The sequence below is a fragment of the Loxodonta africana genome, chromosome 10 (genome assembly GCF_030014295.1).
Source record: "Loxodonta africana isolate mLoxAfr1 chromosome 10, mLoxAfr1.hap2, whole genome shotgun sequence".
Lineage (NCBI taxonomy): Eukaryota > Metazoa > Chordata > Mammalia > Proboscidea > Elephantidae > Loxodonta > Loxodonta africana.
The window spans coordinates 51,109,851-51,251,647 of NC_087351.1; the positions used below are offsets into that span (position 1 = coordinate 51,109,851).

General features: G+C 37.1%; 1 protein-coding gene across 3 annotated transcripts; it reads left to right on the forward strand.

Annotated features, from left to right (window-relative positions):
• Positions 1 to 1,843: 1,843 nt before the first annotated feature.
• MIA2 (MIA SH3 domain ER export factor 2) lies at positions 1,844 to 119,378 on the forward strand. 3 transcript variants are annotated; one of them, XM_023546124.2, is made up of 29 exons: positions 1,844 to 1,973; positions 5,438 to 5,571; positions 7,855 to 7,941; positions 15,613 to 16,870; positions 23,346 to 23,558; positions 23,651 to 23,751; positions 55,827 to 55,958; positions 61,296 to 61,317; positions 61,414 to 61,502; positions 64,194 to 64,256; positions 66,614 to 66,724; positions 67,367 to 67,438; positions 71,061 to 71,165; positions 74,695 to 74,817; positions 77,058 to 77,169; positions 78,403 to 78,449; positions 79,348 to 79,438; positions 82,877 to 83,015; positions 87,070 to 87,171; positions 88,054 to 88,114; positions 88,959 to 88,994; positions 90,277 to 90,344; positions 91,749 to 91,831; positions 93,505 to 93,633; positions 97,276 to 97,434; positions 109,448 to 109,570; positions 114,274 to 114,332; positions 114,959 to 115,193; positions 116,638 to 119,378. In XM_023546124.2, the coding sequence occupies exons 1-29, from the start codon at positions 1,859 to 1,861 to the stop codon at positions 116,802 to 116,804; spliced, it is 4,236 nt and encodes a 1,411-aa protein (XP_023401892.1). In that variant the 5' UTR covers positions 1,844 to 1,858; the 3' UTR covers positions 116,805 to 119,378. The 3 variants fall into 3 exon arrangements, with proteins under 3 accessions (XP_023401892.1, XP_010586907.1, XP_003408523.2); XM_003408475.4 differs by lacking the exons at positions 1,844 to 1,973; positions 5,438 to 5,571; positions 7,855 to 7,941; ... (1 more) ...; positions 23,346 to 23,558; positions 23,651 to 23,751 and adding an exon at positions 30,145 to 30,549 and having other exon boundaries at positions 116,638 to 117,427; XM_010588605.3 differs by lacking the exons at positions 1,844 to 1,973; positions 5,438 to 5,571; positions 7,855 to 7,941; ... (2 more) ...; positions 23,651 to 23,751; positions 93,505 to 93,633 and adding an exon at positions 30,143 to 30,549 and having other exon boundaries at positions 116,638 to 117,430.
• Positions 119,379 to 141,797: the final 22,419 nt, after the last annotated feature.

The window sequence follows — 141,797 nt, forward strand, 5'->3', positions numbered from 1 at the left end:
ATTCTTTGACAGCGTAATTTACACATTTGCAATGGTATTCGGGAAACTAATCTACACTTTTGTGTATATGTATGTGTACAACTATGCTGTGCTCTGACTTCAAGCCAAATGACTATAGACCCAGGCCCTCATCTGCATGGTCTATTGGATACTTTCTAAGGGTGCAAGAATCTTAGACCTGACAGTCAGGATCTTCTTGGAAACAACAAACAAAAATGTTTTTAGAGGCTTAAAAGCCAACATTTGCTCAGGTACTGAGTATGTGTTTGTTTCAGGCACTAGAGGGGAGTGTGGTGCCACACAAGTGCTGTGTTCTAACTGGAGGCCAAGAGCCTGCAGACAGATTTTGTGCATGTTAGATGGCAGTGAGTTTTGTTTTGTTTTGTTTTTTAGCAAGCTCAAACACACTGAAAACGTAGAGCAAAGAAAGGCTTAGAAGAATACCTTCCTGAGTTTGAAATCAGGTAACTGGATTCTGCCAATCTACTAATACCTTGTTTTACACATAAGCTTCCAATAAAGGGCTTTGATTCTTTTGAAGTGGCAGTAACATTCAGATGACTTGATTTTAATAGCTTTATTGTTATTTTAAAATATACATGCTTACTGATTTAAAAAAAAGTCAAACAATATGGAAAAACAGGAAGAAGAAAGTGAATACCATCTGAAGTCACACTACGCACTCCTACAGTGTTAGGGAGCATTCTTTTGGACATCTCTCTCTGTCATATATATATATACTTTTTAAAACCTGAATTAATACTGTAGCTGCTGTTTCTGGAGCAGTATTGTTGGAGACAGAGTGGACATCTTTCATGGCAGATGACTTGATCCTTGGTGGCAAAGCACAGTGATTAAGGGTATAGGGAGTCACCATGCCTAGGTTTGAATTTTTCTTCCCTTACTCAGTAAGTGACATTGGGCATGTGATTTAACCAATTTCCATGTGCCTCAGTTTCCTCATATGAAAAAATGGGGATGATAATATTGCCTAGCTCAAAGAGTTGGTGTGAGGGTTAAATGAGATCATACACTTAAATATTTAAAATAGCACCTGAAACATACCCATTGCCGTTGAGTTGATTCCGACTCACAGCAACCCTATAGGAGGGTAGAACTGCCCCACAGGGTTTCCAAGGAGGACCTGGTGGATTCAAATTCCCGATCTCTTGGTTAGCAGCCATAGCACTTAACCACTACACTACCAGGGTTTCCGCCTGAAACAAAGTACTTAATACATTTTACCTTTTATTCTTAAGGAAATACAAATTTCACCTTCACAGTAACACTGAAGGGTTTTTTAATATGAAAATTCGGGTGCTTTCTTAAATAACTTTCATCATGGTATTTCAAAAACTGTGCTTTTAACAAGTTATCACTGTTTCTACATATAACTATATACTTTCTCCACTGATGATGGTATTTGCATGCAGCAAATACTCAGTTTACACTTGTTGACTGATCTTCCTTAGACTTCGTTAGGCAGAGATTACCTTTTCGTGGAGGACTGTTTAAGAACTATCCTGTTGTATGCAGTGTGCCTTTAAGTGAGACAGTTTTACTGGGCCACCTTTATAAAGACATTAGTCCAACTAAAAATCCCTGTTAATTATTAAACTGTTGTGTGTTATCTGGATACCTGACACTGCAGATTGAGAACAGTGTTTGTCTCTCAAGTTAAGACTAAAAAGAGAGAAAAAAATGTAGTTACCCAAGAATTAAAAAAAAAAAAAAAACTCAATTTTTTTTCTCTTATATTTAGTGAAGAAAGTAGGGTATCTTCTGTTTTGCCTGGCATATCTACCACCTGAACAATCAGTTTAAAGCTCATTTTGAATTCCTGGTTGTTCATTTTAGCATGGCGAATCTCGGAGTTCACAGAATCCTTCTTTTGGTTATTTCTTTGACAAAGAGTCTGGAGAGTACAAAACTGTTGACAGACCTTAAAAACTGTGGCGACTTGGAATGTGAAAGTAAGTTTGCTTTTTTTCTTTTCCTCTTAAATTGAGGCTCTGAAATGACATCTAGTGTAATTGTGGATGTGTGTGATAAGAATGAGCATTAATATTGAAGAATATTTGCAATTATAAACTACAGCTTGGTATAAAAAGAAAATGCTGGAAGCAAGGCGTTTTGTGATAGTATTAAATGTAAATATACAAATGGATAAAGAGTAGTCTGACATATAAATATATCAGCAAATTTATTGGTTTTAGTCTATGTATCAAAAACAAATTAGCCGTTTTACTGTTTTTTTTTTTTAAGATAAATATAATCAATTGGTATGAATAGGCTATTCATACCAATATAAATATAAAGTCCTTATATTTTTTAGTTTCTATTTCAGAATCAGAATTTTCCTGTTTTCAAAAAATGTTTTTATTTCAAACCATCATGATTTATTCATTCTAAAATTTATCATACAGCAATTGTTTCTATATTTATTTATTTTGTAAAAATATTGAAATCAGTTGTTATTGTTCGTGCTGTCAAGTCTATTTCAACTCTTAGCAGCTGTATTGGACAGAGTAGAATTGCCGCATAGGGTTTCCTAGGATGAAATCTTTTTTTTTTTTTTTTTTTGTACTTTAGATGAAGGTTTACAGAACTAGTTTCTCATAACAGTACACATATTGTTTTATGACATTGGTTAACAACCCCACAACAAGTCAACACTCTCCCTTCTCAACCTTGGGTTCCCTATTACCAGCTTTCCTGTCCCCTCCTGCCTTCTAATCCTTGCCCCTGGGCTAGAATGCCCCTTTAGTCTCGTTTCATTTTATGGGCCTGTCCACTCTTTGGCTGAAGGGTGAACCTCAGGAGTAACTTCGTTACTGAGCTGAAAGGGTGTCGGGGGGCCATACTCTCAGGGTTTCCTCAGGCTCTGTCAGGCTAGAAAGTCTGGCCTTTCTTTTTGAGTTAGAATTTTGTTCTACATTATTCTCCAGCTCTGTCCGGGACTCTCTATCATGATCCCTGTCAGAGCAGTCAGTGGTGGTAGCCGGGCACCATCTAGTTGTACTGGGCTGAGTCTGGTAAAGACTGTGGTATATGTGGTCCATTAGTCCTTTGGACTAATCTTTCCCTCGTATCTTTAGTTTTCATCATTATTCCTTGCTCCCAAAGGGGTGAGATCAGTGGAGTATCCTAGATGGTCACTTGCTAGGGTGAAATCTTTATGGAAGCAGATCTCTAGATCTTTTCTCCCACAGAGCTGGTGGTAGATTTCAACTGCCAACCTTTCTGTTAGCAGCTGAGCACTTAGCTATTGTGCCACCAGGGACCTTGGAAATTGGTGTTAGGAATATATATTTTTATTTTATTTTTTTACTTTTATTGTACTTTAGATAAAGGTTTACAGAGCAAATTAGTTTCTCATTAAACATTAATACACATATTGTTTTGTGACATTGGTTGTCAGCCCCATGACGTGTCGACAACTCCCCTTCTTGACCTTGGGTTCCCCATTACCAGATTTCCTGGACCCTCCTGCCTTCTCCTCCTTATGCCTGGGTTGATATGCCCATTTAGTCTCAATTTGTTTTATGGGCCTGTCTAATCTTTGGCTGAAGGGTGAACCTCAGGAGTGACTTCAGTACTGAGTTAAGAGAGTGTCTGGGAGCCATACTCTAGGGGTTTCTCCAGTCTGTTAGAACAGTAAGTCAAGTCTTTTTTTGTGAGCTAGAATTTTGTTCTGCATTTTTCTCTTCATCTCCCAGCTCTGTCTGGGACCCGCTGTTGTGATCCCTGTCAGAGCAGTCGGTGGTGGTAGCCGGGCACCATCTAGTTGTGCTGGACTCAGTCTGATGGAGGCTGTGGTAGTTGTGGTCCATTAGTCGTTTGAACTAATCTTTCCCTCGTGTCTTTGGTTGTCTTCATTCTTCCTTGATCCAGATAGGGTGGCACCAGTGGAGTATCTTAGATGGCTGCTCATAAGCTTTTAAGACCCCAGACACTACTCACCAAAGTAGGATGTAGAACATTTTCTTTATAAACTATGTTATGCCAGTTGAGTTAGATGTACCCTGAGACCAGGGCCCCCAGCCCTCAGTCCAGTAATTCGGTCTCTCAGGGAAGAATATGTATTTTTAGTAGCTTTATGACATAAAATAAATTACATCCTAGTATATTAGAGTTGCTTTAAATAAGTTATATCTCTCCAATATAAAAGAATTATTTCTAATGTGCAACATGTAATTTTAAAAATGTAACATATTATTAGTATAAATATAAATACCTTATAAGTAAAAATTTTAAGAGTAAGATTGTCCTTAACCCTTTTGATATGATTTAACATAAAAAGTTTACTAGGCAATGTTTTATAATAATTATCTTTCTTTTCTTCTTTATAGTACAACCTCATTTTAGTATCCTTAGAGCTAGACACAGAACTTGAAAAAGGAACATTCAGATTTATAATCATTTATAATGTTTTTATTTTAATTGTGTGACTTTATAAAAAATGTTTTACATATAATTATAATGGTTAATAAGATATGTGTATTACTTTGCATGTTGAAGGGCTAACTAAATCTAGTATATTGGTAACGATTCTTTCATAGTTAGTGAGGTTCTACTATGTGCTGGAATTGAGGTTGGGTGGTATGCATCTAAAATGAATCAAATGCAAAGTGAAGTAAACCTTTTGCCCTCCAGGAGTTTTCATTCTAATGGATGGTGACAAGACAGGTCAATACGAAACAGTTAAATAGTGATACAATGTAGTAAGAATAGTAGGTAATATTGAAGTTCAGAGAAGGGGCAATCAGAATAGGCTAGAATGATTAGGGATGTGTCATAGAGGAAATAGATTTGAGTGGTCCGTGAAGAGTGATGGAAGGGTTTCTGGGCTTAGGAAAGAGCAGAAATAAGCACCCAGAATAAGGAAAGTGAATGTTGCAGTGGACAGAATCTCAGTGCAATTTTGGCTACACTATTCCTCAGCTGTGTGAACAATTCTGTGTTTCAGTTAAAGGCTCATTTGTTAGACTGAGATGAGATTATTTACCTTACAGATCTGTTTTGAGGATTTAATAAAATAAAGAATTTGAAAGAGCTTATCAGGATACAATAGGTACCAGGAAGCAAACTAATCATCTTTTCCTTCCCTTCCATACAAACTGGAGAATAATAATGGCATATTCCAGGGACGATGGATAGAAGCGCCTGATGGTAGCCCTGAGCTGTATAAAGTAGGAGGAGGTGCTTGTAGATAGTGAAGGTGGAGCTGGGTATGGACAGCACTGGATACCAAATGGAAGAGTTTAGGCTTGATTCTGTGTGTGGTGGGAAGTATACTGAGGTTTTTAAGGCCATAAATGATGCAAGGAAATTAGCATTTGGAAATACATTGGACGAATTGGAAGAGATAAAGATGGGAGGAAGAGAAATGACATTTTAATTTCAAGTGTGTATTTTTCTTTACTTGTTTACCTAGCTTTAATAAGCAGAGTCTTAGCCGTGAGAGATTACAGAGGACCTGACTGCCGATACCTGAACTTCACTAAGGGAGAAGAGATATCTGTTTATGTTAAACTTGCAGGAGAAAGGGAAGATTTGTGGGCAGGAAGTGTAAGTATCTAGTCTTAAAAACAATTCAGAATAAATGACCAGCTTGCACAAAAAAAAAAAAATTTTTTTCTTTTTTTTTTTTTTTTGCACAAAGATGCTTGCTTTTCATCTCTAAAGAAACTTTAAGAATCTCAAAGCACTGAGTAAATATTAAAAAACCTTAACATATTTAAACAAACAAAAACTGAGTATGTTCAGTGGTGGTTCCAGAATTTCTATAATAGAGGCTTTTGGGGAAGCAGTCTGGTGAGGACGGAGGGCTCAGAGAATGCCATGAAATTAATTTTTATATAACGTGCATACTTTTTAAATTTAGATTTTGTATATATTTGGAATTAAGGGTGCTGGCGGAGATTATGCGATGGCTAGTCAACCCCATCCACTCCTTGGTGCTGCCAGTGGTCAAATACAGGAGAGTACGGAAAATTTTAGTTAATTGGTTTAAATGATATGTCTTTCTGAGCAAATAAAGGGCTGAGTTGTTACCAAAGTGATCCTTAGAAAGGTTAGTAGCCCAGGAAGCTGGCGTATGAATCTTTCATAGAAAAAAAAAAAATAACAACTAGGAGAGCCTTTTATTGAGCCCAAAGTCCTAGTACGTTGAAATTCCCAGAAGCCTGAATCGTCTGAATGTATAACATAGGAAAATTAATGATTAATGTTTTCAATGGGAAATAGGTTTGTATCTCTGTTTCATTATGCATTATAATGAAAAGATGCTATGATAAATGATACTACTCCCAGCATGTCCAAACTGATACATACATCATTCTGTATTGCACATGCACCAGATCTCTCCCTTGTGTAGCCACTGTGGTCACTGTTTGAAAGAGCAGATTCTATTTGAAACCCTGCTTTTTCACATTAGAGCTGTATGACCTCTGACTGTTGCTGGGCAGAATGGTTTGCCTGACCCCTCGAGCTCCTGACTTCCTGACTGCTTAGAGGTGCCTTCCATATGCCAGTGTATGTCCTGAATGCCTGGAGGTGTCCAATACAGTCATAAGAAAGATGACACAGTGTCATTTGAGGCAAAGAAAGCTTTCTTCCTTGTTTCCTTTGTGTGAAAATTGTAGTTCTATACAAAAGCAGGGTTTAAAGTGTGTAGCAAGGGTGAAGCTTCAGGCACACTTATTTTGGGGCGTTAGATGTTTAGTCCATGCAGATAGGAACTAACCTGTGGAGCCCACCCTCAGGCTATTTCTATATAATTGGAGCAACTGGGGAGCTGAAAGAAACACAATTGACTGTGATGATTCTGGCCAGAGGACTAAAGGAATATGTTCTTTAAACTTTGACAGGAATAGAAATCGAGCTGAGAGTGGCTGTGTGAAGCCTTCACTCTTGGAGGATATCCTACATGTACTTACATGGAGGATTTCTGCTACCAAGGTTGTCCCAGAAAAGATGACTGGAGCCAGATTCTCCCTGAAGGGCTTGTGGAACTTTACTATCCTGATGAATCTACCTGTGGCCCGTTTAGAGTTCAAGCCTCTTAATTTTGGCACTCTGAAAATGCTGAATATGTGATAGCTCCTTCTAGCTTGGCCACTGCCACCATTGCCTTTTTTTTTTTTAATGTGCTTTAGTTTAAGTTAAAGTTTACAGCTCAAGTTAGTTTCTCATTCAAAAATTTATACGCATATTGTTTTGTGACATTGGTTGCAGTCCCCACGATGTAATAGCACGCTCGCCCTTTCCACCCCAGGTTCCCTTGTGTCTGTTCATCCAGTTCCTGTCCCTTCCTGCCTTCTCATCTTGCTTTTGGGCAGGAGTTGCCCATTTGGTTTTGTATATTTAATTGAATTAAGAAGCACGTTCCTCACGTGTGCTATTATGTATTTTATAGGGCTGTCTAATCTTTGTCTGACAAGTGCGCTTTGTGTGTGGTTTCAGTTCTGAGCTAGCAGTGTCTGGGGAATGCCTTGCCTTTTGATTTCTGCTAGGTCTGCCAGGGCAAATCTGTGGTCCACCAGGGCAAGGAAGGCCGTTAAGAGACAGTAAAAGGAAGAAAATATGTATACGCAAAGGTTTCCCTTCTGAAGTTTAAAAAAGTGGCATGTTACACCATGGCTTTTTGTTCGCTTAAATTAATGCTGTTCCTTTTGAATAACGAAAAGAATATGACTTCACTCACTTTCTTTTAGAGGACAATTGAAAGCCAATTAATATTTGTGAGTTGAAGTAAATGAAAGCCAAGGACATGGGGCAAAAAAATAGGCTCAGTAGGCATTATTGCTTTGATCACTCTTCCTCGATAATCGTTGTTCTTCATTTTGATAGAAAGGCAAGGACTTTGGATATTTTCCCAGAGATGCAGTCCAGATTGAAGAGGTGTTCATATCTGAGGAAGTTCAATTATCAACTAAAGTGAGTAAAGTCATTCTCGTTTATTATTTGAACTTAAATTTTCTTGGATAAGATGAAGTCGATGACAGGCAAAGATTTTGCTTTCTGAACAATTAACAGACAGACAGTATAGTAGATAAGAGCATGGATTCTGGAGGTGGGCTGTCTGAGTTCAAGGCCTGACTCAGCCCCTTACTAGTTATATGGCCCTGTGTGCCTCAGTTTGCTCATCTGTAGAATTAGGGTAATGATCATTGTATAGTGCTACCTCATAAATTTATTTATGAATAAATAAGTAAATATATGTAATGTGCATAGAACAACATTTAGTAAGTGCTATATAAGTTTTTTTTTTTTTATATAAGTGTTAGACATTATTACTAATGTTTTTGTCCTATTGGGACCAGATTTTATTTCTCACCACATTCCATATGTGTCTTATATCTGAATAACCTCTTTTTTCTGTTTGCATTTTTAATAAGCTTGATAATGTTGAGCTTGTTAATGCTGGACTTGATAGTAAAAACAGGAAACAGGAGGGGACTTTTCAATATGTGAACTTGATTAACCTATTTAGATTCCGGATTAAGCCAATTTACTGTAAATGAGGTCAGTGTGAAGTAATTCTGCCTAGTTGAGCCAATATTATCTGGCTCTTTTCTAACACAAACTCTGGAATTAACCATCCATTTACTGTATAATAATTGGTCCTATCAGTGTTATCTCCAAAATGTATCTGGAGTATATTATCTTCTCCCCATTTTCACTCTCACCAACACCCTAATCCAAGGCACTGTCATCTCTTGATTCAAATACTACGATAGCCTTCTTACTGGTCTCTCTGCCTCAGCATTATCCCTTTCCAGGCCGTTTTCCAAAAAGCAACAGATGTTGTAAAAACAAAAACAGAAAATCAGATCATGTAATTCCCTTGGTTAAAGCCCTTCAATGGAATAAAACACAGACCCCTTACCCTGGCAGCACAGGTGTCACATAGTCTGCTTCTGCTCCCCTTGCTGACCCAGTCTTGTGCCACTCTCCCCACACTCACTATACTCCCAGCCACATTGGCATTTTGATTGTTCTTAGAACATGCCAAGCTTTTCCCCAGCCCAGAGACTCAAGCAGACTCTTGCCCCTAGTTGGAATGCTTTCTCTAAGTTCTTCACATGGCTAGTCCCTTCATATCCTTTAGGTCATGGCTTAAACATTACTGCCTCAGACAGCCATCCATGATGATTCTAATGTAATTATTCCTTCTTATTTATTTATTTTTATTGTGATATAGGTCAAAGTTTACAGAGCATATTAGTTTCTCATTAAGCAGTTAATACACTAATTGTTTTGTGATTGGTTGCCAACCCTGCAATGTGTCCATACTTTCCCCTTCTCCACTCCAGTTTCCCTGTTTCCATTCGTCCAGTTCTCCTGTTTCTTCCTGACTTCTCGTCTTTGCTTTTGGACTGGCGTGCCCATTAGTCTCATATACATGGTTGAACTATGAAGCATGTCCCTCACTTGTGTTATTGTTGGCCCTATAGACCTGTCTAATCTTTGGCTGAAGGATGAACCCCAGGAGGGATTTCACTACTGAGTTAAAATGGTGTCTGGGGGCCATACTCTTGGGGTTTCTCCAGTCTCTGTCAGATCAGCAAGCCTGGTCTTTTATTTATCTATTTATTTGGTGAATTTGAATTTTGTTCTACGTTTTTCTCCCACTCTGCCCGGGACCCTCTGTTGAGATCCCTGCCAGAGAAGTCAGTGGTGGTAACTGAGCACCATCTAGTTGTTATGAGTCAGTCTGGTGAAAGCTGTGGTAGTTGTGGCCCGTTAGTTCTTTGGACTAATCTTTCCCTGTGTCTTTGGTCTTTTTCATTCTCCTTTGCTCCAGCTGGGATGGGACCAGTAGATATATCATAGATGGCTGCTCACAGGCTGTTATGGATTGAATTGTATCCCACAAAAATGTGTATCAGCTTGGCTGGACCATGATTTCCAGTATTGTTTGATTGTCTACCATGTTGTCATCTGATGTGATTTTCTTATGTGTTGTAAATCCTACCTCATGATGTTAATGAATCAGGATTAGAGGCAGTTATATTAAGGACCTAACTACAAGAGTAGGCTATATCTTGAGTCAGTCTCTTCTGTGATAGAGAGAAGGGAGCAGAGACAGAGTGACCTCATACCACCAAGAAAGTAGTGCCAGGAGCAGAGTGTGTCATTTGGACCTGGGGTCTCTGCACTGAGAAGCTCATAGACAGGGGGAAGATTGATGATAAGGACCTTCCTCCAGAGCTGACAGAGAGAGAAAGCTTTCCCCCCAGAGTTGGCATCCTGAATTCAGACATTTAGCCTCCTTGACTGTGACAGACTAAATTTCTCTTTGTTAAAGCCATCTGCTTATGGTAGTTCTGTTATAGCAGTACTACATAACTAAGGCATAGGCTTTTAAGACCCTAGTTGCTACTCACCACTAATTATTGCTTCTTAATCACAGTTCCCTGTTTATTTACTCTATAGCACTTACCCCTCAGTCTGTGAGTTTGTCCTACTGAGGAGCCTTGCGTGTTTCTGTGATACTGAAAGCTATGCCACCAGTATTCAGATACCAGCAGGGTCACACATGGCGGACAGGTTACAGCTGAGCTTCAGACTAAGACAGACTAGGAAGAAGGACTCAACAGTCTACTTCTGAAAGAAACTAGCCAGTGAAAACCTTATGAATAGTGGCAGAACATTGTCTGATATAGTGCTGGAAGATGGGCCCCTCAGATTGAAAGGCACTCAAAATACAACTGGGGAAGAGCTGCCTCCTCAAAGTAGAGTCGACCTTAATGACGTGGATAGAGTCAAGCTTTCAGAACCTTCATATGCTGATGTGGTATGACTCAAAATGAGAAGAAACAGCTGCAAATATCCATTAATAATCAGAATGTAGAATGTATGAAATATGAATCTATGAAAATTGGAAATCATCAAAAATGAAATGTAACACATAAAGATTGATATCCTAGGCATTAGTGAGCTGAAATGGACTGGTATTGGCCATTTTTAATCAAACAATCATATGGTCTACTATGCCAGGAATAACAAATTGAAGAAGAATGGCGTTGCATTCATCGTCAAAAAGAACATTTCAAGATCTGTCCTGAAGTACAATGCTATCAGTAATAGGATAATATCCATATGTTTACAAGGAAAGCCAGTTAATATGACTGTTATTCAGATTTACACACCAATCACTAAGGCCAAAGATGAATAAATTGAAGATTTTTACCAGCTTCTGCAGTCTGAAATTATAGTCAGGATGCATTGATAATTACTGGTGATTGAAATGTGAAAGTTGGAAACAAAGAAGAAGGATCAGTAGTTGGAAAATAGGGCCTCGGTGACAGAAATGATGCCAGATACGCATGATAGAATTTTCCAAGACCAACAACTTCTATATTGAGAATACTATTTTTCAACAACATAAACAGCGACTATACACGTGGACCTGGCTGGATGGAATACACAGAAACCAGATTGACTACTTCTGTGGAAAGAGACGATGAAAAAATACAATATCATCAATCAGAACAAGGCTAGGGGCCAGCTGGGGAACAGACCATCAATTGCACATACGCAAGTTCAAGTTGAAGCAAGAAAATTAGAGGAAGTCCACAAGAGCCAAAGTATGCCTTTGACTATATCCCACCTGAATTTAGAGACCATCTTAAGAACAGATTTGACACATTGAACACTAGTGACCGAAGACCAGACGAGTTGTGGAATGACATCAAGGACATCATACATGAAGAAAGCAAGAGGTCATTGAAAAGACAGGAAAGAAAGAAAAGACACAGATGGATGTCAGAGGAGACTCTGAAACTTACTCTCGAACCAGATGAGTTGTGGAATGACATCAAGGATATACATGAAGAAAGCAAGAAGTCATTAAAAACAGGAAAGAAAGACCAAAATGGATGTCAGAAGATACTCTGAAACTTGCCCTTGAATGTCGAGTAGCTAAAGCGAAAGGAAGAAATAATGAAGTAAAAGAGCTGAACAGGAGATTTCAAAGGGCAACTCGAGAAGACAAAGTATTTTTATGACATATGTAAAGACCCAGAGTTAGAAAACCAAAAGGGAAGAGCATGCTCGGCACTTCCCAAGCTGAAAGAAGTGAAGAAAAAATTCAAATCTCAAGTTGCAATAGTGAAGGATTGTATGAGCAAAATACTGAATGATGCAGGAAGCATCAAAAGAAGATGGAAGGAATAATTGGTCAACATTCAGTCATTTCAGGAGGTAGCGTATGATCAAGAAGCTATGGTACTGAAGGAAGAGGTCCAAGATGCACTGAAGGCATTGGCCAAAAAAAAAAAAAAAAAGGCTCCAGGAATTGACAGAATACTAAATGAGATGTTTCAACAAACAGATGCAGTGCTGGAGGTCCTCACTAGTCTATGCCAAGAAATTTGGAAGACAGCTACCTGGCGAACTGACTGGAAGAGATTCATATTTATGCCTATTCCAAAGAAAGGTGGTCCAATAGAATGCAGAAATTATCAAACAGTATCATTAATATCACCAAAAACCAAAACCAAACCCAGTGCCGTCAAGTCAATTCCGACTCATAGCGACCCTATAGGACAGAGTTTCCAAGGAGCACCTGACGGATTTGAACTGCCGACCTCTTGGTTAGCAGCTGTAGCACTTAACCACTACGCCACTAGAGTTCCCCATTAATATCACACAGAAGTAAAATTTTGTTGAAGATCATTTAAAAGCGGCTGCAGCAGTACATCAACAGGGAACTGCTGGAAATTCAAGCTGGATTCAGAAGAGGACGTAGAACGATGGGTATCATTGCTGAAGTCAGATGAATCCTGGCTAGAAGGAGAGAAATAACAGAAAGATATTTACCTGTGTTTTATTGACTATGCAAAGGCATTCGACTGTGTGGATCATAACAAATTAAGCATAACATTGCGAAGAAGGAGAATTCCAGAACACTTAATTGTGCTCATAAGGAACCTGTAAGTAGATTAGATCAAGAAGCAGTCATTTGAATAGAATAAGGGGATACCATGTGGTTTAAATTTAGGAAAAGTGTGTGTCAGGGTTGTATCCTTTTATCATATTTATTCATTCTGTATGTTGAGGAAATAATCAGAGAAGCTGGACTATGTGAAGAAGAACAGGGCATCAGGATTGGAGCAGAACTCGTTAATAACTTGTGTTATGCAGACGACACAATCGTGCTTGCTGAAAGTGAAGAAGACTTGAAACACTTGCTGATGAAGATCGGAGACTACAGCCTTCAGTATGAATTATACCTCAACATAAAGAAAACAAAAATCCTCACAACTGGACCAATAAGCAACATCAAATAAACGGAGAAAAGATCGAAGTTGTCAAGGATTTCATTTTACTTGGATCCACAATCAGCACCCGTGGAAGTAGTAGTCAAGAAATCAAAAGATGCATTGCATTGGGCAAATTTGCTGCAAAAGACCTCTTTAAAGTGTAAAAAGCAAAGATGTCACTTTAAGGACTAAGGCGTGCCTGAGCCAAACCAGGGTGTTTTCAGTCCCCTCATACGCATTCACGAGCTGGACAATGAATAAGAAAGACTGAAGAAGAATTGACACCTTTGAGTTGTGATGTTTTGAAGAATATTGAATATACCATGGACTTTCAAAAGAACGAACAACCCTGTCTTGGAAGAAGTACAGCCAGAATGCTGCTTAGAAACAAGAATGGTGAGACTTTGTCTCATATACTTTGGAAGTTATTTAGGACATCACGCTTGGTAAAGTAGAGGGTAAGCAAAAAAGAGGAAGACCCTTAACGAGATGGATTGACACAGTGGATTCAACAATAGGGTCAAGTGTAACAACGATCATAAAGATGGTACAGGACTGGCCAGTGTTTCGTTCTGTTGTATACAACAGGATTGCTATGAGTCAGAACTGACTCGATGGCACCTCCTAACAACAACATAGCACTTACACAATTTACAATTACTTTTTTTTTTTTTATTTACTATAGACTCCTAGCCCAGTGCCAGGCACATAGTAAACATTCAGAAGTCCCAAATCCTTAGCTTGGATTTCCTGGGTAACAGATTCTGAGACTGCTCTTTGCATCCAAAGTTTACTGGGCAGTAGTCTTGGGAATAGCACCTGTGAGGAAACAAACTAAAAAGTAGGATTGGACAGACAGAGATGTTGAACTGTGATGCAGTTGCATCAAAAGCCTTAGTCTCACAAGGAGCTCTGGAGCTGGGATGGCCCTTCAGAGTTGTCTGAAATTGGGGCAAGAGGATTGGGCCTTTATATCCCTTCATTACTGGCTGCATTTGAGGAGGTGTAACCTTGGGGTAGACTAGGCTGGTGTTTACTAGAGACAATTTCTATTCTAAGTACTTGACTCATTTTATCCTCACAACATCCCTGTGAGATAGGTATGGTCATCTCCAGTTCACAGATGAGGAAACTCAGGCTTAGAGAAGTCATATAATTCATCCAAGGTTACAGAGCTAGTAGATGGCAGGGTTGAGATTTGAGCCCAGGGCTTTCGTTCTAGAGTCTGTTCTTAATTACCTTCTATATTGCAGTGTGGAGAATATATTGTAAAATTGCAATTCTGAAGTGAATAAAAAAATCTGCTCTTTATTCTCATTTCATAACGGTGATATCCAAAATGCAACACATACCACTGTTTCTAAGTTTTAGCATTTTAGGAAAAAAAAAAATTCCCTCACCATTTTTTTTCCTGTTGATTTGGTTGTTCAGTGAGATGAGCAAGTGGATCCCTACTTCCTTTGGCTATATGCAAGACCTCAGTAAAAGGAGTCTGAGTATTTTAGTGCAGATTCTAACCAGGCCTTCATGCCACAAGAGCAGGGGCAGATTAACCAATAAGCACGGTAAACATGGGCTTGCTTACTAATCTGTAGTGAACAATTTCACATGGGTTTCAGTGAATTGTTCACTACAGATGAGTTAGTAAATACACGTAAGTCTGTGCTTACCTTTTTGTTGGGTCATCTGCCCCTGTCAGGGACTGTAAATTTGAAAACAGAATTTGATTCTGTAGGAAGGTGCCGTGGGGTTGGGAGAGAGACAGATGCCAGCCATTCCTAGAAACACAATCTTTGATGTGGTGAAAAAATGTGAAAGTGTTCAGTACAGATTAGTAAGTAAGGACAAATAAGCCTGTGCTTATCTTGCCTGTTAGTTAATCTGCCCCTGAACAAGAGCCTCTGATCTGTCTGATCTGTGAAGGCTTTTATGTGTGTGACTACGTTCTCTGAAATTCGCTTCCCTCAAATACCCACACGAATGTGTGTGTCCACTCAGTACACACCTAGGCAGTGCAAAGTTTTATGGGCATGTATGCATTTTCATCAGTTTATTTGCAGAATATACTCAAAGCATTGTCTCTGCTTCTTAAATTCTTCAACTATCTGATAACAAAGAAACCATAATATAAAAAGATTTTCATTCAGTTTTATATCTTTAAGCCTTAGAAATCAGTTGCTATAAAAGTGAGACTGGAATATGTGATTTTAGTTTTTGCTCTACTGCTGAGCTAGTTGTGTAGTCTTGCGAAAACCACAATCATCCATTTTAAAATATTTAGGGAGAAACAAGGAGTTTTAGTACATTTATGTTAATCATAATATTTCTTTTCTTTTAGGAATCTGACTTTCTTTGTCTTCTTGGAGTAAGCTACATATTTGAGAATGAAGATAGTGAGTTCAACAGTGATAACGATGAAACTATATATCCATATGAAGAAGACAAAGACCAAAAATTTAGTGTATATGAAAGTGATTTTCAGATAGACTCTGAATTTTATTCAACTTCTGAAAGCACTTTGTTAGAAGACCAATTTCTAGCAGTAGAGGCTCCAGATGGTATCAGAAGTACCAGTGAATCAAAAGACTGGGAAGAAGTAGAAGCCGGAAGTGTGGAACATGATACTGTCAAAGAAGAAGCCCAAGATCAAATTCCAGAAGTGGATGATGTCCCACCATCCTCAGCTGTGCCTGAAGTGAGAGGGTGGTTTGGACTGAGAAGGGCACAAGATGAAGGGAAGGCCTTTGAATCAGTTGTTGAACCTCTGCAAGAAAGCTCATTTCAAAGTAGAAAATTAGCAGTGGTAGATGAGAATGACCTAGAGGAATTAAATAACGATGAGCCTCATATAGAACATAAGCAAGAAACTGAATCCGAATTTGATTCAGTGCCAAAGAAGCAGTCTGAACTAGTGTCTGAGTCTGAGCACATTCTCAAACCTCAAGCCACTGGTTGGTTTGGTGGTAGATTTATAAGTTACTTAGGTTTTGAAGGTGAGGATACAGAGCTTGAGCTATTGTCCAAAGAAAGCAATCACCTACTGCAAGATGTTTCCAATCCCATATCACCTGATGAAGAACCTACAGTTCCATGTACAGAAAGGTTAGTAGAAAAAGAAGACCCAATCACTAATGATAGCTCATTTCTCAAGTCAAGTTGGTTTGATTTTGGTTTAGGTATATTAGGCTTTGCATACGTCAATGAAGATAAAATTATTTCAGATGACAGAAAAGATGAAGAAGGAGGTAGAGGTAATAAACATGAGCATCCTCCAGAAAGTGAATGTGGCCCAGATGAGGAACAAGAAACAGAAATAATAAAAACTATGGAAACTGAAGATCAAATAGACAAGAAAAGAGTCTTAGAGAAAACAGATGATTCTGATACCTTACCATATTTTAAAAAGTTCTTATATAATTTTGACAATCCTTGGAACTTCCAGAACATTCCGAAGGAAACAGAGTTGTCATTTCGCAAGCAGATACTGGATGAAGATACTATAGTTGAAAATGATGAAACAGAAGAATTTTCTGTTGAAAATCATCCCACAGATAATACGAAAGTTATGATGTCTAAAAGCAGATACAGTCAGTCAGGTTGGTATGAAAATATCTATTATGTTGGGTTTTTTTTTTTTTTAACATAATTTACTTGTAAAAGTACAAATCTGATGAAAGAGTTGAGGAATCCATTTTTCTCAAAATATTCAAAAATCAACAACAACCTTATCAACTACCTTTTTTCAATTTCTGTTTTACTCTAGGACTTAGACATTAATATTATAAAATAAAATCCCAAGGGGAAAAGAAAGATTAGAGATATGTTGATGTTCCAAGAAGATGGTAAGGTATTTAAAAATAATTTTTCTTTTTATCTAAGTGTTATATGTAAATAGGGTAAAAATTTAAATAGTGCTTAGGAAGTTTTTTTTTTTTTTCACAAAAGCAATTTGTTTCCTCTGTGAATCTTTATTCCCACCTCTGTCCCAGAGACAATGATATCCTTTTTTTAAAAGTAATTTCATCTTAGTATTTATCTCTAGTTTTCTAAATATATTCTGTCTTGCTTTGATTCATCTAGTTTAGATGGTGTCTACTGACTTCCTAGTCTGGTAATGAGTATTTTGAGCTCATTTACACCTTTCCAAAATAATTTAGCTAAGGGCGTCTACAGTAATTCAAAATAGTCTTGATTTCTAAATCATATTTTAGGTCTGTAGTTTTTTCTTGTGCTTTGTTTTCCCCTGAAGAACAACCGTGACAACAAGGGCTTTCCTTGTGTGTACAAAATAGATAATGAGGAAACTCAAGCAAAAACCAAGTAAAAGGTTTACAACTTTTTCCCTCAAGTCTCTTGTTTTAGTTATCTAGTGCTGCTATAACAGAAATACCACAAATGGATGGCTTTAACAAAGAGAAATTTATTTCCTCACAGTAAAGTAGGCTAAAAGTCCAAATTCAGGGCCTTGGCTTCAGGGGAAGGCCTTCTCTCTCTGTCGGCTCTGGAGGAAGGTCCCTGTCCTCAATCTTGCTCTGGTTGAGGAGCTTCTCAGGATTTAAAACATACAGGAAAATCACACAATACCAGGAATCATGGCCCAGCCAAATTGATATATACGTTTTTGGGGGGACATAATTCAGTCCATGACATCTCTCAATCCTAGAGCTCAACAAAGGGCAACAGAAGAGAGCAAGAGTAACAGAGGATACTTCTAGATGTCCAGGTATCTAGCAACTCCTATGATTAAAAACACATGGATTGTATTTTAAGTGAAGAATTATATAATATGACTTTCCCACATCTCCATTCTGATGTCTCTATGATAGACAGATTAGACATTCAGCAAATGTTGGATGATAATACAGAAACAATTGAACCCTGAGATGATAGGAAAATCTTTCACAGGAAGTGATCAACAATGTTGAGAACTCGGAAACACGTTTCCATTAGAACCAATTTCCCTGAACTTCCAGAACTGTATGTCATTCCATAATATTCCCCAAAATGTGAACTCTCTGCTTGCTCAACATCCTCAACCACCACACAGATATTTAGATTCTAACCGTTTTCCAAATGAGAAAGGTGTAAGTGTGATGTATTTTATGACTAAAGAAATATTGATGATCTAGATTGTCAAACCCACTGCCTTCAAGTTGATTCCAAGTCATCGCAATCCTATAGGACAGAGTAGAACTGCCCCATAGGGTTTCCAAGGAGCAGCTGGTAGATTCGAAGTGCCCACCTTTTGGTTGGCAGCTGAGGTCTCAACCAGTGCAGCACCAGGGCTCCCAGATTGTCAAAGGCTAATTAAAAAGATAATTCTATATTGTTCCAAATTTGTTAAATCCTAAAGGAATGCTTGTGAAAAAGCAGATGAGAGTAATTGGAAAGAAGAGAGACTAAAATAATAATAATAAAAAAATCACATCCAGAAATAAAGAAAATTCAAAAGACTGATGTCTAGAAATATTTCAGAGTATATTTATAGAAACTCCAGGGCATCCTAAAAAATCATTTGGGTGAATTTTATTTAATATTTCATGTAGTGATTCTGGGAGAATTTCTAAATATGAAAAACTTGATGAATAGTCAAATGAGAATAAGGTGTTTTTATGTAATTTAGACTAATTTTGAGGGGACTTTTATGAAAACACTCTGAAATCAATATAAGTTCCAGAAATAAAGATGTGTGGATTATCCAAAAACATTACGACATGAATTAAATGAAAAGCAACCTGGAGTCATGCAGGAATTTGTTTAAAAAAAAAGAATCCTAAAAAAGGGAATCAGATAAGGCTGTAGGTCCTATTCTCTGGGTATTGGAGAAGTAGCTAAAACAATCAGAATTTTCAACAACTTTCTTAGGGAATGATAAGAACATGCCTTAATTAGAAAAAGCGAATAAGAAAAATGAATCATAGATCTTGAGTCAGTGTGAAAGGCTGAGACTTCGGATACCCACATATACAGAAAAACATGCTGATATAGGAATTTATGATATAGATAAATCAGGCAACGTTATTTATATTACAAAATTAACATCTATTTTACAGAAAGACTTCAATTGAATTTATTTAAATAGTTTCCCAAGTATAGTTAAGAATTTTAAAATATTATTTTAAAAAAGCATTTTAAAAGAATCAATTATGTTATCAGGTGCCATTGAGCCTGTTCTGACTCATGATGACCCTTTGTACAACAGGACAAAAACACTGCCCAGTCCCGCACCATCCTCACGACCATTACTGTTTGAGCCCATTATTGTAGCCACTGTGTCAGTCCATCTCATTGAGGGCTTCCTCTTTTTGGCTGATCCTCTACTTTGTCAAGCATGAAGTCCTTCTCCAAGCTGGTCCCTCCTGATACTATGTCCAAAGTACGTGAGATGAAATCTCACCATCCTTGCTTCTAAGGAGCATCCTAGCTGTACTTCTTCCAAGACAGATTTATTCATTCTTCTGGCAGTCCATGATATATTCTGTATTCTTTGCCAACAACACAATTCAAATGCATTAATTTTTCAGTCTTTCTGATTCATTGTCTAGCTTTCATATGCACCAAAGGTGATTGAAAATACCATGGCTTGGGTCAGGTGCATCTCAGTCCTCAAAGTGACATTTTTGAGAATCAATATAGCCACACATAATATAGAGTGTAATTCATTATTGAATAAGCCCTTTTGTCCTTAATGGCATTAAACATTATTGTAGATCACTATTCGATCCCTCTATTTACAACAGTCCCATTATATTGAAACACCTGGCTCAATTGCTTGTTTTTAATTCTAGTGTCTACAGGTGGTATTATTGAGTTACCAATATGTGTTTGCTCAATTGGGACTTCCATCTTTTAAGCAATGCTGAATGAGTGGCAGCATCGGAGTGTTTTGTTAAGAATCATAAACTCGAAAAGCAGCATTAAAAGTTGAATAATTCACTTAGTACTCTTTAATATTGCTTTTCAGGACTGCACTGATATTTTTCTATCCTAGTCTGAAAAAATAACTGAGAAATAGATACCATGGCTTTCTTAGATATTGTACTTATTGTACTTTAGGCTAGGACTACCTAGAACTTTTTTTTTTCTTAACTCTGCTTAATCAATTCAATCAAGTGATCAGTTTAAACTATGATTAAAATTGAATTAATTGTTTTAAAATAAATTAATAGCTATCTTGGAATAGCACAGACATAAGTATATGATGCAATATTACAAATGTGGCTAATTTTGACCTATACATGCTTCAAAGTGGAAAATTTTCATTAATTTTAGAGAACAATTACACTTCTAAGATGAAGATTCTCAAGAGAAGTGCATATATATTTTTTATTCAGAATTTGAGTTAAGGATATTATAATTCATTTAAAGATTTAATATGGACCATAAATGCAGAAACAGCTGAAATATTTTATTCACAACTGTATTAGCTTTCTGTCATTGAAATGTAAAATTAAACTTATATTTTCCCTAAGAAATGATCATATTCTCGGTTGAATAATGTGAATTTTTTCTGATAGATTTACCTGACTTGTGTTAAAAAAAAAGCAGTGATAAACATTTATAATTTCTTGAGTTCCCTTTTAGTAATTTATGACTCTCATCTTATTGAAGCAATAATACGTGAATTTATGAGTTTACCAAATTGAGGAAAACATTAATTTCGTGAAGTTTTGCCTTTGCCAGGCACATTCATAGTACAGAAAAGAAATTCAAAATACAAGTTAGTTTCATTTTTAAGACTGCACAGTCTTACACTGCTATTGAGTCTGAGAGGAGAAATAGGCATAAGCCTGTGTATACTCATTGTCCTTGTTATGTGCCATCGAGTCAATTTCCAGCTCATAGTGATCATATGTGACAGAGTAGAATTGCCCCACAGGGTTTTCTAGGCTGTAGTCGTTATGGGAGCACATCACCAGGTCTTTCTCCCGTGGAGCTGATGGGTGGGTTCAAACCGCCAACCCATCAGTTAGTAGCTGAGTGTTTAACTCTTTCACTGCCAGGGCACCTTTGTGTATACTCATGGCAGTATGTATTTTACTAACAGTTGAATGAGAATATCTCACAGTTGTTATTTTTCTAGTATACTTTTAATTTCAGTATTTTGCCTCTACTGAGCCAACACAAACATACAATATGTATTTTAACGTTGTGAACGTTTTCTAAAATAATTTGATAGTTCTTAAAACAAATAATGGGGTGAAGAATATATTTTGGACTTACATTATCTATATTTGTTTTATACCAAAAAACCCCAAAACAGTTGCCTTCGAGCCAGTTCCAATTAATAGCAACTTCATAAGTGTCAGAGTAGAACTGTGCTCTGTAGGGTTTTCAGTGGCTGATTTTTTGGAAGTAGATCACAGGCTTTTCTTCTGAGGCACTTCTGGTTGAACTTGAACCTCCAACCTTTCGGTTAGCATCTGAGCATGTTAACCATTTGCAAAATTAGTAAATAAAATAATGTGCTTTAAAATACAAAATATCCTGTATATGCGAACTAACAAGAATTGCTCAAAATCACATCTCCCTGCAAAATTTTCACTTCATAAAAGGAAGTATTAATTGTGGAATTAGAAAAACCTGTATTCATTCATTGTTTCTCTGAACATACTGGCTAATACAACACAATAATATAAAATACATGAGATGAAGGAGGGACAAAGGTTGGAATTTGAGATTAGTGAAGCTCTAGAGAGTAGGAAAAGTACAATAATGCCTGACATTTGATTGGCACTAACCCCTTTTCAAAGTTATTTCAAATATCCTAAGAATATTGGCACCTTTCTGTGCAAATGGCAAATATAGTTTATTTAGTGGTGGATAGTTCTTCCACCTTTGGAGCAGCTCCATTAAAAATTTGAATGACAGTGGTTTTTATATTTAATAGTGCATATTAGCAAATATGTATTGTAGATATGAATGATTGAATGGATTAGGTTTTGGAATTTGGAAATTATTTATTCTAAATTCTAATATCTTTCTTTGTGCAACTAGCCAAGTTTGCTCTATTTACTAAATAGAGCATTAACTATCAGTATCAAGCTTTATCGAGCAGGCTGTAAATATTGTAAATGATTTTTTATCAAGCAGGCTGTAAATATTGTAAATGATTTTGATCATTATGACCCTTTCTGGTTCTCTAATATGTAAAGTAAGAAATATATATCTCACTGATTTTCTTGAAAGATAATGATACATATTTTTGCAATGGCACTTGGATATTATAGCCTTTTGGATAATATAAGTGTTCCTAACAGAAAGGAAATCTCATGGGGATCTAAATATTATCTCATTGTTAGTCTTAAGTTTATATAATATAAAAGAGTTGTTAACAGTTACTGTTTTTATTCTCTGGAGCAAAGTTTTATGTTGACATTTATTTTTAGTTTTTCAGACGAAAAAGCAATGTAGAAAATAGAATTGTATACAGGTTTTGTAATTCTTCCTTGGCCAAAAAATAAGAAATGGTAGGGTGAATAATGTCCCCTCCAAAGATGTCCATGTCCTAAACCCCATAACCTGTGAATATGCTACCTTACATGGCAAAAAGGACATTGCAGGCATGATTAAAGACCTTGAGATGAGATTATCCTGGGTTATCCTGGTGGGCCTAATATAATTATGAATTTTCTTATAAGACAGGAGAGTCAGAGTAAGAGACAGAGATTGGCAGTTACTACATTGCTGGCTTTGAAGATGGAGGATGGGGCCACGAGCAAAGGAATGCAGGTGGCCTCAGAGGTAGAAAAGGCAAGAAAATAGATTCTTCCATAGTGTCCAGAAGGAGCATAATTCTGCCAACACTTTTAATTTAGGACTCTGACCTCCAGAACTATATAACAGAATGAATTCGTATAGCTTAAGCCACTAGGTTTGTGGTAATCTATTCCATCGACAAAAATAATTTATTCCATCAACAAAAATAAATCTAATATAGGCCACAATTTATGTTTCCTAATGAAGTGTCACAATGACCACAGAGGTTCAAAGAAAGACTTGCCTAGAAAACAAAAGAGAAGCCCACAACAAAGCAAGTATTAGAAAATTTTTTTTTCTCTTTATTTGTAGATACAGCCTCTAAAATAGAGTTACCTACTCATGAAGAAGTACATTTTAAAACTCCATCTTCTGAAAATAATGATGAAAAATCCAAATCATCACTAGTGACTGAAGGGCATACTGAGGTAGAAATCTACAGATTTGTGGACAATACTCTGTTAAACAGCCAGATGTTTTCAGCTGATAACTCTTTGTCTTCTGAAAATTACATTCCTCAAAAAGGTAAGAAACAGGTTATTTGTTCTCTAATATGACAGTTAAAAAGCTACATAATATCAAATGTTAACTTTTTTTTTAAATTTATAAATCAACAGAAGATGCTTTCGAGTTTCAGATTCTGAAATATTTACTTCAAATTGATGTTTATGATTTCATGAGTTCTGCATTTTCACCAATTGTAATTCTTAAAGAAAAGGTAAGTTGGACTTTTAAATCTTTTGTAATAATTTTAACTGTTTTACTGAATATAGAAAAAAAATATAGAAGAGGCTACAAATTATTTCTGAGTGAATCCTCCCCATGTAATGTTTCTGTTTTCATAAAATCTTATATGTAAGGCAGCTTCTCCTGACATGAATGTTTTATTACATGGGTGCAGTTAAGGGTATATGTATGTGTGTGTATGTATGTACATATATACATACCTTTCCTTAAGCTTTGTTTATCTGAGCACTGGCTTTCCTTTTTTCAAATCAGGGAAAATTATACTAAATGAATTAACTCTGAAATAATATGAACAAAAGTGATTCCTAAGTAAATTATTAGTATCTGAATGATAGCTTTGACTTCAAAATGGTGCGAGGTGAGAAATGGACAAAAGCAAGTAATATCTCAAAATTTAACCAAGCTGTTACTAAAATTCCAGATTCTGGCCACCCTCCCATTTGTTGTAAACCCTCTTATTAGGGATAATGCAAAAAGACCTAGCTGTAGTACTTGACTCATAGGCCTTTTGCAAATGCTAGTTCCTTTTCTCCTCTACTGCTACCACATGAATTATTGAGAAGGCACTTTTTTTTCTCATTTAAATTTTAAGATGAAATTTAACAGTGGTTGACTTTAAGGAGGGCACTGTAGCTGGAGGACACAGGTAATAAAGCAGTAATTATAATACAGTGCTATAATAGACACAGGATGCTAGGAGGAGCTGCCTAGTAGGTAGACTCACTGAGGTAGTAGGTGGAGGAGGTGGGGAGGAGGAGCTTTGCAGAGTGTCCCAGCGGACAGTATACCTGAGTTGATCTTGAAGGAAGAGTAGGAGTTAGCTAGACAAAGAAAGGACACTTTAGATTGAGGACACAGTGTTTTTAAAAGTACAGAAGTGGGAGAGAACATGGCATTTTTGGAGAACTATTAGCAGTTTGGAAACCCTGGCCACATAGTAGTTAAGAGTTTGGCTGCTAACTAAAAGGTCAGCGTTTCAAATCCACCAGGCACTCCTTGGAAACCCTATGGGGCAGTTCTACTCTGTCCTATAGGGTCGCTATAGGGTCGCTATGAGTTGGAATAGACTCTACGGCAGTGGGTTTATAAGCAGTTCACTCTGATTGAATATAGGGCGAGGCTGCCTATATATACACGGATCAAATCAGGAATAGCATTGCATGTTCTGGTAGCAGGTTGAACTCTGTCCTGTACATGATGGGGCATTAGTGAAGAATCTTAAGCAGGGAATAAAATGATAACATTTCATTTATAAATTCTACCTGTCAACATTATCAAACAGGATTGAAGGAGTATAGAGCCAGAGGCCCAGTGAATAAGCTATTGGAGCCAGAGGCCCAGTGAATAAGCTATTGGCATTAGTTCAGGAAGTAAATGGTGAGGATCTATATTAGGGTTTATAAATTCAATTGAAATGAGGGAAGCACAGGGAAAGGTGAGAACTATAGCTGACTGGAAGAGTGTAGGTCTTGTCTAAGAGATGTAGCTAGTACTTACCTTCCGCCTGGTGTTGCCAGATCTTCTCATTTTTCAAGGAAAGCTGGAAATCTGGATTTTTATGTGAAATCTCCCAATTTTTAATGCTGGCAAATAGTCTAATTTAAGAAAAAATACTATGTGTAGCAAGCAAAACAATCTGTGGGTTGGATTGGCTCATTAGCCATATTTTTTACCTCTCACCTAATACAAGAGCCCTGGTGGCACAGTGATTAAGAGCTTGACTGCTAATTAGAAGGTCAGCAGTTTGAATCCACCAGCCGTACCTTGGAAACCCAGTGGGGCACTTCCACTCTGTCCTGTAGGGTCCCTATTAGTTGGAATCAATTGATAGCAATGTTTTTGTTTTTTTTTTACTAATACATGATAGTGGTTGTTGAGATGATTGAAAGGACAAATTGGAGACATCTTTTGTAGATAGAATTCATGGACTTAATGGCTGATTGAATGCAGCGGGAGAGGGAAAGGAACTAAGGAGGATAACTGTTACCAGATTTCTAGCTAAGGTAACCACAGTAGATGGTGGTGCCTTGACTGTGATCAGAGATGTAAAAACTGGGCTTAATGACATACACTGTTTTGCTTTCCCAGGCCTTCTAACCTTATTTCTTTGCTAGGTTCCAGACAGTTGAGATTACCTGGCAAGTAAGCCCAGAAAAGTGGTTAATTTACTGCCCTATTTTTTTTTTAGCATAGAAGGGAAAAAAACAAAAACGAAAATAATGATTATGACAATAGTAATAATAAAATTCTCAACTCCCATGAATTGATTCTTCTTATTGGTATGTCCTGCTGATGTATCTCTCATCTGTCATTCTCTGCCCCTACAAATTATTCTAGTGAGGTTATAAAATTGAACAAATGATTTATTAATCAGTACATGATATTCATCTCTATATAAAATACTTATTTAATAAGGTATATACTAAGTATATGTATCTTTGTGGAATCAGTAAATATAGTCAAATACATTTTACCTGAACCATTTTGGCTGAAATTCTTTAGGCATTAAAACCAAAAAAACCAAACCCAGTGCTGTCGAGTCGATTCCGATTCATAGCGACCCTATAGGACAGAGTAGAACTGCCCCATAGAGTTTCCAAGGGGTACCTGGTGGATTCGAACTGCCGACCCTTTCGTTAGCAGCCGTAGCACTTACCCACTACACCACCATACGGAATTTAAATTTATGTTCATTAATTAACTTGTAACCTCGGAAAATTGTTTATACTCGGGGATGTCTCAGTTTTAAAACGCTAGTATCAGGAGCTGAGACTGGATCACAGGCTACTGGTCAAAACTGGCTTGTCCATTGTTCTAAAAATTATGAATCAGTTGTCAACATTTACAGAGTGCCGTATTTCTAGGTTCTAAGTGGAAGACTGTAACATACAGTCTTCTATTCTGATAGGAAAACAAGAAGCTCAAGCAATTCCTTACAGTTATTGTAACTGCCTGGCCTATATACCACACCCTTTGCCATCGTGTTGATTCCAACTTATAGTGACCCCATAGGATTTCCAACGAGCAGCTGGTGGATTCAAGCTGCTGACCTTGTGGTTAGCAGCCAAGCTCTTAACTACTGTACCACCAGGGCTCCCTGTCCTATATAGGGCATTAAAATAATCCTTGGACTAAATGTTCTGATGAGTTTAGATCTAGAATTCTAACAATCTGAATCCATTAAGCAACCACAGTATAGTTTTGAATACCAGCAGTTAAGTTCAAGTGAAAAAGGGTTTCTTTTCCTTCTTGCCTAAATGTTTCAGGTAATTGTTTCAATTCACTGGTAATTTTATTTAGATTTTGTAAAGATAATTTCATTGTATTGCTCAAATAATAGGAATCAACACTGCTTTTTATCTATTTTGTGTTATAATTGATGAGATTCTTCGAGTTGTACTGTTTATACATTTTTTATTAGAATGCTTCATTTAATTGTGGATTAAACAATGGAAGTTACCCAGACCTTGTTCAACCGGTAGCTCCTGATTGTTCTGAGAACAACACTTACATCACTAGTACTCAGAGAATGAAAATTTGGCTCAGCAATTTTGTTTGATTTTCTTCCAAAGGACTAGCTCTTACAGTCTGTGACATTGCCTATTTAATTAAATGAGAGTAACTAATGGGGCCCTTCATAGGGGAAATCAGTTTCTAGGTTGTAGGCAAAGTTTACTGGTTAGCATGTTTCCAATGTTCTTGGGTGCTTTCTGGTAGCTGTCACAAACACTAAAAACATTTGTTCTCCATTCCTTTAAAGCAAATTCTGTATAAGACAGTAAAACCTCATGCCTACTTATGGAAAACAATCTTTAAATACTTGCTACATAGTAAAAAATCTTGTGCTCTAATTGAAGGAAATAACGGTTTCTCACAGACCCAAAAGTAGATTTACATATGAATCCCTCCCTCCATTGCTGTGGACTTGATTTGAGCTCATAGGGACACTATAGAACACGGTAGAACTGCCTCATATGGTTTCCAATGAGCACCTGGTAGCTTTGAACTGCCAATATTTTGATTAGCAGCCATAGCTTTTAACCACTACACCACCAGGGATTCCTATATATGAATAAACTATAGAATAAAATGTTCGATTTAGTTTTTACCAGTTACCAAATTCAGGATTATTCTTTTCAAGTGTAGATTTTAAGAAGGTAGTAATATGTGCAATATTTAAGAAAACATAAATATGTGTTTTTGTGTGTATATGTTATATATATATTACATATATTCTAACAAGGAGCGATGTCCATGAAATTGGATAATGGGTTGGTAGTCACAACTCCACCTGCAGCACCCCTTTACCACACAAATGTCAAAACAGGTCACAGTCAGTGTGGAAACAGAAGAGTGCAGGATGTATTAGAATCTACAATCTTTCTCAAGGATAAAAGGTGCTTGGTAGAACTTTATTTACATGTTAATATATTTTAACATGAGTTTTTAAAAAAATGGAATTGAAAGATCTAGAGGAAGAGGTAAGTTTCTACGACTATTAAGTGCACAGAAAAGAAATTAGGTTTGGAACCTGGCAGTGAGTTAAGTTTTACTGTATTTTTGCTATGGGGGAAGCTTTGAGGTGTTTATATATTTTTGGATTTCCTTTTGCCCCAATCTGTATTTTTCACAATATTTAGAATAATTATTGAAGAATTGGAAATGGGCCCAGATTGCATTAGGGAGGGAAGGGAATATATATATAATGTTACAGATTATAAATAAACAAGTCCTAAAAGCTGAAACAGGAGCTCTGGTGGTGCAGTGGTTAAGAGCCTGCTGCTAACCAAAAGGTCAGAAATTTGAATCCACCAGCTGCTCCTTGGAAACCCTACGGAGCAGTTCTGTTCTGTCCTATAGGGTTGCTATGAGTTGGAATCCACTTGAGGGCAATGGGTTTGGGTTTGGTTTAAAAGCTGAGAATGATTCTGGAGGTCCCTGAAAACACTTGACTCATTGAAGAATTTTTATTGAGTAATACAACGTTCTAATTGAGGCACACACTGTTCTAAGGCTTGTTCTTAGAAGTTTCTTCGAAGTTCTAAACCTAAAATTTTGATTATGGTTGTTTTGACCTTAATAAGCTATTCACATAATTTAATTTCAAAACACACTGTCCTATGTGAGTTAAGGTTGTGTAATACCTTCAAAATGGAGAATTATTAAGCAATGTCTGCTCCTCTCTGATACTGGCAGTTCCTGAAACTCCTTAGGCTGATGTGGTTGGTAAACCGGGAGATAACCCTTTGAGCTTAGAAAAACTAAGCCTCTGAAAATCACTTGGTGTGAACTGGGTTCATTTTTAGATTCTTTTTGGCACAACAGTTCTGTTGCGGCAAGAGCTTAAATTAGAAAATTTCCTAAGGATTTATGATTTTGTTTATCTCTTGAGTGATCTCTTGGGTGACTGGCTTGGGAAGAAATATCTGCTTTTTGAGTTTTTGGGCTTGAGCTGGAAGGCCGACTTTGGTGAGCATGATTATACTGACAAGGAACATATATGAGAGATGGATATACTTAACAGCTACGTCAGCTAAAACACTCTTCCACGTACAAATTCAGTCTTCAGTACTTTATTTCAACAGATCTAAAGATAGAGTCCTAAATTTAGAAGACAAATTCTTCTTTTAGCTCCCTTTCTCAGCACAGAAGAGCATGCGCTGAGCCAAGGTCCACAAGAGCCTGATTTAGCATTTAAGAAACTAGGAGATAATGGAGTTTAAGACAGTTTTGCCTAGGTAACTCAGGTAAAAGTGGGTAAACCCCTGGAATCCTCCGTTGGGCGGAGGAGACCCGATCGATGCTCTCTTGCGTGGGAGAGATTAAACTCTGTCCAGACTAGAGCTGACCTGAGTCGCTTTCCTGTCCAAAGTCCGGACACGGTTGGCAGGACACACCGGCGTCATTTTCTGACAAGAATGAAGGCGGCTGCCGGCTTCCCTGGGCCGGCGGGGTCCCACGGGGTACGCCGCCGCCGGGGCTTCGGATAGAGTGCAGATGGCAGGCTCTTGGTGTGGCTGGAGGGAAATGCTAGGTTTGGGACCGGGCTTGGCGTCGGACCCTGGACCGAGGGGGCGCGCCGCGCTCACCCCGTGAGGCTGCACCGAGGGACCTCTCGGAGAAGCCTCGCAGCCGCCGCGGCCACCTGAGTCAGGGCCTCCGGGGCCATTAGTGCTGATCTTCAGGGTGGGCGGTCCACAGCGTTGAGCATTCTGAGGCCGAACCCCACTCTCTCAGCCTCAAGGCCCTCCACCTCCAAGGGTAGACGGCTTCGCCAGGTAGAGCGCCGGTCCCTTTAAGAACAAACGACCCGGACACGTCTACGAACCTCGCGCGAGGAAGGGGAGGAAGTTTACCGCGACGCGAGCTTCCCCGCCTCCCCGCGGCCGCCCGGCCGAAACCAAATTGAGTTGGAGGAGGGGGCGCGGAGCGTTGCAGGCTTGTGAGGGATGGGCTCAGAGCTCCAGATCCCCAGTACCTGAAGTGTAACGTGGAGGCCCCGTCTCCTTGGTTGGCAGCTTGGGCACGGGAAGGCCTGTTGGCGCCCGTCCCCTAGCGCTCACCCTGCAGCCGGCTCCGCGGTGGTCTGTTCCGGTCGCCGGGTGCGGGTTCGGGTTCCGGACGCAAAGCTGTGTGTTCCTACCAGCTTCTTGTGGCCGGGCCAGGCCGTGGCTGCAGCCGTGACAGCCCAGGCAGCCTTGGCACGATGGAGGGGCCCAGGGCTACTCCTCAGCAGTACTTAGGGCTGGTTCTGGAGAAACTGCGCGGGGTGAGTCCGTGCGCGATCAGGGTTAATTGGCCCAGGGGTCACGGGAGCTGCCCGAGGAAGGAAGCAGGGGTCTCTTATTTTGGGGTCTGAGCAGCAGTGGTCGCAGGTCCTGAGGCCAGCCTTCACCTGCCGCCGGGCTCCGGCCTGTGTCCAAAGCAGTAGCCAGGTTCGCAGGGTGCTTGGACAGCTTTTCGTGTGGTGGAAAGGGATCTGGAGATCAGGAATTGGTGTTTGTTCAGGAAGATGAAGAAGGCGTTTGCTTAGCTGGACTTGCAGAGGGGTGGTAAATATTTCCTAATTCCTAGACGAATTAGTTTTTCCATCATGTTATTTTGTGCAGGGATCAGTGAAGACTGACCCTCTGAAGTGAGCCCCTTTCAGTGATTAAACTTCTTGTCTTGAAAGGACAACTAAGCTTGGGCGGGGAGTTGAGATTCCACGTCTGCATTTTTTTTCCCCCAATAAAAAATGCTGTTTTGAGATGCTTTCCATGGTCAGATTGCTCTTTTCTGTGTCTTATTAATGTAAAATCTGGAGCTAGTTAAGCTTACAGTTTTTTTAAATTTCTTAGTTTTCCTCAGGTTCAGTTTATGATCAAGTTGCAGGAGTTTTTCTCCTGAAGCGTTTATAGGAATGTTTATTGACATGTTTAGAGGCATGTTTTTAAAAACTGTTTGTCTTAAAGTTTAAAAAAATGCATTTAAATCATGAAGCAGTTATGATTATAGTTTCTTGTTAGGTGAATTAAAAAGTACTGTAGCGTCGCTATGAGTCGGAATCGACTGGAGGGCAGTGGGTTTGGTTTTGTTGTCATGCTGTTCATTCATTCATTCATTTAACCGTGCATCTGTTGTGTGTGTAGTGCTCATATATACAGATAGAGACTGCTCTTTGGAGATTCTAAATGACCTAAGATATAGTTTGGCCGCTAGTGCTATGCTGTCAAGGGAGAGAACACAAGAAAATTGTACAAAGTAGAAAGTGATGAATGCTTAAAAAAAAAAAAAAAACTAAAGCATAAATACAAAGTGCTAGAGAAATTTCTTGGGTGGTTAGGGAAGGTTTCATGAGTGGTTATAAGGGAATAGCTTAAGCAGAGAAGTCACGGGACAGCATGAGGTATGCAGGAAGCTACAAGCAGTTGCTGTGGAGTTGATTCCGACTCTTGGCGCCTGTCTTAGTCATCTAGTGCTGCTATAAGAGAAATACCACAAGTGGATGGCTTTAGCAAAGAGAAGTTTATTCTCTCAGTCTAGTAAACTAGAAGTCCGAATTCAGGGTGTCAACTCCAGGGGAAGGCTTTCTCTCTGTGGGGTTTGGAGGAAGCTCCCTGTCATCAGCCTTGCCCTGGTGTAGGAGCTTCTCTGCTCAAGAACCCCAGGTCCAAAGGACTCACTCTGCTCCCAGCACTGCTTTCTTGGTGGTATGAGATCCCCTGTTTCTCCGCTTGCTTCTCTCTTTTATATTTCAAAAGAGATTGGTTTAAGACACAACCTAGTCTTGTAGATTGAGTCCTGCCTCATTAACATAACTGCCTCTAATCCTGCCTCATTAACATCATAGAGGTAGGATTTACAACACAGGAAAATCACATCAGATGACAAAATAATGGACAATCACACAACACAGGGACTCATGGTCTAGCCAAGTTGACATATATTTTGGGGGGACCCAATTCAGTCCATGGCAGTGTCCCATGTGTGTCACAGTTTAACTGTGCGCCATAGGGTTTTCAGTGATTGATTTTTTGGAAATAGATCTCTAGGCTTTTCTTCCCAGGCATCTCAGGATGGAATTCCAAACTTCCTGTTAGCAGCCCAGCTGTTAACCTTTTGCACCTCCCAGAGACTCCTACAAGCTGTATTGTTTTTAGGTGCCTTTGAGTAAACTTTGACTCATAGTGATCTCACTTAACTGAGTAGAACTTCCCCATAGGGTTTTCTGGAATGTAACCTTTATGGAAGCAGATCGCTAGATCGCTCTCCCAGGGAGCTGCTGGATGGATCCAAACTACCAACCATTCAATTAGCAGCCGAGTTGTATTGCTAGAGTGTGAAGTGGGCTCAGAGAGTGATGGGCAATGGTGGTTGCTGGAGACATAAGCTCCAAGCTCTGTAGGTGTTGGAGAGTCATTGGATTTTCAGTGGTTGGATTTTGGTTTATGTTTTCCAGATAGTAACATGGAGGTAAGATGTAAGGGGGGCAAAACTAGAAACAAGGCTTATGGGAGAGACAGACTAGTCATAGTAGAGAGAGAGAAGAGAGTACTGAATGGGAAAATGTTTAGGAGTTAGCTAAAATGGGTGGGGTTGATTAGAGTGAAGGGTGAGAGAGAGGAGGAGTCTACGACTCGCAGGTTTCTGGCTGTGGCAACTTGGTCATTCACTGACATAGATTTTACAAGAGGAGAAGCTTTTTGTGGGGTGGTAGATGATTTCAGATTCACATATTGGACTTTAGGTCCCTTTCTTAAATAAAAACAATGGTAATCAGAATGTACTGTTTTGAGGACTGGCAGTAGAAACATGGAGGGGGCAGTCAAACTTTGCAGCATTTGCTCTAGTCCCGTGCACAGCATGTTTTCTCCCAGATAGCACGTAATTTTGTTTTCGTGCAGTGAAATATATACTTGATTAATATGGAATTATTTATCAACTAGAGATAGTTTGTTTTATGTTTTATGGCATAAGGAATATAAATCAAATGCTGTTTGTATTAAGATTATGTTGAGATAGTCGCATCTTTTAAAGAATGTATATCAACAAGTTTAAGCAACATTTTTAAACATTTTTACCTTGGTGATTTTTTGCTAAATGAGACCTGGAGGCAAGGATGGCACAACACTGCTCTGCTTTTTAAAACATTTCTTATATTTCTATTGACATAATTAAATAATATAAATTCACCCTTTTAAAATGTTCAGCTCAGTAGTCTTTAGTATATTCACTGTGTTGGACAACCATCACCACTATCTAATTCCAGAACATTCACCACTAATTTCAGAACATTTTCCCAAAAGATACCCCATATCTGTTAGCAGTCAGTCCCAATTCTCCGTTCCTCCCATTCTTTGGCAACCACTTATCTGTTTTCTGTCTTTATGAATTTGCCTATTCTGGACATTTTATATGAATGGAACCATACCCTGTGTGGCCTTTTGTGTATGACCTCTTTCACTTAGCTTAATGTTTTTAAGGTTCATCCATGTTGTAACATATAGCAAGCACTTCATTCCTTTTTGTGGCTGAATAATATTCCATTGTATGGATATACCATATTTTGTCTGTTCATCAGTTGACAGACATTTGTATTGTTTCCACTTTTTGGCTATTATGAATAATGCTGCTGTGAACATTTGTGTACAAGTTTCTGTGTTAACATATGTTTTCATTTATCTTGGGTGTATACCTAGGAATGGAATTGCTGGGTGTGCTTAACTTTTTTGGGGGGCCGGGGGGGAAGGCAGGATGGTAACCCTATTTATTATAGTACTTTAGGTGAAGGTTTACAGAGCAAATTAGTTTCTCATTAAACAGTTAATACACATTGTTTTTGTGTATTATTGTTTTGTGACATTGGTTGCCAATCCCATGACATGTCAACGCTCTCCCCTTTTTGACTTTTGTTTCGCCATTACAAATTTTCCTTTTGCCCCCTGCCTTCTTGCCCTTGCCCCTGGGTTGATGTGCCCATTTAGTCTTGTTTTGTTTTTAATCTTTGGCTGAATGGTGAACCTCAGGAGTGAGTTCATTACTGACCTAAAAGGATGTCCGGGGGCCATACTCTAGGAGTTTCTCTAGTCTCTGTCAGAACAATAAGCCTGGTCTTTTTTGTGTGTGTGTGAGCTAGAATTTTATTTTACATTTTTCTCCAGCTCTGTTGAGAACCCTCTATTGTGATCCCTGTCAAAGCAGTTGGTACTGGTAGCTGGGCACCATCTAGTTGTACAGAACTCAGTCTGGCAGAGGCTGTGGTAGCTGTGGTCCATTAGTCCTTTGGACTAATCTTTCTCTTGTGTCTTTGGTTTTCTTCATTTTCCCTTGCTCCAGATGGGATGAGACCAACGGAGGATCTTAGATGGCCACTCGCAAGCTTTTTAAGACCGTAGACAGTACTCACCAAAGTAGGGTGTAGAATATATTCTGTATAAACTGATGTGCCAGTTGAGCTTGATGTTCCCCAAGGACATGGTCCCCACAGCACTCAACCCAGTAATTTGGTCCCTCAGGGAGTTTGGATGTATCTATGGAGCTTCCATGACCTTGCCTTGGACAAGTTGTGCTGACTTCCCCAGTATTGTGTACTGTCTTACCCTCACTAAGTTACTGCTAATCTATTGTCTGTTTAGTATTTTTCCTTCCCACCCCTCCCCTCCTTCATAACCATCAAAGGTGGTTTCTTTTTGTATGTTAACTTGTTTATGAGTTTTTATAATAGTGGTCTCATATGATATTTGTCCTTTTGTGATTGACTTATTTCAAACTTATTGCCAAACTGTTTTCTATAGAGGTTGCACCATTTTACATTCCCACCAATGATGTATGAGGGTACCAATTTTCTACCTTCTCTCTAACAAGTTATTATTTTTTTTAGTAGCTTCCCTAGTGCGTATAAATTGGTATCTCATTGTGATTTTGACTTGTGTTTCCTTGATCACTAATGATGTTGATGTGTGTTTTGGCCATTTGTATATCTTCTTTGGAGAAGTATCTTCTTTGGAGATATATCCTTTCTTTGGAGGAATATCCTTTGCCGATTTCTAAATTGGGTTATTTGTCTTTTTATTGTTGAGTCATAGAGTTCTTTATGTATTCTGGATACTAGACCTTTAACAGATATATGATTTGTAGATACTTCCTCCCGTTCTGTGGGTTGTCTTTTCGTTTTTTTGATAGTGTCCTTTGAAGCACAAAAGTGTTGTAATTTTGATAAAGTCCAATTTATTTGTTTTCTTTTGTTCCTTGTGCTTTTTGTGTCATATCTGAGAAACCATTGCCTATTCCAAGGTCACAAAGATTTGTACCTATGCTTTCTTCTAAGAGTTGTAGCTCTTACATTTAGGTCTTTGAGCCCTTTCAGTTAATTTTTGTATATGATGTAAGGTTATTGTTGTTAGTTGCTGTAGTCAGTTCCTACTCACAGCAACCCCGTGTGTGCAGAGTAGAACTGCTTCATTGGGTTTTCAAGACTGTGACCTTTCAGGAACAGATCACTAGGCTTGTCTTCTGAGGTATTTCTGGGTAGTAGTTGACCACTTAGCTGTGTAATCCAGGTATGAGATATGGGTCCAAATGCATTCCTTTGTGTATGGATAGCCAGTTTTCCTGGCACCGTTTGTTGAAAACACTATTCTTTCTTCATTGATTTGTCTTGGCATTTTTGTTGGAAAAATCAACTGACCGTAAATATAAGGATTTATTTCTGAACTCTTCCATTCCATGGATCTTTGTGTCTATACTTATGCCAGTACCACGCTGGCTTGATTACTGCAGCTTTGCGGTTTTGAAATTAGGAAATGTCAGCTTTGCTCTACTTAAGATTATTTTGGCTCTTTGGAGTCCCTTACATTTCCATATGAATTTTAGGATCCATTCGTCCATTTCTGCAAAAAAGGCAGTTGCAGTTTTCATAGGGATTGCATTGAGTCTCTGGATCAATTTGGGGAATATTGCCATCTTTACAATATTAAGTCTTCTGATCCGTGACCGTGGAGTGTCTTTTCCATTTGTTTAGATCGTCCTAAATTTCTTTAAACAATGATTTGTAGATTTTAGTGTGTAAAACTTGCATTTCTTTTGTTTATTATTCCCAAGTATTTTATTCTTTTTGAAATGAAATTGAAATGGAATTGTTTTCTTAGTTTCATTTTCAGATTGTTCATTGCTATTGTATAGAAATGCAAGTGAGTTTTGCATATTGATTTTATATCCTGCAACTTTGCTGAACTCATTTATTAGTGCTAACGGTTTTTTTTTTTCACGTGTGGATTTTTTAAGGGTTTTCTGTTTATAAGATTATATCATTTTCGAGTAGAGATAGTTTTACTTCTTCCTTTCCAGTCTGAGTGCATTTTATTTCCTTTTCTTGCCTAACTGCCCTGGCTAGAACTTCTTGTACAGTGTTGAGTAAAAGTACAGATAGTGATAACTGATCTTAGGAGGTCTTTTACCCTTAAGCATGGTGTTACTTATGGATTTTTCACAGAAACCCATTATCAGGAAGTTCCCTTCAATTCCTAATTAGTTGAGCATTCTTCTCCTGAAAAGATGTTCAGTTTGTCAGATGTGTTTTCTGCATCAATTGAGATGATTATGTGCTCTTCTTTCTCTTCATTCTATTAATGTGGTATATTACACTGATTTATTTTCGTGCTGAATGAACCTTGCATTCCTAGGATAAATCCCACGTGGTTATGGGGTATAATCATTTTTATATCCAGCTCTGGTGAGACAGTGGTTAAATGTTTGGCTGCTAACTAAAAGATCGGCAGTTCAAATCCACCATCCGCTCCTTGGAAACCCTATGGGCGCAGTTCTAATCCGTCCTATAGGGTCACTATGAGTCGGAATCAACTTGATGGCAGTGGGTTTTTTTTTTTTTTTAATTCTGCTTTAAGTGAAAGTTTACGAACCAAATCAATCTCTCATACAAAACGTTGTATACACTTTGTTGTATACTCCTAGTTGTTCTCCTCCTGATGAGACAACACACTCCTTCTCTCTACCCGGTATTCTGTGTGTCCATTCAGCCAGCTTCTGTCCACTTCGGCCTTCACATCTCCCCTCCAGATAGAAGCTGCCCACATAGTCTCATGTGTCTACTTGATCCAAGAAGCTCACTCCTCACCAGTATCATTTTCTGTCTTACAGTCCAGTCCAATTCCTGTCTGAAGAGTTGGCTTTGGGAATGGCTCCTGTCTTGGGCTAACAGAAGGCCTGGAGACCATGACCTCTGGGGTCCGTCTAGTCTCAGTCAGACCATCAAATCTGGTCTTTTTACAAGAATTTGAGGTCTGCATCCCACTGCTCACCTGCTCCACCAGGGATTCTCTGTTGTGTTCCCTGTCATGGCAGTCATCGGTTGTATCTGGGCATCATCTAGGTTTTCTGTTCTCAGGCTAATGTAGTCTCTGATTTATGTGGCCCATTCCGACTCCTGGGCTCATACTTACCTTGTGTCTTTGGTGTTCTTCATTCTGCATTGCTCCATGTGGGTTGAGACCAATTGATGCATCTTAGAAATGTCTCCAAAATGGGATGCAGAATGTTTTTTAATAGATTTTATTGTGCCAGTTCATCTAGATGTCCCCCGAAACCATGGTCCCCAAACCCCTGCTCCTGCTACGCCGGCCTTCCAAGTGTCCGGTTTATTTAGGAAACTTCTTTGCTTTTGGTTTAGTTCAGTTGTGTTGACCTCCCAGTTCAGTTGTGTTGACCTCCCCTGTATTATGTGTTGTCCTTCCGTTCACCTAAATTAGCTCTTGTCTACTATCTAATGAGTGAATTCCCCTCTCCCTCCCTCCTTCCCTTCCCACTCTCGTAACCGTCAAAGAATATTTTCTTCTCTGTTTGAACCGTTTCTTGAGTTCTGATAATAGTGGTCTCATACAGTATTCGTCCTTTTGCAGCTGACTAATTTCACTCAGCATAATGCCTTCCGGATTCCTCCGTGTTACAAAATGTTTCACAGATTTATCATTGTTCTTTATCCATGCGTAGTATTCCATTGTGTGAATATACCGTAATTCATTTATCCATTCATCTGTTGATGGACATCTTGGTTGCTTCGATATTTTTGCTGTTGTAAACAGTGTTGCAGTGAACATGCGTGTGCATATATCTGTTCGTGTGACAGCTCTTACTGCTCTAGGATATATTCCAAGGAGTGGGATTGCTGGATCATATGGTAGTTCTATTTCTAGTTTTTTTAAGGAAGCGCCAAATTGATTTCCAAAGTGGTTGTACCATTTTACGTGCAGTGGGTGTGTTTTTGATATTTGCTTTGCTAGTATTTTATTGAGGACTTTTGCACCTGTGTTTAAGAAATTGGTCTGTAATTTTCTTTTCTTGTGATGTTTTTGTCTGGCTTTGGTATTTTTTTCGGTATCAGGGTAATGTTGACCTCATGGAATGAGTTAAGGAATGTTCTCTCCTCATCCATTTTTTGAAAGAGTTTAAGAGCAGTTGGTTTAATTCTTCTTTAAACATTTGGTAATATTCACTGTGAGCCCATCTGGTCCAGGGCTTTTCTTTTTTGGAAGTTTTTTGTTTCCTAACTTAGTCTCTTTACTTATTGTAGGTCTAATCAGATTTTCTGTTTCTTCTTGAGTTAGTTTTGGTAGTTTGTGTATTTCTAGGAATTTGTCTCTTTCATATAGGTTATCTAAATTGTTTTCACACAATTGTTCCTGTTGTTGTTGTTAGGTGCTCTGGAGTTGGTTCCAACTCATAGCAACCCTATGTACCACAGAACAAAACACTGCCCGGTCCTGCGCCATCCTTACAATCGTTGTTTCAGCGCATTGTTGCAGCTACTGTGTCAGTCCATCTCGATGAGGGTCTTCCTCTTTTCCACTGACCCTCTACCAAACATGATGTCGTTCTCCAGGGACTGATCCCTCCTGACAACATGTCCAAAGTATGTAAGACCCAGTCTTGCCATCCTTACTTCTAAGGAGCATTCTGCTTGTACTTCTTCCAATAGAGATTTGTTCATTCTTTTGGCAGTCCATGGTATATTCAGTATTCTTCACCAACACCACAGTTCAAAGGCATCAGTTCTTCTTTGGTCTTTCTTATTCCTTGTCCACCTTTCACATGCATATAATGCGATTGAAAATACTATGACTTGGGTCAGGTGCACCTTAGTCTTCAAAGTGACATCTTTGCTTTTGAACACTTTAAAGAGGTGCTTTGCAGCAGATTTGCCCAATGCAATGCCTCTTTTCATTTCTTTTTTTTTTTATTAACTTTTATTAAGCTTCAAGTGAACGTTTACAAATCCAATCAGTCTGTCACATATAAGTTTACATACATCTCACTCCCTACTCCCACTTGCTCTCCCCTTCTTGAGTCAGCCCTTTCAATCTCTCCTTTCGTGACAATTTTGCCGGCTTCTCTCTCTCTCTATCCTCCCATCCCCCCTCCAGACAAGAGTTGCCAACACAATCTCAAGTGTCCACCTGATATAATTAGCTCACTCTTCATCAGCGTCTCTCTCCCACCCGCTGACCAGTCCCTTTCATGTCTGATGAGTTGTCTTCGGGGATGGTTCCTGTCCTGGGCCAACAGAAGGTCTGGGGACCACGGCTGCCGGGATTCCTCTAGTCTCAGTCAGACCATTAAGTTTGGTCTTTTTATGAGAATTTGGGGTCTGTATCCCACTGATCTCCTGCTCCCTCAGGGGTCCTCTGCTGTGCTCCCTGTCAGGGCAGTCATCGATTGTGGCTGGGCACCAACTAGTTCTTCTGGTCTCAGGATGATGTAGGTCTCTGGTTCATGTGGCCCTTTCTGTCTCTTGGGCTCTTAGTTGTCATGTGGCCTTGGTGTTCTTCATTTTCCTTTGCTCCAGGTGGGTTGAGACCAATTGATGCATCTTAGATGGCCGCTTGTTAGCATTTAAGACCCCAGACGCCACATTTCAAAGTGGGATGCAGAATGATTTCATAATAGAATTATTTTGCAAATTGACTTAGAAGTCCCCGCAAACCATGTTCCCCAGACCCCCGCCCTAGCTCCGCTGACCTTTGAAGCATTCATTTTATCCCGGCAACTTCTTTGCTTTTGGTCCAGTCCAATTGAGCTGACCTTCCATGTATTGAGTGTTGTCTTTCCCTTCACCTAATGCATTTCTTATCTACTGATTAATCAATAAAAAACCCTCTCCCACCCTCCCTCGTAACCACAAAAGTATGTGTTCTTCTCAGGTTTACTGTTTCTCAAGATCTTATAATAGTGGTCTTATACAATATTTGTCCTTTTGCCTCTAATTTCGCTCAGCATAATGCCTTCCAGGTTCCTCCATGTTATGAAATGTTTCAGAGATTCGTCACTGTTCTTTATCGATGCGTAGTATTCCATTGTGTGAATATACCACAATTTATTTACCCATTCATCCATTGATGGACACCTTGGTTGCTTCCAGCTTTTTGCTATTGTAAACAGAGCTGCAATAAACATGGGTGTGCATATATCTGTTTGTATGAAGGCTCTTGTATCTCTAGGGTATATTCCCAGGAGTGGGATTTCTGGGTTGTATGGTAGTTCTATTTCTAACTGTTTAAGATAACGCCAGATAGATTTCAAAGTGGTTGTACCATTTGACATTCCCACCAGCAGTGTATAAGAGTTCCAATCTCTCCGCAGCCTCTCCAACATTTATTATTTTGTGTTTTTTGGATTAATGCCAGCCTTGCCGGTGTGAGATGGAATCTCATCGTAGTTTTAATTTGCATTTCTCTAATGGCTAATGATCGTGAGTATTTTCTCATGTGTCTGTTGGCTGCCTGAGTATCTTCTTTAGTGAAATGTGTGTTCATATCCTTTGCCCACTTCTTGATTGGGTTGTTTGTCTTTTTGTGGTTGAGTTTTGACAGAATCATGTAGATTTTAGAGATCAGGCGCTGGTCGGAGATGTCATAGCTGAAAATTCTTTCCCAGTCTGTAGGTGGTCTTTTTACTCTTTTGGTGAAGTCTTTAGATGAGCACAGGTGTTTGATTTTTAGGAGCTCCAGTTATCGGGTTTCTCTTCATCATTTTTGGTAATGTTTTGTATTCTGTTTATGCCTTGTATTAGGGCTCCTAGGGTTGTCCCAATTTTTTCTTCCATGATCTTTATTGTTTTAGTCTTTATGTTTAGGTCTTTGATCCACTTGGAGTTAGTTTTTGTGCATGGTGTAAGGTATGGGTCCTGTTTCATTTTTTGCAAATGAATATCCAGTTATGCCAGCACCATTTGTTAAAAAGGCTTTCTTTTCCCCAATTAATTGACACTGGTCCTTTGTCAAATATCAGCTGCTCATACGTGGATAGATCTATGTCTGGGTTCTCAATTCTGTTCCATTGGTCTATGTGCCTGTTGTTGTACCAGTACCAGGCTGTTTTGGCTACTGTGGCTGTATAATAGGTTCTGAAATCAGGTAGAGTGAGGCCTCCCACTTTCTTCTTCTTTTTCAGTAGTGCTTTGCTTATCTGGGGCTTCTTTCCCTTCCATATGAAATTGGTGATTTGTTTCTCTATCCCCTTAAAATATGACATTGGAATTTGGATCGGAAGTGCGTTAAATGTATAGATGGCTTTTGGTAGAATAGACATTTTTACTATGTTAAGTCTTCCTATCCATGAGCAAGGTATGTTTTTCCACTTAAGTATGTCCTTTTGAATCTCTTGTAGTAGAGCTTTGTAGTTTTCTTTGTATAGGTCTTTTACATCCTTGGTAAGATTTATTCTTAAGTGTCTTATCTTCTTGGGGGCTACTGTGAATGGTATTGATTTGGTGATTTCCTCTTCGGTGTTCTTTTTGTTGATGTAGAGGAATCCAAGTGATTTTTGTATGTTTATTTTATAACCTGAGACTCTGCCAAACTCTTCTATTAGTTTCAGTAGTTTTCTGGAGGATTCCTTAGGGTTTTCTGTGCATATAATCATGTCATCTGCAAATAGTGATAATTTTACTTCTTCCTTGCCAATCCTGATACCTTTTATTTCTTTTTGTAGCCTAATTGCCCTGGCTAGGACTTCCAGCACGATGTTGAATAAGAGCGGTGATAAAGGGCATCCTTGTCTGGTTCCCGTTCTCAAGGGAAATGCTTTCAGGTTCTCTCCATTTAGAGTGATATTGGCTGTTGGCTTTGCATAGATGCCCTTTAGTATGTTGAGGAATTTTCCTTCAATTCCTATTTTGGTAAGAGTTTTTATCATAAATGGGTGTTGGACTTTGTCAAATGCCTTTTCTGCATCAATTGATAAGATCATGTGGTTTTTGTCTTTCTGTTTTATTTATGTGATGGATTACATTAATGGTTTTTCTGATATTAAACCAGCCTTGCATACCTGGTATAAATCCCACTTGATCATGGTGAATTATTTTTTTGATGTGTTGTTGGATTCTATTGGCTAGAATTTTGTTGAGGATTTTTGCATCTATGTTCATGAGGGATATAGGTCTATAATTTTCTTTTTTTGTAATGTCTTTACCTGGTTTTGGTATCAGGGAGATGGTGGCTTCATAGAATGAGTTGGGTAGTATTCCGTCATTTTCTATGCTTTGGAATACCTTCAGAAGTAGTGGTGTTAACTCTTCTCTGAAAGTTTGGTAGAACTCTGCAGTGAAGCCGTCCGGGCCAGGGCTTTTTTTTGTTGGGAGTTTTTTGATTACCGTTTCAATCTCTTTTTTTGTTATGGGTCTATTTAGTTGTTCTACTTCTGAATGTGTTAGTTTAGGTAGGTAGTGTTTTTCCAGGAATTCATCCATTTCTTCTAGGTTTTCAAATTTGTTAGAGTACAATTTTTCATAATAATCTGAAATGATTCTTTTAATTTCATTTGGTTCTGTTGTGATGTGGTCCTTCTCATTTCTTATTCGGGTTATTTGTTTCCTTTCCTGTATTTCTTTAGTCAATCTAGCCAATGGTTTATCAATTTTGTTAATTTTTTCAAAGAACCAGCTTTTGGCTTTGTTAATTCTTTCAATTGTTTTTCTGTTCTCTAATTCATTTAGTTCAGCTCTAATTTTTATTATTTGTTTTCTTCTGGTGCCTGATGGATTCTTTTGTTGCTCACTTTCTATTTGTTCAAGTTGTAGGGACAGTTCTCTGATTTTGGCTCTTTCTTCTTTTTGTATGTGTGCATTTATCGATATAAATTGGCCTCTGAGCACTGCTTTTGCTGTGTCCCAGAGGTTTTGATAGGAAGTATTTTCATTCTCGTTGCTTTCTAAGAATTTCCTTATTCCCTCCTTGATGTCTTCTATAACCCAGTCTTTTTTCAGGAGGGTTTTGTTCATTTCCCAAGTATTTGATTTCTTTTCCCTAGTTTTTCTGTTATTGATCTCTAGGTTTATTGCCTTGTGGTCTGAGAAGATGCTTTGTAATATTTCAATGTTTTGGACTCTGCGAAGGTTTGTTTTATGACCTAATATGTAGTCTATTCTAGAGAATGTTCCATGTGTGCTAGAAAAAAAAGTATATTTTGCAGCAGTTGGGTGGAGAGTTCTGTATAAGTCAATGAGGTCAAGTTGGTTGATTGTCATAATTAGGTCTTCCGTGTCTCTATTGAGCTTCTTACTGGATGTCCTGTCCTTCTCCGAAAGTGGTGTGTTGAAGTCTCTTACTATAATTGTGGAGGTATCTATCTCGCTTTTCAATTCTGTTAAAATTTGTTTTATGTATCTTGCAGCCCTGTCATTGGGTGCATAAATATTTAATATGGTTATGTCTTCCCGATCAATTGTCCCTTTTATCATTACATAGTGTCCTTCTTTATCCTTTGTGGTGGATTTAAGTCTAAAGTCTATTTTGTCAGAAATTAATATTGCTACTCCTCTTCTTTTTTGCTTATTGTTTGCTTGATATATTTTTTTCCATCCTTTGAGTTTTAGTTTGTTTGTGTCTCTAAGTCTAAGGTGTGTCTCTTGTAGGCAGCATATAGATGGATCGTGTTTCTTTATCCAGTCTGTTTCTTTATCCAGTCTGTGACTCTCTGTCTCTTTATTGGTGCATTTAGTCCATTTACATTCAGCATAATTATAGATAAATAAGTTTTTAGTGCTGTCATTTTGATGCCTTTTCATGTATGTTGTTGACAATTTCATTTTTCCACATACTTTTTTGTGCTGAGGCGTTTTTCTTAGTAAATTGTGAGATCCTCATTTTCATAGTGTTTGACTTTATGTTAGTTGAGTCGTTACGTTTTTCTTGGCTTTTATCTTGAGTTATAGAGTTGTTATACCTTTTTGTGGTTACCTTATTATTTACCCCTATTTTTCTAAGTAAAAACCTAACTTGTATTGTTCTATATCGCCTTGTATCACTCTCCATGTGGCAGTTCAATGCCTCCTGTATTTAGTCCCTCTTTTTGATTATTTTTATCTTTTACCTATTGACTTCCATGATTCCCTGTTATGTGTATTTTTTTTTTAATTAATCTTAATTTGTTTGTTTTTGTGCTTTCCCTATTTGAGTTGATATCAGGACGTTCTGTTTTGTGACCTTGTGTTGTGCTGATATCTGATATTATTGGTTCTCTGACCAAACAATATCCTTTAGTATTTCTTGTAGCTTTGGTTTGGTTTTTGCAAATTCTCTAAGCTTGTGTTTATCTGTAAATATCTTAATTTCTCCTTCATATTTCAGAGAGAGTTTTGCTGGATATATGATCCTTGGCTGGCAGTTTTTCTCCTTCAGTGTTCTGTATATGTCGTCCCATTCCCTTCTTGCCTGCATGGTTTCTGCTGAGTAGTCTGAACTTACTCTTATTGATTCTCCCTTGAAGGAAACCTTTCTTTTCTCCCTGGCTGCTTTTAAAATTTTCTGTTTATCTTTGGTTTTGGTGAGTTTGATGATAATATGTCTTGGTGTTTTTCTTTTTGGATCAATCTTAAATGGGGTTCGATGAGCATCTTGGATAGATATCCTTTCGTCTTTCATGATGTCAGGGAAGTTTTCTGTCAGGAGTTCTTCAACTATTTTCTCTGTGTTTTCTGTCCCCCCTCCCTGTTCTGGGACTCCAATCACCCGCAGGTTATCCTTCTTGATAGAGTCCCACATGATTCTTAGGGTTTCTTCATTTTTTTTTAATTCTTTTATCTGATTTTTTTTCAGCTATGTTGGTGTTGATTTCCTGGTCCTCCAGATGTCCCAGTCTGCATTCTAATTGCTCGAGTCTGCTCCTCTGACTTCCTATTGCGTTGTCTAATTCTGTAATTTTATTGTTAATCTTTTGGATTTCTACATGCTATCTCTCTATGGATTCTTGCAACTTATTAATTTTTCTACTATATTCTTGAATAATCTTTTTGAGTTCTTCAACAGTTTTATCAGTGTGTTCCTTGGCTTTTTCTGCAGTTTGCCTTATTTCATTTGTGATGTCTTGAAGCATTCTGTAAATTAGTTTTTTATATTCTGTATCTGATAATTCCAGGATTGTATCTTCATTTGGGAAAGATTTTGATTCTTTTGTTTGGGGGGTTGGAGAAGCTGTCATGGTCTGCTTCTTTAAGTGGTTTGATATGGATTGTTGTCTCCGAGCCATCACTGGGAAACTAGTTTTTCCAGAAAATCCGCTAAAAAAAAAATGCAGTCAGATCCGTATCAGAGTTCTCCCTCTGGCTCAGGCTATTTGGATGTTAATGAAGCCGCCTGGGGAGGGTGGGGGAGGGAACAGAGAGATAGGAGAGTAGCACCTCAGAATATAGCCAGAGTTGCTTGTCTTGCTTGGAATGACTATTATATCTGAGATACCCGCGGGGCGCGTCGCCTATGTGTGCTGGCTGTGTGGAGATTGCCCCCGGGGGGTCTGGCCCGCTGGAGTCAAGGTCAGATCCTCCGCTTCCAGCCCCACGCCCAGCGTCAAGGCTCCCCTACTGGAATGGTGCACTCTCGACTCCAAAATCAGTCGCTGCCTCCCGGGGACTTCTCGTCCCTCCAGCCGCGTTGCCGTGCCGCCCCCGCGAACCAGTTGAGCTGCCTCCTGGGGTTAGTTCAGGTGGGTGGAGCAGCTCCCCATGCTTGTGCCGTGACCGAGTGTCCCGGCTGGGACGCTGTTCTCCCCGTTCCAAGACCAGTCACTGCCTCCCGGGGACTTCTCCTACTGGCTGCGTCCCACGCCGCCTGCGGAACCGGCTGGTCCCCCTCCTGGGGTTAGTTCAGGGGGGTGGAGCAGCTCTCTGTGCTTGTGCCATACCTGACTGGTACGCTGGCTCCAGGCTCTGAAAACAATCCCTGCTTCCCCGTATTAGTTCGTTCTCCGTCTCTAAATCTGTCTCTAAATCTATGTTTTTTGTTCAGGGTTCGTAGATTGTTATGTATGTGATCGATTCACTTGTTTTTCCGTGTCTTTGTTGTAAGAGGGCTCCGAGGTAGCGTCTGCCTAGTCCGCCATCTTGGCTCCGCTCTCCTCTTTTCATTTCTTGACTGCTGATTCCATGGATGTTGATTGTGGATCCAAGGAAAATTAAATCTTTGAAAACTTCAGTCTTTTCTCCATTTATAATGATGTGGCTTATTGGTCCAGTTGTGAGGATTTTTGTTTTCTTTATGTTGAGGTGTAATCCATACTGAAGGCTGTGGTCTTTGATCTTCATTAGTAAGTGCTTCAAGCCCTCTTCGCTTTCAGCAAGCAAGGTTGTGTCATCTGCATAATGCAGGTTGTTAATGAATCTTCTTCCAATTCTGATGCCCCGTTCTTCTTCATATAGTCCAGTTTCTCGGATTATCTGCCCAGCATACAGATTGAATAGGTATGGTGAAAGGATACAACCCTGACACACAGCTTTCCTGACTTTAAATCACTCTGTATCCCCTTGTTCTGTCTGAACAACTGCTTCTTGATCTACATACAGGTTCCTTATGAGCACTTGCCTGTTCTGGAATTCCCATTCTTCTCAGTGTTATCCATAATTTGTTATGATCCCCATAGTTGAATGCCTTTGCATAGTCAATAAAACACAGGTAAACCTCCTCCTGGTATTCTCTGCTTTCAGCCAGGATCCATCTGACATCAGCAATGATATCCCTGGTTCCATGTCCTCTTCTGAATCCGGCCTGAGTTTCTGGCAATTCCCTTTCAATATACTGCTGCAGCCGCTTTTGAATGATCCTTAGCAAAATTTTGCTTGCATGTGATATTAATGATACTGTTCTATAATTTCTGCATTTGGTTGGATCACCTTTCCTGGGAATAGGTGTAAATATGGATCTCTTCCAGTCAGTTGACCAGATAGCTATCTTCCAAATTTCTTGGTATAGACTAGTGAGCACCTCCAGCTCTGCATCCGTGTGTTGAAACATCTCAATTGATATTCCATCAATTCCTGGAGCCTTGTTTCCCGCCAGTGCCTTCAGTGCAGCTTGGACTTCTTCCTTCAGTACCATTGGTTCCTGATCATATGCCACCTCTTGAAATGGTTGAATGTCAACTAATTCCTTTTGATGTAATTATTCTTTTATTCATTCCATCTTCTTTTGATGCTTCCTGCGTCATTTAATATTTTCCCCATGGAATCCTTCACTATTGCAACTCGAGGCTTGAATTTTTTCTTCAGTACTTTCAGCTTGTTCAGGGTATTCTTTTAGAATTCTTTTTATTTCTGTAAGGTGCTGTAGGGGAAAAAACATCACAAAGTTTAGTAAAGCAAAAAGAAAGTTTTATTCGGCATGCATTCAAAAAGACAAAATTGGGAAGCGGACAAGCATGTTGCTAGAGCCATGTCTGCCCGAGTCCAAGGAAATATTACAGAATAAGCAAGAATGGGAAAATGGACGAGCATGCTGCCACAGCCATGTCTGCCCGAGTCCAGAGAATATTCCAGAATAGACAAGAATGGCAAAACGGACAAGCTTGCTGCCACAGCCATGTCTGCCTGAGTCCAGAGAATATTACAGAATAGGCAAGAATGGGAAAACAGATAAGCATGCTCCCACAGCCGTGTCTGTCTGAGTCCAGGGAACATTACAAGTCATCAGTTTATATTAACACGACAAATGGGCAAAACCATTGAAACCTTCACGTTTTCACAGGTTGGGGAGAAACTGTGATCCTACACTTCAAATTGTCTTTCTTAATAATCATTGGTATAGGTTTCAGCAATGATAGTCAGGAGGGTCTTCATCGGTCCAACAAATTTTCTATTTACTAAATGTTAATAGAAAAAGATAAGAGTGGAAAGTCTTTTGTGTTCTGGCTTATGTGAAAGATTCCCTAAAAGATATTTTCCAAGATTATTCTATCTGTTGTCTTTATCTCAAGGCCCAATTGATGTGTCCTTGTGAGCCCAGCTTTTTCTGGGTCACATTCTCTATGCTCAGGGACAGGGAAAAATGACTCCAATATTATTTCTGAAATCAAAGGTTGGTAGTAATGTCCTCTTTTTCATTTCTGATTTTAGTAATTTAAATTTCTCTCTGGTCATGTTAGGCAAAAGTTAGTCAATTTTGTTGATTTTTGTTGCCCTTTTCAGAAACCAACTCTTCGTTTTGCTGATTTTTCTCTAATCGTTTTTCTAGTCTCTATTTTGTTCATTTCTGTTTTAGTCTTTATTATTTTTTTCTCTTGCTGTGGGTTTATTTTGCTCTTCTTCTTCTATTTATTTAGGTAGAAGTTTAGGTTCTGGATTTGAGAGCTTCTTTTTTTTTTTTTAATAATTTTTATTGAGCTTTAAGTGAACGTTTACAAATTAAGTCAGTCTGTCACATATAAGCTTATATACATTTTACTCCATACTCCCACATACTCTCCCCCTAATGAGTCAGCCCGCTCTCTCCTTGCAGTCTCTCCTTTTGTGACAATTTTGCCAGTTTCTAACCCTCTCTACCCTCCTGTCTCCCCTCCAGACAGGAGATGCCAACACAGTCTCAAGTGTCCACCTGATATAATTGGCTCACTCTTCTTCAGCATCTCTCTCCTACCCACTGTCCAGCCCCTTTCATGTCTGATGAGTTGTCTTCGGGAATGGTTCCTGTCCTGTGCCAACAGAAGGTTTGGGGACCATGCCCGCTGGGCTTCCTCTAGTCACAGTCAGACCATTAAGTCTGGTCTTTTTATGAGAATTTGGGGTCTGCATCCCACTGCTCTCCTGCTCCCTCAGGGATTCTCTGTTGTGCTCCCTGTCAGGGCAGTCATCGGTTGTGGCCGGGCACCATCTAGTTCTTCTGGTCTCAGGATGATGAAAGTCTCTGGTTCATGTGGCCCTTTCTGTCTCTTGGGCTCTTAGTTGTCGTGTGACCTTGGTGTTCTTCATTCTCCTTTGCTCCAGGTGGGTTGAGACCAATTGATGCATCTTAGATGGTCGCTTGTTAGCGTTTAAGACCCCAGACGCCACATTTCAAAGTGGGATGCAGAATGTTTTCATAATAGAATTATTTTGCCAATTGACTTAGAAGTCCCCTTAGAGCATGGTTCCCAAACCCCCGCCCTTGCTCCGCTGACCTTTGAAGCATTCATTTTATCCCGGAAACTGCTTTTGGTCCAGTCCAATTGGGCTGACCTTCCATGTATTGAGTGTTGTCCTTCCCTTCACCTAAAGCAGTTCTTATCTACTAATTAATCAGTAAAAAACCCTCTCCCTCCCTCCCCCCCTCGTAACCACAAAAGTATGTGTTCTTCTCAGTTTATACTATTTCTCAAGATATTATAATAGTGGTCTTATACAATATTTGTCCTTTTGCCTCTGACTGATTTCGCTCAGCATAATGCCTTCCAGGTTCCTCCATGTTATGAAATGTTTCACAGATTCGTCACTGTTCTTTATCGATCTTTGCCCACTTCTTGATTGGGTTGTTTGTGTTTTCGTGGTTGAGTTTTAACAGAATCATATAGATTTTAGAGATCAGGTGCTGGTCGGAGATGTCATAGCTGAAAATTCTTTCCCAATCTGTAGGTGGTCTTTTTACTCTTTTGGTGAAGTCTTTTTTTTTTTTTTTTAGATGAGCATAGGTGTTTGATTTTTAGGAGCTCCCAGTTATCTGGTTTCTCTTCATCATTTTTGGTAATGTTTTGTATTCTGTTTATGCCTTGTATTAGGGCTCTTAATGTTGTCCCTATTTTTCCTTCCATGATCTTTATCATTTTAGTCTTTATGTTTACATCTTTGATCCACTTGTAGTTAGCTTTTGTGCATGGTGTGAGGTATGGGTCCTGTTTCATTTTTTAGCAAATGGATATCCAGTTATGCCAGCACCATTTGTTAAAAAGACTTTCTTTTCCCCAATTAACTGACACAGGGCTTTTGTCAAATATTAGCTGCTCATATGTGGATGGATTTATATCTGGGTTCTCAATTCTGTTCCATTGTCTATGTGCCTGTTGTTGTACCAGTACCAGGCTTTTTTGACTACTGTGGCTGTATAATAGGTTCTGAAATCAGGTAGAGTGAGGCCTCCCACTTTCTTCTTCTTTTTCAGTAATGCTTTACTTATCCGAGGCTTCTTTCCTTTCCATATGAAGTTGGTGATTTGTTTCTCCATCACATTAAAAAATGTCATGGGAATTTGGATCAGAAGTGCATTGTATGTATAGATGGCTTTTGGTAGAATAGACATTTTTACTATGTTAAGTCTTCCTATCCATGAGCAAGGTATGTTTTTCCACTTATGTAGGTCCTTTTGAGTTTCTTGCACTAGTACTTTGTAGTTTTGTTTGTATAGGTCTTTTACATCTTTGGTAAGATTTATTCCTAAGTATTTTATCTTCTTGGGGGCTACTGTGAATGGTATTGATTTGGTGATTTCCTCTTCGGTGTTCTTTTTGTTGATGTAGAGGAATCCACGTGATTTTTGTATGTTTATCTTATAACCTGAGACTCTGCCAAACTCTTCTATTAGTTTCAGTAGTTTTCTGGAGGATTCCTTAGGGTTTTCTGTGTATAAGATCATGTCATCTGCAAATACAGATAATTTTACTTCCTCCTTGCCAATCCGGATGCCCTTTATTTCTTTGTCTAGCCTAATTACTCTGGCTACGACTTCTAGCACAATGTTGAATAAGAGCAGTGATAAAGGGCATCCTTGTCTGGTCCCCGTTCTCAAGGGAAATGCTTTCAGGCTCTCTCCATTTAGAGTGATGTTGGCCATTGGCTTTGTATGCCCTTTATTATGTTGAGGAATTTTCCTTCAATTCCGATTTTGCTGAGAGTTTTTATCACAAATGGGTGTTGGACTTTGTCAGATGCCTTTTCTGCATCAATTGATAAGATCATGTGGTTTTTGTCTTTTGTTTTATTTATGTGATGGATTACATTAATGGTTTTTCTGATATTAAACCAGCCTTGCATACCTGGTATAAATCCCACTTGGTCGAGGTGGATTATTTTTTGATATGTTGTTGAATTCTATTGGCTAGAATTTTGTTGAGGATTTTTGCATCTGTGTTCATGAGGGATATAAGTCTGTAATTTTCTTTTTTTTGTGATGTCTTTACCTGGTTTTAGTATCAGGGATATGGTGGCTTCATACAATGAGTTAGGTAGTATTCCGTCATTTTCTATGCTTTGAAATACCTTTAGTAGTAGTGGTGTTAACTCTTCTCTGAAAGTTTGGTAGAACTCTGCAGTAAAGCCATCCGGGCCAGGGCTCTTTTTTGTTGGGAGTTTTTTGATTACCGTTTCAATCTCTTTTTTCGTTATGGGTCTATTTAGTTGTTCTACTTCTGATGGTGTTAGTTTAGGTAGGTAGTGTTTTTCTAGAGAGCTTCTTTTTTAATGGAGACATTTATACCTATACATTTCCCTCTGAGCTCTGCATTTGCTGTGTCCCATATTAGCATGTTGTATTTTCATTTTCATTCATCAGAAAAGTATTTTCTGATTTTCCTTATGAGTTTGTCTTTGATTCATTGGTTATTTAGGAATGTGTTTTTAATTTACACATATTTGCAAATTTTCTAAATTTCCTTTTTTAATAATTTCTAATTCTTTTTATTCCATTGTGTTTATATGATTTTAATCTTTTTAAAATTATCGAGACTTTTTTTGTGGTCTAATATATGGCCTATCTTGGAGAATGTCTGTGTGCACATGAGAAGAATGTGTATGCTGGTTTTTTGGGTGGAGCGTTCTGTAGATACTTGTTGGGTGTAGTTGGTATATAGTGTTCAACTTTTTGATTTCCTTACTGAGCTTCTGCCTAGCTGTTCTGTTACTGAAAGTAGAGTATTGAAGTCTTCAGCTATTATCATTGAATTCGTTATGTTTCAAATGTATGAGTTTTTGCTTCATGTATTTTGGCGCTCTGTTTTTAGGTGCATATAAGTTTATAATTGTTGCATTTTCTTGATGGATTGACCCTTTTGTCATTCTATAATGTCCTTCTTTGTCTCTAGTAACAGTTTTTGTCTTAAAGTCTATTTTGTCTGATATTAGTATAACCACTCCAGATCTCCTTTGATTAGTTTGCATAGAATATCTTTTTCCATGGTTTTATTTGTAACCTCTTTATATCGTTGAATCTACAGTGAGTCTCTTATATACACTGTATAGTTGGATCATTTTTTTTTAAATCCATTTTTGGCAGCCTTTTGATTTAATGGGAGTGCTTAATTTATTTACATTTAATGTAATTACTGGTAAAGAAGAAATTATTTCCGTCATTTTGCTTTTTATTTTCTTTATAACTTATGTCTTTGTTACTCAGTTCCTCCATTTCCTTCCTTCTTTTGTGTTAATACATGTTTTCTGGTGTACGTTATTAATTTTCTTGTTACTTTTTTTAATATATATTTTTGAGTTATTTTATTAAAGGTTGCCTTAGGGATTACAATTAACATCTTAATTTATAACAATCTAGTTTGGATTAATGCAACTTAAAAAAATTCTGCTCCTGTATAACTGCATTCTTCTCCCCTCCTTATGCTGTTAATATCATCCTTTACATCTTTATGTATTGTGTGACCATCAGCATAGATTTGTAATTTTTCCTATATGCAGTTAACTTTTAAGTTAGATAGATAAAAAGGAGTTACAAACCAAAAATACATTTATTACCCTCTTCTGATTTTATTTACTACTTTAACCTAAGCCAGAACGTAATTTTCGTCATAATTTCTTGTAATGCAGCTGAAGCAAGGCTGGAATATTTAAGTAAACCTTTGATAAATGTTTGTGATAATAAAAGAGAAGAGACCACAGATAGTAAAATACAGGTAGACAATAAGTTTTACATAATATACCTTGCTCTTCAGGGGCTGTAGACCCTGTCCTATTCAAGCACCTGACTTATTTTTATGTGTTGGGCATGATTTTAGCACCCATCACTACCTTCTTCAAAGTTTAGAGAGTATGATTGAGGTAGAAGTAGGAGTTTCTGCCAGCTTAAGATCAAACACTGGTCTTCTTTTTGAGGATTCCTGCCTTTTTTCTGGATGCTTGGCTTTGAAAATGACCACCCCCACATCAAGGGAAAACCACTTGCAGGAATTTTCCCTGTTTCCATAGAACATAAACTGTAGCAGATGATCCTGCTGTACAGTGACCCCTCCAGAACATCTGAGTAGATTTGTCTAATAACAAGTAATTATAAGCTCAGGATTGGAGTCACAGGTATGTGGGTTATTATAATGCTAATTTAAACCATGAAAATGGGTAAGATTAGTAAGGAGGGCAATGTAAAAAACAAAAAAAAGGTCCTGGAATAGGACTCATCAAAAATTTGGAGTTAGTTGATTGATGGATGGATGACTGTGTATTCCTTCCATCTTCTTTCGATGCTTCCTGCGTCGTTCAGTGTTCTGCCCATAGGATCCTTGAATATTGCAATGTGAGGCTTGAATGTTTTCTTCAGTTCTTTCAGCTTCAGAAATCCTAAGTGTGTTCTTCCCTTTTGGTTTTTTGACTCCAGGTCTTCACACGTTTCATTATAATATTGTACTTTTGTCTTTTCGAGCCACTCTTTGAAATCTTCTGTTTAGCTCTTTTACTTCATCATTTCTTCTGTTCACTTTAGCTTACTCTGTGTTCAAGAGCAAATTTCAGAGCCTCTTCTGACATACATTTTGGCCTTGTCTTTCTTTTCTCTCTTTTTAATGTCCTTTGACTTTCTTCATGTATGATGTCCTTGATGTCATTCCACAGATTGTCTGGTGTTTGGTCATTAGTGTGCAATAAATCAAATCTATTCTTGAGATGGTCTCTAAATTCAGGTAGGATATACTCAAGGTTTTACTTGTTTTAATTTTTGTCAGCTTCGAGTTGAACTTGTATATGAGCATCTGATGGTCTGTTCCTCAGTCAGCCGTTGGCCTTGTTCTGACTGATGATTTTGAGCTTCTCCATTGTCTCTTTCCACAGAAGTAGTCGATTTGATTCCTATGTATTCCATCCAGGGAGATCCATGTGTATAGTTGCTGTTCATGTTGTTGAAAAAAGGTATTTTCGATGAATAAGTTGTTGACCTTGCAAAATTCTATCATTCTTTCTCTGGCATTGTTTCCGTCATCAAGGCCATGTTTCCCAAGTACTGATCCTTGTTCTTTATTTCCATCTTTTGCGTTCCAGTCACCAGTAATTATCAATACATCTTGATTTCATGGTTGGTCAGTCTCAGACTGCAGAAGTTGGTAAAAATTTTCAATTCTTCATTTTTGGCACTAGTGTTTGGTGTGTAAATTTGAATAATAGCCATATTAATTGGCCTTCCTTGTAGTCATATGGATATTATCCTATCACTGACAGTGTTGTACTTAGGATTGATCTTAAAATGTTCTTTTTGACGATGAATATGATACCATCTGTCTTCAATTTGTCATACCCAGTATAGTTAACCATTTGTTGGTAGTTCTTAAAATGGCATTTTTCTTTTCTTTTCTTTTCTGCCTTGTTCCTTTCTATGTGAATGAGTAATATTTGGTGTCTGGTAACAAAGAACAGAATAAACCTTTTAAGTAAGAATGAGTTGACTTAGAGAAAGGAGCAGCTGCAAAAGCCTTAAGCTTAAGCTATATTGTGCTGAAAACCTGCTGAGGAGAAAAGTTATGTGGAAAGGCTGTGGTTAGAGGATCATGATCTTTGGAAGAGGACTAGTAGAAATAGTTACCCTTTATCGAGTGTCTGCCCTGCGTATTCAAACAGCATTATTTCCATTTATAGATAACAAAAGAGCCGCAAAGGTAGAGAGATTCAAATTCCAAACCTATCTCCTATCAACTATCCAGTGGTTTTCAAAAAAAAATTTTTTTTCAAAGCTGCAGAACCATTTTTATTTTTAACCCTTTGAGGAAATCTTGTACGAAGCCCTAATATGCTCTATAGATGAAACCTAAACCTGGACCTGAGGCCATTCTGCTTTTCTTTGGCCTTCTCTCTTCTCTTATATCCCCAAAGTTGTGAGGCAACTCCAAAGAACCCCAGATTGAAACTTAACTGCATTTCACTATGCTGCTATTCTTCATCCCATGGTGATAGTGGTTGAAAGTTGCTGGAAAAATATACTCAGGTATCTTCTCTTCGGTGGTCTGATAGTCCATTTCAGCAAAGGATGTTAATCGAGTTGACCACATAAACTTGTACCTATGTTTATAATTAACGCTTTTTATCAAAAGTGCGTTTAAAAAAAAATTGTCTTTGTCTTTAAGGTTGTGGCAGTGTTGCCTGAAGATATGAGACCAGGTCCTAATCCTTATGGTCTTCCATGGGAATTGGTGATAGGTGCAGCTATTTTTGGATTTTTTGCTGTTCTCTTGTTTTTGTGGAGAAGTTTTCGTTCGGTAAGTAACTAATGCTGTACTAAAAGAATATTCATTCTGAGTTGTCAGGTTGAATAAGTAAGATGGGAAACATTTTTAAGTAAACAAGCCATGTGTAGGTACTAGAAACTGAGTATGGATTCAGAAGAATTTTTTAAGTGTAAAAATTTAAAAGAATTTCTTTGTAGAAGTATTATACACCAGTACTAAAACCATACTTTCATTTCTTATTTATTTTTTTAGTGTGTTTGGTTTTAATTATGTACTAAGCATTTGTGATTGTACCACCTAACCTGGAATGTAAACACTGAATGTTACTTACGTTTAGATTGCCTTCCTCATTTCATCCTGCTGATGCCTTGTACTAGTAACCACTATTCTGGATATACAGTTATTTCTATGTCCCCCCTTTTTGTTTTACATAATTTTGTTATATCTGTATGTATTCCTCGGAAGTATAGTGTGCAGTTTAGTTGTTTTCAATTTTTAAAAAGGATATCATACTACATGTCATCTTTTGGAACTTTTTTTACTCCTTATATTGCTAAGATTCATCTGTATTTTTAGTTGAGGCTATAAGCTTTTTATTTTGACTGCTCATGTCCTAGCTGTCTGGAGTTAATTTTTCTGTCTGGTAAAGGTAAAGATTCAGAGTAATTTTTTCCCCCAACAAATAATCGTTTTTTCCAGCTTCATTTATTGAATAGTCTCTCCTTTCCCCACTTATCTGCCATGACACTTACTGGATTTAGAGTTCCACATACATGTGAGTCTTTTCAGTACTCTTTATTGTATTCCATTTGTTATTGAAAGCAGGTGCATGTATACCTTTTTATCTGCATTCGTTAGATTGAGCTTGCTAATTGACTAATTGTGGTGTTCAGATATTACATATTCTTGCTTCTCTTTTTGTGTGTGTTTCTTTGATCTATCAAGAATGAAGAGAAGTGGACTGAACTTCACTATAATGATGGATCCATCCATTTCTTTCTGTAGTTCTGTCAATTTTTGCTTTATATATTATGAAGATATTTTATTAGGTACCTCCATGTTTAGAATTGTTATATTTTCGTGAATTGAACCTTTTGTCAATAAAGAGTGACCCTTTGTATTTCTAATGATGCTTGTTTTCTTAAAGTCTCTTTTACCTGGTGTTAATACAGGCACACCAACTTTCTTTTGGGTAATATTTGATAAGTCTTTTCCATCCTTATACATTAGCCTTTCTGTGGTCTCCTACTTAATGTGTGTCTTTTATGAATTTTTTATATGACAATTTCTGTGTTTTCACTAGTGAGTTTAGTCTGTCTAGTTATGTTGTGATTATTGATGTATTTGGACTAGTTTCTTCTAGCTTAGTTTATTAATTTATTCTACCGTTTATATGTTTGTTTTAAATTCTTTTTAAATTGATAAGTAAATCTCTGCTAAGAAGACAAGAACACTCTCACTTCCCTTGGCCTCCTCGTTCACTTTTTTTTTTAATTGCGTTTTAAGTGAAAGTTTGCAGTTCAAGTTCTCATACAGATATTTATACACACATCGTTACATGGCCCTAGTTGCTCTCCCTATAATGTGACAGCACACTGCTTTCTACCCTGAATTTCCCATGTCCATTCAACCAGCTCTCGTCCCCTTTAGCCTTCTCATTTTGCCTCTGGATAGGAGCCACCCATTTAGTCTTATCTATCTGCTCGAGCTAAGAAGCACTCTCTTAACAAGTATCATTTTATGTCCCATAGTGCAGTCTAATCTTTATCTGAAGAGTTGGCTTTGGGAATGGTTTCAGTTCTGGGCTAACAAAGTCTGAGGGTCATGTCTTCCAAGGTCCCTCCAGTCCCAGTCAGACCATTAAGTCTGGTCTTCTACCAGAATTTGAATTCTGCACCCCACTTTTCTCCTGCTCTGTCAGGGACTCTCTGTTGTGTTCCCTGTCAGGGTGGTCATTGGTGGTAGCCAGGCACCATCTAGTTCTTCTGGTCTCTGGCTTATAGAGTTTGGTTTATGTGGCCCTTTCTGTCTCCTGGGATAATATTTTCCCTTTGTCTTTGGTGTTCTTCATTCTCCTTTGCTCCCGTGGGTTGGGACCAATTGATGTATCTTAGATGGCTGCTCACTAGCTTTTAAGACCCCAGATGCCACTCAACCAAAAGTGGGATGCAGAACATTTTCTTAATAAACTTTGTTATGCCAGTTGACCTAGGTGTCCCCTGAAACCATGGTCCCTAGACCCCCGCTCCTGCTACATAGTCCCTCAGAGTGTTTGGTTGTATTCAGGAAACTTCTTAGCTTTTGGTTTAGTCCAGCTGTGCTGACTTCCCCTGTATTGTGTGTTGTCATTCCCTTCACCTTAGATAATTCATGTCCTCTTTCACGTTCCACCTCTCAACATGTTAGTATAATCTAGAATTTTAGTTCTGAATTATTAAAGATATATTTCAGTTATCTATATTCTTAATTTTCTCCCCTACTCAACTCCCACAACGACAAATATTACCAAGGTATTTGATCTCCCTTAATGGACAAATGTCTTTCAGGGTCTCTTGGATTGATTTCTTCTCATATTTGAATACTTATTTCAGGATTGTTTTAGTGTGGGTCTTTTTGTGGCAAAGCTTCTGAGACTTTACTTTGAAAGCTTGAGGATGTTTGGATTAAGTCCTCACACTAGAATGGTAATTTTTCCAGATATAAGCATTCTAGGTCTAAGTTCTACCCTTTCAGCACTTGAAAACATTACTGTCTTGTCATTTTTGCATCTAATGTTACTATTGAAAAGTCTAATGTCAATGTGATTCTTATTAATTTTTTCAAAAAATATAGATGTTTTTGGTAAAAGTTTACGTAACAAATTAGGTTTCCATTTGACAATTTCCACACAAATTATTCAGTGACATTAGTTACATTTATCACAATCTGTCAACATTCTCTGTTTCTTTTTTGAACAGTTTCTACATGTACAATTTGGTGCCATTGATTACATTCTTCAAGTTGTGCAACCATTCTCACCTTCTTTTTCTGAGTTGTCCCTCCCTCATTAACATAAACTCACTTCTCTCTGAGGTTCCTGTCTAATCTCTTGAGTTGCTGTTATCAATTTGATCCCATATAGACAGTTCTTAAAAGAGCATAATGCTCAAGGTAGATATTTTTTCTAGTTAAGCTAAACTGTTGTTTGGTTTTAAGAAAACTTCAGGGGATATTTCTGATTTAAGGTTTAAAGATTATCTCAGGGCAGGGCAGTAGTTTTCAGGGGTTTATCTACTCTCCATGGCTCTAGGAATTCTGGATTTGATAAAAAGTGGAAATTCTGTTCTGCATTTTCCCCCTTTTGATCAGGATTCGTCTGTGGAATTTTTGATCAAAATGTTTAGTTCTTCTGATCTCATGACAAAGGAGGCAGTTGTTCATGGAGGCAATTAGCCACAAATTCCATATCCTCCTCCTATTCCTAACTCTCCCTCTTCCTCTATCGTTCCAGGTGAATAGATACCAATTGTGTCTTGAATGGCTGCTTGCAAACTTTTAGACACTACTCAACGTAGTAGGAGGTAGAACAGAAGCACTAAATGTGTTATTAGGCCTGTTAACTGTAATATCCCATGAAATCATAACCTCCAAACCAAGGAACCAAATCCCATGAGGTGTTTGGTTGTACATAAGCAGCTGTAGCAGCTACTCTTTAAAAAAATTTTTTTTGTCATTGTAAATATTTCTATCACAGAACTTTTGTCATTTCAACTTTTTGTAGGTGTATAACTTGCCCACAGCAGTTATATATATTAATTGGCTGTGCAGTCCCTACCCTTAATCAGTGCAGTTTTTCTATCACCATTAACCCTCTTTTCCTCCTCCTTCCCACCCCTTGTAACTACTAATGAACTTTGGTCTGTATGCATTCTCCTTTCCTTGTCTTTTTATATAAGTGATGTCACACAATATTTGCCCTTTTGTGATTGGTTTGTTTCACTCAGCATAATGTCAAGCTCCATCCATACTGTAGCATGTATCAAGACTTCATTTCTCCTTCTGGCTGAGTAGTATTCCATTGTATATGTATACCACATCTTGTTTATCTATTCATCTGTTGATCTACATTTATGTTGTTTCCACCTTTTGGCTCTTGTGAATAGTGCTGCAATGAGCATTGGTGTACAAGTCTCTTTTTGAGTCTCTGCTTTCAAGCCTTTTGGGTATATACTTAGGAGTGGACTTACTGGATCATATGGTAATTCTATTTTGAGTTTTTTGAGGAGATTCTTACTCTTTTTTTTTATTGTACTCTAGTTAAAGGTTTACAGAACACAAACTAGTTTCTCATCAAACAGTTAGTGTACACGTTATTCTACAACATTGGTTAACAACCCCACGACATGTCAATACTCTCTCTTCTCAAACCTGGGTTCCCTATTACCAGCTTTATTGTTCCCTCCTGCCTTCTAGTCCCTGTCCCAGGGCTGGTGTACCCCTTTAGTCTTGTTTTGTTCCATGGGCCTGTTCAATCTTTGGCAGTTCTTATTTTTAAGTGGTCTATTCTGTATGGAATCTTTAAATTTTATGTTCTTATTTCAGTGTAATGTATCTGGGTATGAATTTTTTTCTTACAATTTTTTCTTTGGAATTCTCTGGAATCTTTTTTTTTTTTTTATTTATAATTATGGGACATTTCTTCTCCATTTTTAGATCATTTTTCAGATGTTGGCCCTTTTAACCTCCTTACTTTGATTTTTCAATTTCTTTACAGTTTGTTATTTTTTGAGAGAGTTCCTCTATCTGAAGTTTCAGTTCACTCATGTACTCTTCACGTGTATCCATTCTATTCTATGTCATTTAAATTTTTTCTCTTCTAATTTTTCTCTTATACATATACTACAATTTTTTTTTAACTTAATACTTTCTTATGTTTATATTACCTTAACCCTTAAGAGTGATCCTCTTATACATGGACTTTTTTTTCCTTTATTATTGAGATTAAAGAAGAAAAAGGCGTGGTTTACTTCTTTATAGTCAGTATAGATCTATGGTAACATTTTTCAAACTCTGTTACTTTGGAGGGAGATACTAATAGGGGCTTCCTGTAATGGTTTTAGGATCGAATATGTTTGGGGAACCATGAATTAAATGAAATTAAACAGGTTTCTTTATGGTAGGGTTATATGAGAGCTTTTGATACGCTAATGACAATGAATCTTCAATAGGGAGGCTTTAATATGTAGCCTATTTTTCTCATTGGAAAGAACATTTTTGGCTAACTTGTAAAAACACATCTGTTGTTTTTAAGTTGACAGTAGAAGATAAGTTAAATTTACTTAAATGTAAATTTATTTTAATACAATTTTTGTTAAAATTTTTTTGTAGGTTAGAAGCCGACTTTATTTGGGTAAGCCCTTTTTTCTCTTTTAGATGTAATCATTATTGCTTATAATTTTAAAACTTAAAAATAATTTACACATGATAATATTGGCTTTCTTTTTAGGTAGAGAGAAAAAGCTTGCTTTAAAACTTTCTGCACTAATTGAAGAAAAATGTAAACTACTTGAAAAATTTAGCCTTGTTCAAAAAGAGGTAAGACATTTTTGCAAATGTTAAGATTTATGTTAGATTCAGAAGACTTATACTTCTCATTGTAGGTATTTCTTTGTAATTAACACTTTGTTTACAGAACATGGAGTTAGTTGCTCCTCATCTTCAATACTTAATATTACAAATCTTATTAATTTTAACCCTTGTGGTCAGTGCATAGTGGTTTCTCATTGTGATTTCAGTTTGCATTTCTCTGACAAATGAGGTTAAGCACCAGATTTCTTTTGTGAAGTTGCCTATTCAAGTGTTCTTTATATTTTTTGAGACATAGTTATCTGTCTTTTTTCGTTTTTGATATGTAGAGTTTTTTTTCCCCTGTGTTTTGGATATGAGTCTTTTATCTGATGTATGTATCGAAAATAGCTTTGTCCACTCAGTGGCTTGCCTTTTTACTTCAAATGGTATCTTTTGGTAAGCAGAAATTCTTGTTTTTAAAGTAGTTCAGTTTGTCATTCTTTTCTTTCTAACTGTCATTTGGTTTCTTTTTAAGAAATTTTTGCCTACCCAAGGATATGAAGATATTCTCTTATTTTTTAGATACATTGTTTTACTTTTTTCATTCTGTAATTGATCTGGAATCGAATTTAGGGAGTCAAGATTATTTTTTTTTCATATGGATATCCAATTAACTAGTACCATTTATTGAAAAGACCATCTTTTCCCTATTGCACTGCAGTGTCATCTTCTTCAGTGAAATTAAACGGATACCTTTATGGCAGGGTTATTTCAGAGCTTTTAATATGCTAATGACAGTGTGAATCTTCAGTAGGGAGACCTTAATATGTAGCATATTTTTCATTGTCAAAAGCAAGTGACCAAATATATATGAGTCTGTGTCTGGAATACCTTTGTTCTATTGGTCTTTTATTTTATTCTTACACCAATACCATGTTTTCTTATTTACTAGAGTTTTATAACAAGTTTAGTTATCTGACATTGTAAACCTCCAGCTATGTTCTTTAAGATTTTCTTGGCTGTCTTGGTACTTTGCCTGTCCCTGTACATTTTGAATCAGTTTATCAGTTTAGACACACAACTTACTAGGAGTTTGATAGGGATTGTATTAAATATATAGATCAATTTCGAGAGAATGGACTTACAGTATTGAATTCTTATCCATGGTCTGTGATATATCCCTCTATTTAGTGTCTTTTTAAAATTCTCTCAGTGCTGTTTTATGCTTTTTTTTTGTACACCTTTTCTTAGATTTTTCCCAGGTATCTGATGTTTTTTGAAACTATTGTAACTAGTATTTTTTTTTAAGAGCTTTGTTGAGATATAATTCACATACCTTACAATTTGCTCATTTAAGGTATGCAAATCAATGGCTTTTAGTACATTCACAGAGTTGTGTGTCTATCACTGCAGTCAGTTTTAGAACATTTTCATTAACCCAAAAAGAAACTCTGTACTCCTTGGCCATCATCTTTAAAGCTCCCAGTCCCCTTCTATCTCCTATAGGCTGCCAACATTCCTTGACTGATAGCTGTATCGTTCCAGTCTCTGCTTCTGTAGTCACATTGCCTTCCTTCCTGCCTTTGATCCTTCTGCCTCCCTTTTATCAGGATCTTTGTGATTACATTGGGCCTACCAGGGTGATTCAGGATATTCTCCCCATATCTAGATTTTTAATTTAACCACACCTGTGCATTCCAGGGATTAGGACATAGGGATCTTTATGTGTCATTATCCAGCCCATCACAGGGGTCCATCTATCGTCTGGGCTACATGGCTTATCCTAGTTAGCTGGCCCTGAACTCTAATTTTTGTCTTCTCAGTCCTGAGTCTCTAGAAACCTCTACTCAGCTTCTTATCCTATCAACCTCAACTTTCAGGGGGAAAGGAAATGTCAGTGCTGAAGTTGCCTTTTTGGGGATTTCCTCTTCTCATAAATGCTCGCTGCTTTCATGGTTCTCTGAGGCCTTCTTACAGATCTTTTTTTTTATTTATTTCTTTATTCTGGTATTTTGTCCAGCTTTTTTTCTTGTTCTCAGAGGGAGGGTTGATCCAGAACAACTTAGTCTTCCATTTAATCACTGTTTTTAAAAGCCCTGAATTAAGTACATTTTGTCAAATTTTATAGCATTATATGTTTAATTGTACCTATGTTCGTTGATGGTTATTCTCTTTATCTTTTAAAGACTTTGTGTTTCCTACTTATTGTACAGTTTGAATTAGAATTGAAAATTCCTGATGGCCAGTGGCTATACATTTCTCTAATGAATAAGTTTAAAGAAGAAGTTTACTTGTTAGAGAGGATAATAGACGTCAAAACTTACATAAAAATTTATTTTTGATTAAACCTTTGGATAATCGTTAGCACAACCTAAACTTTAGAATTTTTACCTCCTTTTAGAAGGCAAAGAATGCTGATATGAATTATAGTCCTGTGTTCTCTGAGAAGCAGACTTTGGGCAACTCCTTTAGTCTTAACGATGAAGTTCTGCCATTTGTTGTCCGAGCTAGTGGATTGAGAAGGGTTAGCTGTTCTGGCTTTGTTTGCTATACTGATAGGATTTGAAGAACTTTGGGCTGTGTCTTAGAGCTGATAAAAAAATCCAGGTAAATTTAACGTAAATGTGGAAGTGGATTCTCTGTGCTTCTTAGGCACCTATCGAGATAAATTTGTAATAAAGTTTTAGAAGTTTCACTTACAGTGTTGCTTTGTTTCAGTATGAAAGCTTAGAGTCATCTTTAAAGGATGAGAAGGAGCCAACAGAAGTACACAGTTTGGAGGTAAAAACAAATGGTATAATTCAAAAAAGCTGGGGGAAAGGTTCTTAATAAATAAAAAACTTACATTGTCTCAAAACTGAGTATTTCAAAGAAAATGTGAAAGAATGTCTTTGGGTGTTAATACTTTAAGAAAAAAGTTAAGTATTGGAAATAGAACATTACTAGATAGCAGAAAATATTTAAAAAATTTGAGCTTTCATTACTGACTTGTTTGAGTGAGGCACATTCAGTTCTCTGGGGTTTGTAGCTACATAGAAACTCTTCTTTCTTTATTCCTGGGCAATGCATTAAGGTTACCATTCTTTTTTGTGACTCAGTTTGAATAAATAGGATTCATTTAAAAAAATTTAGGAATAGCTGACAACAGTAGATTATGTAAATTTTCTTAGTACTTGTCTTTACCTTACTGTCAGGAGCTGACTGGCATTAGAACAAAAGGTTTACAGTGTGAGCGGTGGTATGCTGGTAAATGTTTAACAGCTGGCTGTCTGAAAAGCAAAGGCCTTTACTTGTAGCATTTGCCAAGTTCCGTGGTGTAAATACCATTGCTGATTTCAAGCTGTTAACGTGGTGTCACTGAATGCAGACTTTGGAAAAGACGTGTACAATTGGCTCTCCTGAGCCAGGTATGATTTCGTTCCTGCATACTACTAATTTTAAGGAAGGAAAGCATGGTAATTTGTAATTTAGCCAAAATAAGACAGATTAGGGTAAGTGATGGGAGTACCTTACACTGTTTAGATATGAAAGTGTTGTAAAAAGCATAGTGATGACAAAAGATAGCCTGCAACTGCTAATGTTAAAGTAGAAAACAGTGGACCTTGTACCTTTGGTGTATATGTTCAGTCCAGCCTGGCAGTTCTCAATCACCGATGCCTGCAGTCATCAGAACGTCTGTGTATCATGATCCAGAATTTTCTAGTACAGTCCAAAGGAAGTTATATATTGGATTCCAAATAAAATAAATTCCTTAGTCTTTTCTTTCTTCATTTGTTATCTACTAATATCCTCAAGAATGTCTTAAAATTGTTATATTTTATTCGTTGACCCTCTGTTTTAACTACTATTCCAGTAGTAATTTATTGCTGTTTGACAACTCAGAAGATTCATAGAAGGCATTTGACATGCTGACAGAGGAGCAAAAAATGAGTAGCAAAGACACTTGGTGGCATTGTGGATAAAATAAGACATACCAATTTATTGTCAAGGCATTGAATGTACATGTCCCAGCAGTAAAATTCTCTGGAGGCGACATCATGCTTGGTAGGGTGGAGGGTCAGCAAAAAAGAGAAAGACTCTCAATGAGATGGATTGACACAGTGGCTGCAGCCATGGGCTCAGGCATAGTGGGGATTGTGGGGATGGGCACAGGACCAGGTGGTGTTTCGTTCTGTTGTACATAGGGTCACTGTCAGAATCGACTCAGCGACACCTAACAACAGCATAACAGCAGTCAAACTAGCTGAATCTTTAAATTGAACATTTTGAAATTTTTTCTCCAATTTTAAAACATATATTATAGTGTTTTGTTTTATGACTAGTAATAGTACAAAATATAATGTGTTGTAATCTTTTAAAATCTGATGATTGGATCTGTAGATAAAATCAAACCAATAGAGTTATTTGGATTCAAGTCAGAATTCATACAAGGAAATAGTCAAATTTGAGAAAATATATATGAACAAGTTTAACTACCATAATGTAGTATGTATTTGCTTTTATTTTTGCCTCCATTCAATCTTTGAATCTTTTGGCTTATTTTTTTTAACAAGTTTATTGAAGGATCACAAACATCAGAGGTATGTTTATTACAGTATTTAAAATCCCATTTGAATAATCTAGTAACAAATCATTTTAAATTAAAAAGGTCACAGAAGATGTGTCTTAATTCAGTGTGAATATTATCTTTGAAGCAACCTTGATTAGTTTTGGGGTTTATTTTTTATTTATGTTTCTAATTATGTTAAATTGGATTTCTTTCTTCTTTTTTTTTTTTCCTTTATAATGCAATAGAGCAGTGGTTGGCAAACTATGCTCAGTGGGCTCCCACCCTATTTTTTTGTAAATAAAGTTTTATTGGAACACAGCCATGCTCATATGACTGCTTTCTTACTACACTGGCAGAGTTGAGTAGTTGTGACAGAGACTTCATGACCCACAAACCTAAAATATTTACTTTGTAGTTCTTTACAGAAAAAGTTGGCTGATCCCTGCTAGAATTGCTGTTCTGTCAGTATTATAAAAATAAGCAAATTAATTTAATTTAATTTACAGTATGTATGTTTGATTGTACTCATCTGATTTATCCTAACCAAAAATTCCCATGTCTGTCTTATAAAGTTGGCTTCTTCTTTTAGGCAACCTGTAAAAAGCTGGACAGGTCTAAATCGGAACTTGAGGATGAAATACTGTTTCTAGAAAAAGAGTTAAAAGAAGAGAAATCCAAACATTCTGAACAAGATGAATTGGTAAGGCTTTTGTATTTGAGGAGAATAGAAGAAAAAGAAAGTAATTGAGTTTTAAAAAATTAATGTTGGTTAAGGCATTATATACATTGTAAAAATACTCCTAAGAATATAGACGGTATAAAGTGGAAAGCAAAACTTTCCAGATGTATGCCTTTTTACTTGGGAGAGGTTATTATGTTGTTTTTTACATATTTCTTACAGAAATTTTCCATATGCACTATGGAAATAGTTCACGTAAGTAATTTAAGTTGAATAATCACATACATAGTGGATATTTTTAAATGCCTAAAGGCTGTGTTAAGAATATTTTACCTTTCCTTCGTTTATCGTTCACTTTTAAAGTCCAGTTTAAGGAAAGTCTTGATGTGTGGGAGTATTTAGTAAAATATGGTATTGATGAACTTATCTTGAGCCTATGTGACTTGAGTGTTTTAAAATAGTAGATATGAAATGCTGTTGATAATAATTTTCATGTAAAATCTTTTTAAACCTATTACTAAATAAGCTGAGATGGTTTCTTAATTTGAGCCCTCACTTACGAAGCAAGTGTTAGGTTGACACTGTATCTAACAATATAAACAGCATCTTGGAAACTGGAGGAGTTCAGTAAATATTTGTTATTTATTGATACTGTCTTTCCAGATGACAGGTGTTTCAGAAAGGATACAGTCCCTAGAAGATGAATCAAAATCTATCAAATCACAAGTAGCTGAAGTAAGTGAATTAGTCTAATAGCTCTGTTGCTTTTGTAAATCACTGTAAATTTAATTTTCCTATTATTTTTATTACTAAGGAATAAGACCTACTATTAGAATTTGAGATATAGGGGATCTTAGATAAATTTTTTTTTTATTTGAGGCACCTCAAATAAAATAAGTCACTGGTCTCACACAAGTCTATCATGTGATTCTGGCATTGTTTCTATCACCCAGGCCGTTTTTTCGAACTACCGATCCTTAATTGTTTCCAACTTATACATTCCAGTCATTGGTAATTATCAATGCATCTTGATTGCATGTTTGATCAATTTCAGACAGTAGAAGATGGTAAGAATCTTCAGCTTTTTCATCTTTGGCATTAGTAGTTGATACATAAATGTTCTTTTTAACTATGAATGCGACACTGTTTCTCTTCAATTTGTCATTCCCAGCATAGAAGACCATATAATTGCCCGATTCAAAATGACCAATACCAGTCCATTTCAGCTCACTAATGCCTAGGATATCGATCTTCAAGCATTCCATTTCATTTTTGACAACTTCCAGTATTCCATGATTCATACTTCATACGTTCCACGTCTCAACTACTAATGGATGTTTGCAGCTGTTTCTTCTCATTTTGAGTTGTGTCATATCAGGAAGCATATACCTGTACATATACCAAAAGGCAGTCATTTGAAAAGAATGAGAAGATAAGTGCATTGTTTATAATCAGGAAAGCTTTATTCTGCCAATGTCATTAAGCTTGACTCTACTTTGAGGAGGCAGCTCTTTCCCAGTTGTATTTTAATTGCCTGAGAGGCTCATCTTCCAGCCCAGACATCAGACAGTGTTCTGCTGCTATCCATAAGGTTTTCACTGACCAAATTTTTTTAGAAGTAGATCGCCAGGTTCTCCCTCTTAGTCTGTTTTAGTCTGGAAACTGCTGAAACCTGTCTACTGTGGGTGACCGTGCTGGAATTTGAAATACCAGTAGCATAGCTTCCATCATCATACCTTGCCAGATGGAATACTTTGGCATCAAATCGACTGTATTTGTGGAAAGACACAATGGAGCAGCTCAATATCATCAGTCAGAACAAGGCCAGGGGCCAGCTGCAGAACAGACCATCAGTTGCTCACATGCCGGTTCAAGTTGAAGCTGATGAGAATTTAAAACAAGTCCACAAGGGCCAAAATACAACCTTGAGTATATCCCACCTAAATTTAGAGACTGTCATCTCAAAAATAGATTTGATGCGTTGAACAGTAATGACCAAGGACTAGACGAGTTGTGGGATGACATGAAGAAAGCAAAGGGCATTAAAAAGACAGGAAAGAAAGAAAAGACCAAAATGGATGTCAGAAGAAACTCTGAAACTTGCTCTTGAACATAGAGTAGCTAAAATGAATGGAAGAAATGATGAAGTAAAAGAACTGAACAGCGAATTTCAAAGGGTGGCTTGAGGAGACAACGTAAAATATTGAAATGTGCAAACCAAAAGGGAACACACTCGGCATTTCTCAAGCTGAAAGAACTGAAGAAAAAAATTCAAGCCTCAAGTTGCAATATGGAAGGATTCTATGGGCAAAAAATTGAACAACGCAGGAAGCATCAGAAGAAGATGGATGGGATACATACAGTCACTGTGCCAGAAAGAATTGGTTGATATTGTCATTTCAGGAGGCAACATATGATGAAGTACCAATGGTACTGAAGGAAGAAGGCCAAGCTGCACTGAAACCATTGATGAAGAAAAAAAGGCTCCAGGAATTGACAGAATACCAATTGAAATGTTTCAGCAAGGCGATGCAACACTCGAAGTAGAAAAAAGTACTCACTGGTTTATGCCAAGAAATTTGGAAGACAGCACCCTGGACAACTGACTCTAAGAGATCCGTATACATGTCCATTCCAAAGGAAGGTGATCCAATGGAATGTGGAAATTATGGAACAGTATCAGTAATATCCCATGCAAGTAAAATTTCTTTGAAGATAATTCAAAAACGGTTGCAGCAATACGTTGACAGGGAACTGCCAGAAATTCATGCCAGATTCAGACGAGGATGTGGGACAAGGGATATCATTGCTGATGTCAGATGGATCTTGGCTGAAAGCAGAAAATACCAGGAAGACATTTACCTGTATTTTATTGACTTTGCAAAGGCATTCGACTGTGTGGATCATAACAAATTATGGATAACATTGCGAAGAATGGTAAATCCACAATACTTAATTGTGCTTATATAGAGCCTGTACATGTACCAAGAGGCAATATCGTTCGAAAAGAACAAGATACTGCATTGTTTAAAATCAGGAAGAGTGTGCGTCAGTGTTATATCTTTTCACCATACTTATTCATTGTGTTTGCTGAGCAAATAACCTGAGAAGCTGTACTACATGAAGAAGAATGTGGCATCAGGATTGGAGGAAGACTTATTAACAATCTGTGATATGCAGATTACACAACCTTGCAAAAAGTGAAGAGGACTTGAATTATTTACTGGTGAAGATCAAAGACTCCAGCCTTCAGTATGAATTATTCCTCAACATGAGGAAAACAACCCTTACAACTTGGACCAATAAACAACATCATGATCAACGGAGAAAATATTGAAGTTTATAAGAACTCGTTTTGCTTGGATCCACAGTCAACGCCCATGAAAGCAGCAGTCAAGAAATCAAACTATATATTGCATTGGACAAATCTGCTGCAAAAGACCTCTTAAAGTGTTAAAAAGCAAAGATGTCACCTTGAGGACTAAAGTGCGCCTAACCCAAGCCATAGTATTTTCAATGTCCTTGTGCTTGTGAAAACTGGACAGTAAAGAAGGAAGACTGACAATGAATTGATGCATTTGAATTATAGTGTTGGCGAAGAATATTGAATATACCATGGACTGCCAGAAGAAAGAACAGATCTATCTTGGAAGAAGTACAGCTAGAATGTTCCTTAGAAGTGAGGATGGTGAGACTTCATCTCACATACTTTGGACATGTTATCAGGCGAGACCAGTCCCTGGAGAAGGACATCATGCTTGGTAAAGTAGAGGGTCATGAAAAATGGAAGACCCTGAATGAGATATATTGATACAGTGGCTCCAACAATGAGCTCAAACATAACAGTGATTGTGAGAATGGCACAGGAACTGTGGAATGATTTGTTCTGTTGTACATAGGGTCACGATGAGTCAGAACCCATTTTATGCCTCCTAACAAGAACAACCGCAGAGAAATTCATTTTTTCACTGGATAACTATTGAGCTACTGCTGTGTACTGGACACTGTTGAAGATGCTTGGCACTTAACATCAGATTAAAAAAAGCTCTCAATGAGTTTAAAGTTTAGCGGGGGAGACGTAATAAAAGGTTAACATAATTTGGTACATGGTACATAGAATGTTAAGAAATTAAAGTATTTGTCTGAGGTCACAGAAATAGTCAATGGCAGAGCAGGGACATGATTCTGTGCAGCACTTTTTTTTTTTTTTTTTGGCTACACCAGGCTGTCTCTGCCGTTAATATTGGCATGGTTTTGGCTGTAACTTCATGTTTTCCGTGTTCTATGCAGTATGTGTAAGAATGAGCTATTGTATTAAATTAATTGTTACAAACTTGGTATTTTTTGTTTTACTTAGGCGAAAATGACCTTCAGAATATTTCAAATGAATGAAGAACGACTTAAGGTAGCAATAAAAGATGCTTTGAATGCAAATTCCCAACTGCAGGAAAACCAGAAACAGGTTTGTACTGTATAGGACCTCTTCCTTCAACTTAACAAATATATAATTACAAATGTTGCAGGCATATTCAATGACTGACGCATGCTAGGGACAAGGGTAAGCTTTTCCTGGAAAAAGGACAGTCTTTCCATGTGTCCTTTGGTGCCTCTCTTATATAGGATTCGAAAGTGTATACTTGTTCCCAAGGAGTGAAAATGAGCCAGCGCACGTAGGTTTCGTGTTTTGATAAATAGCATTTAGCATCAGCTCCTCAAAGCTAGACTGAAGGAGGGCAGAGGATACCCATGAGAGTTGCTGAAGTGATAGATCTGGGGCCTAAATATAGAAACAGTTTTGATGGTAGACCAGATGAGGATTTAGCTTTTACTCTTTTTTTCCATGTAGGTAGACACTCCTACATACCCATATACATTTCCTCTCCCTCTGCTCTCTCAATATAGTTGTAATTTTTCAACGTGAAAATTTTTCATGGATTACATTATTGTGATATTGTGATTATCTAAATATTACAGCTGAGCCACGTGGTGTGCTCGGGTTACATATTCTGTCTTATCCACCATTTTATTTTCCTTGGAGTTAATAATTGTCTTGTTTTCTGTATACCTACTTTAATTCATTTGTAAACAATTTACCAGAAATGTAAATCTCTTATTCATGCATTCACATGCTTTGGTTAATTTATTAAATTTTTCTTGAAGCGTTCCCTCCTTCCATCCTCCTGGTCCAGTTAAGGACTTGTTCTCTAGGTGTGCCGGACTTGGGCTGAGATTTCACTTCACCCCCTTCCTGAGGATTCCCTTTGTCTCCTCTCTGTGTTGGATCTTTTTCATTTCTTGTGTCCAGGACTTGCTCCTTTGTGGTTAGTTCTCTTGATTAGTTTTCTGAGAAAGCTTTAGAATTTGCATACCTGAAAATGCCTTGTTTTTTTTCTTATATTTATTGATTTTTTTTTGGTCAGATTTCTTATGGGTTGAACTTTTTTTTTTCTCTCAGAATTTCTTTTAAAATTGTACTTCAGATGAAAGTTTACAGAACAAACTAGTTTCTCATTAAACAGTTAGTACACATATTGTTTTATGACATTAGTTAACAACCCCACAATATGTCAACACTCTCCATTCTCAACCTTGGGTTCCCTATTACCAGCTTTCCTGTCCCCTCCTGCCTTCTAGTCCTTGTCCCTGGGCTGGTGTGCCCCTTTAGTCTCATTTTGTTTTATGGGCCTGTCAAATCTGTGGCTGAAGGACGAACCTCAGGAGTCATTAGACTCTGTCAGGCCAGTAAGTCTGGTCTTTTTTTGTGGGTTAGAATTTTGTTCTACATTTTTCTCTAGCTCTGCCTGGGACCCTCTATTGTGATCTGTGTCAGAGCAGTCAATGATGGTAGCTGGACACCATCTAGTTATACTAGACCCCTTTTTAAAATCTCTTTAGGAGATTTCAAGAGACAGTGGTGGTAAACCCTATGCAGTGAAACCTGTGAGAGCTGGGACTTGATTAGACTGCCTTGTTTTTCAGGGTCTTGCAAGTTTTCTGTACTTGAAAGGGTACTTTTCTATCTCCTTTTATGGAAATTGTTTGAGCTTTCCTTCTTTGACAGGTTTCTGCCTTATGTGGGTTCTGGCTTTCAGAGGTTTTACTGTATTAAGTTTGCCATATTATAATCAAAAGTGACATTTTCTACCTTGAAAAAACTTTCACCTAGGTCCTCTTACCCTCTGTAGCTGAATTCATTGAACTTGTTTTTAGTCACCGAAGTTCCTGAGGCAAACTATTCTATATTTACTGATTCCGCGTTGTACGAAGGGTTGCTGTGAGTCAGAACTGATTCAAAGACACCTGACAAAAACAACAATGTTCAAGTACACTCTGGTAACCTTTAAGACTACCTGCTGGGTAGGCAGTCTCTTTAGTAGATCACTGGAGACCTAATTACCAGATATAGTTTGTTTTTTTCCTAATCCTCATTTATTTTTAACTCATTGGTGTTACCTCATTGTCTTATACATGCATGGAAGAGGGTTCATGTTCTTTGTGGTAGGAAGTATGCTAATGAAGTCTTAGTTTTGTCAAGGAAGCAAGTAATTACTGTTTGACAGAAAAAAGTTTAAATACTTTACAAGATACATGCTAATGCAGGTGGTATTCTGGGTGTTTTAAATTTTCTTTCTTTTTTTTTTTTTGCTTCTCTGATTGTATACTCTGCCCTCATAGGGTCACTTTGAGTTGGAATTGACTTGACAGCAGTGGGTTTGATTTGATTTTTGGTTCCAGAATAAGACAGGCTAGGAAGAAAGACCTGTCAATTTACTTTAGAAAATCAGCCAGTATAAACCTTATGGATCACAATAGTCCGATCCAGAATTGATAAATGGGATGGCGTAGGACCAGGACCAGGCAGCGTTTTGTTTCATTGTGCATGAGATCACCATGAGCCAAGGGCTGACTTGACTGCAGCTAATAACAACAAACATACATTATCAAAATTCCTTTCTAGTTATTTTTTTATCGTGAAAATATGCACAACAAAACATACAGCAGTTCAACAATTTCTCCACGTACAATTGAATGACATTGATTATATTATTCAAGTTGCACAACCACCCTTGATATCTTTTCCCAGATTATCCCAGCACCAGGAACATACATTCAGTTCACCCTAAGCAAAAACTCCCTCTTTACCCTCCTTCTCACCTCTCGTAATGGCTAATAATTTTTGATTGGCTACTAACCAAAAGGTCGGCAATTCAGATCCGCCAGCCACTCCTTGGGAATGCTATGGGACAGTTCTACTCTGTCCTATAGGGTCACTATGAGTTGGAATCAACTCAATGGCAACAGGTTTTTTTTTTTGTTTTTTTTTTAATATACTTGTTTATTTCGTATAGTGAGATCATACAGTATTTGTCCTTTTGTGATTGACTTATTTCCCTCAGCATAATATTTTCTAGGTTCATCCATGTTGTGGCATGCATGTTTATGCTATTTTTTTTGTGAAGTTTGTAAGCTTTATATAGTCAAGTATGTCTTTTTACCAATCGTTACTCTTTGTAATGTTCAGAAAACCTTTCCTCTCTTGCAAAAGTATATACACTAGAAGATTGGTTATGCACAATCTAATCTGTTCTAGATTATTGGTATTTCTGAAAATTAGTTATTGTAACTGCCAAACAGTACAATGATTCTTTAAAAAAAGAAATTTTAATAGAAATAAGGTATGACATGTTTTATGGAATGGTAAGAAATCTAATAGGTACGTACGTCTCAGAAAACCTTTTATCTGATACAAATTTATCGTGAAAATCAGTTGAAGAATGTATCAATATCTGTTATTTTACATTGCCACTGTTTTGAAAGTTCTTTGAAAACACAAACCTTTTTTGTTTTTAATCAACAGCATTTGTTGTTGTTAGATGCCATCAAATCAACATCATAGTATGTTATAAAATATCTCTTACTGATACACCTAAATAAATAAGTTGGATTCATAAATGTAAGAGTTGCTTTTTTTTTTTTTTTTTTAATTTTAGCTTGTACAGGAAGCTGAAGAATGGAAAGAACAATTGAGTGAACTTAATAAACAGAAAATAACATTTGAGGACTCCAGAGTACAAGCAGAACAAGTTCTGAATGATAAAGAAAATCAGATCAAGGTAGTTGGCTCTACTGGTTTTAGTGACTGAGAGAATATTATACTAATTCTGTAATTTTGATAATTTTAGTATTTAGCAGCTTGGATTTTCATAATTTATTTGGCCAATTTTGAGAATGCGTACTATTTTTGGCATATGTTCTCATTACTTCAAGGGAAGTATTGTCCTCCTGCCCGCCATGTGCTTCTTGAAGACTTGTAGTGTGTATCAACGTTCTGTGTCCTTTTTTCTTCTCCTCTGTATTTTAGCCTAGGTCTTTAATAAAGAAAGAAAGAAAAATAATACTGGATTTTACATTTTCTCTTTAGGCTGCCATCTGTTTCCACTTGTGAGATGAGGTTGGATAGCATTTGAGAAATTGGACAGATAGATAAAGTTATATGTACTAGTTGTATATCTTTAATACCTAGATTAGCTGGTATGTATACTTTCACAGAGATGATTTTTTTTTAATAAATTTAATTAATTCTAATCGTATAAATAAGATAACTGATATTAATCTTAGGACTTGTGGGCTTTTCCTACTCCCTGTCTCCCTCACCACCTCTTTTTCTATCTACTCTTTAAAGTCTTATGCTTTTAGCTGCAAACAGATACACAGGTGTAAGTATCAAGTAATAAGATGTGAAACTAGTATTTTAAATCTACACAGTGAAGTGGATGTTGTCATCTTGAAAGCTGTACATTTATACTAGTTGCAACTATTCAGAATGTTTTCAAGATTCCAGCTTTAGGAATATTTTTCAGAATTTTCCATATTTTTTTTCTTCCTAAACTTACTCTTCTAAAGAGTTCAGGAGTCTTCCTAAATAGAATAAAAATGAGATGTCAACCTTGAGGTCTCCTCAAAGCCATAGGCCATGTTGTTTGTGCCTGGAACTCTCAAGAGGGAGGAGATCAAAGGGTGTAAATTGTAAAGCAGGGTGGGTTATTCTTTGGGTGCTTACACAGAAACACACCACACAGTCATTTGAATAGCTACAAAACCTTTATTCGAGAAAATTCAGAAAGCACTGTTGGAAAACCTCTAATTCAGATTCAGCTTCTCTTCCGTAGTGTCTTTTTCTTTATCTCTGTTGCGCTCCTCAGCTAATTGTGTACTGGAATAAATCAAATCTGTGGTCCTTTCATATATCATGTGTCTCACTTGCAAATTGGCTTAACTTCACATAAAATTGACTCATGTTAATGGCCACTCTTGTTTGTGGCATATGAAAAAAGGTCACAAAAGAAAATGTTTTATTTATAGTCATGTGATATATTAAGCACGAATGGGCAGTTATCAAGTACTGTATTTGATTTAATAATAACTAGGTTTTTTGTTATAAAACAAAGTTCATTAATACTTTATCATAATGAATTGCATCTCTGTTAAAGATAAGCAGAAACATTTTAATTATCAGATTAGATGCATAAACTGAACATTTATAATTCGTTTTTAACTTTGAGCAGAAGACTGGCAACTGGGACGTGAATTCATGTCGGGTCATCTATTGGCAGTTATAACTCAAACTCAGGACAATTTTTATGCTACATCAAAAAAGATGATAAGGAAACAGTTTAATAACTCAAATTTCTTGAATCAGAAAGCATTCTTACACTTTAAAAATAAATAATAGTAAAAGTGAATTGTCAGTTACACATTTTTATATACTAAATGGTGCCAATGTAATACTTTAAAATTAAGTACTTAATAAGATATATGACCGTTTGAAAGCAAAGTTTTGACAATTGCACTGGCAGATGCAAAGAATGCTTTGAGGAAAATGGCACTTAGGACATTAAAATATGCTGCCATTCAGTAAATATTTTGAGTACATCGTTAACATATTGAAGTAAACTGTTCAAAGCTTACACATTTCATACTAACAAAAAAACTATGAAAATATGTAAAACAGCCTCAAAGTTTCATAATTTAACTGCCGTGGTCTCCACAAAAGGTTGTTAAGTTACTTTAGTATTTAAGAGACAATAGTTTTTATAGTTTTTTGTGAAGTATTCCATCTATTCCTTAAATTACTGGGAAAGTAGATTTGATTTTAAGTATCTGAGTTATAATACTCAATACATGTTATAGTTTTTAAGATTACATATCTTAACAGGTGGAGAATAAGAGCTCATATACTCACCTGTGCAGATTGATTTTTAAACTGTAGCTGTACATTCAGAAGTCGTAAAGCAGTTAGTATAAGGCGTTACCCTCTCTTTTGATTTTTTTCCCCCCTTTGCTAAATGTCAAGTCCCTGACTGAACGCTTGAAAGATTGGGCTGCTGTGCTTGGAGAAGACGTGATGGATAATGATAACTTGGAATTGGAAATGAAGAGTGAATCAGAAAATGGTGCCCATTTAGGTATTAAGTCATGACTTCTCCTCTTTTGCTAAAACTGGTTACAAGCTTTTCCATTTCTTTTTAGTTCCCCATGTGCAACATGTTCTTTATATACTTGTGCTTTGGCACATTCTGTCCCTCTGTCTGTAACACACTGCCTGTCTCTCACTGCTCCTTAAAACTTAGCTTCAGCTGGGGCACCACTTTTTCAGTGAATCTTTCTCCAGCTTCTCTGACAGACTTAACAGCCTCCTTCCCTCTGTTCTTACATATTATACTTATCTTCATTATAGCAATTTTCGCGTTGTATCGTAATGATTTCAATGCCTGTTTTCCCCTGTACTGCAAGCTAATCAAATGGATGGATGAGTACTTTGAAAAATGAGTGTTATATAAGTGAATACCTCAGGATACTTTTTTTTTTTTTTTGCTTTAGTCAGATGATTATGGTACTTTAATCTCGACAATCCCAAATTATTATTGCCATTCCTGGTTGTAGTCTGGAGTTGGCAAAACTTAGGTTCGCTGCAGTACTCACTGTATTCTCAGACTAATTCCTTTGACTTTTTTAATTTTAATTTTGAAATGATTATAGGTTAACAGAAGGTTGCAAAATAGTACAGAGAGCTCCCATATATCCTTTACCCAGTTTTGCCCCCTGGTAGGTAGTTCCTCTAACTTTTATGTCCTTCCTCTCTTATCTGCCCCCATTTCCTGTGTAGTTAACAAATTCAAGGAACAAAAGCTGTGATTTTTTTTTTTGTCTTTCACGATAGCATTAGTACATTAGAAGAAAATTACATTCTCAAACTAAATACTTTCAGTTCTGTGTGTAATTTTTCACTTCTACTTTATCTTGTAAGAAATAATTCTTTTCCTAATGGAGGAAAGCTGTGCTTGTTTAATGTTATTTTAATTTGGGATATAATTCCACTCATGTTTTGGGTGCTGTAGAAATCCAATAATAATTAAGACTGTGGATTGTATTTAGATGAATGCCGAATCCTTGTTATAACTCTGTTTTTGAAGTTGGTGCTGAAGAACTTGTGTTAAATGATATTATGGTACTTCAGTGCTTTTATTGTTTATCTTCCTGGGAGCAGGGCCAAGTCCATTCTTACACCAAATTCTTCATTGTATCAGGAAGAAGATTATAAGGTTCTAGTTGAGTAAACTGATAAAATCATTTGAATGACTGTCATGGTGTTAAACCGTTTTCCTAATTCATAGTTGTGTTTTTGTTATTCACTGTAGATGATCAGCCAGGAGGAGCTTTGAAGAAACTGATCTACGCTGCTAAGGTTTGGCATTACTACCTAAATGTAAAGAATATGAAAAAAGAATTAGAGCAGGGATTAAATTTATATGTCCTTAGTGTCTGTCTTTAAAGTCCATTTTAGTTTCCAGGAGTGTGCTTAAGAAGTGATTAGAATATTCTTTGTCAATTGCTGTTTTATTTTTTATATTAATAAAAATTAATAGAAATTCATAGGGTTAATTTTTAACATTTATCATAATAAAATTTCCAAGTTCTGCATTTTTTTAGATTAGGAATATATTAAAAATGTTTACTGTGTTTTCTTCCATACTTCTTTTTTGTACATTGTCCTTTCTTGGTCTATTTCCCTATCCCTACTGTCCCATTGGAAACCCTGGTGGCGTGATGGTTAAGAGATAGGGCTGCTAACCAAAAGGCTGCTAACCGAAAAGGCAGTTCAAATGCACCAGGCACTCCTTGGGTGCCCTATGCGGCCGGTTACTCTGTCCTATAATAGGGTCTCTATGAGTCGGAATCGACTTGACAGCAATGGGTTTTTTACTGTCCCATATCCTATTTTGAGAAGCAAATACTGGGTTCATTTTCTTCTGGTTCATCCCTTCTTTCCATCCTAGTAGTGGTCTCTCCTGATCTTTGCTGATCTCTGTGAAGTCTTGGTAAATGTTATTTGAAAACTGCTTTAATCAAAACCTATTTTTTGACATTAAATAAAATGAAAACAACCACTCTTTAAGCGTCTTTCACTGCTCTTCTCTGTCCCTGTTCTGAGGTTTGCAACTATTGTTGACTTTGGTAGCTTTCCAGGAAGGAAGCTGCTTTGTTGATTTCTAGGCTAGGTGATAATATCATCAAAGTGCTTCAAAAGGTTGGAGATGTTATATAACTGATTAATATTGCTTTTTTTCCTTCTGTTTTTAAAGTTAAATGCTTCCTTAAAAACCCTAGAAGGTGAAAGAAACCAAATTTACATTCAATTATCTGAAGCAGATAAAACAAAGGAAGAGCTTACAGGTAGGTAATTTACATACTTTTGGTTTTTCTAAATAAATATACCTCCTTACAGAGAATGATACCATTAATTGAATCAATTTGGGAATATTCAGTTTGGTTTTTTTATTAAGTTTTGTTGACAATTTGTAAAAATGTGCCCTTGGCCCCAGGACACTCTGCTAATTCAGAGCTGAAACTCCTCCCAAAGCCCACTTTTCAGACAAAGATTAGAGAGGCCTATAAAACAAACCATACACATGTGAGGAACGTGCTTCTTAGTTCAATCATATATATGAGACCAAATAGGCATCTCCTGCCCAGGAGAAAGATGAGAAGTCAGGAAGGGACAGGAACTGGACTAATGGCCCCAGGGAACCAGGGGTGGAAAGGGGGAGAGTGCTGTCACATTGTGGGGTTTGCAGCCAGTGTCACAACACAATATGTATATAAATTTTTGAATGAGAAACTAACGAGCTGTAAACTTTCACCTGCAGCACAATAAAATTTAAAAAATATATATCCTAGTTTTTTTGTTATTGTTGTTACTGGTAAAACCTTCAGTATCCTCCATATTTATATGAAGTTAAAATAATGAAATTTATTTTTAAAAACATGTTAAACCATAACTTTGAGTTACAGTGTAATATGCTTGGTATGGTTTTAGATACTTAACAGTAGCAATCTCTAACTTATTTTACAAAACCAAGTTTTTTATATCAGTAGTATCTGTTACAAGGTTTTTTTTTGGTATTTATTAATTGCAAAATTGATCTCTATTTTACAAGATCTTGTTTCAGTTTACTTTGCTCCTTTAATGTATATATAGGAGTAATGTTAGACCTATAGAGCTGAAGTATTTTTTTCACTGAAACAGTCCTATTTATTTTACTGATAGTGTTTTATATTCTTAAAATAAACAGATTTTGTCAGTTGTGTTTGAAATTTTTTCTAAATTGGTATAAATAGCATCCTTTCTTTGTTAAAAAAAAAAAAATCCACCATACATTTGCAAAAAAAAGAACATTGGCAAGACATACTCAAGTGTCAACAATGATTATCCTAAATATGGGATTATGGACAAATTTTTTTTTTTTTGCTTATCTATATTTTTTAAAATTTCTGTAATAAGTGAACCGTATTTATAATAAAACCATTTTTTTAAAAGCTTTGAACCACTGAAAATGCACATTATAAAAAAAATTAATACAGCCCTATTCACATGATGTTGATACTTGGATTATTTTTGGATTTTGAAAAACATTAGTATTAACTTTTTAAACAAAGATTTACTGTACATAAAGCATAGTGCTAAAAGCCATGCAAGACTTACAGAAGGGAAGATATGAACCTTGCTTTAAGGAAGCCGTATTGTAGTATATTAACAGTGTCAGCGAGGGACTGTGTAAGTGCCAAAGTAGTAAAGCGTTTGCATAACAGTTAGTTACCCCACCCCTTAATACCGTTCTTGGCAAATCTTTCTTTTTTAAAACCATCGTTTAGAGACCCTATGTCTGACTGTACCCTTCTTGCAAATTTAACTTTCTTTTTTTAATGAATCATAAAAGGTAAATTATTTAAGTTGATTTTCTATTATAATTTGGAGATTTCCTTCTAAACTATTTCTCCTGTGCCCCTTGCCTTTTTGATAATTATTTGCAGTGCTCTCTTGAGAGACCGAAGATTTGAAACAGAATAGTTACAGTAGTATAAAAATATAACGAAGGTTTAAGTGTTGGTTTATAGTTTTTTTTTTTTTTTTTTAAGTATGTAAGATCCTATTTGAACAGAGATAAAAAGTTTGTTTAGTGACTGTTCTTGGCAGTGGTTTAGAGCCTGATACAGATTTAAACATTTCTGTGGCAAGACAGATATTCACATTTTCCTGTGCATTTAATAATGTAATATTACCATGTTAACTATCCTTTTGATGTGTACTTTTAATAGGTGTTTTAGAATAATTATATACTATACTATAAAAAAAAAAATTTTTTTTTTTTTTATACTATATAATTACTAAAATGTGGATGCTTATTAGTATGATTTAGAAAATGCCCTCTCTGGGAAGAGTGAGTTTTGTCTTCTGTTAAGATTTATGGTGGTATAGAGCTGGAGGACAAAATTCTAACTCACAAAAACAGGACAGACTTACCGGCCTAACAGACAGTGGAGAAACCCCGAAAGTATGGCCCCAGGACACCCGTTTAGCTCAATAATGAAGTCACTCCAGAGGTTCATTTGTCAGCCAAAGATTAGAGAGGCCCATAAAACAAAACAGGACTAAAGGGGCACACCAACCCTGGGGCAAAGACTAGAAAAGAAAGCAGGAGGGGGAAGGAAAGCTGGTGTTTGGGAACCCAAGGTTGAGAACAGAGTGTTGACATGTCATGGGTTTGGTAACTGATGCCACAAAACAATATGTGTACTAACTGTTTAATGAGAAGCTAATTTGTTCTATAAACCTTCATCTAAAGTACGATAAAAAAAAAAAAGGTTTATGGTGATGATTCATACTCGTGTTTGGAGAGCTGGTGCCTGAATCTTAGAGGAGCTCAGATTTGAGGTTATTATGTTGCAAGAGGGATGAGGTTTTAAAAACAATTGATGCACTGATTAGGAAGCACTCATAATTATTTAAAACCAAAAAAAACAAAAAAACAAAAAACCCAGTGCCGTCGAGTCGATTCCGACTCATAGCGACCCTATAGGACAAAGTAGAACTGCCCCATAGAGTTTCCAAGGAGCGCCTGGTGGATTCAAACAGCTGACCCTTTGGTTAGCAGCCATAGCACTTAACCCGTACATCACCAGGGTTTCTCATAATTATTTAGATTAGTTAATTTTTGTTTAATGAGTGGTTCTTTTAGCTGGTTTAATGGTTGAAACAAAGCTACAGTTGACTTTTTTTTCCTGTAGGCTTGATCTGGTTTAAGCTCTGAGGACTTTGAGCATTTGTTACCAGATGATTTAGACTTCTGGGTTGACTGACTTATAACACTTATCAAAATTTTGACCTAGAAGGGAGGGCTAGGTAAAAGTTAGATTGTAACAGGTAAAGTTTTTACTGGACAAAAAGAGGCGTTGTTCATCATGTAGAAGTAGTTTCATACGGAATGCTGAACTAAAAGAACTGGCTTCAAAGCTCTCATCTCCAAAACTTTCTTAGGGAACTTAGTGGCTTTTGACTTCCATACTGAAAAACAGGTGCTAGAATTAAAATTTTGAAGGTTTTGAGAAACCTATAAATATATTAAAAAAAAATTCTAAACAAAGCTCTTTAATTAAAGTACTATGAAGCATTTAGGTGAACAAAATACCATATAGATTTTTTATGGTTGTTGCAAAGAGGAACATATATCCTTATTAATAATTTGTTATTAGTAATTTTTATTTTTCTGAAATGTTAGTATGTAACTCAACATATTTACTCCACTGATAATGACTTCATAACTTTTTCTGTAGAGCGTATTAAAGATCTCCAGACTGAGCAGTCATCTTTGCAGTCAGAATATACACAGCTTGAAAATGAGAATCAAAAGCTTCAGCAGAAACTGAAAGTAATGACAGAACTGTATCAAGAAAATGAAATGAAACTTCACAGGTAATAACAATTGTGTTGAGAACCTCACTGAATGGCAAGCAAAATAGCCTAAGATTGTATGTTGCATTTTTAGCTTATGTGATTGTTGCAAGTTCTCAGTATATGATTAGGTTATATTTCATCAGTTCATTTTGAGAACTGATGAAACAGTTAAGAAAATTGTTTCATCTTGAGACTTTTTATTCATAGAATATTGTAAATGACGTTCACAAAATCCTCTTTAACTTTTAATAGATAGTCAGCAGGTTATTGCTTTAAACTTCCTAATACTGGCAGGTTAAGTCAGGTAGTCTGGTACCCATTAATTTCATCTCTAATGTATCTAAAACTGACCCCTCATGCAAGTTGCTCATGCCCTAGTGTCTCTTGTTTCACTAAAAGGCAGTGTCAGTTGTCTAGTTGCTCAGCGTAGCTGCTTGAGCCATCCTCAACTTCTCTCTTTCTCTTATATCTTATATTTATACTGTCATCAAATCCTGTCAGCTTTTCCATATCCTGAATCTAACTACTTTTCACCACCTCCCATACTACTATTCTGATTCAAGCCATCATCAGTTAGTGCCTGGCTTAGTGCATTTACCTCTTGAGTGGTCTTCCTCCTTTCACTCATAAATTCCTGCACTGTGTTTTCTATGCAATACACAGAATAGTCTTTCTCTAAAACATAAATCATATTCAGAACCCCCAAGTGCTTTCATATCACACCCAATTTAATCCAGAGTTTTTATCATGGCTTAGAAGATCCTACAAGATTGACTGCCTGGCTACTACTTTAATCTTGTTCAGTTTCTTTTTCCCTTAGTGTCTGCTATCCACACTAGCCTTCTTGGTCACCTTTAGCATGCCAAGCACATCTGTACCTCAGGTCCTCTGCATTTGCTCCTAATGTCTGGAGTGATGTTCCCCTATGTATTTGTATGGTTCAGTCCCCCATTTCATTTGGGTCTAGGTTCAAATGTTGCCTCAAAGAATCCTTCTATGAGTACCCTAACTAATATAATACCTGCCATTCCCTATCCCCTTATCTTGCCTTATTTTAATTCATAGCTCTTAATCCTTTGATGATTGGTGTCATAGTCATCCAGTGCGCTATAGTTCTTCTGGTCTCAGGCTGCTGTAGTCTCTGATCTATGTGGCCCTTTCTGTCTCTTGGGCTTAAAATTACCTTGTGTCTTTGGTGATCTTCATTCTCCTTTGCTCCAGGTGGGTTGAGACCAACTGATGCATATTAGATGGCCGCTTGCTAGCATTTCAGACCCCAGACACCACTCTCCAAAGTGGGATGTAGAATGTTTTCTTAATAGATTTGATTATGCCAATTGACCTAGATGTCCCCTGAAACCATGTTCCCTAAATCCCTACCCCTGCTACGCTGGCCTTTGAAGCGTTCAGTTTATTCAGGAAACTGCTTTGCTTTTGGTTTAGTCCAGTTGTGCTGACCTCTCCTGTATTGCATGTTGTCTTTTCCTTCACCTAAAATAGTTCTTATCTGCTGTCTAATTAGTGAATACCCCTCTCCCTCCCTCCCTCTCCACTTTTGTAACCATCAGTGAATATTTTCTTCTCAGTTTGAACTATTTCTCAAGTTCTTACTATAGTGGTCTCATACAATATTTGTCAGGGACCCCATATTTTTAAATACCACTATAGCACATATTTTTTTATTATGAAGGTAAATGAAATGTAACCAAAGTTTTAGGTCCCTTTCAAAAGTATAGAAAATGTTATAAATTTGGAAACTGGTAGAGGACATTAGCACTCCGTCGAGATCAGGATGCTAGGTTATTGGTTAGGCTCATTCACTGGCCAAGCCCTATACCTAAACCATGCTTTGGATTCAATTCAAAATTTAAAAACTTTCTGTTCGTCTTGTATCTTTGGGTCATTTGGGACTGATCAAGATATGACAGGGAAACAAACATGACTAAATTTAGCCTCAGTGTTTCAGTCAATAAATCTAGGAATGGGCACTTATTTTTAGGTTAGACTGAAAGATATTGTCCAGTAAATTTTGGACATAAAAGGGATTATTGAGGTGAAATAAATGCTTTTGAGTATATTTTTTTGACCCAAAAAAAGTAAAAGTAAATGTAGAATTTTAATGAGTAATGTTAAAAATTTCAAAGAAAAGAGGCGTTCTCTGAAGATACTCAAAGCAAGGACAGGAGGCCAGTGTGTGTTTTTCATGTTGCGATTTTACTCATTAGTTTGTAATGTTTTAAAATCTCGTATTATCGTATATTCCATTCTAACATTTAAATTAAACCATTCACTACACAGATTCAACTAGTTATGTCACTGGTTGTTCTTCAGGTTAGAAAATAGAGTTGATAAACCCAGCGCTGTTGAGTCAATTCCGACTCAGAGTGACCCTATAGGACAGAGTAGAACTGCCCCATAGGTTTTCCAAGGCTGTAATCTTTATGGAAATAGACTGCCACACTTGTCTTCCATGGAGTGACTGGTGGGTTCAAACCATAGACCTTTCAGTTAGCAGCCGAGCACTTAACGACTGCACTATCAGAGCTCCTCAGAGAGTTGATAGCACCAGTAAAATAAAAATTAATTAAAAGCCTTGCCTGCATCCAGTATGATTTAGGTTCATTGATGTTTTTCATGACTGACATATTGCATCAGTAGCATTTTTCCAAATTTAATATTAGAGAGTAGTAAAATGGTAGGACATAGAAGCTTGATGTGAGGTAAGGTGTGATTTTTATTCAGATCATTGGGTTTCCTTTCACAGTGTCATTTCTGTCATTACTGATAGAGCCCACCCATATTCAAGGTGGTTTGCAGGGGTATCAAAGAATTTCTTATCTTTAATCCACAGCCTGTAAAAACATACCTCCTTTCCATCCCCAAGTCCATCATACTTTCATACCTTTTCTGAGGAGGTAACTTATTTTCTTGTAACACCTGTGAAGTGATTGACCTGGGAGAATTCCTTCCAAGCAAGAGTTAATGAAATTTGTAGAGTATAAAACATGTGCTGCTGCCCTATAGGATTTCTTCAGTAGTTTGTTATGTTCCTGCTCAAAGTTGATGAAGGAGAGGAGGTGTCTATAGTTAGGACTCCAAATGTGTTTTTCTTACATTCAACAATTTTTTTGAGTGACTAGTGTTATTATTGATCACTATATGAAAAAGAACATAGACAATGTAGTATAATAGAGTCAGTATTGGCAGCTGTTTGCCTTGGTCCAGTTACCTAGCCTTAGTCTCTCCGTGCTTCATTTTCCTCTTTGTAAAATGGGAACATTGATAGAACTCTCCTGTAGGGCTCTTGTAATAATTAAATAAGATAATACATGTAAAGGGCTGAGAACAGTCCTGATACATATTAATGGCTCGGTAACTTAGCTATTGCTATTATTAAAAGTACTAGAAGTAGAAAGAAGGACTACTACTGCTTCTGTTTACCTTGGCTTCTTTTTTATGAACTGGCCTGGAAGCCTCATTACTATTTTTAACAGCTAGTTTAAAAATGATGAAAACACAGTCCATTAGTTGGTGACTTCTTGTCTAATAAATGTAATGCTTCTTTATACAAGGAGACTTGATAAATGATAGTTGTAATAATTTAATAGTGTGATAGTTTTATTAATATTTACATTTGGTCATCTTATTTTTGTGATAACTTACTAGAAAACTCTTTAAATTACTGTATTAGTAGTATTAGACCAGATGAGCTGCCTTATCATCTTAAATTCCACACCAAGAATATTTATACAGGTACTTTTTTTTTTTCTTGCATGTGATGTTTTTAGTGGCACTATACAAATTGCGGGAACGCTGGTGGCATACCAGTTAAGTGCTGCAGCTGCTAACCAAAAGGTCAGCAGTTCAAATCCACTAGGCGCTCCTTGTAAACTATGAGGCAGTTCTCCTGTGTCCTGTGGGGTTGCCATGAGTTGGAATCGACTGGACGGCAACAGGATTTATGTTTATACAGATTGCTTTATGGGGAGCACCAGTTGTGGTGTAATTTAAAAGATATAACTGATGATTTTATGACATGTATTAAAAGAAATAAAACACTCTTTGTTTTAAGGAAATTAACAGTAGAAGAAAATTACCGGTTAGACAAAGAGGAGAAACTTGCCAAAGCAGATGAAAAGCTCAGTCATGCGGCTGAAGAACTGGAGATCTATAGGTACTAAATACATTTCTGCCTTTTTTGAGGATCGGGGAAGATATTCAAAAGCACTATACTAGAAAAAATTATAAAGCATCCAAAAAAGTAAATAAAAACATTTTTATTTCATTATTTTTCATTCAGACATATTGCTGTTATGCAGTTGTACAGAAAATATAAAAAGGAAAAAATGTTTTACTTTTAGTGTGTATGATTTTAAATATCTTACATTAGATGATTTTGAATATGAGCACTCCTGTTTTTTGTTAATGTCAAGAAAATTATGAATAGCCATTAATTGCAGGGTCTTTCCTCTTTGGTTCAAATGGGAAGGAATGTCTACCATATCAGTGAATTCAAGAAATATGACACAAAAATAAGAGTGAGCCAGAATTAACATTGTAAAGAAATGTTTACAAGATTATTAAGTCTAGTTTTTTTTACCTTGGCTCTATCCTCACTGAATGCAAGGAAGTAATGGGAAATCTAGAGAAGAAAAGGAAAAGGATTCAGCAGTAGTCCAGATAGTTGTGTTATGTAATTTCACCTTAGGAAGAATAAGCTTGGATTTTGTCCAGAAGAAGAAAAATTTATAGATATCTGAATAAATCTTCCAACATCATGCTTATTAAAAATAAAAAACCAACATACCATATAAATCCTACATTACCTTTGGATTAGCTAAAGCCATGTAGTAGCACTCTTAAAGCTTAGGAGAAAAATATATTCTTCAGAACCTCTTAAAGGTGTTTATTACTTAATATATGGAGGTTTTTAAAGTTATTTTTCACATGGAACAGAGCACTCTGGGTGTTCTAATTAATATTCTTAGGAAAGACAGTGTGTTGTATCATTTCTTAGTATATGTTAATAGTAGAATAATTATTTTTTTTCTTACAGAAAGCGAACCAAAGATCTTGAAGAAGAATTGGAGAGAACCATCCTTTCTTATCAAGGGCAGGTAAGTGTGTGTGTGTATGCGTGTGTGTGTGACGTAAAACAATTCTGATGCAGCAATGTATAGGTACTTGGCTAGTTGTACCTCTTTTGAGGTGTTGCATGCGGCTGTAGGATATTTCCAGGGAGCCAAAGATTCTGGGCTAAGAGACCTCGTTCAAAGTTGCCATGTCTCCTGTTGCTTTGGAAACATCACATACATAAACATATGTCAACATTGGGTGTCTCATATTCAGTCAGGTTGGACTAGTTATCTTAATTGGTGGTTCAGCATTTGGCTGTTAACCAGAAGGTTGGCAGTTTGAATCCACCAGCCACTCCTTGGAAACCCTATGGGGGGCAGTTCTACTCTGTCCTGTAGAGTTGCTATGAGTCAGAGTTGACTCGATGGCAGCGGGGTTTTTTTTTTTTTTTTTCAGGTTGTAGTTGATTGTTGGATCCCTGGTGGTGAAGTGGTTAAGAGCTCAGACTGCTAACCAAAAGGCTGGCAGTTCGAATCCACCGTCCGCTCCTCAGAAACCCTATCAGGCAGTTCTACTCTGTGCTGTAGGGCTACTGTGAGTCGGAATTGACTCAACTGCACATAACATCAACAACAAGTTGATTATTGCATGAAGTGAAAATTTATTTAAAAAAATTTTTTTAATCGTCTTTACATTTAGTTTTTGTTTAAAAAGTATAATAGGGTAATTTGTGTACAGGAAATTTTGCTTTTAAAATGTTGCTTACTGAAGTTTTCAGAGCTGCTTGGAATGTTTCTGAGTTTATGAGTTATACACTAATTATAGTGGTGGATGTGACTTAAGAAAAATAGTTTTCAGTAGTATTTTAATGACTTTCTTTTTCAGATTACTTCTCATGAGAAAAAAGCACATGATAATTGGGTAAGTTTTAAATTTTCTTAGGCTCTTTTGTCAAATTATGCTTTTTTCCTTTCAGAAAGTAAATTGCTAGTTTAAATTAGGTGAAAATAAAGGTAGCATTTTAAAAAATCCACTTCTTTTAATTTCACAAGCAGTGAATTACGTTTCTTATGAACTGTACTTTCTTATAACACAGTTATTCATAAAATTTCATTTTTTTTTTCCTGTGCTTTTTGCACATTGCTTTTGAGTTTATACTCTTTGTGGGGAAGCTGATGTCATATTTATAGATTCATTGTTTTAGGGCACATAACATTCTTCGGCCAGTTAGAGTCATTTCTTATGTGTAGTTCACAATACCCCAAAAAACAGTAAACACAAATTTGATTGTATAGTTCCTTTTACTTATAAAAAGTTATGGTTATGAACTAATTTACCTACAGTTGTATGACATATATATTTGCCCTAGTAGATTGCAAATATTTGGCAGGTCTGATGTTCCACACACTGCTGCTTTTAATGTTGAGAATCCATAGGATGACTGGGAAACATTCAGTATCCCTTAAAAGTTTAACCTTTGTCCACACAACTCTTTGGGAATAGTGCATGTTCTTGTTATTTATTACAAATTTAAGCTGTGTTTTCTGCAACCTACATAATGAGAGTAACCTTTTATTAAATGAAAGTGTCAGTAAACAAATGTAAAAGGTTATAAATGTAAAAGATTTATGGAAATATGATCTGTATAGTCCTGTGCACTTAATAGGTATGCAACATGCTTTGATTATATTATATATATTATAAAAAGAGGGCCTGTACCATCATGCTGTGGAACTATTTTAGACCTTTATGATTTCACAGGATACAGTGATTTCTCTCCAGAGATGGTTATCATGTTCCATAGCCATTGCTGCCATGCATAATGGTCCTGATTCTCCTGTTCCTGTCACCATAAGCTTGGGTTCTCTTAGCATTGCTTTTGTCATGTTATTTGGATATTTGAAGTTCAGGGCACTGGTTTTTTTTTTTTTTTTTTAAGAATGCTAATCCTTGGTTTCACATCTAGATAACAGCATTCATTGTCAAGTACGTGATTAAACTCTAGCCTGACTGTTCCTTAGACTCATGTCTTCTGGTTATATGAAACCCATTCCCATTTAAAATAATTCCCTAAATTTAAATTTTTTTACATTGAGTTTACTGAAATAAATACTTAAGTGATATTTGTTATGCCATCATTATGATATTTATGTATGTTTATCTTTCATTGTATAAATGCGATTTCTATTTTATTTTCTTGAAGTTGGCAGCTCGGACTGCTGAAAGAAACCTCAATGATTTAAGGAAAGAAAATGCTTACAACAGACAAAAGTAAGCATCTTAATGGGAACACTTTAAAAAACTAGTTAATACTTTTATTCTTAGTAATTTTATTGTGGAGAAGAAAGCTTGCAGTGAATACAGCATATCTAACTGAGAAATATCTACCATATTTTTATGCTAATAATGTGTGCCTTCTATGTTTGTTCGCCATCCGCGCCCACCCCCCCCAAGATATTTTCATAGGCATGCTATGCTAATTTTTTTTTTTTTACAGCAACATGTTAAAAAAAAAATAGGCATAGCGACACTTAAACAAAACTGCCTTATTGGGGGAGGGTGCAGTTGGCAAGCAAATGTAGAAAGTGCCTGTTATTTTTGCAAAAATATGGTATTAGCTTTATACTAGGAGTGACTATTTCCTTCTGTTTGTTTAGAATACTTAGGGATGGCACTAAAATGCCACTTGAAGGAAACTGTTCATAGATTCTTCTGTAAAAAGTGTAACTTAAAATATTTTTTAAGCCAGTGTAAGTGGAGGGAGATTAAATGTATGGAGGGATAATGGATGAAATTATGACACAGTAATTTTTAGAGTATCAGCATTTCTTAGAATATTTATTATCTGTCTTATTCTCTGGTTTTATTTAATTGGATAGCCTTGGTTTTCAATAATGAAATGAAAGGTAGGAAAAACATGTACAATGTACAATAGAAGTGAAGAATAAATGTTTTTCTGTGAGGATGGTAACAGTCCAGAGTATTACAATTTCTTGCCAGAATGTATTATTAACATCAATGAATATTAGCTTTAGTCTTCTTGCTTATCTTTCCTATTCTTAGAAATTAAAACTAAATAATTAAATGTTTTATTTCAGATCTGATGGACAAGAACTAGGAATAAGATTCTATTAAAATATCACATTTCTAAGATAAAAAGATTAGAGTAAAATAGGATGAGTTAATCAGATTTCCAATTTTATAAATGGTGATTGGAATCATGGGTCACTTTTCAGTGCGAAGCATGTATGACTCAGAACAAGAACCCATGTTAATCCTGGTCCTTATATTTTGAAAAAATCATCTGAGCTCCTACCTTCAGTTTCCATAGTTGTAAAATGAGTCTTGATTGAATTGGTTGATTGGAGGTCCCTTCATTTCTAATATTTGGGTTCCGTGATACAGTACTCATTACAACCTAATTTTGAAAAAGAAAACAATTCCAACCCTCAACAAAACATCAGAATCAGTAGGCAAAAAGAGACCTGCCACCCCAAAACAACCGCAGGGGATAAAGAAAGATGTTTTGGTCAGAATAATTTTAGAGAGTCTGTTTCTTCTCTGCAGATAATGTGATAGTGAAGAGTAACTTGTACCTGGTAGTGGCATTTTTCTTGAAATGTGGGTGCGTTCTCTTGAGTGAGTAACTTAGAGATGTTTGCTCTTTATTTGCAGATTAACTGAAACAGAGTTTAAATGTGAACTTTTAGAGAAAGATCCTTACGCACTTGATGTTCCAAATGCGACATTTGGCAGAGGTAGTCTTCGTTATTTTTAAACCCTTCCTTTAAGATACCTGTATGTCTGTATATATATAAAAAAAAAAAGTCTGTATATGCATATAGTATATACAGTTTATATTAGTATAAATTAACATTCTCATTTATAAATATTTTAGATATCTGAGCCAGGGTTCTAGTCTGAGCTCTCCCCCAAACTCCTAAGTCTCTAGGTCTGTTTCCCTAGCAATAGTAGAAATATTTGCTGCATCCCTTTCTCAGTGGGAGTTTGTAAGATGGTGTGTATTTACTCCCTTGAGCTCCTTGAAAAGCAGAGTGCCTGGCATGTAGTTGGTACTCAGTAACTATTTGTTGGAAGAATGAATAAAAGAGTGTTTAAATGTAATAACATTGTGACTGTTTACTTATTAACTATACTTTGGGGTTTACTTGAATTATAATGGAAAGATGAGAATTAAGAGAGTCAGTTTAAAAGTATTAATTAAAAATGTGGGAAGATAATAATTTGAGTTTGATTACTTTAATTACCCCCAAGCAGGGACCAATTCCGTGAAAGACATTTAATATTTCTGTCCATTCATTACTCAGTACCATCTTTAATTTTGGAGTTATTGTCCGAATAGTTGAGATTTTTCAAAAAAATTTCAGTCGAATTGGAATTATGCTTCTGATCCAGTGAAAAGAAACCTGTCTTTTGTATAGATAGAGTTCTATTTTCGTAACCTTTGAAAAGATAAAAATCACTTTGTGAGAGTCAGATTTCTTCAAAATGAAAGTCTGTTTCTACATTTTTTTTAATGTTCCTACATTTAGAAAGTATCAAATTACTATGAATTTCAAATTTAACCAAATTTGGTGTAGGGATATTATATAGAAGGGAATTTTTGCCTGAACCCCAATGCACAAGTCTCAGGGAGGGTAATAATGCTTTGATCTTTTGTGGTAACTGCACTTAAATATTATATAAGCTACACTCAAAATTTAACATGTATAAAAAGTGTAATTTGGGTGGTATTTATGTGTTTTGGGGGAGAGTTATATTTTGATCTTTGGGAGCATAACCATTATTTGGGAATGGTGAAGTTTGTAAAGTGATAGGGCTCTTGGTTATATGAATTAGAGATAAAATGGCTTATTTAATGAATTAGTATATATAAACTAACTTTTCACTGGTGATGAATCAAAAGTAATTTATAATGCTTCAGAGTATTCTGTGCATTTTTCTCCTTTTCAGAATCTGAACTTCAGTAATTCATGGCCCAGTGCAGCCATCTGGCCCTGATTTAAATTGAGCCCTTCCGTGTTACAGCCCTTTTCAGCTGGAATTATCTGGGAGCATTCTGCCATTAAATGCAAAACAAAACAAACCTCGTTCCCCCAAATCTTTTATAACTCCAAAATATCACCATATCCTTCAACTTAATGTTGTATGGTTATTTGAATGTATTAATTACCAAGAAGGATCTGTTTTATTGACTAAAGTGTTCATTTGGTAGACGAATTTTAAAAACACAGGGTTCCGTATTTAGTTCTAGCCCATATTAGCAAATGCAAGACATAGTTATCAAGGCATGGATTAAATTTAAATTGGCAATAGGATGACCTGTTGGTAATTGTTGAAATGGGATTTTAACTCTGCAGTGTAGCTAACTAAAACTATGAATTTAAATATGCTGTTTTAATTATTCCAGAGCATTCCCCATATGGTCCCTCACCATTGGGTCGGCCTTCATCTGAAACGAGAGCTTTTCTCTCCCCTCCAACTTTGTTGGAGGGTCCACTCAGACTTTCACCTTTGCTTCCAGGGGGAGGAGGAAGAGGTATATTGTTTAAGCATCTTTATTACTCTAGATTTCTTCCTTACTTTATATTTTCAACTTAATTTATTTTTACAATGATCTGTAAAATAAACCTTTGGAAAATGCAGGCATTCCTTGCACTTATTATTGGTTACATTTTTGGAAGAGGAGCTCTGTGACATCTAATTTTAATATATTTTTCTCTTTGAAATTGTGTTATAATAGATCAAGGGCTTGATGTATATCTTTTCAAATCATATTTTTGACTTAAAAAAACATTATACTATATAAACTTAAAGAATGTATAAAACATAATAAGACTATAACCTGGTATAAAATTATATTATTATAAAACACTATTATAATGTATTTTAAATCCTCTTTTACTTCATTATCATGATCTTTTTATTGTAGAAAATCAGAAGGAATCTTTTTTAGAGTTAAGGAATATAGAAGAGCTCTTGTGGGCAGTTTTGATAAGCACCTTTTAAGGAAACTTTAATAATTTGCTAATACTTTGAGAAACTGACCCAAGGCTATCTGTTTCGTTGCCCCGTGCCATGTTTTTGAGAATTTCTGTAGCTACTGCAAGCCTAAGCATTAGCTGGTGATCTTTCTGCATTCATCTCATCAACACTTACCCTAGTATTAAAAAAGGGTTACATTTGAAAATTCCTGTGTGCCCTATAGTTTTCCTGTTTTGATTTCTTATCATTCTTTACTCTGTCAAGTTGCTTTAAGTTTTACCTTGGATAACGGCAAAATTCAAAAATACAGAGCCCTAAAAAAAAAAAAAAAGAGAGCCCTACTTATTCTAAAATCATCAAAATCAAGTCTTAGTTTTTCAATCTCATGTTTGTGTTTTATAAGAGCTGTTAGCATTCTTCACCAATGAAGTGTCCACACCCTCCTTTTTATGATTTTAACAGATTGAATCTGAGTTAAGCACATAAAGTAATGAGACTAAATAAAGTCCCCGGATTAAACCCAGCATACCAAAGCTCATACATCCAAATGGATATTACACATCAAAATAGTTTCTTAGGGAGTCTATTGAAGCTGCCATTACTGTAAATGTTTTTGAAACTCTTCCTTTGGAACTGTTTTCAAAGAATATAAGAAAATCAGTTTCCTATTTTTTGGTCATGGAATAGTCTTTCCTTGCCCATTGCCTGTTTATATCCTCTTTCCCCATTCTCAGTTTGTTCCACTTAGAACTGTTCCTTCCTGTTTCCCAGTCCCTCTGCAGATGGCGCCCACAACCTGATGACACCTCAGAGAAAGCTTTTGCTCATGTTGGCTTTGAACCTAGATATCCTAGGGAAAGGGGCTGAGTTACAGATTGATACTTGACTCCCTAGGGGGGCATTGCAGTGAGCACCTTAGGAAGCAGACTGATTTTTAAAAATTCCCATGTCTGCTATAAGCGCCTGAAATCCATTTTTTTCCCCCACAAATTTTTACCCTTGAACTACGGTAAGAAATATATTTTATATTGAGTCATTTTAAACACCAACATAAATATAACCGAAACCAGTTATGTGGTTTTTGATGCTTTCTGATATTTTCTATTCAGTTCTATTGCATTTCATAAAAAAAGAATGCTGATTGAGACTAAGTGAATTTCGTGCAGTGCAAATGCACAGCTAGCAGTCTGAAAAACAGCGCCCTAGAAATAAGGGTGTCCTTGGCTGACCAGCAAATGCGAATCCCTGGAAGTGGGGTTACCTAAGTCAAGGATTGCTTGTAGTTATTTTAATATTTGGAATAAGAATGAAAAATTACCTTTAATTTCTCCTCTCCTATTTAAATTACTTTCCTTTCCTACTTACTTTTAAGATACAATGTGTTTAGATTATTTGCAAGGGTGTTTTACAATTTGTTAAAGCTACAGAAGTTCAAGGTAAGTTATCAGCAGGTGTTAAAGAGTTACTTTGAACTGAAAGTTTCTATGATCCACCAAAGAAGGGTGTGAAGAGTGCTCTTTCTTTTCCTTCCTTTTATGATCTTTTTAAATTTTAAAGTTTGAATAACACATATGTTTGAATAAGATTAAATTTAAGGAAAAAATTTTTTAGAGTAAATTGAGTGTAACTTTTAGTCTGATTTAACCTTTAGTGTTTTCAGGTTTGTGATTTTCACCTAGCAGTCAGTCTGCCTGTAGCTTTGGTCCTCTGAGTGTGAGCAGTCCGGAGAAAAGCCTTTGAATGTCTCTTTTAAAGCTCTGTGTTTCACTCCGGATGAACTCAGCCTTACTAGCTTTTGCCCATTTCTTAATATAATTTTTTGTTTTCTTACCCTTTTGTTTCTAATGAACTGATTAGTAGCGGATGAACAAGCTAGAAGGAAGGATTTGGGAAATTTAATAGAATGTACAACTATTAAGAAAAGTGGTAGTTGACCTCCTGGCATAAAAGTCAGTTGACCGCCTGACTCTACTAAACAGAGTATATGGAAAATTAAAAAAAAAAAAAAAGATTACTATATATTTTAAAGTGAATGTTTATACTGATTTGCACAAGTTACTAAGAAAAGGTCAAATTAATTTTGGTCTCCTCTCTTAAAGGAGGTACTGAAATGTGGGAACCGTTTTAGAAAGACTTCTATTGAAAAAAAATTTTTTTAAGTTATTCCTTGAAAGGAATAAGCTTTTGTTTTCTGGACAATATAATTTAAGAAGACCTCATTCTCCCCTCAATGACAGATAAATGAGGTATTAGTATATATTTGTTTAATTGAATGTTTAAAATAATTTTTATATTTTTGTTTTCCTTTTCAATCGAATATGGGCTTTAAGTCAAGTTACTATCTGTGGTCATAAGAAGGGAATTTTAAAATGATTCACTTCCATTTTAATGCAAGGATGCCAAATGAGTGTTATCTTGTTTCAAGTGTTTATTCCATCAATGCTGTTATTGCTAAAACCCTTGTTTTATACTCGCCTTCAGAGCTTGTGGGCTCTCTCGTTGAGGTGAATTTGATATTTAGGAACTGCTGAAAGCCTTATAGAGCCAAATTTATTTGGTGGATATAAAGTTTATGGTCACATTGGTTAAAATTATTTTGGGAAGAAGTAGAGAGTTATGTTACAGCATTGAGACTCAGTTTATTGTGTGGCTTTTAAACTAATCTGAGGATATTTCCAAAAGAGTTGTTTTAAAAAATACTTTAGTAGTAGCAGAATTATTGAAATAGGTTATAGCTCCTAAGATAATTGTTTTAAAGGAATCATTCTCATTTTGATACAGAGTATTGGAATATTAGTTAAGCAGCAAATACCTCATTTTATAATTACTGTATCTGGCATAGAAATCTTTACATTGCAATTTACTTTCTTCCCTTATTTTTCAGACTTAGTATTTATAGCTTTAATCACGGATTTTATGTTTAAACTCAGTTGCTTGTTTTTTGTCTTTTTTTTTTAAACAGGTAATCAATGATTATGATAATATTTAAAAATGAAATTTTTAGGCAAATGTTTGTTTATGCACTTGGCAAAATTATTTTTTCCTTGTCATAGAAATGGCTTTGCAGGATATATAGTCTAATGTATTTTTAGGACAACTTTGTTTTCACTCTTTAAATAGCACTTGAATTTTGTTTTTTTATAGCTCTCCATAATTTCCTAGATAAAACAGAATTGTATTTTTTTCCTGTAATTAGATTCAAGAGGACCAGGGAATCTTCTGGACCATCAGATTACCAATGAGAGAGGGGAATCAAGCTATGATAGGTTACTTGATCCTCAAAGAGCAGCTTCTGACACTGGTTCCTTGTCTCCTCCATGGGAACAAGATCGTAGGATGATGATCCCTCCATCAGGTTTGTAAAGAGTATGTTTATATTTGAAAGGCAGCTAGTATGTGGAACATACAGAAATAGGAGAAAAGAGGAGCAACAGTGTGCCCTGTCATAAGAAAAACATGACACAAGCTATTGTTGCTGTATGCTGTTGAATCCATTCCAGCTCAGAGCGACCCTGTATGACACGTATTAGAAAACAACAAAACATGAATTTCCAAATGGAATAATTAGGGGTAATTGTTCACATTATAGAAAGCAGTTTTTGCCCCTAAATGGAATGTTTTTAATTTAACATTCATTTGAGCATATTTAACTGTGATAAAAACAAGGATTAGTAAAATGCAGCCCTTGTCTTAAGGGGCGTTACTGCAAGATTTTGAGGGAAATCATATCTATACCTGTATAGAGGACCTTTTCTTTAAAGAATTCACAAGTTATCAGTTCCAGAATTCTCTGTCGTGTGCTCTGCTTGTCTCTCAAAAATACAATCTAGTGTAGTGGTTCTCAAACTTGACTAATCATCAGACATCACCTAAGGAACCTGAAAAAAAATATACAGATACCTGGGTTCCGTCTCAGACAAGACCTTCTGAACGTGAACTGTAGAGGTGACCCTGTATTTCTGAAAAAAAAGCTCCTTAGGACATTCTGAGAATTAGCTAAATGTGAAAACCACCAGTCTAACCAAAACCCTCAGTATATGGACAAGGACACTGAGTTCCCAAAGAGATTAGCTGACATTCTTAAGGTAAAACAGCTAGGTGACTAGCTGTAACTAGAACTCAGATTCCCAATTCCTAGGCCACTGTTCTTTCCACTACTAATATAATATAGTTCTTTTAATTATCAATTTGTTCCTCTTCCATAAAATCAGGAAATATTTACGTGTCATTTAAGAATTGCCTGAAACCCATAATTTTTAGACCTTTCAGTATTGTCCTACAGATCTTGAGTCTCTTTGTTTCCTTTTTTTTTTTCTTTCTTCTTTTGATTGGACAATTTTTCTTGATCTGCCTTCAAGTTTATTGACTTTTCCCTCTGTCGTCTCCATTCTGCTATTAAACTCACCCAGTAAATGCTTTATTTTAGTTATTTAATTTTTCAGTTCTAGAATTTCCATTTGGTTCTTTTTTTTTTTTTTTTTTTTGTAGTTTTGATTTCTTGGCTGAGATTTCTTATCTTTTTGTTCAGCATAAACATTTTTTAAACTCATGAAGCATAATGTGATAATACCGAAAAAACCCAAACCCATTGTCAACAAGTTGACTCTGACTCACAGTGACCCTGTAAGAACAGAGTAGAGCTGCCCCATAGGGTTTCTAGGGAGCAGCTGGTGGATTCGAACTGCTGACCTTTTGGTTAGCAGCCAAGCTCTTAACCACTGTTCTCCCAGGGCTGCTTTAAATCCTTACATGATCATTCCAATATCTGAATTATCTTGAGATTGACCTCTAATGGATTATCTTTTCCCTTAAGAATGGGTATTTTCCTGTTTCTTGGTATATTGAGTAATTTTAGATTGTATCCAGGACATTGTGTAGGTTCTGAATTCTATTATATTTCTGAAGAGTGTTGTTGGTTTTGTTTTTAAAGACAGTTAACTTGGTGTTATGGATTAAAGTATGTTCCCCAAAAATATGTGTTGTAAATCCTAACCTTTATGTCTGTGGTTATAATCCCATTTGGGAATGGGTTGTCTTTGTTATGTTAATGAGGCAGAATTAGTGTAGGGTATATCTTGAGTCAATCGCTTTTGAGATATAAAGGGTATTAAACAAGCAAGCTAGGAAGCAGAGATGGGGGAAGAGAGTTGCGGTATTCCTGTTATACCAGCACTAGATAACTAAAACATTTGGTAAGACCTGAACTGCAAACACCCTCTTTCATGGGCAGCAGGTCAAATATCAGTTTAGTTTTGGTTAAAAACTGTTTTAAGTTTGACTTACACATGTGTAGCTCAGGGGTCAGCTGTAGTCTTGGGCAGGGTTTATTCAGAAAAGTTTGGGCTCCACCTCTCTGGCTGTCTCTCTGAGATTCCCCACTCTCACTGCCTTGGATTTTGTCTTCTGGTTGTTTAGCTAGAAAGATGGCCTATGTTCCATTGGAATTTTTGTTACTCTTTGCTATACCTCAACTGTGGTTTGCTTTTAGGCTAAATCACAACAACGGGAAACTCACAGTGCTTGTCCCTTTTCCAAGTTTCTGCTCGTTTTCCAAATCTGCCTACCTTCGTTAATGCTCCATTTGTTGCTGTTTCAGAGCCTTTAGATAGTTTTTTTTGGTATATTGCCTAGAGTTTATAGTTATCTTTGGAGGGTCAGTCTGTTACGAGCTTATTCTTCGATACTAGAAGTAGAACCTGGTATCCATAATTTTCATCGAAGCTTAACTAAAAGTTCATAGTTGTGAGCTTCTAAATTGGTAAGTCTTTAGAGAAGGGAGATGTAGCTGTTCTTTAGAGAGTGTCTCCAAATACTGCACTTGGTCCATCTGGTTTGACATAGGGTTACCTGTGCCAACTCTAATCTCAGTGAAGAAGGATAATTCTGCAGACACAGCCAAGGAATGTTGGATGCTGTTCTTAACTTTATGACTGGATGAGGGGGGTCAAATGACTTCTGAGGCTCTAGCTTGAGTTGAAGTAATACTAATAAATGCATTAACTGTTAGCCCTGTTCCTAGCCACTGTAGAATTACAAAAATATTCCACATTAGCCTTTGGTACATCCTCACCCCACCCAAATAGTTACCGGAGAGGCTTCAGGGTAGGTTCTTTTTTTTTTGTATTCCATTTAACTAATTGATAAATTAGAACACTGAACAAGGAACGAGGGATCCTAGGTTTTTATCTGCTAACGTTTTATACAACGTTGAGCCATTCATTTTACCTGTAACTGTTTTATCATCTCCAAAATATGGGCTTCTGTAAAATACAGGTGGTAATATTCTAAAGTAACACCCACCCCTCCCTCCCTGCCGCACACACACCAAACTGAAACCAAATCCGTTGCCGTCGAGTCAATTCCGACTCATAGCGACCCTACAGGACAGAGTAGAACTGCCCCATGGAGTTCCAAGGGGTGCCTGGTGGATCTGAACTGCTGACCTTTTGGTTAGCAGTTGTAGCTCTTAACCACTATGCCACCAGGGTTTCCACACATGCACACATACATTGTTATTTTAGAGTTGAATTATTGGGACTCCTGAAGAGCCCTGCTTCCCACTAATAATTGTGTCTTTAAGATTTTTCTAAAATTTAAAATAATTTAAAGTATTTGTTATGTTAAAAAATAATATAACAACTAAAATAAACTTTTGAAGAATATATGGATTCTCTAGTGGTTTGAAGCTTAGTTGTCATTTAGTTCTGTTGAGCATACTTTGTAATATTCATACGTCCCCCTTATACTTAGCAGAAATTTTGTACATTCCTATTGACTTAAGTTGGCAGAAATAATTTAAAAAGTTGGTAATTCCATTGTTTTTAATAACTTATTTCTACACTATTAAACACTTTGAAGGGGAAAAAAAGCATTATTTATATAGTTGGAAAAATATATTATAGCTTGTCCTTTTTCTCACATGTCCTGTTTCAGACATTTTTAATTCCTTAGAGATTTTGTTAGCATTAGCAAGTATAAACCTAGTTTCTTCAAGTAATTAAAATATTGTTTTTATTATTTTTAATAGCTGCCTCGTTTATTCTTCTATAACTCTGTATGCACTGTTAATGATTATTAAAGATTAAAAGACAAAACTTTATGTTGTTGTCGTTAGGTGCTGTAGAGTCAGTTCCAACAAATAGCAACCCAGTGTACAGCAGAATAAAACCTGCTCAGTCCTGTTGCATCCTCACAGTTGTTGTTATGTTTGAGCAAATTGTTGTAGCCACTGTGTCAGTCCATCTTATAGAGGGTCTTCCTCTTCTTCACTGACTCTCTACTTTACCAAGCATGATGTCCTTCTCCAGGGGCTGGTCCCTCCTGATAAAATATCCAAAGTATGTAAGACAGATTCTCACCATCCTTGATTCTAAGGGCCATCCTGGTTGTACTTCTAATGAGAAAGATTTGGTTGTTCTTCTGGCAGTCCATGGTATATTCAGTATTCTCTGCCAACACCGTAATTTGAAGGCATCAATTCTTCTTTGGTCTTTCTTATTTGCTATCCAGCTTTCCCATGCATATGAGGCAATTGAAAATACCAGTGCTTGGGTCACGTGTACCTCAGTCCTTAAAGTGACATCTTTTAACACTTTAAAGAGGTCCATTTTTTTTTTGTTGTTTTTTTTTGAGAATATACATAGCAAAACATACACCAATTCAGCAGTTTCTGTGTGTATAATTTAGTGACATTGATTACATTCTTTGAGCTGTGCAACCATCCTCACCCTCCATTTCTGAGTTGTTCTTCCCTTATTGACATAAACTCACTCTCCCACAGGTCTCTATGTAATCTTTAAAGTTGCTGTTGTCAGTTTGATCCCATATAGATAGTTCTTAAAAGAGCATAATCCCAAGGCCGACCTTTTTTACTAGTTAAGCTAAACAGTTGTTTGGTTTTAAAATGACTTTAGGGGATACTTTTGGTTTAAGGTTTAAATATTACCTCAGGGCACTATTTTCAGGGGTTTACCCACCATCCATCGACAACACTGGATTTTACCCACCATCCATGGCTCCACAAAGTCAAAATGTTCATTGGTCAAAGTGCACCATCCAGTTTTCAGGTCTCAGGGCATAGGAGGCAGTTATTCATGGAGGCAATCAGCCACACATTCCGTATCCTCCTCTTATTCCTGCTATTCCTTTTTCCTTAAAAATGTCTTTTGTAGCAGACTTGTCCAGCGCAGTACATCGTTTGATTTCTTGACTGCTACTTCAATGGGTGTTGATTGTGGATCCAAGTAAAATTTAATCCTTGACAACTTCAATATTTTCTGCATTTATTATGATGTTGCTTATTGGTCTAATTGTGAGGATTTTTGTTTTCTTTATTTAGAGGTATAATCTATACAGGCTGTTGTGGTATGATGGCTTGCTTTTGTGTGGCCTTTGTAGGCATGGTCCTGTAACTCCCACCCAGCTGATTGGGGGGGACTATGCAGATAGGGAATTGTAGCCCACCAAAGGGATTGGTTGGTTTTGATATCCTACTGGGCTTGATATGAGTGACCGCAGAGGCGGGAAAGAGAAGACTTCACCACCAAGGAAAAACAGCCAGGAGCCAGCATGTGCTTTGGACCCGGGATCCCTGCAGTGAGAAGCTCCTGGACCCAGGAGACAGAAAGCAAGCTGTAACCCTGAAGATCCAGCAGCAGGAGACAGTGCATTGGGAAGCCCACGTAGCAAGAAAGCTGAATGCCTTTGGGCAGAGACTAAGGGCCAGGAGGAGGCGTGCTTGTGAGCATGACTGGGAAGAGGCTATTCTGATGGAAGAACTGTATCCTTGCGTGTTCCTGTACCTGAGTCGTAACCTGTTACTTTCCTAGTAAACCTCATAATTGTGAGTACGGTCTGTGAGTTCTGTGTGGCCGTTGCAATTATCGAACCCAGCAGAGAAGTAGAGAGGGCTGTGGGAGGGATGACTGGTGTCAGAATTGGTGAAGATGGTGGAGAGAGGGGGCTTGTCTGGCCTCTGTCTCAGGGGAGTCAGCCTTGTGTTGTTGATCTTGATTTTCCTTCCCCCTTGTGGAGCTGGAGGAGGTCAGACATCACTCCCAAGCCATTTTTACAGCTGTAGTTTCTGATCTTCATCAGTAAGTGCTTAGGCCCTCTTTGCTTTCACCAGCCAAGGTTGTATCATTTGCATATTGCAGGTCGTTAATGATTCTTCCTCTGATCCTGGTGCCATGCTCTTCTTCATATAGTTCAGCTTCCACAATTATTTGCTCAGCATACAGGTTGAATAAATAGAGTGAAAGGATACAACCCTGACGCACACCTTCCCTGATTTTAAACCACACAGCATCCCCTTTGTTCTGTTCGAACAACTGCCTCTTAATGTATATACAGGTTCTGCATGAGTGCAATTAAATGTTCTGGAATTCCCATTCTTTGCAGTGTTATCCATAATTTGTTATAATCCATACAGTCGAATGCCTTTGCATAGTCAATAAACACAGATAAACATCTTTCTGGTATACTCTGCTTTCAGCCGAGATCCATCTGACATCAGCAATGATATCCCTCATTCCACATCCTCTTCTGAATCCGGCTTGAATTTCTGGCAGTACCCTATTGATATGCCGCCATTTTTTTTTTTTTTTAATATGCTGTAGGTAAAAGTTTACAGACCAAATTAGTTTCTTATTAAGCAATTAATATATAAATCGTTTTGTGACATTGGTTGCTAACTCCACGTTGTGTCAACACTCTCCCTTTCTCTACCCCTTGCAACCATTTTTTAATTACCTTCAGCAAAATTTTACTTGTGTGTGCTGTTAATGATATTGTTCGATAATTTCCACATTATGTTGGATCAGCTTTCTTTGGAATGGGCAGAAATACGGATCTCTTCTGGTCAATTGGCCAGGTAACTGTCTTCCAAATTTCTTAGCATAGACTAGTGAGTGCTTCCAGCGTTGCATCTGATCATTGAAACATCTCAGTTGTCATTCCATCAGTTTCTGGAGACTTTGTTCTTCCCATTTGGTGTTCTAGCTCCAGATCTTTACGCATTTCATTATAATATAGTCATGCATCGCTTAATGTCCATAATGCATTCTGTAAAATAAGACACTATGTAATGGGGATCTTGTGTAGACACTGTGCAGTCATTCGGCACATAACAGCCATTCAGGCAACATTCAACTGTATGTACCTCTGTGGTCCCATAAATTTATATGAGGAAATCAGCAGTGTGTTTATGGCAAATGCCACCTAAGTGGTCACCAGCTGGCTGTCCAAGTGCATGGGCCTCACATGCTGAGCAATGTGAGCAAGCATGCAATTTGCATGCATCCCATTTGTTAATCCAACTGCCTGCCTTGTGTTGCTAAGTGATTGCTTGTATGCCTGCTTGCATGCCTGCTTGCACTTATCAGCATGGGAGGCCCATGTACTTTACGAGCCAGCTGGAGTGCCCTTAGGTTGCAAATGCCGTAAACACACCGCTGATATCCCTATATAACCTTATGGGACCACAGAAGTATATGTCATCAGACGTTTATGCACTGTATGGCTGTACTTCTGTTCATCTCTTTTACTTCATCATTTCTTACATTCACTTTAGCTGCAGCATGTTCAAGAGCAAGTTTCAGAGTCTCTTCTGACATCCATTTTGGTCTTTTCTTTCTTTCCTATCTTCTTATGACTTTTTTCTTTCTTCATGTGTGATGTCCTTGATGTATTCTCAAAACTTGTCTGGTCTTTGGTCATTAGTGTTCAAGGTGTCAAATTTTTCTTTAGATGGTCTCTAAATTCAGATGGGATATACTCAAGGTTGTGCTTTGGCTCTAGTGGACTTGTTTTCATTTTCTTCAGCTTCGGCTTAAACTTGGGTATAAGCAATTGATGGTCTGTTCTGCATTTAGCCCCTGGCATTGTTCTCACTGATGATATTGAGCTTTTCTATCATCTCTTTGCACATATGTCATTGATTTGATTCCTGTGTCTTTCCACCTGGCAAGGCCCACGTGTATAGTCACTGTTTTATGTTGTTGAAAAAAAGATATTTCCAATGAAGAAGTCATTGGTCTTGCGAAATTCTCTCATGCCATCTCTGGTGTCATTTCTGTCACCAAGGCCGTATTTTCCAACTACTGATCTTCCTTCGTTTCCAACTTGCCCTTTCCAATCACCAGTAATTATCAATGCATCTCGATTGCATGTTTGATCAATTTCTGACTGCAGACATTGATAAACATCTTCAATCTCTTCATCTTTGGCATTAGTGGTTGGGGTGTAAATTCGAATAATAGTCATATTAGCTGTTCTTTCTTGTAGATGTATGGATATTATTCTATCACTGACAGCATTATACTTCAGGATAGATCTTGAAATGTTCTTTTTGGCAATGAATGCAACACCGTACCTCTTCAATTTGTCATTCCCATCATAATAGACCATATGATTGTCTGGTTCAGAATGGCCAATACCAGTCCATTGTAGCTTAGTAGTATGCCTAGGATATCTATCTACAAGCATTCCATTTCATTTTTGACAACTTCCTATTTTCCTAGATTCGTATTTTGTACATTCTGCATTTGATTATTAATGGATGTTTGCAGCTGTTTCTTCTCATTTTCAGTAGTGCCACATCATCAAATGAAAGTTTCAGCTTTTTTCATCCGTGTCGTTAAGGTTGACTCTACTTTGAGGAGGCACCTTTTTCTCAGTCATGTTTTGAGTGCCTTTCACCCTGAGGGGCTCATCTTGTGGCACTATATCAAACAGTGTTCCACTGTTATTCACATGGTCTTTGTTTTGTTTTTAATATTTTATTGTGTTTTAGATGAAAGTTTTAATAGCAAATTACCTTCCCATTTAACAATCTTTATACAACTTGTTCCATGACATTAGTTACGTTTTTCACAACACATCAATATTCTCATTATTTCCATTCTTTTTGTTCTGTTTCCATTCCTTTAGCTTTCCAGTCCCTCCTTAGCTTCTCATCTTTGTTTTAAGGTACCTGTTCATCATTTGGTCTCATATAGTTGATTACTTAAGCGAGCACAGTATTCACTGGTGGTTCTGTTTATTTATAACCCAGTCTATTATTTGGATGAAAGGTGACCACTGGGAGTGGTTCAAAGGGTATCTTAGGGCAGTAGTCTAGGGGGTTCCTCTAGTCTCTGTTGGTCAAGTAAGTCTGGCCTGTTTTAGGATTTTGAGTTTTGTTCTACATTTTTGTCCCTTTCTATCTGGGATCTTGTGTTGCATCTCTTGTCAGAATGGTTGGTAGTGGGAACCCAACACCGTCTAGTTCTTTTCTCAGACTATACGAGGCTGTGGTTCATATGGCCTGTTAATCCTGTGGAGTAGTTTCTTCTTTGAACCTTCATTCTCTTTTATTCCAGATGAGTAGAGGCCAATAATTGTATCTTAGATGGCCGATTATAAGATTTTAAGACCCCAGATGCTACTCACCAAACTAGGATGTAGAACATTATCTTTATGAACTATGTTATGCCAACTGACCGAGTTGTCCCACAAACCCAATAATCCAGTCCCACAAGGTGTTTTGTTATGTCTAAAAAGTATCTGTTACTGTGTCCCCTATGTGGTTAACTATAAATCAAGTCAGCCTCTCACACAAAAACATACACCTTGCTACATACTCCCAATTGCTCTCCCCCTAATGAGACAGCCCGCTCCCTCCCTCCACTCTCTCTTTTCGTGTCCATTTCGCCAGTTTCTAACCCCCTCTACCCTCTCATCTCCCTTCCAGGGAGGAGATGCCAACCTAGTCTCAAGTGTCTATGTGGTTAATTATAAATATGAATATATATACAATATATAAACATGTATGTACGTGTACCTACAGATACACCTGCATGTGTACACCTGTACACTTGTATGTGCCTTCCTATACACATATACGGATACGTGTCTAACTGTGTAACAACACATATATTTTTTTGGTTGTTACTGTGGCAGAATTGTATGTTACAGCATTTACCAAAATTGTCCCTTATTCTTGCATACTTAGTATGTTTGTTTACCTTGGGCAAGTTGTGCAGACTTCATGCATATTGAGTATTGCCTTTCCTATCACTAAAAATATAAAATGTCTACTCTCTAGAAAGTAATTCTCCCTCCCTCCCTCCCTCCCCACCCCTAGTAACCATCAGAGAACGTTACCTTCTCTGTGTATACCTATTCTTGACTTTTCATAAAAGTGAGACCATAAAATATTTGTACATTTGTGATTGGCTTATTTCACTTAGCATCATATCCTCTAGATTCATTCATGTTATAAGGTGTTTCACAAACTCCTCATTATTCTTTATAATTGTGTAGTATTCCATTGTATTTATGTAACACAATTTGTTTATCCATTCATCTGTTGATGGTCACTTAGATTGTTGCTATCTTTTTGCTATTGTGAATAATGCTGCAGTGAACATACGTGTACATATGTATATTTTTGTCACTGCTTATTCATAAGGTTTCCACTGGCCAATTTTTTAAAAGTAGATGACCAAGTCCTTCATCCTAGTTTATCATAGTCTGGAAGCTCCCCTGAAACCTGCCTACCATGGGTGACTCTGCTGGTACATGAAATAGCAGTGGCATAGCTTCCAGTTGTCATTGCAACATGCAGGCCACCACAATATGACAGACTTACAGATGAGTGGTGGCAAAATTGACTACCATTTTAGAATAAGGCTAATTCTGTTTAAGGACAATTTGTACGCAAAATTGATTTTTTGTCTGTAGTGCAATGTATCTGTTACTTTAACATTCCTATGTATGTTTATAACTTAGATTACATGTTGTAGAGCAAGAATGGTATAGGTGAAAAAATAATTAGATTGGAAATCAAAAAATATGGTTTTCAGTCTTTATCTTTTTGTCTGATTTTGCCAACTTGTTTTCTCTCTCCAGGCCTTAGTCCTTTTACACACAGATGGGTTTGAATTAAGTGATCTATGTAGTCCATTTAGCTAAGTAAATAAAATTTAACCAGGTATTAATGGTTAATATTGGGTTTTGCTAGGTAATTTTCAATTTAATGGCTTCATTGAAGAGTAGCCTAAAATGCGGGGCAAATCTTTGTTTCCTTATCTCAAAGATCTTGGTCCCATAATACCTTACTGCTTTGCTAGCTTTCAGTATTGTTAAAGGCCTTTAAAAAACATTTATCAGTTTTCTTGATGAGGTAGTATCATCAGCTGAGGGGAATGGAAGAGGAGGGAATTACTGGAGATTTAAAAGCGAGAAGAAGGTATGCAATAGCTATTTAGGAGAGTGGAGGAACTAAAACTTCAATAAAGTGATTATAGGGCAGTGTTGGGTGCCCATTTGAAATTTATGGTCATGAATATGAATGAGAGCAGTAAACAGTATATTTCTAATATAGTTTATAATCATAAAATGGAAACTATAAATTTATCATTGCAATTAGGTTTCAGCGCATACTTTGTGCCACATATTACGCTAAGTGCCTTTTTAAATCATTCTAACAACTCTAAGGGTGTTATTCCTGTTTTACTGATGGAGAAGCAAAAGTACAGAGAGGTTGCATAACCTGCTGAATGCCACAGAACTAAATAATATGGCAAATTCCTGTATCTGACCTCCCAGAATTTACTTATTAGCATTTGCTTCAGATATGCGTGTACGCACATGTACGTGTGTGTGTATTCGCTTCATCCATATCAGTAATAGGGTGGGAGAGAGACAGTCACCCAGTTTATCCCCTCTGACCTTCCTCATACTTCTGGAACTGGACACATATGCACACCCAGTCTATGAAAGTGTGCTGTTGCCTCCCAGGGATGAAATAGACTGCCTATGTTTTTTCAAGAATGATGAGTTCCACAAGGACCCAGGAGTTACCATTTTATCATTATAAATGGCCTCTGGGGACAAAGAAAAGGGTGGCTATATCACTGCCTGAGTCAGAGTTTTTGTCTAAATATATGTCTGTCCAGACGGCCTTAATATGAGCAGTGTTAACCATCTATTCACCTGCTGAGTCAAAGCTTTTTCCCTTTAGTTTTGGATGGATGCTAAATTCCAAAATGTTGAAGTTACTGAAAATTTGACCACCTGTGACCTCTGAATGATACTCTTTCTGCTTTGGTGACAATTTTTTTTTTTTTAATCACCAACTGTTCTGCTAAATTTCTTGCTGTATTTATATTTTCTGTTCCCCACCCCCCTATCTTTGCTTATAGCTCTCTCCCTAATTGCTTTTAGTATAAAATAAGCTGTTTTACTAAAATTGTCTCCCTAGAATATGGGTCAAAGTCTTTTAGGAAGCAAGAGAGATGTTTAAATTCAATATATTAGACTTAAGTAAACTTAATTTTTTTTTTTTTTAAGTACTAATGAAGATATTTTAAAAACCTGTTTTCTAGGCCAACCATATCCTGATCCAGCTCTTCCTCCACAAAGGCAAGATAGATACTATTCTAATTCTGGTAGACTGTCTGGACCAGCAGAGCTCAGAAGTTGTAATATGCCTTCTATGGATAAAACGGGTAAGAAACACCTTGGCTTTTTTAATAATGGTGGCGTACTTAAAGAACTGGAAATTGAATAAAGGACTAATATAATTGCTTTCTCTAGTAGCTTTTAAGGCCAAAATCTATTTCCTGAAAACTTTCTGATTTTATATTTTTCATTATATTATACAAATATAGTATCTGAATATACTTTGGTGGTGATTTGAACATCATAATAATGGAGTTACTGTCTGCACCTAGGTGGTAAATTGTACTCTGTTCCAAGATTAATTTTCTGTTTTTTTCAGCCCACTTACCTATATCCTGTTTAGTAATCAGGGGAATTAGGCAAGTAAATGTGAATGTTGTTGTTGTTGTTAGATGCCATCCAGTCAGTTCCAACTCGAGCAACCCTGTGTACAACAGAACGAAACACTGCCCTGTCCTGTGCCATCCTCACAATCCTTGTTATGTTTGAACCCAAAATGTGGATGGATATATGAAAATTCATCAGAAAAATAATTTGGGTGCATGCATTGTTGATGGTGTAATTGGTTGCCTTGTTTAAACATTTTATACTTAAGACAAATTTAACTTAAATGTTGACTGAACAGCCTACTATTTGTCAGGTACTCTTTCACATAAACCACCTCACAGCAACCCACTGAGACTGGGAAACACATGTATCCAATGTATCAGTCAGAAGTATATAACGTTAAGAAAATAAAAAGGTGTCTCAATATATATTTCTCAAAATATATACATATTTAAGTAGAAATTAAATTTGTTGATAAAAAGCTACCTCAGGAGAGAGTGTATATTTGGTGGGACATTCTCTAATTGAAATACTTATTATTTTAGAAAAATCAATCTTTTTTGAATACAAAGCAAAGAAGAACCATAGTCTGGATTTCTGTTATTAGGTAGTTAATTCTTTCTGTCTGTTTCGCTTTTGAAATTGTTTCTCCTATTAGTTCAGGCTTTATGGAATGAAAGCATATATGTGATTGAACCTTCACTTTTAAATTACTGCTATTTAAAATTTTTTACATTCCCATTTTTTCCCCTAATTAAGCTATATCCAATTTAGCAACTATTTATTAAGTACCTAATGTTTAAAAGGAAACCCTTATGGCATAGTGGTTAAGTGCTACGGCTGCTAACCAAAAGTTTGGCAGTTCGAATCCACCAGGTGCTCCTTGGAAACTCTATGGGGCAGTTCTACCCTGTCCTGTTGGGTCGCTATGAGTCGGAATCAACTCGACGGCAGTGGGTTTGGTTTTGTTTTTGGAATGTTTAAAAAGTACGGTGCATGACAGGTTAGGTGTACCAGTTATAGTAATGTGTAGTCTTTGCCTGTAATAAGCTAAGAATTAAATAAGGCAGAAAGACAAATATATATGTTTCATACTGGTCAGAATAAACCCCATTGGAAAGTATGCCAGGTGATTTCAGAGAAAGGGAGAACACCTGTCTATTTGGAGAATCAGGGAAAGCTCCATGAAGGTGGTGGCATTTGAGCTGTATTTGAAGGTATTTGAGCAATTAATTGAGAGGTGAGGGTATATGTCAGTAATAACAAATGACATGGACAAAAACAAAAGAACACGAGTCATTGATGGGTAATGGCTGTTATCACTTGACTTGGGGGTTAAATGAGTTAATGTGTGTGGAAAGTATTTTGTAAACAGAAAAGTTCTATATAAACACAAGATGTTATTATTAGTTTGTCAGTATGTGGTATTTGCTTGAGGGAAAATGGTGAGATACGTGATTGAAACACATTGGCTAGCACTAGTGCTCAGTAAACATTTATTGAATGAAAATGAATTGTCTCTACCAAACACAACTATAAATACACAAGGAACAGAAGACAAATTAGATAACTAGGACTTCCTAGAAATTAAATACTTATGCTCATCAAAAAACTTTATCAAAAGGGTAAAAAGAAAAGCTACAGATTGGGAAAAAATCTTTTGGAATGATATATCTGATAAGAGTCTAATCTCTAAAATATGTAGAAAACATCAACAACAAAGAGGCAAACAACCCAATTAAAAAATGGGCGAAGGACATGAACAAACACTTCACCAAAGAGGACATTCTAGCAGCCAACCAACACATGAAAAGGTGCACGTGATCATTAGCCATCAGAGAGATGCAAATCATTGTCTGAGACAAAAAGCAAGGAGCAGCAGCAAACTTGTCAGAGGAGATTTTGAGTGTCATATTGAACTTAAAAAATTAGTGGTTCCTTTAGCTAAGAGCAGAAACCCTGGTGGCGTAGTGGTTAAGTGCTACAGCTGCTAACCAAGAGATTTGCAGTTCAAATCCACCAGGCACTCCTTGGAAACTCTGTGGGGCAGTTCTACTCTGTCCCGTAGGGTTGCTATGAGTTGGAATCGACTCAACGGCAGTGGGTTTGGTTTGGTTTTTGGTTTAGCTAAGAGCTACGACTACTAACCAAGAGGCCAGCAGTTCGGATCCAACAACTGCTGCTTGTAAACCCTATGGGTCAGTTCTACTCTGTCCTAAAGGGTCACGATGAGTTGGAATTGACTCAACAGCGGTGGGTTTGGTTTTGGGTTGGCGACACACCTGCATGGATGTTCAAGTGGGCAGTTCAGGCTTTGATGTCCTGGTGAAAACATCTGAATCTGAATTATAAATCTGGAAATCATTAGTAGAATACATCTAATTAAAGCTGTAGGAGTGGATGGAGTTTCTCAAGGAGAGATTTAGAAGCGAAGAGGGTGGAACTCTGAGGACATCACCATTTAAGGATGGTTAGGAGGATTGAAACCCACCGAAGAGACTGAGAAAGAGCATCTAGAAAAATAAGAGGAATGGAGAGCAAGAAAAGATTGAAGGCTGAGAGCATTTTAAGTGGTAGAAAGTGACATAAAATAAGGACTGTTGTTGTTGTCCTTGAGTCGATTCCAGCTCATGGCAACCTCACGTGTCGGAGTAGAACTGTGCTCCATAGGGTTTTTGTTGTTGTTCTTAGATTTTTTTTTTAATTGTTGTAAAAATATATATAACACAACATTTGCCAATTTAAAGTTTTTCACATGTACAATTTAGTGACATCAGTTACATTAATCATGTTGTGCAACCATCACCAATATCTGTTGTCAAATTTTCCATCACCATAAAGAGAAACTCACTGCTTCTTAAACATCGACTCCTCATGTTCCCCTCCCTGCCACCCTCCCTTGGTGACCACTGCTAAACTTTGGTCTCTATACATTTGCCTATTTTGGGTATTGCATATGTGTGAAATCATACAATATTTGTCCTTTTATGATTGGCTTATGTCACTCAGCATAATGTTTTCAAGGTTCATTCATGTCATAGCATGCTATATGACATCTTTTCTCTTCATGGCTGAGTAATATTTCATTGTATAGATATACCACATTTTGTTTATCCAGTTGTCTGTTGATGGACATTTAGGTTGTTTCCACCTTTTGGCAGTTGTGAGTGGTCCTGCAATGCACAGGGGTGCCCATGAGACTGCACCACTGCTTTCAGTCTCTTGGGTGTGTATCTAGGAGTGGAATTGCTGGATCATGTGGTAGTCCCATGTTTAACTTTTTGAGGGTTTCATCCCCCTTTCATCTTTAACACAAAGGATGCGTATTAGGGAGTGACCTTGTGAGGGAGGAGAAAGAAGCAGCAGTGAAATGAGCGAGAAGTCAAGCCAACAGAGAGAGAAGGGTTCCTGAGGAGACTGAAGAAAAGGGATTCTGAGCACAAGAACAGAGTGACAGATTGGCTTGAAAGAGTCTTCCATCAGAGGAGGGAGAGAAAAGGCTAGAGGGATGTATTTGCAGATATGGTTGTACATTTGGTCACAGAAAGTTAAGGAAGAGTCTAAGTGGCTGCCGTAGTAAGTTTGAGGAGAATGGGCAAGGTTTGAAATTGCTGAGAGGAAAGGTGGCTCAGCCACAGAGGAAGGCCAGGCAGTGTGCAGCTGGAGATCCTTCAGCCTGTAGTGGTGCCAGCCTGTGTGGCTCTGTGGTGATTTTACCCCCAGCAGTGCTCAGCAGCCCAGGGACAGACGAAGTGGAAGGAGAGAATTAGATTAATCTAGGGTTGAGATGTTGTCAAACACATGTGAAAAACAGCCAGTAGGGCAAGGATATTAATAATTGGCTGAAGTGATGAACTTTGAAGCCTAGTAAGTCAGGGAAATAAGTGAAGAAAGGAGAAAACCCACAGGTCAGAGGACTGGAGGCCTCAGTGAGGTCAAAAGACAGGTGTAGTGGAATAACTAAATGAGAATGCTAGGAGAGGCTAGGTAACTGATAAATAGAGAGGGAGGTTTGAATTTATGTTCTCAGAGATCAAGTAGTTCTTCATGATAAAGTCTAGGAATACGTATTGAGAAACAGTAGCCAAATTCAAATTGCTAGTCTGTGTCATCTGATGGAGGAATAAGGAAGGAGGGAGAGGGATGCTACCTCCCAGTCACAGGCGTCTTCTTGTGCGGCTGCTGCAGCAGGATTGCCTAGGAACTACCTGGAGAAATCACTGCCACATGCCTTTGCAGAACTTCTAATCCCCCCAAATTCCCAGGGACCCGAAGCTGTTCTTGTGGCCCTGATACAGGATGCTGTTGTCAAGCTCGTTTTTGTGTAGACAAGAGAAGTGGGAAAATAATAGTGTCCTTTGTGACTCGGAGATATTCCAAGAAAGGACTGATCAATTATATTTTCATTTAACTCTATTTCTAGATGGGCCAATGTCTTCAGAAATGGAATCCAGTAAAAATTACCCCAAAGAAGATCTTGGTGTAAGTATTGAAAGTGGAATTTTATCCATGTTTTGAGGAGCCTTCTAATCTCTTGGCTTACTAGAATAGAAATTTAGCTAACAATCTAGTTTTTGATATAAAACTGCTTTCTTTTTTGGCAAACATACTTTGCATTATAGCTGTTTCATTTCTGGATTATAGTCTGTGGTGATAAAGTGCAATTGGTAGGTTAGAGATTTGAGTTACTTTATAGTTAAACAAGAATTTGGATTTTTATTTGAACGTTTTAAAGTACATTTTCGTTTACTATTTTGCAATCTTGGTTTTGGTTGCCTTGAAAATACAAAGATAGGCATGTTATATTTTCTGTTTTTAGTTATGTTTGATAAAAAGAATGTATATTTTGGTGCTCTTAAACTGTATGTGTGTTTTATCTTTAGCCAGAATATTACTTTATTGGTGAAAACTGTTGAGTTAATAAAATGTTTTTGATAGCTAAAAACAACCTGTTATGTTAATGTGGAAAACTGTTTGAATCTTTCTCTGGAGTCTGTTCAACAGTCCTACACTGTTTTCTGCCTAGGTGTTGAGGTTTCTTGTAAACTTAAGGCTTTTAGGAAAACTATCACAGATTTTAGTGACTGCCATATGTCAATTTTTTACAGAATTTAAATGTGCCTGATTCGTCTCTCCCTGCCGAAAGTGAAGCAGCTAGACCTGGCTTTGTTCCTCCACCTCTTCCTCCAGTCCGAGGTCCGGTATTTCCAATGGACGCAAGGGGGCCTTTCCTGAGAAGAGGGCCTCCTTTTCCTCCACCTCCTCCTGGAAGCATGTTTGGACCTTCCCGAGACTATTTTCCACCAAGGGATTTCTTTGGCCCGCCACATCCTCCATTAGCAAGTATGCTTTTTTTTAAAACTTAATATATGTTTAACAGAGTAAACCCGAGATATTAATTTTACTATCTATTCACCTGACCGCAGTGGTTATTCACCTAGTGGAAACTCTGGTGGCGTAGTGGTTAAGTGCTATGGCTGCTGACCAAAAAGGTCAGCAGTTCAAATCCACCAGGCACTTCTTGGAACTCTGTGGGATGGGTGGTTCTACTCTGTCCTATAGGGTCACTATGATTTGGACTCGACTCAACAGCAGTGGGTTTGGTTTTTTTTTTAATTCACCTAGTAGGGGGCCTGGTGGTGCAGTGGTTAAGAACTTCACTGCTAATCAAGAGGTTAGCAGTACAAATCCATAGGTGCTCCTTGGAAACTCTATGGGGCAGAGTTTGCTCTGCTCTGTCCTGTAGGGTCGCTATGAGTTGGAATTGACTCGATGGCAAAGAGCTTTTTTTTGTTTGTTTGTTTATTCACCTAGTAATATTAAAAAAAAAAAAAAAAAAATTTTTTTTTTTAATACAGCAGAGGAATAAGTTTCACATGTTCTGTGAGTATACCATTGCTCTTCCAAACTGGGAAGGATGAGGCTTCAACTTGATTCATTTTACTAGTATGGAATTATTTGTATATTTTAGTAGTTAAGAAAATCATTGGATTTTTGAAGCGGTCTTATATTAAGACTAAGGTTATTCGTAATTATTTGATAGGCACTGGGTACTGTGGCAGTTGGCAAAAATAATTACAATTTATATTTAACATTAAGATTACTGGCTAAAGTATTTGTAAAAGTGTTTTTGCATAAACAGTTACCATGCGTTTTATTTCAAACCTAAAATGTGTTTGGCCTGTTTATTGAATTTACTGGAATTCTTTCATAGCCTCACATAAGAAAAAAGGAATAATTTATTTCTTTTATATCCATACATTACCATTTAGAACTATAGATCCCTATAGAATAAATACACAGTTACCAAATACTAGGCAGAAGCCTGTTATTTGCTTGATGTAGATATTCCTTCCCGATATTCCCCCTCTATTTCTAAAATTTAAGATGAATTAAAATAAATTTTGTTTGGAGAATTTCAAGACAGTCTTTGATATAACTGGAAATGTTTTAGGGTAGTATGAAATTACAATTGGGAATCACTGATCTGATTTTTAAATCTGCTGAAAATTATATGAAATGAAAGAGTTTGTGAAATAAGTTTTGTCTCTTTTGAAATAATTCCCCTCCTGTTTTAAAATGTTGGTGTTAGATTTCCATAGGCCAAAAATTGTGTCTAAAAATGATATTCTCTCTTACATGTGTAGTTGGAATATGTTTTAGCTCGAGTAATTATTATGGTGTCAGTTTTTGAGTATAAAGACAGGTATTAGAAATTATAAACAAATGATTTATTAGTACAGGTGCTTAAAGTTAAAAAATGTCTTTTACCAATCTCTTTGAACAGTGAGAAACGTCTATTCACCAAGGGGTTTTCCTCCTTATCTTCCCCCAAGACCTGGCTTTTACCCCCCACCCCCACATCCTGAAAGTAGAAGTGAATTCCCTCCAGCGTTGACTGCACCTTCAGATGAGCCTGCTGCTGAACGTCCAGAACCACAGCAAGAAACTTGACAATACTTTTGGTTTCTCTTCAAAAGGAATTTTGACTTCTCTCTCATTTTCAGTTTAAGTAACTGCTGTTACTTAAGTGATTATACTTTTGCTCAAATTGAAGCTTAATGGAACTATAATTCTCAGGATAGTATTTTATAAATAAAGATGATTTAAATATGAATCTTATGAGTAAATTATTTCCATTTTATTTTATTCCAGATGGTATAATTATTTTAATTTGATTCATCCACTATCACATAAACAATACTGCAGATATATATATATATATATATATATATATGTATTTTTATGTATGTATATATAAAATCTTGCAGTTGGGGATGTTTTAAATTCCAAAGCCTGTGTCTTTATGCCAAGAATTGTATTTACTGTAGTTGTAGACAAATGTGAAAATAACTTTGTGCTTAATTAAATTTTAATTGGTTTAAAGATTTGTTTAGCATTTATAATAATAATAATAAAATCATCTAGTTTTTCCATAAATGTGGCTTCATTTATTAGTCTTTTTTCCTTCTGTCAGTAACTTGAAGCTCAAAACTAATACTTTGTATTGGTCTTTCTGATTCTATTAGCTTACCAAAAATATACCTTCTTTCTTACAAATAGACATAAATGACTCCAAGCTACAAATTAATACACTTTTAAAAATAAAAATGGATTATATTTTAAAAAAAAACAGGATATTGTTTAGTGGTGAATTTCAGAATTTGGAATTCTTAATTCAGTCACTGGTTTTCTCTATAGTTCTATTTCTTGTTTTTCTCTTCATTTGTAAGATAATGGCTTTTCTGTAGAGAATGTTGAGATTTACTACAGGATAACTCTGTCAAGACCATGTGCCATCATTTTGAGCTTTGGACCCAATATCCTTACGGGAATTTTTCCTCAATCAGGTCTGTGTTTTATTATTAGACTTGAACATCAATATGATTTTGAAAGGAAGGGAAAATTAAGTATAGCTAATAAATATCTCAATACTTATGATGATAATTTGTTTATTTTTAGTTTACTGGATTGTTTATTTTTTTCACTGCCAAAAGGCAGAAGATGAAACATTACTGAACAAAGCAGTGATGCATTTGTAATCGGAACGTTTCATGCCAGCGTTTTTCCACTTGTCTTTGGGACACTGATCTGGTGAGGTATTTCCGCCCCCTCCCCACTTCCACCCCCAGTGCAGAAAAAAATAAACAAACAGAAGGGATCTATGTGAAATGTTTGGAAAAATAGTAAGTAGAATGAGGACTGTGATGGCATTGTTACATTTGTTATTTAAATGCCAGCTTTCAGGGGAAATAAAGACAACTTTTTAAAGTTGGAAAGTAAAAGGAAGAAGAGAAATAGGAAAGAGATTATGCAGAATATTCTGGTCAAGTTAAATTTTTGTTTGTTTGTTTGCCCTAGGGTAGGATAGACCTGTCATAGCTAAGACAGAAGGGAAGGACAGAAGAGAAGGCAAAATTAAACACTGAGTGGTAATAAACTGAGGGAGCAAAATCACAGAGGAGGCAGGAAAGCACAAGATGAGAGCACAGTGGGAGACAGGAAAGGCTGATACAGGCTGACTAGCTTAAAATACATTGTCTAGAATGATGGATATTGTTAGCCTTAAAATGTGTTTTTATTAAAATAATACGACCAAATGGGAACAAATCAAGTAATAAGAGAATAGCTTAGAATGAATAGTATATTTTCCCCCTTCTTTTCCTTATCCCCAGCTATATTTCCCAAATAGTTTCCCTTTTAACTGTTCATTATTTAATTCTGCTGTATCTAGAATTTTAGGGGGTAGCCTAAATTTGAATTCTTGATTTATTAAATTTATCAATTTATTAATCCTTGAGATCCAAAATTAGGATTTAGCACACTTATAGTATTCCCACCCCCATCTTCTTTTCCTCTTCAAATTTGATACTTATCCAGATTTCAGTTTTCTGTTGTAACCTTTGTAATTTTCATATACCCAAACCTCAGTTAGCATCTTTCCCTTTCTTTCACCTTCCCTCCTCCTCTGTCACAGCTAATTTCCTACATTCTGTTAGCTAGGTGTTTTTATTTTCAAGGTTGCTAGTAATTATACTAAGCCAAGCATAACCTATCTTCTGTATTTGGTCTTCGGTTAATCAAAATTTGAGAATCAATAAATAACATTTACATCATTATAATTTTATTGTTCAGTGTCATGTACTAAGTATACATTTCCTTCTTTGTGAATCCCAGTATCATAATTACTGAGTCACTCAGAAGTGAGCGTTCTTAAACATCAAGGTCAAATTAATCACTTTTGTTTACTCCTTACTTTCTTCCCCCATTTACCAGTAGTTGCTTAAAATAATGACACATTTTAGTTTGCATTATGTTGTTGTTGTTAGTTGCCATCAAGCTCATTCCAACTCATAGTGGCCCCATGTGGGTTAAGCTGTAGACTACTAGCTGAAAGGTTGGCAATTCAAACTCACCCAGAGGCTCCTCAGAAGACAGGCCTGGTGACCTGCTTCCCAAAGGCCTTAGCTTTGAAAACCTTGTGGAGCAGTTCTACTCTGCCCACATGTGGTTTCTGTGAGTTTGCTTTATACAAATACACAATCCTCCCACTTTCCTGTTTTTTTAAATTGTATTATTTCCCTTTATCATATCCTGATTTAAAAAACAAATTATCTTTCATATCTTTTCTGTTGGGTTCATTTTTTTTTTTGCTTTAAGTGAAAGTATATATCAAACCAGTCTCTCATATAAAAATTTATATACACCTTGCTATGTATATACCCCTAGTTGATCTCCCCCTAAAGAGACAGCACACTCCTCTCCACTCTCCTCCTCTCCACTCTCTATTTTCATGTCTATTCGACCAGCTTCTGACCCTTTCTGCCCTCTCATCTCCCATCCAGACAGGAGCTGCCCACTTAGTCTCGTGTGTCTACTTGATCCAAGAAGCTCACTCCTCACCAGTATCATTTTCTTTCCCATAGTCCAGTCCAATCCCTGTCTGAAAAGTTGGCTTTGGGGATGGTTCCTCTCTTGGGCTAACAGAAGGTCTGGGGACCCTGACCTCCGCGGTCCTTCTAGTCTGAGTCAGACCGTTAAGTCTGGTCTTACAAGAATTTGAGGTCTGCATCCCACTGCTCTCCTGCTCCCTCAGGGGTTCTCTGTTGTGTTCCCTGTCAGGACAGTCATCGGTTGTAGCAGGGCGCCATCTAGTTCTGGTCTCAGGCTGATGTAGTCTGGTTTATGTGGCCCTTTTTTTTTTGTCTCTTGGGCTCATAATTACATTGTATCTTTGGTGTTCCCCATTCTGCTTTGCTCCAGGCGGGATACAGAATATTTCCTTAGTAGATTTTATTATGCCAGTTGAGTTAGATGCCCCCTGAAACCGTGTTCCCCAAACCCCTGCCCCTGCTACGCTGGCCTTCAAAGCGTTCAGTTTATTCAGAAAACCTCTTTGCTTTTGGTTTAGTCCAGTTGTGCTGCCCTCTCCTGTATTGTGTGTTGCCTTTCCTTTCACCTAAAATAGCTCTGGTCTGCTATCTAATTACTGAATATCTCCCTCCCCCTCTCCCTCCCCACTTTCATAACCATCAAAGAATATATTCTTCTCTGATTAAATGATTTCTTATAATAGTGGTCTCATACAATATTTGTGCTTTGGCAGCTGACTAATTTCACTCAGCATGCCTTCCAGATTTCTCTGTGTTATGAAATGTTTCATGGACTCATCATTGTTTATCAATGCGTAGTATTTCATTGTATGGATATGCCATAATTTATTCATTCATCCATTGATAGGCACTTTGGTTGCTTCCATCTTTTTGCTGTTGTAAACAGTGTTGCAAAGAACATGGGTATGCATATATCTGTTCGTGTAAAAGCTCTTAGTTCTCTAGGAATATTCCAAGGACTGAGATTGCTGGACCATATGGTAGTTCTATTTCTAGCTTTTTAAGGAAGCGCCAAATTGATTTCCAGAGTGGTTGTACCATTTTACATTCCTACCAGCAGTGTGTAAGTGTTCCCATCTCTCCACAGCCTTTCCAACATTTATTATTTTGTGTTTTTTGGATTAATGCCAGCCTTGTTGGAGTAAGATGGAATCTCCTTGTAGTTTTGATTTTTCAAAGACTGTGAGCATTTCCTTATGTATCTGTTAGCTGTCTGAATGTCTTCTTTGGTGAAGTGCCTGTTCGTTTCCTTTGCCCATTTTATAATTGGGTTTTGTCTTTTTGTAGTTGAGATCTTGCAGTATCTTGTAGATTTTAGAGATCAGACGCTGATCAGAAATGTCACAGCTAAAAACGTTTTCCCAGTCTGTAGGTTATGTTTTTATCCTTTTGGTGAAGTCTTTGGATGAGCATAGGTGTTTCATTTTTAGGAGCTCCCAGTTATCTAGTTTCTCTTCTGCATTTTTAGTAATGTTTTGTATACTGTTTATGCCATATATTAGGGTTCCTAGCATTGTCCCTATTTTTCCCCCCCTCCGGTCTTTATTGTTTTAGATTTTATATTTAGGTCTTTGATCCATTTTGAGTTAGTTTTTGTGCATGGAGTAAGGTATGGGTCTTGTTTCATTTTTTTTAACTAGCATAACTGGTTATCCAGTGATGCCAGCACCATTTGTTAACCAGACTGTCTTTTCCCCATTTAACTGACTTTGGGCCTTTGTCAAATATCAGCTGTTCATATGTGGATAGATTTATGTCTGCATTCTCAATTCTGTTCTGTTGGTCTATGTATCTCTTGTTGTACCAGTACAGGCTGTTTCGACTACTATGGCAGTATAATAGGTTCTAAAATCATGTAGAGTGAGGCCTCCCACTTTGTTCTTCTTTTTCAGTAATGCTTTACTTATCCGGGGGCCTCTTTATAAGTTGGTGATTTGTTTCTCCACCTCGTTAAAAAATGTCATTGGAATTTGGATTGGAATTGCATTGTGTCTATGGATCACTTTTGGTAGAAAAGACATTTTTACAATGTTAAGTCTTCCTGTCCATGAACAAGGTATGTTTTTCCACTTATGTAGTTCTTTTTCAGTTTCTTGCAGTAGTGTCTTGTAGTTTTCTTTGTATAGGTCTTTTACTTCTCTGGTAAGATTTATTCCTAAGTAGTTTATCTTCTTGGGCGCTACTGTAAATGGTATTGATTTGGTGATTTCCTTTTCAATGTTCTTTTTGTTGGTGTAGAGGAATCCAGCTGATTTTTCTATGTTTATCTAGTATCCTGATACTCTGCTGAACTCTTCTGTTAGCTTCAGTTGTTTTCTTCAGGATTCTTTAGGGTTTTCTGTGTATAAGGTCATGTCATCTGCAAATAGAGATACTTTTACTTCTTCCTTACCAATCTGGATGCCCTTTATTTCTTTATCTAGCCTAATTGCTCTGGCTAGGACTTCCAGCACAATGTTGAATAAGAGTGGTGATAAAGGGCATCCTTGTCTGGTTCCCGATCTCAAGGGGAATGCTTTCAGACTCTCTCCATTTAGGATGATGTTGGCCATTGGCTCTGTATAAATGCCCTTTATTATGTTGAGGAATTTTCATTCTCTTCCTATTTTGCTGAGAGTTTTTATCATGAATAGGTGTTGAACTTTGTCAAATGCCTTTTCTGCATCAATTGGTAAGATCATGTGATTCTTGTCCTTTGTTTTATTTATATGATGGATTACATTAATTGTTTTTCTAATGTTGAACCATCCCTGCATACCTGGTATGAATCCCACTTGGTCATGGTGAGTTATTTTTTTGATACGTTGTTGAATTCTGTTGGCTAGAATTTTGTTGAGGATTTTTGCATATAAGTTCTTGAGTGCTATAGGTCTGTAATTTTCTTTATCTGTGGTGCCTTTACCTGGTTTTGGTATCAGGGATATGCTAGCTTCGTTAAATGAGTTTGCGAGTATTCCATCATTTTCTATGCTTTGGAATACCTTTAGTAGTAGTGGTGTTAACTCTTCTCTGAAAATTTGGTGGAACTCTGCAGTGAAGCCCTCTGGGCCAGTGCTTTTTTTGTTGGGAGTTTTTAAATTACCTTTTCAATATCTTCTTTTGTTATGGGTTTATTTAGTTGTTCTACATCTGTTTGTTTTAGTTTCCGTACGTAGTATGTTTGTAGAAATTAATTCATCCATTTCTTCTAGGTTTTCAAATTTGTTAGAGTACAATTTTTTGTAGTAATCTGATATGATTCTTTTCATTTCGGTTGGATCTGTTGTGATTTTGCCCATCTCATTTCTTATTTGGGTTATTTGCTTCCTCTCCTATTTTTCTTTTGTCAGTTTGGCCAGTGGTTTATCAATTTTGTTAATTTTTTCAAAGAACCAGCTTTTGGTCTTGTTAACTCTTTCAGTTGTTTTTCTGTTCTCTGTTTCATTTAATTCTGCTCTAATTTTTATTATTTGCTTTCTTCTGGTACCTGAGGGTTTTGTTTGTTTCTCTCCTTCTATTTGTTCAAGTTGCGGGGATAATTCTTTGATTTTGGCCCTTTCTTCTTTTTATATGTGTGCATTTATTGATACAAATTGACCTCTGAGCACTGCTTTCGCTGTGTCCCAAATGTTCTGATAGGAAGTATTTGCATTCTCATTGGATTCTATGAATTTCTTTATTCCCTCCTTAATGTCTTCTATAACCCAGTCTTTTTTGAGCAGGGTATTGTTCAGTTTCCAAGTATTTGATTTCTTTTCCCTGCTTTTTCTGTTATTGATTTCTACTTTTATGGCCTCATGGTCAGAGAAGATGCTTTGTAATATTTTGATGTTTTGGATTCTGCTAAGGCTTGCTTTATGACCTAATATGTGGTCTATTCTAGAGAATGCTCCATGTGCCCTAGGAAAGAAGGTATACTTGGCTGCTGTAGGGTGGACTGTTCTGTATACATCTGTAAGGTCAAGTTGGTTGATTGTGGCATTTAGATGTGCTGTGTCTTTACTGAGCTTCTTTCTGGATCTTGTGTCCTTCACCAAAAGTGGTGTGTTGAAGTCTCCTACTATAATTGTGGAGCTGTCTATCTCACTTTTCAATGCTGATAGAGTTTGTCTTACATATCTTGCAGCCCTGTCATTGGGTGCATAAATATTTAATGTGGTTATATCCTCCTGGTGTATTGTCGCTTTAATCATTATATACTGTCCTTCCATACCCTTTGTGGTGGATTTAACTTTAATGTCTATTTTATAAGAAATTAGTATTGACACTTCCGCTCTTTTTTGATTGTTGTTTGCTTGATACATTCTTTTTCCATCCTTTGAGTTTTAGTTTGTTTGCGTCTCTTGTAGGCAGCATATGGATGGATTGTGTTTTTTTAATCCATTCTGCCACTCTCTGTCTTTTTATTCGGTGCATTTAGTCCATTTACATTGAGCATAATTATGGATAGGTGTGAGTTTAATGCTGTCATTTTGATGTCTTTTTGTGTGTGTTGTTGACAGTTTCTTTTTCCCCTTAATTTTTTGTTGTTATTCGTTTTTGTTGATTTTGTTCCTGCTGAGTCTATTTTTTTCTTGTATTTTATTTTGATGAGTAGGATTGTTAGTCTCCTTTGTGGTTACCTTAATATTTACTCCTATTTCTCTAAGTTTAAACCTAACTTTTATTTATTTATATTGCCTTGTCTTCCTCTCCATATGAAATATCTATGGCTACATTTCTCAGTCCCTCTTATTGTTCGAATGTAGTCTTCTTTTACATAATGACATTGCTGTTTCCCTGTTTTGAGCATTTTTTTATCTTGATTTATTTTTGTGATTTCCCTATCTGAGTTGACATCTGGTTGCTCTGTCCTGTGTTCTAGTCTTGGGTTGATATCTGATATTATTGATTTTCTAATCAGAGAACTCCCTTTATTATTTGTTGTAGTTTTCGTTTGTTTTTTACGAATTCCCTAAACTTCTGTTTATATGGAAATGTCCTAATTTCACCTTCATATTTAAGAGACATTTTTGCTGGATATATGACTCTTGGCTGGCAATTTTTTTCCTTCAATGTTTTATACATGTCATCCTGTTGCCTTCTTGCCTGCATGGTTTCTGCCGAATAGTCCAAGCTTATTAACTCTCCTTTGTAGGTTACTTTTCATTTATCCCTAACCACTCTTAAAATTCTCTCTTTATCTTTGGTTTTGGCAAGTTTGATTATAACATGTCTTGGTGAGTTTCTTTTAAGATCTACCTTGTGTGGAGTTCAATGAGCATCTTGGATAGATATCTTCTAATCTTTCACGATATCAGGGAAGTTTTCTGCCAACAAATCTTCAACAACTCTTTCAGTATTTTCTGTTATCCCTTCCTGTTCTGGTACTCCAATCACTTGTAGGTTATTTCTCTTAATAGAGTCCCACATGATTCTTAGGGATTCTTCATTTTTTAAAACTCTTTTATCTGATTTTTTTTTCAAATATATTGGTGCCAAGTGTTTTATCTTCAATCTCACTAATTCTGGCTTCCACTTCCACAATTCTCCTCCTCTTTCTACTGAGTTGTCTAATTCTGTAATTTTTTTGTTAATCTTTGAATTTCTGATTGCTCTCTCTTTGTGGATTCTTGCAGCTTATTAAGTTTTTCATTATGTTCTTGAATAACCTTTTTAATTTCTTCTGCTTTATCTGTGTGTCCCTTGGCTTGTTCTGTTTATTGCCTTATCTCCTTCCTGATGTTGAAAAGTTCTGCATGTTAATCTTTTGTATTCTGCATCTGGTAATTCCAGGAAAGCACCTTCATCCAGAAGATCCCTCAATTCTTTGTTTTGAGAGCTTGTTGAAGCGATCATGGTCTGCTTCTTTATGTGAAATGATAATGACTGTTGTCTCTGAGCCATCTATAAGTTATTGTATTAGTTTATGTTGGCTTACTGTATCCTAGCTTCTAGCTTTGTTTTGTTTTGATATGCCCAAATAGGTTGCTTGAGTGAGCTAGCTTGATTATTTTCACCTTTGAAGCTCTAACATCCTGTTACCAGATGGTTAGAGCTGTTACCAGGTGTATAAGCCTAGGAGTCCATTCACTTTTCTTGGGTGGATTCAGCTCAGGTGTCCAGGTAGTTGATCAGTGTGGTATAGGCTCTGTCCTACAGTCTTAGAGGGGCAGGGGTGATTGGTGTAGGTACTGGTATGTGGTTGCAGCAGGGGGTCATGCTCTGAACAAGGCATGGGGCTGACAACCATCCCCTGAGTTCTGTGAGGAAAGTGCATCCCTGTTCCCTAGAGTGCACAGTTGGTTGGGTTCTCCAGATGGACCATGGGCACCCAGTGCTTTTGGTTTTAAGGATTGGGAGGTACCAGTTATCTTTGGACCCCGTCACAGGTGGCTGAGTGACCTGAGTGGAACACCAGTCCTTAGGCCCCTGATGTAGGTAGATGAGGACCCTGTTTAATAGGCAAATGGTGTCAAACATCAAAGACCCACCTCTCAAGCACACAGCTGAAACAATTGTAGTCTGCTAGCAAGGGCCTGTTCTCCTGAAATAGGCCCACACAGGTCCATGCAGGGGCGAAAGATATTCAAAGTCCATGGACCATTTATGCCTAGACAGGAGCCATTTCTGTCCTGAGCTGCCCAGGCTAGTAGACTTGGCAGATTATCTTTTCCCCTGATTGTGAATATATTCCTTCTCCAAGGCCAGGAGTATGGCTCAGGACATGCAGCAGGACCTATCTCAGGCCCAGGGAAATTGACAGCCACTGAAGTCAGCTTGGGGGCTGGGGACACGGTAAAATATAGGCAATTAGCTTTTGCCGAGATTGCCGTTCTTCTCTGTTTCTGGAGGTGTGAGTAGGCTGCGAAACCAGCTTGTTTCTCCCTGAGGAAACTGCACCTGGAATGCTACCACCAGCCCGCCGCAGTCACTCTCAGGAATGGTGCCTGAGGTTTCCCGGTGATTCAGGTCCGGCAACTCCTCTCCGCTACTGAACTGTGTCTCCCTCCCCTGCCACTCAGTCCATTCCCTAACTTTGCCTTTGATGTTCAGGGCTCCTAGCTTGTCATAATTATTTCACTTGTGTTTTCAGGTCTTTGTTATAAGAGAGATCACCAGCAGCACCTGACCACTCCACCGTCTTGGTCCCCCATTCTGAGTTCATTTTTTTTATTACAGATTTTTCTCCTGGAGGCCTCTGTCTTCCTGTAGTAAATGAGACTGGTTATGCTCCAAGCCTGTGAACAGAGCTTGCCTTTTTACTGATGCCTTGGGATGACTCCACTGTTTCATAGATCTTGTCTTATCGTCTTTTTTTTTTTTTTATTTGAAGTCTCTTGTTGGAATTCACTCTCAAGTAATTTCGTAAGAAAGGATGTATGGGATGTAAAATTTGTGAGTCTTTGCATGTCTGAAAATGTCAATCCTCGCCCCCTTTTTTTGTTGTTAGTTTGGGTATAGAATTCTAGGTCAGAATTTTGAATATACTGTCTTTTAAACTCTTTGTTGCTGATGAGACATCTGAAGGGAATTTGATTCTAATTCCTCTGTTGGTATCCTGATTTTTTTTTTTTTTCTGTAGAACCCTTTAGGATTTTTTCCTTTGGTGTTCTGAAATTCACAATGTGATGTGTCTGTGTGTGAAATTTTTCATTCATTATTAGTTTCCGCCTTCTGAGAAGCAGATTCCAAGATAGACATCCAAGAGATTTATTGAGGGAGAACACTTGTGAAGGAGTAAGGGGGAAAGGGTGCAGAATTTGGAGAAGAGCCTGCAGGTTGTGATGGAATCTGACATCTGTGAAAAGAGAAAGAAGGAAGGAGCTTTGGGTATGAAGAGTCTCAGTACAGTGCAGTTCTGAGAAAGTCTTGGTCAGGCCAGTGGTAAGTCCCAGGGCAAAGAATGCCTGTTAGAGGAGTCGCTCATTGGGTGGGAATGGCTCTATGCTAGTACACTTATATTCTGTGGTTGGCTGGAGCAGTCCCCCGTGAGACTGTGGCTTTGGTGTGAACACTGAAGGTGTGACAGCTAGAGGCCATCAGCTAACTCCACTCCCCACAGCAGTGTCTTTCAACGGGAGATGTGAATGGGACACTCTATTGGTTCCCACGTTGTGTTGGGTACTTAAACTCTGAAGGTTTATGTCCTGAAACTCTTGGGAATTATTTTATATTTTTGGTAATTTCCTTTTCTGTTTTTTCTCTCACATTTTATCTCTTTGTCTTTTCACCTATATTTTCTCAACTATATATTCCAGTACTTCTCTTTAAATTTTTATTTTCAGCAATCATGTTTAATTTTTAAGGGCATTCTTTATTATACTTTATTCCTTTGTCATAGATCCTGTCCTTTTTGTAAGGATCTAATATCTTCTTGAATTTTTCTATATTAGAGGTTTGTAAAGCCCTCTTCTGAATTATCTTTGTTTCATCTGGAGTCAATAGCTCTGTTTGCTTATCTTAGACACTCTTGCCTTACATGTCTGGCAAGCCTTAAGTTGTTCATATTTAGGAAAGATGGACTGGTTAGTTGGCACCAGTTTCTACCTTTTTGTTTGTTTGTTTTCCTGTTACATCTCTTTCTTGAATGTGAATTCAGACTGCAAGACCTTTGTGTGTATGTGGAGAGTGGGGAGAGGAGGGCAGGGATCTGTGACTGACAGGCTCTGCCTTAGGATGAGCAGTTTGGGAACTGACTAACAGGGTGTAGGCCCTCCAGATATCTAAATGAAAAAGGGCTTTCTCTGGGGTCCTACCATCCACACTAGAAGCCTTTGCTTCAAACAGTTTAATTTCTTCAGGAAAGATCTAACCAGTGTTGGTTGGAGGCAAATTCTGGCCTGCTTCCTTGTGCTTGGGGTTGTAGTATAATGGTGGTACCAACCATTAGTTATTCTGTATAAAAATCTTCAAATTACCTCCCTATTTTCACACTCAAACATTAGTTCTATGCAATAGCATCCCAGCTGGCTCAGAGCCCAGCTTCAGATCCTATCAGGCAGACTGGCTCCCAGGCCCTGGTAACAGATTCTAGGCTGTGGCTTTTTCTACCTTTTTCATCCTCCAACCTAATCTCATCTGCTCCTTCTGTCCTCCAGAACATTTTGAAACCTCTCTTTGTTGGTGGCCTTCTTCATTCTCTTCACTGTTATGGGGTTTATTTCTCTTGACTCTTCTTTGTATTTATTTCAGTGGGACCTCAGGAGGGGCAGGTGATAAATGCATGTACTTAGGCTGCTGTCTTGAAGCTTTTTTTTTTTTTTCTTTATTGTTGCTATTGTTATCATCTGAAGTGATAGCTAAAGAGGTAGAATTCAGAATATTGACCTGAGCATTATTTTGGACTGATATCCATTAGGCCTGGACATTTCAAGGAAGAATACTCTGAGTCCTGGTTGGATACCAGATATACTTTGATCTTATAATTTTTAAATAAAAAAGTAGTACATCATCCTTCAAGAAAATTTAGAAAATAGTCAAAAGTAGAAGAAAAAAAAGTAAAAATCTTCCAGTCTCATCACCAAAACAAAATCACTGTCTACATTTACGTTGTATTCAAACCTTTTTTATGCATGAGTGTCTTTTGTATTGTTGTCATTATGTGTAAATGTAATTTTATATCCTTTTCTTAGGGTTAATATAAATCATTTTTATGTTACATAGTCTTTGTAAATATTTTTAGTGGCTGTATAACTTTCCGTTTTGTATAGCCTATTTGACTACTCTGTTTGTAAATACTTACGGGATATATTCCAAGAATAGGCCAGAATTGGGGCAGGGGTAGAGGGTAGTCAAGAGGAAAGGAAAGGATGATTTTCTCTGCAATCAGGCTAGTTGAAAAAGAAAAAAAAAATTTTTTTTTTAAAGCCAACTTGTAGACATGGTTATATGGTATAAAATTGTTCCATGAGCATAATTAGTGATTATTTTTAGTCTGCTTCTGCAGGTGTGGTTCAGAGTATACTATGACTCTATTTAGAAAAACCTCCAGCATTATGACTTTTGTTTGTAAACTAAACCACCTGTTTCTTTCATAGTAGCAGCTACTTTGACAGAATTCGATATGAGTGCTACAAAAGAGATGATGGTTTATTGTTTATTTTTTTGTGTAGAATATGAGAGCTCTCTGATAACTCTATAAAGAAAAGTTAAGCTTACTATAGTGTATTAGGTTTCTCACTTGCAAGACAGAGAAATGCAACTTGAGCAAGTTTGAGGTAAAAATACTGGAATAGTATTGGTTTGCATAAATAAGAATTTCAAGGGTTTCACAGCTTTGTCTGGTGGCTTAAATTATGTCATCAAAACATGGTCTTTCTCTTCTAGTCTCTTGACTCTGTTTTTCCCTGTTCATTTCATTCTCAGTTACATTATCCATGCAGTTGCAACATCTACAGGCTTACGTGATGTTTAGCATTTATAATCTCAGAAGGAGGGCCTTTTTTTTTCTTTTCCTTAAATTTCCAGCAAAAGCTCTTTCTCTTCTGGCAAGGGGTAGAAGTCCATCTCTGAACTAATCCTCTGTGGCTGGAGCAGGATAATCCCCATCTAAATCACATGAAATAAATTTCCACTAAGAAGAGATTCTGTTACAAGAATGGAGTACTTGGGAAGGCAGAAGTAATATGGTGTACTACACATGTTTGGAAACAGTCTTATTCCTCTTTTCTTAGGCCCTTTTTAAAAATTATTATTGTATGAAAAAAACTGTTTTGGTATTAGTTCCCGTGTCAAAGATCTATGAGTTTTAAGTAAACAGAAGCATAATGTAAGTTAATAGCATAATGTGGCTGCCAGAACAGATTAAGGCTTTATCTAATAGAATTTCAGTATACAAATCAGAGTAATCAACAGATTTGGGAAAACTGTTGTATTCTCGATGTTGTACGTTAAGTGGGCAGGTTGTACCAGCTTAATAAGAAAAACCAAACCCACTTCCATCAAGTCAATTCAAACTTACAGTGACCCTGTAGGACAGAGTAGAACTGCCCAATAGGGTTTCCAAGGCTGTAATCTTTACTGAAGAAGACTGCCACATCTTCCTCCCACAGAAGGGTTGGTGGGTTTGAATAGCTGACCTTTCAGTTAGCAGTCAAATGCTTAATCACTTTGCCACCAGGGCTCCTTTGTATGAGCTTAGTAGATATTAAATGATTTGATGGTATGTTTAGTTTTTTTTTTTTTTTTTTAGTTGAGAAGGGAGCCCTGGTGGCACAGTGGTTAAGAGCTCAGCTGCTAACCAGAAGGTCAGCAGTTCAAATCTGCTAGATGCTCCTTGGAAACTCTATGGGGCAGTCCTACTCTGTTCTATAGGATTGCTATGAGTTGGAATTGATGGTAACAGGTTTAGTTCAGAAGAGAAATCTAAGATGTAGAAAGGGGAAATATCTCTAGTTCCAGAAACAAAAAAAGGGTCTTAAAGCCTGATAAATAATGCAGTGGGCCAGATCTGGGTGCTAAGGGCTGATGTTTTAATGTCTAAATGGGTATAGAGACTCCTGCATAATGCTAGGACTCTTAAAAGAGCATCCAAAACTATGAGTAAAATATCTGGATTATTTGGCAGAAGTTGCTCTGTAATAATTAATACTTCTACTGGTTGTGACTTGTGGGATACCTGAAATTGAGCTCACAATAAAAAATAAATTAAAAAAAAAAAAAAAAAAGGATCCAGGAAAAAAAACTAATGACGTGGTACTGAAGGATAACCAGCAGATAACAACAGACAGGAAAATTACCAACCCAAGTTGTTAGTTGCCGTCAAGTCAGCTCCAACTCATGGCAACCTTATGTATAACAAAAGGAAATGTTACCTGGTCCTGTGCCTTCTCCAGGATCATTGGTATATTTGAGTCCATTGTCTCCACTATTGTGTCAACCCATCTCATTGAGGGTGTCCCTTGTTTTCATTGGCCCTTTAATTTACCAAACATGTCTTTTTCTATCGATTGATCTTTCCTGATGATACATCCAATGTGAGTCGAAGCCTCGCCATTCTCACTTCTAAGGGACATCCTGGTTGTATTTCTTTTAAAATTGATGTTTGCTTTTTTGGCAATCCACAGTATATTCAGTATTCTTTGCCAACACTCCAGTTTAAACACATCAATTCTTCTGTCTTCCTTTTTCATTATCCAATTTTCGCGTGCATATGAGGTGACTGAAAAGACGGTGCCATGGGCTACCTGGCCCGTGGAGTGAAAGCTGAGTACCTTCAGGCAGGAGGCTTGCTGACAGAGTGGGGTGCCTCTGGACACTTGGTGGAACTAGGTTTGCCAACCCACGGAGCAGAGTGGGGTGCATCTGGGCAGTTATAGGCAAAGCTAAAAGAGGTTTGATAACACTTGCCTGAGCAGGGCAGAGGCTGGGTTGAGGGGCCAGAGAAAGGTGTGCCTGTGGGCATGGCTGAGAAGAGGCTGCCCTGATCAAAGAACTGTATTCTGAACATTCCTGATCCTGAGTTGTAACCTGTTACTTCCCTAATAAAACCCATAATCATGAGTATTGTGTGTGAGTTGTGTGTGACCATTGTGACGAATTGTAGATTCAATAGAATGTACAGCAGAGAAGCAGAGGTTAGAGGGATGGCCTATGTCAGAACTGGTAAAAAGTCTGGAGAGGAGGTTTGTCTGACCTCTGCCTCACAGCAGTCAGCCTTGAGCTGTTGATCTCGATTCTCCTTTCCCCTTGTGAAGTTAGACTAGGTCAGACGCCTCAACCATGTCATTTTTACAAGTGCACCTTTGTCATCGGAATGACATCTTTACTTTTTAAAACTGTAAGGAGGTCTTTTGCAGCAGATTTGCCCAGTGCAATATGTCCTTTGATTCTCGAGTGTTGTTTATGAATGTTGATTGTTGAGCCAAGTAGAATGAAATCACTGACAACTTAAATTTCCTTGCTATTTATCATATTGTTTATCAGTCCAGTTGTAAGGATTTGCATTTTCTTCATGTTCAGGTATAATCCATACTGAAGGCTGTAGTCTTTGACTTTCCTCAGTAAGTGCTTCAAGTCGTCATTTTTGGCAAACAAGGTTGAGTCATTTACATATCTCAGGTTGTTAATGACTCTTCCTCCAATTCTGATGCTGTGTTGTTTTTCTTCACATAGTCCAGCTTCTCAGATTATTTCTATAGCATGTTGTTGTTAGGTGCCGTGGAGTCAGTTCCAATTCATAATGACCCCTATGTACCACAGAACAAAACACTGCCTGGTCCTGCACCATGCTCACAATCACTGTTATTCTTGAGCCCACTGTTGCAGCCACTGTGTCAATCCATCTTCTATAGCACACAAGTTGAATAAGTAGGTGAAAGGATACGACCCTGCCACATGCCTTTTCCAATTTTGAACCACACAGTATCCCTTTGTTTTTTTTCAAACAGCTGTCTCTTGACCCATGTACAGGTTCCATATGAGCAAAATTGTTATGAAATTTCCATTTTTAACAATGTCATCCATAATTTGTTATGACCCACAACCTAAATGAGATTATAAAATATATTCTTAAACAATTTGAGAAATAAAAGAAAGAATAAACACCACAAAGAAAAAACAAGATACTGAAAAAGGCTAAAGCATAGTTGATAAGGAATTAAATAGAATGTCTAGAAATAAAAAACAGTCATAAAAAAAGTAAACTCAAGGGGGTGAGTTAACAGTTTGACCTAGCTAAAGAGAGAAAGTGTGAACTAGAATGTAGATCTGCGGATGTTATCAGAATGTAGTACAGAGATAAAGAAATGGATATGGTGAAAGAGAGGTTAAGGGAGATGGAGAGACAAAATGAAAAGTCCAGTAGGAGCTGTATAGGAGTTCCAAAGGGAGAGACTGGAAGAGAGGCAATATTAAAAAGAAAAAGTAGCTGAGACTTCATTAGAATTTTCGAAAGACAATTCCTCAGATTGAAGAAGCAAAAAGTCCAAAGCAGATTAGTAAAAGTAAATTTACACCTAGACATATCATTTGGAATTTGGAGAATACCCCTGTTGCCGTCGAGTTGATTCTGACTCATAGCAACACTGTAGGACAGAGTAGGACTGCCCTATAATGTTTCCAAGGAGCAGCTGGTGGATTCAAACTGCCGACCTTTTGGTTAACAGCCACCAGGTCTCCTTGGAGAATACCAGGAAAATAAAAATTTAAAAGCAACCACTGAGAAAGACAAATCACTTATAAAGAAATTGATAACAGTCTTCTTGTCAACAATGATAAAGGTCCAAATTAATGTATGTAAGGATTCTAACATTATAAATGCTCAGTAAGTGGTAAGTTATTAATATCAAGAATAAACATGATTGTGATTATCTTTAGTATTTGGAAGATGTGTTCTTTTAGAAGGCAAAGCCTCAAAGAATCTCTGGTTTGGAGGAAACTGAAAGATGAGTTGATTCCCTTTTACAAACATCCCTATGCAGTGGATATTTTGCTTTACTAAGGCCAGCGGGCGTTCATCCCAAAAGAATTTGTCTAGCAACTGAACAAGCAATGGAAGAAGACTGTTCTCTTCCAGTCAAGTTATGTGGTTACATGGAAACAGTGTCTGAGGGTAGGTGTTTCTGCGTGGGGAAGGTGGACCAGGTAGCCCCTCTGATTACTTCCAAATTTTAATTCTCTGCATGTCAGTACTTATAGGAAAAACTTGTGTTTGCATATAATACTTCATACTTAAAAAAAAAAAAAATCCTGTGAGGAAGTTAAAGCAGGTATTTTTATTCTCATTTTAGATACAACCTTAGGAAGCCGGTGGCCTTAATTTGGCTTTTAGAACTAAAACTTGCTCATGAGGATATACTATAAAACTTTTGGAGTCTGAACGGATTCAGCTTCACTTTTCCGTTCTGAGTTGCAAAGGTCTGGATGTGGTAAAGGGAACCAGAGATTAGACTTGGTTTGTAGTATGAGGGAAAGAAAATGTATAAGCAGGAAATAAATATTCTTCCTACTCTGGGCCCATTAGTAGGGTGAGAATTTGTTCCCAACTGAAACCTGGTCAAGAGCCTGTGTTGTCTGAATTATTTTTTATTTATGGAAGAAGCTAACACGTCAGACTTTAATAATCGGCTAGCTATTTGTAACAATCTGCTGTGTCAATTAAAGTTGCATTTCTAGTATTTTTTGTGGTATTACTGAAAATGGTGCCACCATTAGTTCATACTTAAATTATTCATTCTTTACCTTGGACAGAGTTTGTGCCATGCTAAGTTCAGCCTGAAATTGTAAGGTTTTTAAAAATTGTGTAAAATGAGACTGTTATTAAAATTGCTGATCCAGTCAAGAGATGGAAAGTTCAAAGAAACAACCTGAGTAACTAATATTTCGTTAACTGCTTCACTGAACAAAAGCACATAACTGGCTAAAGTTTATCTTCTTTCATAAGCTTTTTGGTGGTAACCTAAAGCACAAGCAGTAGGAAATAGTGAAAAAATGATTAAGTGGATTTTAATTTATGTATAAAGTTTAGGAATTAGACAAGTTGGCTTCTAAAAGATCTTTTAATATTGAAATTAAATGAGTCTAACATGACAAATTTTGAAGTTGTGAAGGATTTCATTTTACTTGGATCCACAATCAACACCCATGGAAGCAGTAGTCAAGAAATCAAAAGACTCTTTGCATTGGGCAAATCTGCAAAGGACCTCTTTAAAGTGTTGAAAAGCAAAGATGCCACCTTGAAGACTAAGGTGCTCCTGACCCAAGGCATGGTATTTTCAATTGCATCATATGCATGTGAAAGCTGGACAGTGAATAAGCAAGACCAAAGAAGAATTGATACCTTTGAATCATGGTGTTGGTGAAGAATATTAAGCACACCATGGACTGCCAAAAGAACAAACAAATCTATGTTGGAAGAAGTAAAACCAGAAGCAAGAATGGCGAGACTGCATCTTACATACTTTGAACATGTTGTCAGGAGGGATCAGCCCACGGAGAAGGACATCATGCTTGGTAAAGTACAGGGTCAGCAGAAAAGAAGAAGACCCTCAATGAGATGGATTGACACAGTGGCTGCAACAACGGTCTTAAGCATAACAACAATTGTAAGGATGGTGTAGGACTGGGCAGTTTTTTGTTTTGTTGTGTGTAGGGTCGCTATGAGTTGGAACCGACTAAAGGGCACTTAACAACAACAACATGATAAATTATGGCTGAATTTCATTATATGCAATGGGTTGACTTAGGATTTTTAAAAACATTTCAAGCACAAAGAAAATTTAGAGAGCACTAACATTTGAAAAAATTATTTTATTATTAAGCTTAATAAAGAACTTTTATGAAAACAGAAGCATGATCAATTTGAGTTCTTACGGAGGGAATTGTCTTAGGCTGGGTTCTGTAGAGAAGCAAAACCAGTGAAGGGTCTATATATAGAGAGAGGTCTATAGAGAGAGAGGGAGAGAGAGGAAGAAAGATACGTATCAAGGAAATTACTCACAAAATTTGTAAAGTCCCAAATCCATGAGTCAGGCTGGCAGCTTCTCTCAACTCACGTAGCTGCAGGGGCTGGCAAACCCAAGATCCAGACCGTGAAGGCTGATGAATCCCAAGATAGGCAGGCAAGCTGCTAGCTCGAGTTCCAAGAACTGGAGGTCAGATGAAACAGGAACCAGCTGCAGGATCCAGAGTGAGCAAAACTAGTAAGCCTTTCCAGAAAGTCCACATGTATTGAATGCAGGCCACACCCCAAGGAAACTCCATTTCAGCTGCTTGGCTCCTCATAGCAGATCCTATCATGGAAATGATCACATTATATCAAATCTCCTAAGGGAAGTGATTACATCATTACATAACTGCCAAATTACATCATAACTGCCAAACCATTGAGAATCATGGCCCAACCAAGTTGACACACAACCTTAACCATCACAGTCCATCCCTTGTCAACTTGGCATCTGTGTACATCTCCTTAAACCATACATAACCTCTAAATAAAGATTATTTATTGTTGTTAATTGAGAATTAGATCTATAAGCTCTATTTGTATTTTACTTAAATCTTTCCTTGATTATTAATTCCAGATGGTTTGTTTATTATTATTATTGTATTTTAGGAAGAATTTCTAAGGGCCGATTTATTATACCCTTTTTTTTTTTTTTTTTGAGTAAAGCTTCAGAATAACAACATGGGCTATGGAAAAATGTAAGAATATTCAGCTAGTGTTCTAAGAAAGAAGAGCAAAATAACAGTCAACTGATGTTGAACTTGTGTTCAAGTCCTTTTTGATTGTTTTTCAAATTACTAGATATTTGCTCATTTTACATTTTGGAACTTTGCCCTCAAAAGTGTTCGTCTTATTTTTAGTATTTAAATCTATACAAAGAAATCTTATAGTCTCAGTTAACCAGTAGTATTTTAATATAATTATAGCATACTTATTAGAGTAATAAGAAGTATTATTAAAGAATCTATTATGTTAAAAGAGAATTTAATTTCCTTATTTTGTAAAAAGGAGATAACCACTTCAGTCCATAAAATTTGAGTCTGTTAATTTGATGACTTCTTGGACTACAAAATGCCAAAATAGTCTATTGATTCTATTAATTCAGTAGAAAATATGACCAAGTCAGTCAATTAATGTGTCAACAAACTAAGCTTTAAAAAATTTCCTCTACTTTCTTGGCCCATAACCATAGCTAAGAAAATGTTTATAAAGGATCAAAATTATATCTGTTTCAATCACTTGAAAATCTCCAACTACATTATCATTGCAGGTAAGTAGAGTTCTTAGCTTCAAGAAATAATTACAACTACAAAGCAGTGCCTATTCCAATTTTAGTTGTTTTGCTTAACAATAATAGGCAAACTACATACCAACTGTATAACTTTTCTTCTTCAAAATTAGGATAAAATTATATGCATACATTAGAATGCATACTGGGTTTACATTTTCAAGGTATGTTTTATGCACGTATTTTATGTGTTAGACATATTCATATACCTACCTGACCATTCTTTGTGATTCAATAAATAAAAATAGGGCAGTTAGCCCACTTCAAGAAATACAGCAGTAATACTGGTACATGGAGAATATGGATCTTTAAAAATTCATATCTATACATTTGAAAAAATAAGTTGAAAAATGGTGTTATCTAACAGCAGTGTAGTTATAGTGTTTAAGAGTGGCAGGAGATAGAGGCTGTATTTCGAGGTCCTATCATCTGGGTTCAAATTCTGTTCGACCACTTAGCTTTATGACCTTGGGCAAGCTTCTTAACTTTTCTGTGCCTCAGTTTCCTCATATATGAAGTGGGGCATGACTATCTACTGCAGGGTTGCTGTGACAATAAGAGAAAACATTCACTTATGAAATACTTTAAACCAAAAAACCACACTTGTTGCCGTAGAGTCGTTTCCAACTTATAGTGACCCTACAGGACAGAGTAGAACTGCCCCATAGTTTTCTGAGAGGCTGGTGGATTCAAACTGCCAACCTTTTGTTAGCAGCCGAACTCTTAACCACTGTACCACCAAGGTTTCAAAATGGTGCCAAGCACACAGTAAATATTCAATATATGTGCATTATTATAGTTCTTAGCTAATATAGTCAGTATTTCTCAGATAATTTCACTTAAGTGAATATTTCTTGATTAACTAAAGCCTATTTTAAACACACACTTTTATCTTAACCATCTTGGGGGTAAATATTTCTCATAATAAATGCACCATTAGCTTATTACACAGATATCCAGAACATGGTATAATCCCGTTGATTCAGGGTCCTTGTCCTGTATCTCAAGCTTTTAATAGATAGGGGTGTTAAGTCTGGTTCAAGCCTGTCCATGATGGCCCGAGATTAGCTATGTTCTCCCTTGCAGACGTGTAAGCCTCTATGCCTTTCAGTCGCCCCTTCCCCCCACTTCTAATTTACTGCAGACGGAGAAACCGGATGAACAGGAGTTTTAGAATTAAGGCGAAAATAAGAAAAGCGAATTATAAGGAAGTGCAGGTGACTCTGAATGGGATGCCTTTAAGTGTTTGAGCAGGGACTAATCCGGCTCCACAAGTCTTCTACTTCTGGATACTTGGCTAGAGTCCAAAGAGCTGAAGTTGTTTTTATATAATGTTCATATTAAATAAGTATTACCCTAATGACTGCAGTGTTTAAACTGAAATATGATAGAGTCAACGACAATGACATATGTTTTTAAAAAGCCTATTCAGAACTTCCCCTACAACTAAACTAGTTTTTAAACTCTTAGTGGTTCTTTGAGCCTCTTTCCGGTTTACTATGGTTCACACACCCATGAGTAGGTGGAAGGCAATACTTTATCCTCCTCCTTGGTCACATTTTAGACTTAGCCAGGATTATGAACAAATCCAGTCCATAAACTTGCATTTATTGGTAAGTTGGATCATACCAATGTTATTTCTTAAATTTAAAAATTATTTTAAAACTATAGGGAAGAACAAAACTATACAGTAAACTTCTTTTACTTACTACCTAGATAGAAAAAAGTTTAACATTTTACCACATTTTTTATTTCAAAAAAATGTTACAGATACAGCTGAATCAACCTCTCCCCATACCAATCCTTGCCCTCATGCTCCAGAGGTAAGCGCTCTTCTGAAGTGGGTGTGAATCCTTTCCTTGTTTGTTTTTGTTTTTCCAGTTAAATGTGTTTGTGTACACTATGTAGGCTGATTTTCCCTGCCTGTTAAAAATGTACATAAACATCATCATATATATCTTTTTAGAAGTTGGTTTTTTTCATTCAACTTTGTTTGAGATCTAGCCATTAATAAATGTAGGTCTAGCTAGTTCATTTTGACTGCTGTATAGTATTCCACTATATGAGTATGCCACAATAAAATCATTGTTACTAATGGACTTACAGGTTGCTTCTGACATTTCATTATAAATAACACAGAAATAAGCTTTGTAGTATTTGTTTCTATGTCACAGAGGCAATAGTTGTTATTTAATGCTGTAGTTTTCAAACTGGGGTACATCCACTGGGAGTATGCAAAGAATTTCTAAGAGGTATAACCAGTCGCCAGCCAGTCAATTCGAACTCACGGCAACCCCATGCGTGTCAGAATAGAACTATACTCTGTAGGGTTTTCAATGGCTGATTTTTCACAAGTAGATCGCCGAGCCTTTCTTCCAAGGTGCCCCTAGGTAGACTTGAACCCCTAACCTTTCAGGAGTTCATAGATGGTACAAACAGTTAACGCACTCAACTTCTGAGTATCAAATTACTATGGTATTTAGATTCTATTATATACATTTAAAAGATTGGTGTTATACTACATTTTAAACTACTAATGTTTACATTCTCTAAGATGACTGATTTTAGATGTTTAACTAAAAAATGTGCAGATACATTGTTTTTCAAAATTATTTTAGGGACTATGGGAACAAAATTTTGAAGGATGGTGCTAGAGAATACACCCAGAAAAGAAATTGCTGGTCATAGGCTACTTCAGCTTTAGAAGATATTACAAATTTGCTCTCCAAAGCAGATATACTAATTTAAGTTCCAACTGTCAATGTTTCCCTCTTCCTTGTCAACATTTGGTATTATCTTGCCCCCATCCATTTACTTAAAAATTTTTTTTTAGCCTTTCAGAAAGGAAGTATGATTCAGGTGTCCTGAAATTTTATCTCACAATGGCACCTTTATTTTTTTTCCACTACCAGAAACCCAACTTAGTAAACGTACCAGAGCGTGATGCCCCTCAAGGCAGACTAAGGAGCCCTGGGTGGCAGGGAACCCAGGCTGGGTGCCTCCTGATTGATGTGTGCAGCTTCTTCTTGGATAACAGCTAGAGTGGGGTTAGCTCCGACAGTGTGCCCTGGGTAGAGAGCAAAGTCAGACACTACTGTCCTGCCAGATGCAGAGTGCTCCCCTGTTCATCATGGATAAGGGGGTCTATGAAGCTGTTATGAAGTATGTTCCAGGTGTTCCAAGAGCAGGTTGGAAGCCCAGGTGTGAAGCCCCTGGTGTAGGTGGCTGTGTGGGGTGTTTGTGTGTGTGTGTGTGTGTGTGTGTGTGTGTGTGTGGAGGAGGGAGAAGTGCTGGGAGCTGGAATGGGAGGAGAGCTTCCTGCAGGTGCAGCTCCAGGCATCAGCCTTCATATATATCAGACTTCTTCTGTCTGTTGGTGGCTGTTGGGGAAAAAAGGTTTAGAATTTATCACCTATTTTTGAGGTGTTTCTCATTGATGGCAATATTCAAATTTTGAAGAAGGTATCCATTAAAACATTTAACAAGATTTTATTTGTATGTTCTATAGAAATTCAGTATTTCCCCCCAAATCTTATTTTCTCCAGTTCCCTCCAGTTTATACCGCATACTATACAATAGTTTCTGTGTGCAAGAATGGGAAAAAAGTTGGGAAGCACTATGGTGTGGTCACTGGGCATTATTCACCCCTGCTGTGTGCTGCTACAGTAGCACCATTTTATGTTACTGATTTCATAAAGTCTGGTTCATGCTATAAGCTCCAAGGAAGCTAAGTTTCTGCATGTATAGGTTCAACTGTAAACACACTGTCCCCTCCCAGGCCCACCCCATCAACCTCCCAACTTCTTTACTCCTAGGGTAGTGGGGGAAATGGAAAAGTAAATTTCATAAGCTATGTTTTGAAAATTTTTTTTTCTAGACATTTGTTCAAAGATGATCTTATGTATCCATGAACTGTTAGGCTAACAACCCCTGAAAATTTGAATGAAGAATCAGATTTAGGTAGCCAAATCCAATCCCTTATTTCACACTTGAAGAAACTGAAGCTCAAGGAGGTTAAGTTTATGCTCAAGTAGCACTGGAGCCAGAGCATAGACCAGGAAACAGATGTCGAGCTTTCCAGTTCAATGCTTTATTACAGTAACCTTTACTAGCATGTTAGTTGTATATATTAATAACAGACTTTGTTTTCACAAATTTTAGGTACTGTTTTGGTATTTTAAATACATACTTAAACATGTTCATTTATCCAAAGGAGTTACATGTGTCCTGGGAATAAGGAAGGAGTAAGTGTAATGACAGTTCCTGAGAACACCAGAATATTGCAAGGTGAGGCCATGCCTGGATTGATTAAGGAAGGGAAGATGGACGCAGGAAAGCCATTTTCTTTCCCATAAGTGAAA

Coding starts and splice junctions, on each gene's coding strand:
- MIA2 (XM_023546124.2), top strand. CDS start 1,859: ATGGCGAATCTCGGAGTTCACAGAATCCTTCTTTTGGTTATTTCTTTG. Junction 55,959..61,295: donor TGTGGAGAAGTTTTCGTTCG/GTAAGTAACTAA, acceptor ATTTTTTTGTAG/GTTAGAAGCCGACTTTATTT. Junction 74,818..77,057: donor ATAAAGAAAATCAGATCAAG/GTAGTTGGCTCT, acceptor CTAAATGTCAAG/TCCCTGACTGAACGCTTGAA.